Source organism: Salmo salar, chromosome ssa03 (assembly GCF_905237065.1).
Source record: "Salmo salar chromosome ssa03, Ssal_v3.1, whole genome shotgun sequence".
Taxonomy (NCBI): Eukaryota; Metazoa; Chordata; class Actinopteri; order Salmoniformes; family Salmonidae; genus Salmo; species Salmo salar.
Window position 1 is genome coordinate 57,257,798 of NC_059444.1, and position 144,179 is coordinate 57,401,976.

At 43.5% G+C, this 144,179-nt stretch overlaps 6 protein-coding genes across 11 annotated transcripts in view; 1 reads left to right on the top strand and 5 right to left on the bottom strand.

Moving 5' to 3' along the window:
• Positions 1–15,384: 15,384 nt before the first annotated feature.
• On the bottom strand, positions 15,385–23,383 carry LOC106600850 (pyruvate dehydrogenase (acetyl-transferring) kinase isozyme 2, mitochondrial). Its single transcript, XM_014192566.2, has 11 exons — positions 23,007–23,383; positions 22,250–22,391; positions 21,040–21,111; positions 20,588–20,772; positions 19,943–20,032; positions 19,628–19,705; positions 19,380–19,456; positions 19,129–19,227; positions 17,604–17,714; positions 17,282–17,395; positions 15,385–17,154 (listed from the first exon to the last, which is right to left on the bottom strand). Exons 1-11 carry the CDS (start codon positions 23,122–23,124, stop codon positions 17,011–17,013), a joined length of 1,230 nt encoding a protein of 409 aa, XP_014048041.1. The 5' UTR covers positions 23,125–23,383; the 3' UTR covers positions 15,385–17,010.
• Positions 23,384–33,201: 9,818 nt separating this feature from the next.
• Positions 33,202–55,266, top strand: LOC106600849 (TANK-binding kinase 1-binding protein 1). Its single transcript, XM_014192565.1, has 11 exons — positions 33,202–33,290; positions 40,942–41,198; positions 42,197–42,325; positions 49,272–49,376; positions 51,270–51,420; positions 51,504–51,706; positions 51,891–51,952; positions 52,147–52,256; positions 52,526–53,031; positions 53,178–53,438; positions 53,632–55,266. Exons 2-11 carry the CDS (start codon positions 40,965–40,967, stop codon positions 53,758–53,760), a joined length of 1,890 nt encoding a protein of 629 aa, XP_014048040.1. The 5' UTR covers positions 33,202–33,290; positions 40,942–40,964; the 3' UTR covers positions 53,761–55,266.
• A 237-nt stretch (positions 55,267–55,503) lies between these two features.
• LOC106600847 (oxysterol-binding protein-related protein 7) lies at positions 55,504–78,901 on the bottom strand. Of its 5 annotated transcripts, XM_014192562.2 has the most exons (24): positions 78,628–78,737; positions 78,339–78,417; positions 69,236–69,451; positions 68,619–68,759; positions 68,268–68,321; positions 67,980–68,093; positions 67,406–67,588; positions 67,069–67,201; positions 66,808–66,929; positions 66,528–66,629; positions 64,897–64,902; positions 64,091–64,253; positions 63,750–63,883; positions 62,812–62,913; positions 62,329–62,521; positions 61,668–61,718; positions 59,667–59,956; positions 58,856–58,993; positions 58,592–58,734; positions 58,127–58,271; positions 57,773–57,923; positions 57,378–57,504; positions 56,929–57,051; positions 55,504–56,652 (listed from the first exon to the last, which is right to left on the bottom strand). In XM_014192562.2, exons 3-24 carry the CDS (start codon positions 69,374–69,376, stop codon positions 56,541–56,543), a joined length of 2,868 nt encoding a protein of 955 aa, XP_014048037.1. In that variant the 5' UTR covers positions 69,377–69,451; positions 78,339–78,417; positions 78,628–78,737; the 3' UTR covers positions 55,504–56,540. The 5 variants fall into 5 exon arrangements, with proteins under 5 accessions (XP_014048037.1, XP_014048034.1, XP_014048035.1 ...); XM_014192559.2 differs by lacking the exon at positions 78,339–78,417 and having other exon boundaries at positions 78,628–78,901; XM_014192560.2 differs by lacking the exons at positions 64,897–64,902; positions 78,339–78,417 and having other exon boundaries at positions 78,628–78,900.
• Positions 78,902–89,173: 10,272 nt separating this feature from the next.
• Positions 89,174–99,483, bottom strand: LOC106600846 (proline-rich protein 15-like protein A). The gene is made up of 2 exons (XM_014192558.2): positions 99,142–99,483; positions 89,174–90,955 (listed from the first exon to the last, which is right to left on the bottom strand). The coding sequence occupies exon 2, from the start codon at positions 90,900–90,902 to the stop codon at positions 90,579–90,581; it is 324 nt and encodes a 107-aa protein (XP_014048033.1). The 5' UTR covers positions 90,903–90,955; positions 99,142–99,483; the 3' UTR covers positions 89,174–90,578.
• Positions 90,962–105,918, bottom strand: LOC123741843 (hyphally regulated cell wall protein 3-like). The gene is made up of 3 exons (XM_045716054.1): positions 105,896–105,918; positions 92,762–92,823; positions 90,962–92,461 (listed from the first exon to the last, which is right to left on the bottom strand). Exons 1-3 carry the CDS (start codon positions 105,916–105,918, stop codon positions 91,416–91,418), a joined length of 1,131 nt encoding a protein of 376 aa, XP_045572010.1. The 3' UTR covers positions 90,962–91,415.
• Positions 105,919–138,222: 32,304 nt separating this feature from the next.
• Positions 138,223–144,179, bottom strand: part of LOC106600845 (uncharacterized) — a 9,204-nt gene continuing 3,247 nt past the window's right edge. For both annotated transcript variants that reach the window (XM_014192556.2, XM_014192557.2), the window contains exons 6-7: positions 144,146–144,179; positions 138,223–139,029 (exon numbers count right to left, since the gene is read on the bottom strand). The exon at positions 144,146–144,179 is cut by the window's right edge and continues 153 nt beyond it. In XM_014192556.2, coding sequence (XP_014048031.2) covers positions 138,863–139,029; positions 144,146–144,179 — 201 coding nt within the window. In that variant the 3' untranslated portion in view covers positions 138,223–138,862. The remainder of the gene's footprint in view (positions 139,030–144,145) is intronic.

Below are 144,179 nucleotides of genomic sequence, written 5' to 3' on the forward strand. Positions count from 1 at the left end.
CCTCAATCTGACCCACCCAGTCCCTGTACAGTTGTCTGCTTTCCCAGGAAGTTGTTTAATGTTTACCTTAAATCCTACATCTTGATCTTCTTTGACTCCTTATTCTGCAAGTCACTCATCAGCGTATTATATAGTTTATCTTCTACTTCTTCTCAATGACAACGGTATCGTATGATTAGTACCGGAAGGTGGTGGATCTGAATGTATCAGAAAGATTAGATTATGATGCAGCTCAGAGTTTCTACTCTTCCCAAAAACCGCCAACCCTCTCCTGCCCTTAGTCTCTCTGCTTGGTACCACCCCATACTCACACCTCTAGGAGCACACACAGTGATGAACGGTCGGGATAGGAAATCTTCGTTAAGGAGGTAGCCCCCGGACCCTGTTGGTACTCGGTTCTTCTCCTAACTCTGTGTGTGATCAGCAGTGCTCATATGTGTACATACCTTCTTGCAGTGGGTAACGTGGACCCAAATGACTCTTTCAGCTTTTCTAATGGCAAAGACAGTGGTTTAACAGAACCTGGTATGGGCCTTCCCAACGGTGTTGCTTCCAGTTTTTTCTCCTCGGGGACTGGATCCACACCCAGTCTCCTGGTTGGATTGAGTGAATCACCTTCTCCTGTAATTCACCTGTTGGACACCAAATCTTGGACATACGGGTTTGGTTAACAAACAGTCTTCTCATGTGCTCTGCTAGTATTTCTTCAACTTCTATGTCTACCTGTTCCGGTATCTCTAACTCTGGCATTCTATTTGTTCAACCTGATTAGCTAAAATGTCATCCATCATTTAAAGAGATAGATCCTAGTAAACCAACTCTAGGGATAATATCTTGTCCTTATATTCTAGCTACCATAATCATGTCCACCAAGTAAGTTGGGAACGCTTCTACCCATTTGCTATACTTATCTGTTATTTTTAAACACCCCTTCTTCCCCTTAATTCGGAATAGTTCAATAAGTCCATTTCCAAATGTTGGAATGGAAATTCTACAAAAATGTTTTTGTTTAAGTAATATCCTAACCTGTTCTATAGCCTGCTCTACCATACTCCCCCTATTTATACATGGCTCAAGCCATGTATCAATTTTGCTGCATATCTAAACAATGTCTTTGGTAAGATCAGTAAATTATCCTTATGTCAGCCCTTCTCTTGTAGGATTTCCCCCTTTCATTGTCCACATGTCCAACTCTCCCTGGGGCATTCATCCTTAGTTACCCTGTAACAATTCTCTGTCAATTGTCTTATTCAAGATTTATCTGTGCTGCTTTGTATGGTTTTAAATGCCTATGTGCTTGTCTGTGTAAATAGTCATATCTCTTCTTAGAGAATTTACCAAACATAAACTTAAAATCAAAACTAAAATACATGCCAATGGAGCCGATAGTCCCTCCATGAATTAATATCCTAACTAAGCGAATCAAACTAAATTATCTTCCTATCTTCTATTCCTATTATGTCTTTTCTGTCTGTCCCAGTGTTATTTCTGTCCTCACCTGTTTATAATTTAACTATGCTGGTCTTCACTCACTAACCGTTATCTAATTCTTCTGTGTCACTTTTATCTTCTCTTCCTGGCTTATGCTCTCCTCCTGCTACTTCCAACCCATCAAGGTCTCAGCAGTGCAGGGGAGGACTTCTCCATCTGCCCTTCCTTCTATCTGTCTGTCGCTCTTTCTCATAACTGTCAGTATCAAATATGGTTTGTTTCCAAATATTGACTAAATGTCTCACAGTCTCCCCTGTTGCACTTCTGAATTTTTAGAAAAATCAACCTGTCTAGATATTGCATATCTACTTAATTTTATCTCGCTACCTTCAATGATCCTGGATCACCTACAAATGTCATATATCTCTGTTCTGTTGACATAAGTCTACCATTATTAAACTTATTCACAACAAAATATAATAATACTGTTATGTCAATTCCACAGTCTTGTTGTGTTAAATCTCTTACACTGCTTACAACCACAGCTGACTTCCTAAGGGAAAATACTTATCTAGATAATGTAAAAAATACCCCTGCTTATTAATCTGAACAACTCCACAAAGAAAATGTATTATACCCTTATCGTCATTCTGTCTTCTCATTGGTTCAAATGATCAATTGTGTCTTAGAACTTTAACTCCATCATAATTATTAGTTCTACAAATTTCCTTAAAATCAATATCACCAATGACCTTAAATTCACTATCCAAATGGCTTCTCAATGTGGCTGATCAGACCACAGGGGGGAGCCCTGATAGAGGTCAAAAGTCATACCACCCTTTCAGAACCATGTTCCTTACTACATTAGACCAATTCAAGAAAAACCTTCAACATTTTCTACATATTTTATCTCAGGTTCCCAGAACATTTCCCTTATCCAAAGACTTCACGTGTTTAATTAAAACTCAGAAAACAAAACGTCAACGGCTCCATGTATGTATAACTTCTAAGATTCCATATGTGTGTGTACCCCTTTAAGATATCGTGTCTTCTAGGTGTACAGCAAATGGAAATCTCACCAAATCCAAAAGAAATAGCATATCCCAACATAGTATTTTAAAGATACCAACAAATAGTTATACACGATTTGTTGTGTATGGGTATTTGCTAACCCTAGTTAAAAACAAACACAACATTTCCAGGCCTTTTTCAATTTGGTAGAAATATGCCTCTCTCACTCACTCCCTCACTCCATTGCTCAACATGGTGTTGAGCGATCTCCGTGAATTCCAGCACACTCTTAGCTGTGATTCCCACCACCTTTTCACATTCCACCCGCACCTGGTCTGGCAACCCTTGCATGCAGTTAGCAAGGAATAAGTGCTTCATGGTGTCTTTCCCTGGTTCTTCATTCCAAGCCTGCCTCCAGAGGCCCCTTGCCTTTTTCATGTATACGGGCACACTCTCCTCTTCCTCCAGTGTCAGTGTCCGCATCAGCTGAGGTCTTGGCTGGGTCGGGTATTTGCACCTGACAGCGTCCCATGCTTGTCCTCGGTATTGATCAAACCTGGTAGCTGCTCCCACCATTCCTCTTAGTCCTGCAGCAGTCATGACTTCTCTGTATTCTTGGTCTCCCATACACCTGTTCATTTCCGCGGCCATGTCAGCCGCCGTCCGACTTTCAAATGCTTTTACCCATCTATCCCCTGACTCCTCAGGCGCAGGCAGGCTATCGATTAGGGTCTGTATATCCCGGTGAGCCTATGGCTTATACACTGCTGTACCTCCGGGTGTATCCCTCAGCGGATACAGCCCCATTGTCATCCTTTCATGACTCCTGCTTCTCATGTCGTATGTTGGGGCATCCCCCGGGTTCCACATGTCCCCTTCAAATGTTCCACACAGAACTTTGGGTTCTCTGTCTCTCCTTCTTTTTCCCTCCTATGTCTATGCAGTGGCCCCTTTCTAGGTGGCCTGGTCTGCCACTTCGATCTTGCTCTTCGTCAAGTTCTCACAGTCTTTTCTAGTATTCTTATCTGTACTTCTCCTTGTTTCACTTCCTCTTCCATTTCTTCCAACTTTCTGCGTCTTTGTCTCTCAGCTTCCACTCTCTCTCTCTCTCTCTGTCGTCTCAGGGTCCTTCCACTGTATCAGGTCATCTGATACTACGCTGCCACTTTCGCTTCTTCCTACTAGGCTCATGCTTTCAATGCCAGCTCCCAGTCTGCTCAGGTTGTTCACCCCGTCTCTCTTCGCTTTTGCTGTCTCAAGTAGAGCAGCCACCTCCTCTCTCCTATCGCTCACCTTGCACCACTGCTCCCCTTCCTCTTTATCCGGGCGTTTGTGGTAGCTGACCGCTGCTGACACATCTAAAACTGGAGCCATGATCTTTTGAACTTCATACGGCGGGGGTGTTAAGGGAAGGGCAGGATAGAGCCTGGATCGTTTCAATTGTTATTTTTCTTGTCCTTCTTTCCACGTTTTTCCAGCATCGCCAAACCTATGCGCTCCCTCAACCTAGCTTTTTCCATCACTTCCTTGTGCTTTCCTTTTCGTGGCTCTCCCTCTTTCTTCCATTCCTTCCCTCCATTGATTTCGAATGTGGATTTTAGAGCCTTTAATACTCTCTCCGCTTCTTCACTGGTAGTCATGTTTTTGTTTTACTTTATAATATTCGTATTTATCTCTATCCAATTTGATAATCAGTCCGTTATTAAAGTATGTTAACCTATTTATTTAAACCAAATTGTTTCAATCTATTTAGTTAAATTCTGTGCTTATTTCAACCTAATTATTTGGAACCGTTGTTATTCAATATAAATCAAACATCAAATCTAATAATCATCCAAATTATCTCAATCTAATTATTCTAAACCGGTGTTATGCAATGTCAAACATTAATCATCAAATCAAATGATAACTCCCCATTAGAGCCCACAATAACTCAACGTTTAAAACCTATATTTTTCAAACCTAATCATACCTGTAGTATGGGCCTTGACAATAGCCACAATTATCGTCCTTCCTAAAATATTCCTCCAAACCTTTTGATGCCTTTTTGTTAATAAATTCAATCAGCTAAATATCTCCTTTTATTCTTCACCTAAATTGAGCATATTATTTTACCTTCAAACTATTATTATACTATTATTCTCTTACCTTTAAATTCCTAATTTATTATTCCTCTTTTACCTCGCCTACAACCTCACCTCCTTTCATAAGAATTACTCCGTTGAACCCAACCGTACCCTCGAAGTTACGAATCTTGCCGATCACCCAGTATTCTTATCTAAAATTTCCCGAACCCAACCGTACCCTCGAAGTTACGAATCTTGCCGGTGGAACAATATTCAATTCCAATAGTTCCCTGTACTTTTAGAACCTAGCCTGTGGTACGTTCACGACCCACAGGACCTTGCCTAAAAGTTTATGTATTTCTCCGAACCCAGCCGTAATACGTCTCGATTACGGACCTTGCCAGTAAGACAATATGCTAAAAATTTTAATATTTCTCCGAACCTAACCGCAATACATTCATGATTATGGACCTTGCCGGTAAGACAATATTTTTCCCAATATTTCCCTATACCCTTAGAACCTAGCCTGTTGTACGTTCACGACCTACAGGACCTTGCCTAAGAGTTTATGTATTTCTCCGAACCCAGCCGTAATACGTCTCGATTACGGACCTTGCCGGTAAGACAATACGCCAATATTTTGAATATTTCCCCGAACCTAACCGTAATATCTTTATAATTACGGATCTTGCCGGTAAGACAATATTCTTATTTCACCTTGGTTTTCAACAATCACATTTACCGTATTAGACATATCATTTTCAATTATATACTTCATCAATTTTAAGTTATATGTCATAATTTAGTCACTTACATCAAACAGGTGTCTCACAAAATAAATTTGGATAAGTCCAATATGCAGAACTTTAGTTATTCACAATAGGTGTCTGCTTACCTTTTTGTTTGACCGGTCAGGATTTGTGAAACACACCGTCCGACGACAGCGATGGCCAATCGGCCGGACAAATTCCAGCGAAGTCCTTCTACCAGAATCACGTCGGGGTCACCAATTGTCGGGTTGCGTCAATCGAATCTGGTATTAGGATATAAACAAACCATGCAACTTAGTTTTGCAATGATTATTTAATTCATCTTTAAGTAAATAGAATGATAGTACAAATGGAAAATATGATGTTCGTATATACGGTCTCCCTGTATCACCATGCAGGGCAGACAGAGAAGAGAGCGTCACATCCTTTTGTTCTCCCTTATATACTCTGACAGAGATAGTTCCTGCTCATTGCTGGCCTGTCAGAGCGAGGATGAGCGTGGTTTGAACTTGCTCATCCTATCGTCGGCGTGCAGGCTGGTCCCAGCCTCGTAACGCACGTTCCTGTTGCCGGGTGTAGTTCTTGTCTTCAGCAGCTGACTTATCCGTAGTTTATATACTTAATATTGTAGCATAGCTTCCCCAGTATATTATATAGGTTATGCAAACAAATAGCCAGTTCAACCCTAACACTACCAATTAAGCTACACAATCTCTTTACAGACAAAAAGGGATTAATCCTCTCATCTCTGACATAGCTGTTATCTTTTGATAGAGATAAGAATGGAGAGGTAGATGTATCATTGCAGCATCAATTGGCATAACTTTTGAATAACACAATTGTAAAAAGGATTTACTTCCTGTGGAGAAGCAAGTGGGAGAGGCTGAGGAGGGAGGTGGTCAAGAGGTCCAGGTCCAAGGGCGGGAAAGGCTTGCCTGACCTCTACTTGTTCCTGGGCAGCCGCTATACAGCGTTACATCTCACTCTTGCCACCTCCCCGGTCAACAACAAGACCTTGGCCCTCGCACGGTTCTGGCTGGGATCATATCTCAGAACCCTGAGGCTGATCCCAGTCTACCTGCGAGCCCCAGTCTCTTTCCTGCTCCCTAAACACTACGCCCAGCTCCAGAAGTTTTTAAGACATTTTAAACTGGAAAAAGAAGCAGTCACGGTTTTAGCTAAACACCGCTCTCTTCTCTCTCTTGTGCAGGAGCGGGAAACAGTGTGCCCAGTGCGTGGGTTTACTATAGGCGAGCCTATAACGGTTTGGCGTAACGTGGCCCATCCTGCTCTCCTGAATCGGTACCGGGACCTGTCCTGGATGGTCGCCCACGAGATCCTCCCGGTCAGGGCCGTTATGCACTCACGGGGCATAGCGAGGATATCCGTGTGTCCCCGACCAGGCTGCGGCCAAGAGGAGTCGGTGAGGCACTTGCTCTGGGAGTGCAGAGCCGCCAGGAACCTGTGGAAGGAAGCAGGTCCCCTGATCTCCCCGTGTGTGCCAGCAGGGGAGGACCTAACGCCCCAGCTCATGCTGTATGGGGTGGGCCGAAGGCCTATTCCCCGAAGGCCTTCACCAAGCTCTGGCCCACCTTCACGTGTCTGAAGGAAGCACTGTGGTCCTCCCGTAACCTGCTGGTAGAGAAACGAGTAGAGACCACCCCCCAGGCAGTGGCCATGGTAGCCATGGAAGCCCTGGGGTGGTACAGAAGAAAGGAGGCCTCGACCCCAAGCGAAGTGTCCCCCACAACACCCAAGGTCCCGGCGGCCACGGTCTGACAGCGCTGCGATACATAGGGCGATGCTCCTAGGGGAGGGATCTCCTCTGGGCCCTCAAGGACGGGACGGGAATTGATTCGGAAGAGCAGGAGGAGATGAGTTTGATAAGGACTCACCCCGCTCCTGTACAAAGGACCGAAGACAGCTTTTTAACAAAGTGACTTTTTTTTACATGTTTTCATGTCTTAAAATGTTTTACTTTTGTTAAATCATTTGTACACATTTTAAATGGCTTTTACAGAATTTATGTTTTTACAAAGAAAAGTACATTTATTCATGGATGTTTTTAACTTTTTAACAAATTTACATGTAATATTCATATGCTGTGTTTTATCATTTTATGCCCATTTTATGTGTATAAAATGATGTACAAAAATATATATGAGCTGTTTTTAAAGGAAATGTAACAATAAAACTTTTCCAAAAGAAAAAAAAATTGTACAAAGGATTTGAAGGTACAGTTGAAGTCTGAAGTTTACATACACTTAGGTTGGAGTCATTAAAACGTGTTTTTCAACCACTCCACAAATTTCTTCTTAACAAACTGTAGGTTCAGCAAGTCGGTTAAGACATCTACTTTGTGCATGACACAAGTAATTTTTCCAACAATTGTTTACAGACAGATTATTTCACTTTTAATTCACTGTATCACAATTCCAGTGGGTCAGAAGTTTACATACACTAAGTTGACTGTACCTTTTAAACAGCTTGGTAAATTCCAGAAAATGATGTCATGGCTTTAGAAGCTTCTGACATCATTTGAGTCAATTGGAGGTGTACCTGTGGATGTATTTCATGGCCTACCTTCAAACTCAGTGCCTCTTTGCTTGACATCATGGGAAAATCAAAAGAAATCAGCCAAAACCTCAGAAAAATTATTGTAGACCTCCACAAGTCTGGTTCATCCTTGGGAGCAATTTCCAAACACCTGAAGGTACCACATTCAGCTATACAAACAATAGTACGCAAGCATAAACACCATGGGACCACGCAGCCGTCATACCGCTCAGGAAGGAGACGCACTCTGTACAAATAATAGTACCGTAATTTCCGTAATTATTATTTTTTTGAACATAAATAAGCCACACATGTCCTACAGTCCGGAGCCTGCAAAGATGGCCCACAGTCCGGAGCCGACAGAGACGGCCCACAGTCCGGAGCCGACAGAGACGGCCCTCCAGTCCGGAACCGGCGCAGCCAGAGTCGCCCTCCAGTCCGGAACCGGCGCAGCCATTGTCGCCCTCCAGTCCGGAACCGGCGCAGCCAGAGTCGCCCTCCAGTCCGGAGCTTCCAGAGTCGCCCTCCAGTCCGGAGCTTCCAGAGTCGCCCTCCAGTCCGGAGCTTCCAGAGTCGCGCATCAGCCCAAGGTCTCCAGCGACGCGCATCAGCCCGACGTCTTCAGCGACGCGCATCAGCCCGAGGTCTCCAGCGACGCACCTTAGCCCTGAGCCTTCAGCGGGGGTGGACAGGTTAGGTTGGGGACTAGGGCCGGAGCCTGAGCCACCTCCGTGGTAGGAGGATTGGGGAGGGGGGATGTTGCACAAGAACCATCGGTGACGGTGGCCAACCTCCCTTCCCTCCCCTGTAGTTTTGGGATTTGTTTTGTTGTGGGTTATTGTTTTGTTCATTTTTGTTTCAGGTGCGTCCGGGGTCTGCACCTTTCGGGGGGGGGTGGTACTGTCACGTCCTGACCAGTTTAAGGGGTTATTTGTTATTGTAGTTTGGTCAGGGCGTGGCAGGGGTGTGTTTGTTTTGTGTTGTCGGGGGGTTTTGGGTATTGGTCTATGTTTTGTATTTCTATGTTCTTTCTATGTTGTGTATTTCTTTGTGTTGGCCTGGTATGGCTCTCAATCAGGAACAGCTGTACATCGTTGTTGCTGATTGGGAGCCATACTTAGGTAGCCCTTTTTCCACCTGTCTTTTGTGGGAAGTTGTTTTTGCACTGCTGTATTTTAGCCTGCAAAACTGTTTAGCTGTTGTTCGTTTTTTGTTTTCTTGTTTTTGTGTAGTGTTCTAAAAAAAGTAAATATGAGCATTCACATACCCGCTGCATTTTGGTCTACTCACTACGACGGCCGTGACAAACCCTAACCTTAATGGGTGCTGAGGAGCATTTTTTTCTGCTAATACAGGAATAATAATGGCTTAGTTCACAAATTTTGTGCAGAAAAACAATATAAAAATGACAAAAATACAAAAAGAATAATTTGGAAATTATTCAGACCCCTTGACTTTTTACACATTTTGTTACGTTACAGCCTTATTCTAAAATGGATTAAAACTTTTTTCCCCCTCAACAATCTACACACAATGCCCCATAACGACAAAGTAAAAACAGGTTTTAAGACATTCTAGATCATTTATAAGAAATAAAAACCTGAAATATCACATTTACATAAGCATTCAGACCCTTTACTCAGTACTATGTTGAAGCACCATTTAGTAGCGATTACAGCCTCGAATCTAATTGAGTATGACGCTACAAGCTTGGCACACCTGCATTTGGGGAGTTTCACCATTCTTCTCTGCATATCCTCTCAAGCTCTGTCAAGTTGGATGGGGAGCATCACTGCACAGCTATTTTCAGGTCTCTCCAGAGATGTTCGATCGGGTTCAAGTCTGGGCTCTGGCTGGGCCACTCAAGGACATTCAGAGACTTGTCCCGAAGCCACTCTTCCATTGTTTTGGCTGTGTGCTTTGGGTCATTGTCCTGTTGGAAAGTGAACCTTCACCCCAGTCTGAAGTCCTGAGCACTCTGGAGCAGGTTTTCATCAAGGATCTCCCTGTACTTTGCTCTGTTTATCTTTACCTCGATCCTGACTAGTCTCCCAGTCCCTGCCACTGAAAAATATCCCCACAGCATGATGCTGCCACCACCATGCTTCACTGTAGGGATGGTGCCAGGTTTCCTCCAGACGTGACGCTTGGCATTCAGGCTAAAGAGCTTAATCTTGGTTTCATCAGACCAGTGAATCTAACCCGGAAGCTTATAAGAAATCCCGCTATGCCCTCAGACGAACCATCAAACAGGCAAAGAGTCAATACGGGACTAAGATCGAATCGTACTACACCAGCTCTGACACTCGTCGGATTACAGACTACAAAGGGAAGCACAGCCGAGAGCTGCCCAGTGACACGAGCCTACCAGACGAGCTAAACTACTTCTATGCTCGCTTCGAGGCAAATAACACTGAACCATGCATGAGAGCACCAGTTGTTCCGGAAGACTGTGTGATCACGCTCTCCGCAGTCGATGTGAGTAAGACCTGTAAACAGGTCAACGTTCACAAGGCCGCAGGGCCAGATGGATTACCAGGACGTGTACTGCGAGCATGAGCTGACCAACTGGCAAGTGTCTTCACTGACATTTTCAACCTCTCCCTGTCTGAGTCTGTAATACCAACATGTTTCAAGCAGACCACCATAATCCCTGTATCCAAGAACACTAAGGTACCTACCGAAATGACTACCGACCCGTAGCACTCACGTCTGTAACCATGAAGTGCTTTGAAAGGCTAGTCATAGCTCACATCAACATTATCCCAGAAACCCTAGACCCACTCCAATTTGCATACCACCCTAACAGATCCACAGATGAGGCAATCTCTATTGCACTCCACACTGCCCTTTCCCACCTGGACAAAAGGAACACCTATGCGAGAATGCTATTCATTGACTACAGCTCAGCTTTCAACACCATAGTGCCCTCAAAGCTCATCAATAAGCTAAGGACCCTGGGACTAAACACCTCCCTCTGCAACTGGATCCTGGACTTCCTGACGGGCCGCCACCAGGTGGTAAGGGTAGGTAACAACACCACCGCCACACTGATCCTCAACACAGGGGCCCCTCAGCGGTGCGTGCTCAGTCCCCTCCTGTACTCCCTGTTCACTAGTAACTGCACGGCCAGGCATGACTCCAACGCCATCATTAAGTTTGCCGATGACACAACAGTGGTACTGATCACCAACACCAACGAGACAGCCTATAGGGAGGAGGTCAGAGACCTGGCCGTGTGGTACCAGGACAACAACCTCTCCCTCAATGTGATCAAGACAAAGTACATGATTGTGGACAACAGGAAAAAGAGGACCGAGCACGCCTCCACATCACCAACAAACTAACATGGTCCAAGCACACCAAGACAGTCGTGAAGAGGGTACAACAAAACCTATAAAACCTATAAAACTCAGGAGACTGAAAAGATTTGGCATGAGTCCTCAGATCCTCAAAAGGTTCTACAGCTGCACCATCGAGAGCATCCTGACTATTTGCATCACTGCCTGGTATGGCAACTGCTCAGCCTCTGCTCCAAGGCTCTACAGAGGGTAGTGCATATGGCCCAGTACATCACTGGGGCCAAGCTTCCTGCCATCCAGGACCTCTATACCAGGCGGTGTCAGAGGAAGGCCCTAAAAATTGTCAAAGACTCCAGCCACCCTAGTCATAGACTGTTCTCTCTGCTTCCGCACAGCAAGCTGTACCAGAGCGCCAAGTCTAGGTCCAAGAGGCTTCTAAACAGCTTCTACCCCCAAGCCATAAGACTCCTGAACATCTCGTCAAATGGCTAACCAGACTATATGCACCCCCCCCCTTTGACACCACTGCTACTCTCTGTTGCCATCATCTACACATAGTCACTTTAATAACTCTACCTACATGTACATATTACCTCAATTACCTAGACTAACCGATGCCCCCGCACATTGACTCTGTACTGGTACCTTGTATATAGTCTCACTATTGTTATTTCACTGCTGCTCTTTAATTACATGTTACTTTTATTTCTTATTCTTATTGGTATTGTTTTTAAACTCCATTGTTGGTTAGTGGTTCGTAAGTAAGCATTTCACTGTAAGGTCTACAACTGTTGATTTGGCGCATGTGACTAATAAAATTTGATTTGATTTGAATCGTGTTTCTCATGATCTGAGTGTCCTTTAGGTGCCTTTTGGTCAAACTCCAAGCGGTCTACCATGTGTCTTTTTACTGAGGAGTGGTTCTGTCTGGCAAATCTACCATAAAGGCCTGATTGGTGGAGTGCTGCAGAGATGGTTGTCCTTCTGGAAGGTTCTCCCATCTCCACAGAGGAACTCTAGAGCTCTGTCAGAGTGACCATTGGGTTCTTGGTCACCTCTTTGACCAATGCTCTTCTACCCCGATTGCTCAGTTTGGCCGGGCGGCCAGCTCTAGGAAGAGGCTTGGTGGTTCCAAATTCCTTCAATTTAAGAATGATGGAGGCCACTATGTTCTTGAGGACCTTCAATGCTGCAGAATTTCCCAGATCTGTGCCTCGACACAATCCTTTTTCTGAGCTCTACGGACAATTCCTTCAACCTCATGGCTTGGTTTTTGCTCTGACATGCACTGTCAACTGTGGGACCTTATATAGACAGGTGTGTGCCTTTCCAAATCATTTCCAATCAGTTGAATTTACCACAGATGGACTCCAATCAAGTTGTAGAAACATCTCAAGGATGATCAATGGAAACATTTGCAAAAATGTCTAAAAACTGTATTTTTTTTTTTGCTTAAGGGGTATTGTGTGTAGATTGATGAGGAAAAAAATTCATTTAAGAAATTTTAGAATAAGGCTGTAACATAACAAAATGTCGAAAAAGTCATGGGGTCTGAATACTTTCTGAATGGAAATGATCAGGGGGTGCATTACCCTCAGCACCCCCTTCTTCACGCAGCTATGTCCTCACCTTAGAGTCCTATTGCAGTATGGATTGTATATTCATATAAAGCCATCAACAAGATTTTACATGGCATACAGCTGAAAGATCATACATGTCATTTTTTCATCAGAAGTTAGTCAAGATGTTATCGAAATGTGGTCAACCCATTGAAATAACCTTATGAAACTCAACCTGCATGGAATATGGCTTAACCATTTAAGTGTGGGGCCTTTACTGTCCAGATATAGTTTACTTCTTTGGGACAACCACCACTCAGTCATTCTCTAGACAGGTGCTTGGTCCATTCGTACAGTACTGATGAACAGGAGCCAGGGGAAATAACATTAACACAGCGGTGCTTTGAACCGTTGGCAAAGACACGGGTGCTTCGCATACCCAACCTTCACCCCAACCAGTCTGCCCACACTAGATTGACCAGGGCTTTATGTAATATGTCTGTCTGTGCGTCAGAGTTCCTCTACCTCTACCCGTCTGTTCATTCTTCCCTCGTTTCCAGTCTACCCACTCGGCTCTTATCTCACTGAGGTGTGTCAGTGTACCAGACATGGACATTGCGGTAATAAAAATCTAATGCGGCCAAAGTCCCCACAAACACCCTGCATGGTGGGCGAAGTCTCCAGAAAGTCCCCTATGCACCCCACCTCTCTCCAGTCTGCCACCTCATTCATTTTAAAATCATTCGTAAACAGTGGTGTAAAGTACTTCAACAAAAATACTTTAAAGTACTACTTAAGTAGTTATGCAGTATCTGTTCTTGACCATTTATATTTTTGACAACTTTTACTTTTACTTCAATACATTCCTAAAGAAAATAATGTTATTTTTACTCCATACAGTTTCACTGACACCCAAAAGTACTCGTTACATTTTGAATGCTTAGCAGGACAGGAAAATTGTCCAGTTTACACACTTATCAAGAGAATATCCATGGTCATCCCTACTGCCTCTGATCTGGCGGACTCACTAAACACAAATGCTTTGTATGAAAATGATGTCCGAGTGTTGGAGTGTTCCCCTGGCTATCTGTAAATTGAAAAAAAGAAAAGAAAATGGTGCCGTCTGATTTGCTTAATATAAGGAATTAAAATAATTTATACTTTTACTTTTGATACTTAAGAATATTTTGGCAATTACATTTACTTTTGACACTTAAGTATATCTAAAACCAAATACTTTTATACTTTTGCTCAAATAGTATTTACTGGGTGACTTTCACTTTTACTTGAGTCATTTTCTATTAAGGTACAGTATCTTTACTTTTACTCAAGTATGACAACTGGGTACTTTTTCCATCACTGGTCGTAAATACAGAGAGGTGGCAAAGTGGAAGAAACTTAGGTTTTATATGCTTGTTTTTAGCTATGTTAGAACACATTAGCCTAGTTATATTATGCATGAGTATAGGTTCCTATGTAAAACCGTTTTTTTTTTAACTAAGTTAGTTGTTACAGTTGCTATGCTAAGTTGTTTTGACCCATCTTTTTAGTTTGGATTTCTTTTATCATTGTCATTAGAAAATTGAGAACTATTGTGCTATAAAAGCATTAAAAAAGTGAAGGTAATCAGAATTGAATGTCACCTCATCAATCTTACTCTGATGACCATCTGTGGGGACAAGATAGTCCCCTACACTCTTAGAAAAAGGGTTTCAAAAAGACTGCAGAGTTTCATCATATTTTGAATCACTTCTCTGATTGAGCTGGCGCAGACATAATGTTCACCACCGCCTCATAACATATAGACCTAACCAACCACGTCCACAAACTGCTGCTGTACAAAATGTTCTAAAATCAGAGGAGCACAGCAGTTTGACTCAGTGCGCTGCCTCGCACACACACATACACAGCCATACACACTTTCCAGGAATGTACCCTTTCCAAGAAGCGGAAATCAGTTTGAAAGTGATTGAACAAACATCTGCAGAAGAAACGCATTATGAAACCATCCCAAGTTACCCGTTGTTGAAATATAAATCTTGCATGAAGCGACGGGAAATGTAAAAAAATATGGTATGGTGATTTCATTTTGTACTCTACATACTGTACATAACTGTATAGTGTATCAGCAACAACTGAAGGCCCAAAATTCAAATTCTGTAGATTTGTTGTGAGTCCCACAAAGACTCCAATTCAACACTCATGAGGTGCCTTGAAGGCAGTGGAGAAACAGTACTTGACATAACTCAGGTCTATATCTCCATGCATGGTAGGCTCCTGGCTCCTACACTTGTTTTTCTCTCTTGAAGAGACAGTTACATAAAGTTGGGCCGTGCTCTCCTCTCTGATTGGTTACAAGGGTGCCGCCAGACGAGTCAAGATTGATTGCTTCCTGCATCAGGCTCTCTCCTTCCCGCCCCCTTGTTCTCTGATAGTATGTATACGTTTAACTGTTCTAGGAAGAGCAGACTGTAGAGCTGAAATGCTGACACTGACTCTGGATCAGCACAGTAAGTCACAGCATTGACCTTAACTCAGTCATAAATGCATACGCTGGCCAGAAGGCTGCTTATTTAGCAGGTATGACTGACCTTTGACCTTAGCTGTGAAGTACAGTATTGAACCACTGCCACAGTTGTTGTTCATGCATGTGTTTTGTTTTTTAATCAAGACGAGAAAAATAACTTCCTTATTTGACATTATTTATTTTACATAATCACTTTCTTCATAAAAATAAGACATTCGAAATGTACATTTTGTTCAATTCAAGTATAATACAAACCAAACTAGCATTCTGGCTTGATTAGAAGATACTCAGTTGACTGGGTCAACTGTAACTAGGGATGTGCACACATCTGGACCAATAGTGTTCATACTATTGCAATGTCACTACGGTGTTACCAGTAACAAACTTCTACAGTGCAGTCATCCAGCTATTCACACAGGCAAGGAATTCCATCCAACACAATTATAAACTTAGAGGCCACATAGGCCTATGTGTTGGTTCTATTTTGGGGTTTGTTGTTTCAATGAGTTTAATTGTATTAGAAAGTTTCAGTTTTAGATATTGGTTCACCAAGTTTCCAACAGTTCTATACTTCGCCCCAGTTCTCTCATCATCGCGATTCTAATTCCCGTAAGGCTATATGAGCACAAACTATACATTCGGTTGTCTGTACTTGCTCGCGTTTTGGACATTTTGTTCAAGCTAATGGAAAGAAAAATGTTGCGTATACATTTTTCTCACTGACCAATCCACACAAAAGTAGGTCCATATACAATAAATTATTTTTATACCAGGAAAACAATGACTAATTGGCTAATATTCATGAACAATCGGTTGTCTGCATGCATAGGCAATTATCAAGGACATTAGAATGTTTGAAATGTTGGCCACTTGGCAATAGGCACTCATTATCTTTAATACACGTTTGCCATACTTTGTGATACAGTCTAATAGTGATATTGCTACAACTTCAATTTTCATAACAGGTTATAACCGGACATAGCTGCTCTGACTAACAAAGGGTGATGCCAACAAGGCTAACCAGACGCTGGCTGTCTCCATGCTTTACAACACTGATAACGGCTAAGTAACACCCCCTTTGTGTGTTCTCCATACTCTTACAAGGATTTGAAATGATACGACCTCCACTGAAACAATCCTCAAATGAAGTGGCTATTCTTCACACTGAATACCATCATGACTACGTACTTCACCTAAACCTTCAAAACTCTAATTGTCGATCCAATGTTCTACTGGAATGACAAGATCTCCCACTTGCGCCTTCGTTTTTTTCTCCTTCTCTGACCATCTATCTTTGCCAGGATCCATTTTTCACACCTCCCCTCCTTCACTTTCAGGCTCCCCTCCTTCACTGTCAACCCCAAATCCAGGTGTTCTAAGTGGGGCAGGAGGCTCCCGCTATGGGCCTTGGTGTGGGATGGAGCATACTGATCAGACCACTCACACTACTGTATAGCAATTTGGGGAGCAGGGTAGTTTGAGATCTACAATCACTTGCACTTTGGAAGATGGCCTTTCTAAGGCACTGGTTCAGTCCCCTGTCCCTGAACCCCCCTTCCTAGGAACACAACTTTAGTGGGGACAGGAAGTGAGTGTGTTTCCCACTTCCTGAAACAGGGCACCACCAGGGGCTTTAAAGCTTTGCAATCAGAGGCTTCTTCCCTTCTAGACTTTCTCCAGGATTGGTTCGCGACGTCTTTCCCCCACCACCACGTCAACATTAGGTCCCATTGAGATTTGGCCCTTTTTCTCTCTCCTTAGGGCTTAAGGTAATTGAAAGGTCAAAGTTCACTTGGCGACTCTGTATATGGCCAGGTCTAGTGGTTCCTTACTGGGAACACACCAGTCATCTGCCTCCAGGTTAACTTTGTAGTGTTTCAGAGCTGTCTTGTTGAACACAGGAAGCCTCTCCACTGAATCTGTGGACAATGCCTGAGGGAGAGAGTGGGGGATGGAAGATAGAGTTAGCGATTAGCATGTCTAGGGATGTGACAACTTATTATTACTTGGTTATTAGTATCTGAGGTGTAACAGGCGGTAGTAGGTAGTTGCCTCTTACCTTCATGTGAATGACAGCGTCGGTACCATGACCCTCCATCGAGTATAACTGCAGGTCTCCCTGGAAGTAACGCGCGTAGAGGCGCGAAATGGGAAGCCCATAGCCAAAACCAGCCTGGAGGGACACACAATAGGGGAAATGTTATAGCTAATGAAAATATATCGACATAGCTGTAACTATTAGCACTATCAAAAATAGGATCTTTGGCCTCAAGGTACAGAAATGCTGCTAAAGAAAACAAGGTTATCTAGTCGTAAGTATGGCATCTGTGCGTTTTTAGGTTCTGTGAGGTTATATAAGTAGATGTGTGTGTATCACTCACCAGTGGGGCCCGGTGATTGTCACCAAAGTTGGGTCTGGGAGCTGTGGAGTACATGTAGCTGAAGAGTGTCTCAATCTTTCTTAAGGGGACACCACCACCCCTATCCATCACCTAAAAAAAAGAGAGAAAAAGAGAGCGAGACAGAGAGAGAAAGAGATTACACCTCAGCTCAAACCCATTTATTGACATTATCTCAAATGTTGTATTTTTCAATCTGGGTCTATTTAAAACTCTTTAGGGATAGGGGGCAGCATTTGATGTGGCTCTCTGCATTTTCATCAGATGTTTGTTTGAAACAATGCATTTCTGAACATAACATGCCAATTTCAAATGAGGTTTTTGGACATAAAAATGTACCTTATTGAACAAAACAAACATTTATTGTCTAACATGGAGTCCTGGGAGTGCCACCAGCTGAAGATCAAAGTTTAGTGATTAATTTTAACGCTATTTCTGACTTTTGTGCCACCTGTCCTTCTTTGGAAAGTGGCTGTATGGTTTTTTTGTGGCTAGGTGCTGTCCTAACATAATCGCATGGTGTGCTTTAGCCGTAAAGCTTTTTTGAAATCGGACACTGGTTGGATTAACAAGAAGTTTATCTTTAAAATGGTGTATAATACTTGTATGTCTGAGGAATTTTAATTATGAGATTTCTGTTGTTTGAATTTGGCGCCCTGCAATTTCACTGGCTGTAGGCCAGGTGTTCCGCTAGCGGAACCCCCTTCCCAGAAAGGTTAAGTAGAGCTAACACCGACTAACACTACATATTGGGCAAAAATACATGAAAAAAATGCCTATTATATAAACCTGGGATTAGAACATTGGGCCAGAGAGAAGAAAATGCTGAGGTCATTAGGAATAATAATCAAGGCGTCTAGTGCAGAGGTAAGCAGATGGACCTGGTGGTGGAGGTGGATTATGAGAGGACTTAGCTCAATTCATTGAGACAGCCATAGTTTCACATTCACCACTACTAAGATTCTAATTGGGGTAAAGGTTAATGATATCAACCAATAGCAGCTTTAGTTAATCCCTTACTAAATATGGCTTTACATACTTTGTCCAATCCTGTTAATGAGAGCATGGCTCAGTGGCTCTACATTAATCATTGATAAGAATGATGCCTTGGATAACTCAATTAAGGCTGTACTAGGGGGTGAACTAGGCTGAGGGCACAATAGAGAGGTAAGCTATTGGCACAACATTACAGCCAACATCATCTTTCACTTACAAACCGTTGGGTTGTTTCAACTAAGAATTTGAGGTGGTTATGCAGCGAGGGAGTTTCAATGAATAACAGGATTGGGTTTAAGGTTAGAGGTCACATACTGTAGGCCTATGTGTTGGTTCTATTTTGGGGTTTGTTGTATCAATGAGTTTAATTGTATTAGAAATGTTCAGTTTTAGATATTGGTTCACCAAGTTTCCAAAAGTTCTACACTTTGCCCCAGTTCTCTCATCATCGCAATTCTAATTCTGCAAGGCTATATGAGCACTGTGATTGGAAGTCTGCCCTGTCACTCACCTTGATTGACAGGTCCTCTCCGCCAAGGGCCACCATGACTCTGATGGGTGGGAGGTTGTGGCTGACTTCATGGGTCTCAATTGTAGCTCTCATGGCATTCTGGGGGACATCAGAAGAGAACGTCCAGGTATTTGTCAACACATAAAATCTGACCAAACACCATCATACTTTGATATTACTGTACTAAAGTCTTGCAGGCAATGTCCTCCCCATCATACATTTTGAGTTAAGATATCATTATATGGACTCACCTTGAAGAGCTCAAACAGCATGTGGTAGAGATGGGAGGGGATATAAGTGATCTGGATTGGATCTCTGACATTGTTGGCTGAAAAGGAAATGATAACACAATATGAAGTCCGCATAATTGCATTAGTTTATTTCCCTATAGCTACTAACGTACTGCATGTGATGCTATTTAGCTTTTAAGATAATGTGTTTTTGTTTTTTTTCAAATTCACATTAATTGTGAGGGTGTGTAGAGGCCTGCTGTGCTTACAGTTCATCTCCCTTAGCTCAAGCTCAGGGGCCCCGAGGTAGTACTGCTCACAGAGCATCTTGGCACTGTCAAACGCATCTGGAGAGAAAGAGACGAGAAGGAATGAAAGAAAGAAATGTAATTAGCTGTTTCCAGCTCTCACTCTGCAAACAAAAATGGACATGATCGCCAAATGTAGGTAGAGCCACTCTTTGTGAGTTACCGGCTTCAAATAAACAGAATTAGCACTTCCAACTGGGTCTTTCTATCCCCCTACAACCTAATTTTCACCTCAGACCAAGTTAATGAGTAAGCCCCAAAGACTGGTTCTCTTACCTCGAATCACTTCAGTGACATCACACAGGGAGTCAATGCACCCGATGGTGTTGGGGTGGGCTGGGTTGGTGTTTCCGTCGAAAACAAGCGCTGCAGAGAAAAAGGGGACAAGGGGAGGAGGCAAGGAAAAGGGGGAAGAGTTAGAATGTTACGTGTGGTGGACCAAGTCCAAAATGTTTTGGTGAATGATTGAAAAAGGCAAGACTGGGCAGGAGAGGACCGGCAAGGCCCAGTTCTGTTTGAATGAACTTGGACAAATAGTCGGAACATTCTAGAGGCAAAACAAGTAAAGTGAGGTCTTTATTTTCATAACAACCCTATTTCCTGTCCTATAGTCAGGCCTCCGGGCTGAGACTGTCAAAAAAGTCTACCTCAGCGTGTGCAAGTACCTCTGTCAGTCTTTCCATGCCAACCCTTGTATAGCTGGTTGCCAGCACAATTGGAACACTACTTGGATGTGTGTCAAGACTAACAGTGTAAGCATTAATCTCAGCTTCAAACGGCTTGCTCAATGCCAGGGCCAAATTGTTGCATTGCATTATGCTTGAGTTGCAAGTTCAGTTAAGGGGAATTGGATTGATCAAGGCCAAACTGATGTTGAACTGATCAATGAGGAATGCATGTGACCTCAGAGGCGGGACTTACTGTGCTGGTTGATGAGCATGCGGATGGAGATACGGCTCATGTAGAATCGGTCCAGGAAGTACTGGATGTTCTGGCTAGTGACCGGGTCCTGGCCAAAGGTGTCTTTGTACTCAATGACGCCCTGCGCCATAGTGGGCACCACATCATTGTGCCTGTTCCTAATGGTCTCCAGGGACTCAACAAACCTGGAGCGAGGGAGAGAAAGGCTGCTGTCAATCTTAGACTTTAACAATCTCCCTCCCCCCAACATGCAATAACTAGCTAGTTTTTCAGAGTTAGTATTGGATGATTAATATATGCCATTTAGAAGAGGCTTTTATCAAAAGCACCATATGGGTGGCCACGGTGGGTATCAAACCCGCAACCCTTGGCATTGCAAACACCACGCTCTACCGATTGAGCCACACAGGACCACAATACGGAGGAGTTAGCAGAAGCTGGTGCAAACTTACGATTGCAAGACACTGTGGTCGTCTGGGCTCTTGTCAAGGAAGTCCAAGATCTCCATAAGGCTTTGGATGTACCTAGAAGAGAGCGAAGGAAGAGTTCATTTAGTGACCTCACTATTGTCACGTTACAATCTAACAGACATCGTGTCAACATTTGTTTAAACACTGAAAAACATTGATTCTCAATAGTAAAGCAAAAGGATATTGGGTCTCAGGCTCGGTCAACAGAGACTGTCAGTAGATAGCGAAGGTACTTTTGCACTGGTCATTTTCCAGTTGGCTTTTGGACCAGCTAGGTGCCATTCCTGCATCGCTCTGATACCAGGACACCCCTCATCCATCTTGCATTGCTAGGCACATTGTGTGTGTGTGTGTGTGTGTCTCAATATGTCCATGTGATTCCAATACGCACAGCAGTTGTAAATCTACTCCACTGACACTCTCATATGCTGCTTAGGACAGCACAGTGAGCCTCTTCTGTCCAACTAAATCAAGTCAACGTGAGCCCTAATTTCTGCACGAGGCTTTTCCTTCCAGCCTGCCTCTCGTCATAAAATTCAGTCAAAGCAATAAAATAAACCAAAGAATACCATACAGTGTCAAATCATGTTATAACGTAGAAGTGCAATAAAATGACATGATCAAATTGAGTTAAGGCATTCCAATGCACATTCTAAAACCTTAGATTTCGTTTATTTTTTTCCGTAAAAGTTATTTTGTGTCTTCCAAAGTGCAATATGCTTTCATTGGCTATTACACAAGTGCAATGGTGCAGTTTGCACTTGAAGTTCCCCTTTCGCCCTCGAGCGCGCGTAGCAGTGGTGGACGTAGGCTACTGTACTTCCTCCCTCGTTTCAACTGTTCCTGCCAAGACATCCGTTAGTCGAAAACAACGAGGGGAGGGGAGGGAACTGGGACAAAGTTCACAGCGCGAGTGAGTGGCGCACAGCTGGGACACTAGAGCTATGCTGGCTTGCCCTGTGCATTGGCCAAATGGCCATAACAACAATGTTGCTTAATCAAACCCAAAGTATGTACGCTATGCTGCAAACAATAAACACTTTTGTGCTGACACTATAGCACAATATATTATAGTATATTATAGGGCAACATTATAGGCTACTGTCCCGTTAAAAGTTTACGTTCACACACACAAAGCGAGTTATGTAAAACATTTCCGGATAAGTTCCTGATTGCTCTAGCTGGCTCTTACCAGCGTTGCACCAGTTGCACCGATGGTGTGGTCAACAACCGGTCCGGTAAGAGGTTGAGCTCTTTCATGATGTTGGACAACCGGACGGGGAGTTCTTGTCTGAGGAAGGCAAAGGATGTCTTCTCGCAGGCATTTGTAGAACCTGGAGATGGTTGGTGTCAAAGTTAGATAAACTAGAGCAAAAGTGTTTGAGGATATATCGAAACAATTGTGTAATAAAAATAGCTATTATTATTTATCCTCATCATCTGTGCATGCTAAACTATGGCCTATTCAGACAGGCTTCTGCCTATTCCTTCAGTATCTCATATCGTGAAAACAATGGTAACGTTGTACCCTACATTTAAACATTATGATTGGCTAGCTGGAACAACCAGGTTTCCTTATGTAAACATGTTCAGTACATGTGACTGCTGTTTGTGGTCAAACTTGAACCAGCCTACATCCGTATGTAGTATTGTTTGCACATGAGACAACGCAGTGTAAATAACTATAATTTGATATCTAATTACCATATTCCGCGTTGTAGTTTAGATTGAGATTACACCACTGTCGTATATGGTTGAATTACCATTTTCTTTACATTTGCTACCATCTGTTATTCTGCAAGCTAGCAAAACATGCAATGACATCCCTCTCTATCAGTGTGCACGATACTGAAATTAATATTGAAACATTGTGTCGCTCGAATTCTTTGCAGAGCAACATTATGACATTGCTATTCAAAAGGATGCTGTTGAGTTTGTATTCTACTCACCGAAATCCAAGAATTGCTTCATAGACAAAGGTGATGGTGAGAATTTGGAGAAATGGTCAATATGCTTTGGCACGTTGGCCAAAGCAGCGTTCTTCATCAGGAATCTGACAAACTTCATTATGCAAGGCAAATAAAAAAAAATCCTCCGATAGTAAAGAAAAATAGAAATGTCCGTTCAGAATACAAGACGTATAGCTGCTGTCAGTTTAGGTTTGTCTCGAGTGTTTACGTATCAATGTTGATTTTTCTGAAGATTGCGATAGTCGGAATTGTCTTGAAGTAGACTTCTCCAGCCAATAGCATTGCTTTATGCCCAGGACTGGCCAATGAGAGTGGGCGGTGGGTGCGCAGTGCTTGGAAACCCACCCCACAAGATATGGTCAACAACCCAACCGGGGCATGATGATGGAGTTGACAGATTGTTTATGCCACCTCTAATTTATAAGACCTCAATTAACCTACTGGTAGCCTACGTCTGTCGCCTGTCTGGAAATAATCTCTGTTATGCTGTTGACAACCTCAACAAGGCGACGTTCATGGATGACAGCCTACTGCTGTCCAGAAAACAAGGGCTCCATTTGAATGTTTTCTGTGAATGCAGGGCATAGGTTATCGCATTATAATTGATAGCTTATTTAAATATTTCCACATTCCTGTGTTCATTTTACTTGGAAGCATGGTCACCATGGCATCAACACCCAAAACATGTTAACTTGTTTGTTTTGGATTTGGATCCCCATTAGCAGACAACTAGTCTTCATGGGGTCGATACTGTACAAAAATACTTCACATGTTTACAGTAATGGTATCAATACTTGGTCAAGGAGCACTGAACTTCACACACCCTCCATTCTAAGAGAGGGGTAAAGAAAAAACAAGTCAAGACCATCACAACAAGCTTACATATCTGGTGAACTAGGCTATGCAACAACAAAAAATCCTAAGGAATTTGAGTCATTTGCAGAAAAATAAATAAAAAAAATGAAGTACATAACTGATTTCTTCCTGCTTGTTACCGTCTAGAAAATAGAACATATATTCCCTTTAGACAATACCAAGCAAATACAATCTAAAACAGGACTGTAAAATCAAGTGGTGCCATTGTATGCTATAGTAGTAAACATGCCACCATAATCCATATATGGTGTTCATTCACAACAAGGGGAGAGTTTATGGAGTGAGCATGACACTGTGTTTCCATAACAAGGTTAAGAACACAACATAGAAATGACAGAGCATGTGTTTCCATCAACAAGGTGAGGTACAGTACAGAGCATAGATAGAGAGAATAGATAGGGAGAGAGATAGCGAGAGAGAGAACAGGCTTGGGTTTATGGTCAATGACAACAGCAGCAGTGAGGGACGGGAATCTATTGGTTAGAGTTGGCTACTTATACCAGAGGCAGAGGGCTCGAATTGAGGACGACTGGCTACTATTCTAAACTTTGTGTGGTGAGCTTTCTGGCATCCAGAGCTGCTGAGGCATCAGCCAAGTGGTGATAAACAGACTGGAAGATGAGTGGCTATAAGACTCAGGCTGGTTCCCAGACTTGCCCTCTACAAGATCATCAGCAGACTCCATCACCATCATCTAGCATCCTCTGTCCAGCTCCCTTCGCTCAAGCCATGAACTGACCCTCTCTATCTGCAGAGGACGCAGCTTTCAAAGGCTTGGCCTCTATTGGTTGACCCGTCATGATATATTGCTTGTTTGTTATTTTGCTCTTGAAGCGCTTTGGGATTCTATGAAAAGCTCTATAGAAATGCAATAAATTATTATTCATTATCACCAGCCAAATTCCACTATGGTGCGTGTGTGTGTGCGCGCATGTATGTGTGTGAGAGAGAGAGAAAGACAGTGAGTCTGGGCATTCTACCCTCTTATCAGACAGGGTGTGGGCATGATCGTCCAAGGAGAGGGTGAGGATGCATCCTAATACAGCGTGTAGACGAGAGGGCACAGTTAACCCAGTTGACCAACATGAGGGACCGTGCTCATAGTACAGGATTATATAACAATCAGTTGGACCAGTGCACCATGTGCAGGGAACAGCATACTGCCCTGCTGCTTTGACAGTATTAGCTGTATAGCCTACTAGTCTGCAAACCGTATAGCCTGCCTACAGTAGTGTCCTAACCGTCTAAAGTTCACCAGCGTTGTCATATATACACTTAAGGAGGCCAAATTAAAGTTCATATACAGTGCAATATACACAATGTTGCTAAATAGGTTAAGTTGTTGTGGGCCCAAACAAGAGAGAGGGATAGGAATATGTTGATTTCGTAATACAGTATATATCAGTATGGAGAGCACTAGTTGCTTAATGTCCTCATACTGAAATGCTGTAAGCACATACAGTAGCACAATGGCCCATTGCCAGTCAATAGATACTCGCTTTTCCAGGCCAACAAGCAATGCACCAACCCGTTGCTTTGCCCATGGCCTGCGGGGGAAATGACAAAAACATTAGATCTGAGTGAACAGTCAATTGGTTAACAAGGTCGGGTGTATTAACTTGCATTTAGCTAGCATTAGGCTGATCAGTTATGATGGTTATTTCAACCACTTTTTAAAGAAATAACATTTATATATGTATTCTGTATTTTTATGTTAACCGTTTTTAGTAATAGCTAATACTATGGACGTTTGATGACCACCGTTAGATTACTTTATTAGTCATGAATGTGAAAAAAAAAGAAAACATTAAAATCATCTTCCTGGTCCTTCATCATGGTCCTTCACCCTCCTCTTGCTATAGAAACAGTGTTGTACTGGACCAGAGTTAACTGGAAATAATGTCAAAGGAGATGAGACAGGTCTTGCCCAATTTGTCCAAACGTCAGTTCCTAGGAAAGATCCTTGTCACAGTACATACCTCAGCACTCTAGACCACACATGTCAACACGTTTAATCGTCGAATTAGGTGACGAACAGAAACAGGTATTAATAACCTGTATTAATATATTAATATAATATGAATAACCATGTATTAATAGGCTGTAAATGGCGTACACTTATTAATAACATCATGCTTGGAAAAAAATGGCCCAGTACACTGATCTCTCTTAGAAAGCCCCTCTCCCTCGACCTCTCACCCAGTTAAAACAACCCCCTCTTCCCCTTCTACCCAGCCCAATATAGTTTGTTGACATGGAAAAGACTAGCTGTGGTCAAGTGGGAAGCGCCATGGTAATAGATATTGGGATGCCAATCATTCAGCATCCAGTGAAACCCAAGCAGTGACAGGGCACAATTACATGTAAGGAGTCAGGGATGGTTTTCTTGAAAGAATTTCCTCTTGAAGGACATCAATATATGTTTACCTAGTACCTAGTAAACATTAGCTTTTTCAAATGGTAAAGTCATTAAATATGCATTTACCATTATTGATATACTTTTGTGGAAAATCTAAAACATCTATAGAATTGCAGACTCTAATGCGACACTGTGGAAACTGAAGAGGGTGAGGTGTCTACAGGCAGTGTATTCAACATGGTATTTATGTAGCAGGATTGTATGGTATTTTTCTTTGGCACGTGATTCTTTGGCAGTGCCCATTTTACACCTGGGAGGGTCACTGTGTGACATTAGTACACCTGTCGAGACAATCTGAACTCACACATACAGTTGAAGTCGGAAGTTTACATACACTTAGGTTGGAGTCATTAAAACTCGTTTTTCATCCACTCCACAAATTTCCTGTTAACAAACTATAGATTTGGCAAGTAGGTTAGGACATCTGCTTTGTGCATGACACAAGTAATTTTTCCAACAATTGTTTACAGACAGATTATTTCACTTATAATTCATTGTATCACAATTCCAGTTGGTAAGAAGTTAACATACACTAAGTTGACTGTGCCATTAAACAGTTTGGTAAATTCCAGAAATGTATGTCATGGCTTTAGGCTAATTGACATAATTTGAGTCAATTGGAGGTGTACCTATGGATGTATTTCAAGGCCTACCTTCAAACTCAGTGCCTCTTTGCTTGACATCATGGGAAAATCAAAAGAAATCAGCCAAGACCTCAGAAAAAATATTGTAGACCTCCACAAGTCTGGTTCATCCTTGTGAGCAATTTCCAAACGCCTGAAGGTACCACATTCAGCTATACAAACAATAGTACGCAAGCATAAACACCATGGGACCACGCAGCCGTCATACCGCTCAGGAAGGAGACGCACTCTGTCTCCTAGAGATGAACGTACTTTGGTGCAAAAAGTGCAAATCAATCCCAGCAAAGGACCTTGTGAAGATGCTGGAGGAAACAGGTACAAAGTATTTACAGTATATCACAGTAAAACGAATCCTATATAGACATAACTTAAAAGGCCGCTCAGCAAGGAAGAAGCCACTGCTCCAAAAAACGCCATAAAAAAGCCAGACTACGGTTTGCAACTGCACATGGGGACAAAGATCGTACTTTTTGAAGAAATGTCCTCTGGTCTGATGAAACAAAAATTGAACTGTTAGGCCATAATAACCATTGTTATGTGTGGAGGAAAAAGGGGGAGGCTTGCACGCCGAAGAACACCATCCCAACCGCGAAGCACAGGGGTGGCAGCATCATGTTGTGTTGGTGCTTTGCTGCAGGAGGGACTGGTGCACTTCACAAAATTGATGGCGTCATGAGGTAGGAAAATTATGTGGATATATTGAAGCAACATCTCAAGACATCAGTCAGGAAGTTAAAGCTTGGTCGCAAATGGGTCTTCCAAATGGACAATGTCCCCAAGCATACTTCCAAAGTTGTGGCAAAATGGCTTAAGGACAAAGTCAAGGTATTGGAGTGTCCATCACAAAGCCGTGACCTCAATCCTACCCAAAACTTTGACCCATGTTAAACAATTGAAAGGCAATGCTACCAAATACTAATTGAGTGTATGTAAACTTCTGACCCACTGGGAACGTGATGAAAGAAATACAAGCTGAAATAAATCACTCTCTACTATTATTCTGACATTTCACATTCCTAAAATAAAGTGGTGATCGTAACTGACCTAAGCCAGGGAATTTTTACTTGGATTAAATGTCAGGAATTGTGAAAAACTGAGTTTAAATGTATTTGGCTGAGGTGTATGTAAACTTCCAACTTCAACTGTACATACAAAAGTATGTGAACATCCCTTCAAGTTAGTGGATTCGGCTATTTCAGCCACACACGTTGCTGACAGGTGTATAACATCGAGCGCACAACCATGCAATCTCCATAGACAAACATTGTCAGTAGAATGGCCTTACTGAAGTGCTCGGTGACTTTCAACGTGGCACAGTCATAGGATGCCACCTTTCCAAGAAGTCAGTTTGTCGAATTTCTGCCTTGCTAGAGCTGCCCCGGTCAAATGTAAGTCCTGTTATTGTTAAGTGGAAATGAACAACAACTCAGCCGCGAAGTGGTAGGCCACACAAGCTCACAAAATGGGACTGCCAAGTGCTGAAGTGCGTAGCACATAAAAAATGTCTGTCCTCAGTTGCAACATTCACTACCAATTTCCCAACTGCCTCTTGAAGCAACGTCAGCACAAGAACTGTTTGTTGTGAGCTTCAAGAAATGGATTTCCATGGCCGCCCACACGCCTCAGATCACCATGCGTCATGCAAAGCGTCAGCTGGAGTGGTGTAAAGCTCGCCAACATTGGACTCTGGAGCAGTGTAAACGCGGTCTCCGGAGTGATGAATCACGCTTTACAATCTGGCAGTCCGATGAACGAATCTGTGTTTGGCGGATGCTAGGAGAACGCTACCTGTCCGAATGCATAGTGGCAAATGTAAAGATTGGTGTAGGAGGAATGACGGTCTAGGACTGTTTTTAATGGTTTGGGCTAGGCCCCTTAGTTCCAGTGAAGGGAAATCTTAACGCTACAGCATACAATGACATTCTAGACGATTATGTGCTTACAACTTTGTGGCAACAGTTTGGGAAGGCCCTTTCCTGTTTCAGCATGACAATACAATATGAATGGGCTCCCGAGTGGCGCAGCAGTCTAAGGCACTGCATCTCAGTGCTAGAGGTGTCACTACAGACCCTGGTTCGATTCCAGGCTGAATCACAATCGGCCATGATTGGGAGTCCCATAGGGCGGCGCACAATTGGCCCAGCGTGATCCGGGGTTGGCCGGGGCAGGCTGCCATTGTAAATAAGAATTTACTTTTAACGGACTTGCTTAGTTAAATAAAGGTTCAATTATTATGTTATTTTTTTAAATGCCCCCGTGCACAAAGCGAGGTCCATACAGAAATACTATGTCGAGATCGGTGTGGAAGAACTTGACTGGCCTGCACAGAGCCCTGACCTCAACCCCATCGAACACCTTTGGGATGAATTGGAACGCCGACTGCGAGCCAGGCCTAATCGCCCAACATCAGTGCCCGACCTCACTAATGACCGTGTGGCTGAATGGAAGCAAGTCTCCACAGCAATGTTCCAACATCTAGTGGAAGGCTTTCCCAGAAGAGTGGAGGCTGTTTTAGCGGCAAAGGGGGGGGACCAACTCCGTATTAATGCCCATGATCTTGGAATGAGATGTTCGACGAGCAGGTGTCCACATACTTTTGGTCTTGTCGTGTATATCCTGCCTCCACTGTGACTCCACTAGGCCTAGCTAATGACTAGAGACTCAAAAGCTCAGACTAGTAATATTCCATTTATTTCCATCCAACTCAACAGTTTAAATGAAGTTGAGCAAACATGAAATGATTGGGAGAAGTGCTTTGAGAAGTGCATTTGATTAGCACAGCGGTATGTCCTGGATGGAGGAAGTTGACACTACATTTAGACACTGATAGTCTAAATACCCATATACTGTAAATAGATTGTATGACTGTGAGGTAGCCTATAGTTTCGTATTGGTGGATGAGACCTTGATTACAATGGAATTAGATAGTGTGAGACAAGCTTGTAAAGCGTAAGGGGAGGTCCATGTGTGTGGCACGGCCTCAACTGCAGGAGAGGGTAGACCAAGGTGAGGTGGCATTTTTAACAGTTAACTGTTTTTAACCGTTGGCCAAACATAGAATTGGCATGCATAGAGTAAATACCATGCTCTATCATGTGGAGAGGAACCTAGTGTCTGCTCTATCAATTCCGTTTCTTGTTTTGAACATGACATCTAACAGATTGCGGTGACTCCAGACAGAGTCAGTATATTAAGTTAACATACTGTACATGTTGTTAACATGCCGTTTCTATATGTGTGACATTTGCTTTGCTCTTCATAGGGGTTTGATATTCTAGTAACGGGTAAGTAGCAGGCTTGTGCAAGATAGAACATCTCATAGGAGCAGGAGCCTATCTCCTGTTTCTGTAGTATGAGGCAGCTTGATGTACAAATACACCCCCTGGACAGGACACTAGTCTATCCCCCTGGACAGGACACTAGTCTATCGCAGGGCCTTACCCCAAATATATCCCCTTAATGTTTGCGCTGTTTAATCAGCTTCTTGCTATGCCACAGCTCTCAGGTGGATGGATTATCTTGGCAAAGGAGAAATGCTCACTGACAGAGATGTAAACAAACTTGTGCACACAATTTGAGAGAAATATGCTTTTTGTGCATATGGAACATTTCTGGGATCTTTTATTTCAGCTCAATGAAACATGGGACCAACACTTTACATGTTGTATTTTTGTTCATTGTATTAAACATGGTCGCCATCTGCTGGCTATATTATATACTGCTCAAAAAAATAAAGGGAACACTAAAACAACACATCCTAGATCTGAATGAAAGAAATAATCTTATTAAATACTTTTTTCTTTACATAGTTGAATGTGCTGACAACAAAATCACACAAAAATAATCAATGGAAATCCAATTTATCAACCCATGGAGGTCTGGATTTGGAGTCACACTCAAAATTAAAGTGGAAAACCACACTTCAGGCTGATCCAACTTTGATGTAATGTCCTTAAAACAAGTCAAAATGAGGCTCAGTAGTGTGTGTGGCCTCCACGTGCCTGTATGACCTCCCTACAACGCCTGGGCATGCTCCTGATGAGGTGGCGGATGGTCTCCTGAGGGATCTCCTCCCAGACCTGGACTAAAGCATCCGCCAACTCCTTGACAGTCTGTGGTGCAACGTGGCGTTGGTGGATGGAGCGAGACATGATGTCCCAGATGTGCTCAATTGGATTCAGGTCTGGGGAACGGGCGGGCCAGTCCATAGCATCAATGCCTTCCTCTTGCAGGAACTGCTGACACACTCCAGCCACATGAGGTCTAGCATTGTCTTGCATTAGGAGGAACCCAGGGCCAACCGCACCAGCATATGGTCTCACAAGGGGTCTGAGGATCTCATCTCGGTACCTAATGGCAGTCAGGCTACCTCTGGTGAGCGCATGGAGGGCTGTGCGGCCCTCCAAAGAAATGCCACCCTACACCATGACTGACCCACCGCCAAACCGGTCATGCTGGAGGATGTTGCAGGCATCAGAACGTTCTCCACGGCGTCTCCAGACTCTGTCACGTCTGTCACGTGCTCAGTGTGAACCTGCTTTCATCTGTGAAGAGCACAGGGCGCCAGTGGCGAATTTGCCAATCTTGGTGTTCTCTGGCAAATGCCAAACGTCCTGCACGGTGTTGGGCTGTAAGCACAACCCCCACCTGTGGACGTCGGGCCCTCATACCACCCTCATGGAGTCTGTTTCTGACCGTTTGAGCAGACACATGCACATTTGTGGCCTGCTGGAGGTCATTTTGCAGGGCTCTGGCAGTGCTTCTCCTGCTCCTCCTTGCACAAAGGCGGAGGTAGCGGTCCTGCTGTTGGGTTGTTGCCCTCCTACGGCCTCCTCCACATCTCCTGATGTACTGGCCTGTCTCCTGGTAGCGCCTCCATGCTCTGGACACTACGCTGACAGACACAGCAAACCTTCTTGCCACAGCTCGCATTGATGTGCCATCCTGGATGAGCTGCACTACCTGAGCCACTTGTGTGGGTTGTAGACTCCGTCTCATGCTACCACTAGAGTGAAAGCACCGCCAGCATTCAAAAGTGACCAAAACATCAGCCAGGAAGCATAGGAACTGAGAAGTGGTCTGTGCTCCCCACCTGCAGAACCACTCCTTTATTGGGGGTGTCTTGCTAATTGCCTATAATTTCCACCTGTTGTCTATTCCATTTGCACAACAGCATGTAAAATGTATTGTCAATCAGTGTTGCTTCCTAAGTGGACAGTTTGATTTCACAGAAGTGTGATTGACTTGGAGGTACATTGTGTTGTTTAAGTGTTCCCTTTATTTTTTTGAGCAGTGTATTTCGCATGCAGGACATATACCACAGAGAGAAAGAAAGAGAGAAAGAGGGATAGAAAAAGATAAAGAAAGAGAGAGAAAGAGAGAAAGAGAGAGAGAAAGAGAGAGAGAGAGAAGAAAGAAAGAGAGAGAGAGAGGGAGAAAGAGAAAGAGAAAGAGAGAGAGAGAGAGAGAGAGAGAGAGAGAGATTAAGCCAAGGTGATCTATGGCCTGAATGGATGAATGGAGTCTGAGAGGTGGAAGGGAACACTGTCGACAGATAATGGCGACAATGTGCAGTCAACAAAAGCCACCATCTGCAATGATTGTATTATTTTAGAGGGTTCCAATTGGTGTATGTCCTGTGAGCAGATACATTAGAGACACTGTAGCATGTAATACATTTTCTACAAGAGTCCATATCTATTTTCCACACAGTTGACACACAAAGAACATCTAGAACCCCTTTCATTTCAATACCTCGTAACTTTGCATATCTGGATCAGAGAATTTATTCTCATAAAAATAATCAAGCTCCATCACTCAGTGGGGACAGCATGAATAAATAATGTCCATAATTTAGATAAAATGAATCATCAATCTATTTATACAACAATCTAATCAAGCTTCGACGTCAGCACTTTGGTGTCAGAATAAAATGTTTTCTTCTGATTCAGGCAGTTATGCAACCAGGGACACAAAGAGATCCACGAGGCGAAGAATGTGACAATTGAACACTACCTATATGATATGGGGATGTCATGCTATCATCTTGTTATATTCTTGGCCATTAACTCTCAAATGTCGGTGATCTTCTGATGTGCTACTCCTTTGCCATATCTGAACGCCGCTCCAACCCATTTCACCGTCCTCTATTGGTAAAAACTGCTCGGTTCATCACAGAATGGGAGTGTAAAGAGGGTTTGGGGGGGGGGGGGGGGCGTCACAAGCATCCACAATCCAACCATTGGCGATGTAAACCGCAAATGAACCGTGGCGTTTTGACCCCCTTTCTCGCTATGGGTTTTTCACAGAATCTCACGAGGAAACGTAAGTATATCGTGGTATTTGTTTGACAGTGTTGATTGTTGTGCCTTTGTAGAGTCTTGTTTAATTAAACAGGTGTTAAGTAACGCTCACGGCAATGTTTTTTTTTTATATATAAAAAGAGCTCGACAGCAGGAGGAAGGGAAAAGGCGCGAGCTCATTGTTTTAGTTGGGAGAGATGGAGAGGAGAGATGGAGAGAACCGCGTCGCTGTATACAGCCATGTTGTAGACTAGGCTAGCTACTGATTGCGCGACAAAGTGAGAATGGCAACGAGCACTGGTGTCTTGCCAAAAGGAGAGAAACGATATAGATGCTCTATTGTGAGTCATCACAGGACAAATGTAGTCTACGCAACCACGAATAGCATACGATGTGGTTGTTGGTTACGGAGATATTCATGCACGTGATTGATTGTTGTGTTTTGTTAACTGTCATGACTTAACTATATTATTGTCCCAATGTTGGTGCTTGTGGCTTTGAGAGATCACCACTACCTTACACTGGACAGTTCCCGACGGGTTTAGCAGCGAATACAAACTTGCGCTGTTCACTTGCTAGTGGTGCTGAACGCTCATGTTGACAATGCTTCAGACCAAAATGGTTGTCTCACGTATACATTTATTTAGAAATACAAACGTAGCCTACATGCTACGTTTGGTAACTATGTCTATGAACCACCCCTATATGATAACAGGCACCAAATGCATTATACACAGGTAGGTCAACGGAAGTTTATTCAAATGAAAATGTCCTTGATCAAACACGGTGCTTGACATTTTTGTTCAGTTATGTAAACACCATGCGTAGGTATTTTAATCATCTAAGTTGTCCTGTTTAAACGTTGAAATGTCCCATCTGTGACAGACCATGACCATCGAAAATTTGTGCCATTAACAAAGACAGCTGGACGTGCATTTGTGGAAACCAACAGGCAGAATCCGTTAAATCAGAGGAATCGATCCTTCTGTGCATGGTGTTAAAGCACGGCTCACCGGTCACTGTGAGTGATTGACTGTCCATTAACCACCCAACGAACCAGTCAGCGGCTGTTGGCGAAAGGATCAGCTAACGGAACCCGCAGCGAATAGCATCTCTAGATGCTTGACATTCGGCTTCGGTGCATAGCCGGTAACTACTGTATCTGGGGGGTACTTTGGAGAGTGACGTGTTGGTATGAGAGTAGTATTCAGTTCACTTATGTTACTAGTAAAGGTAATGGCTGAAGTATATTTTAGTAAGAATTCAGGTTTACCTAAAAGTCATGGTTTGATTTTTGTAGCCCCGTCTATTCGATGGATTTCAATTATTTCTTTTGATACAGCTGTTAATGGAAACGTTCAAGGTTAAGTGTCTGGTGTCTAGCTTAAGGTCTAACATCACTTAATGTCCCTCCTGAAATCAAGTAGGCTATTTGGACACCTTCTGTTCTCAGACCATTAAGACCTTTCATTCCAGCAGCAACAATGCCACAATGATGATGTAGACATGTGCACCTAGCAATATTGAACATTCCTCATTGATATTTCAAACCCACAGCTTTATGGATGCATTGTCACCAGTTGCTTTTCAGTGTGTAAGTCAAATCCATTACTGGAGAAGACAGTACAGATAGGCCTGAACAGCACTTGATGCATGATGAGGCATGCTCCTGGGCCATTGACAGTGATAATGATGATAATGTAGTCTATTATGTAACATGTTCCACCAGGTCTACTGTAAGAGAGGTTAAGTGTGTGTGTTCCAAGGGGCACCCTATTCCCTTTATAGTGCACAACTTTTGACTAGGGCTCTGGTCAAAAATAGGGCACTATATAGTGAAAAGATTGCCATTTGGAATACAACCTATGTTATGTGGAGGTGAGACACCTCACCCACCACCAATTGTTGTATTGTGCCTTTTGGCTGTATGATTGTGTTGGGTTTATTTTGTTTGGAGCACGGCATTCAATTGGGGCATGTTGTAATGTGAAGGTTGATGGGAACGGTTGGCTTTCAGTACATCCCCTGTGTGTGTGTCTGTCATATAGAGGATTTTCTGCACAGGGCTACTGTGGATTAGGTCGCTGGCTCGTTGCACACACACCTGCCTCGGTGTGTCTGTCCCTGTCTGTGTCCCTGTTTTTCTGTCCTGTCAGAACTAGGTTACCCATCTCCCCCTCACAAGCACATATGCAACATCTATTTCAGCTGTTGACCGTGTGTGTGTGACCCCTCCCCCCAGTACTGGCCTCAGTTCTCCCCTCACATGTAGGACGGTGCCAATCCTCAAGGACACCCTCTATCCTTCCATCCTCTTCCTCTCTCTCCCCCTTTCCTTGTTTTGCTCCATCTCTTTCCCTGGGTTTGTCCTCTCATCCCTCCCTCAAATTATATTCAAATAAAGAAATACATTCCTTTCAAAAGACATCTTGTTTTCCTGCCATTTGTTTGTCTTTGCAAGGACCATGTAGATTCTAAGGGCTCGATTCAATCCCTAGCGCTGGAGACGCGCTACAGCGCAATATACATTTAAAGGCAATGTTTATGCGTTTGCGGAGACTGCATTCATGGTAAATGCTGTAGATGTCGGCTCAATCGGAAATGACCTTTAAAGCTAGTTCAAACATACATTTTTTGACTTATAAATGAATGATATGTACCCATTGATTCTCAAAGAATATAACTTATACATGAATGATATGTACCCATTGATTCTTAAATAATATAACTTATAAATGAATGATATGTACCCATTGATTCTCAAAGAATATAACTTATAAATGAATGATATGTACCCATTGATTCTTGAAGAATATAACTTATAAATGAATGATATGTACCCTTGATTCTTGAAGAATATAACTTATACATGAATGATATGTACCCATTGATTCTCAAAGAATATAACTTATACATGAATGATATGTACCCATTGATTCTCAAAGAATATAACTTATACATGAATGATATGTACCCATTGATTCTCAAAGAATATAACTTATAAATGAATGATATGTACCCATTGATTCTTGAAGAATATAACTTATAAATGAATGATATGTACCATTGATTCTCAAAGAATATAACTTATAAATGAATGATATGTACCATTGATTCTTGAAGAATATAACTTATACATGCCTCATGAGCTTAGTTCAACTGTCATACCCCACCAGAACCCAAAATATAAGCTTGTTTTACACCGATGTTTATAAAAAATGTACATCTAAACAAACACTCTATATCCTCAAAACTGTGAATGAATTTGAGAGTGGTTACATTTCTACAGGCCCATCCATCATCTTTTCACCAAATCAGAGGCGGGGTGCCTGCTTCGTTATCGTTTAAGGATTCACGCTTTAAAGTGTTCAGTGCCAGTCCTGTACCTTTTAAGTGTCAACCTTTGGCGTCATTCTGCATACACTGAAGTGGCCATTATGGTAGATGCAGCCATCCATCTATAAAGTATTTGACCTAAGTACAAGATTATAAGCAGCAAGGATATAACCAACTTACTCGAGCAGAGTTCAACGTTCATCTGGGGATTAAGTGTAGGCCTACCTGAAGACCAACTCACTGGCCTTGTGGTCAGAGTGTCCACCCTGAGATTGAAAGAAGGTCAAAATGGGACCCGATATCTGCGTCTCTGCTTGGCACTCAGCATTAATGAGATAGATTGGGGGTAAGACCCTGCGATAGACTAGTGTCCTGTCCAGGGGGTGTACTTGTACATCAAGCTGCCTCATACTACAGAAACAGGAGATAGGCTCCTGCTTCTATGAGCCGTTCTGGCTCGCTCGTGGAAGGCTACTTGCTTACGTATAACAAACAAATGCAGCCCTGAAGCGTACTATGATGCTAAACCATCGCCGTAGCTAGCTTACAGAAGCATAGTGCTAAACTAACACTGAACCAAAGCGTAGAAGCATATTGAATCTCTACAGTACATTTGGCTAGGCTAGTGTTTGCTCGGGGCATCCATTCTGGCTGATATCCGGAACATTAAAATATGAATTAGCCATGTGACATTGACATATGGGCTTGTTCTGATTGGCCCTGGGGTGAATGGGCTCACTAGCAGCTCCTGTTTGACTGTCGCTACTCTGTCCTCTGCTTTCTCAACAGAGCGAGGACGTGTGTGTGTGTGTGTGCAGTGTGAGTCAGTGAGTTGAAGCATGTGTGGGTGTGTGTGTAGATGTTAGTAAATGCATGCGTGTGCGTGCGTGCGTGCACTGTGTGTGTGTGTCAGTGAGTTGATGCATGTGTGGGTGGGTGTGTGTAGGTGTTAGTAAAGGAAAGATGCTTGACCCTTCTCGCCAGAAGTATAACTGTCTCCAGGCTAGGCTTCAGTCGAGGTAGAAACGCAAAACACATGCAACCAAAAGGAGACTTAGAAAATAGGGAAATTGGCAGAGGTGCATATTTAAAGGGATTCACATGCATAGAGGCACAAATCATATGTAAGCACATACATGGGTGGGTCCACAGAAAATGTTGGGCATCCCTGACTTAAAACTTTTCAACATGCACACTGTCAAGTGTTCTGATATCCTGTATTATAAACAACTCTTTGCTACTGCCTCAGTTCCAGAAACCTGAACAACCAACAAAACCCCATTCCTAACAGACTTTATTGTAATGCTGTGGTGTACAGTAGCCCTAACCAACTCATTAATCCAGTTGTCATCAGTCTTGCACCCACCCAGCTGTCTCCTCCCTCCGGTGATGAATACGTGAGAGAGACTCAAACAGTGGAGGGTTGGCAGGGAACGTCTGCTGCTGGGTTGCGTACACGTTGGGTTATAGGGGCTAATCCGCCATTGAAACAATAACAAAGCGGGCACCCTGCCTCTGTTTTGGTAAAAAGCTGAAAGATGGGGCTGGTGAAATGTAACCACTCTCAAAACTGACCATGCGTGATATCAAATGTATAGTTTTAACCTTGTTTTGGGGATATACAGTGTTTGTTTACATTTACATTGCTTAAAAACATTGGAGTAAAACAAGCTTTCTATTTGGGGTTCTGATGGGGTACGACAGTTGAACTAAGCTCATGAGGCATTTATAAGTTCTATTCTTCAACCATCAATGGGTTGACACTGAGTGTATAAAACATTAGGAACACCTTCCTAATATTGAGTTGCACACCCTTTTGCCCTCAGAACTGCCTCAATTTGTCGGGGCATGGCCTCAACAAGGTGTCTAAAGAGTTTCGACAGGGATGCTGGCCCATGTTGACTTCAATGCTTCCCACAGTTGTGTCAAGTTGGCTGGATGTCCTTTGGGTGGTGGACCATTCTTGATACACACGGGAAACTGTTGAGTGTGAAAAACCCAGCAGCGTTCTAGTTCTTGACACAAACTGGTGGCACCTACTACCATACCCTGTTCAAAGGCACTTCATATTTTGTCTTGCCAATTCACCCTCTGAATGGCACTCATACACAATCCATGTCTCAATTGTCGAATGGTTTAGAAATCCTTCTTTAACCTGTCTCCTCCCCTTCATCTACACGGATAAAAGTGGATTTAACAAGTGACATCAATAAGGGATGACACCTGGATTCCCCGGGTCAGTATATGTCATGGAAAGAGCCAGTGTTCCTAATGTTTTGTACACTGAGTTAGGATTGCAAAATTCCCGGGAACTTTCAATAAATTCCCTGGTTTCCCAGCAATCCTGGTTGGAGATTTCTGGATTTCCTGCTTATTCTGGGAATTCTCCGACTGGGATTTCAGGAAAACCAGAGAATTTATTGAAAGTTCCCGGGATTTTGCAACCCTACACTGAGTGTATATCATTGATTTAAATGTTCAAAAATGCATGTTGCAACTGCAGATTGCTCCTTTAACTCAAAAAGCGTCTTGTCTCCAACGGGTGAATCTCGTGGGCGTTACAGGATGCAGCGGCACCACCCACCTGGAGCATTGTGGCAGCTGCAGTTCCGAGCTCCAGGGACAAGGGTGGTTCGGTGGGGAAACAACTGGTTTATGTCTGTTAACATGGTTTCAATGTAATCCAATTCAACTTTTATTATTATTCATCCCTGGTGGGTAAGACTGTAAAACAAGGTTCCAGATTGGTTTCTAGTGGTCACTTTCTTTTTTGGGGTATACTGATGTTAGAGGAGGGATGTTGACCTTGTGGGTACTCAGAAAGTGACTTTAGGGAGCTTTGAAACACATGGTTCACTATGGTACCTGTATGTAGTCTAAGCTGGAAAGCCTTTCTTTCATTGGGCTGTTTCCATATCTATTCATGCCTCTGCTATGGAGGATGTTGAATGTTGTTGAATCAGAAATGAGAGATGCAGCTGGCAGACCCAACAACATCAAAAGAACACCACTCTCTCGGGTCTCCTGTAATTGTAAATATATGAGCCAAGCTGAGGGTAACAACAGACTATGATTCAGCCCTTCAGCCTTTGCAGGCCAGGGGACTTCAGCATGATTATATGTATATGTATGCATAATATATCTTTTTTTGTGTATGTATTTGTTTCTGGAGCGGGGAAGCGGAAAATAGTTCAGGGGAATATACATACATTTTCAATTTTGGAGTAGTATGGATACTTTAATATTGAATCTATTATCGTTACAGCGTTGGCCACCTTAATGTGTTTTGGACTGGGAAACCTTCCACATACACAAGCAATGGCTACGCTAGATTGTTTTGCTGTTGGAAGAGGCGGAAGTTATCAGTGACAATGGAATACAAAAAATAAGGTGCAACATAAGGTTGTGACCACACTAATAAAATTACTAAAACATTGAAAATAATTGAACACTAGAAACCATCTGTGACAGTTTGTTTGGCCTACATCTAGGCTACAGCACACCATGACGCATCTATACATTTCTTTAGTTGAGTATTCCAGATTTCCCGACCGAGTGGGGAGGGGGAGCACTAGAAGAAACAAGGTGGTTTTTATGATGTGGGATGGTATAGCAATCATGGTAACAGCCAATTGGATTTAGCCGGTGGCAGATGGAGCGGGCAATGTCTAGCCTAGACTGTGGACAGACCCTGCTGGGCAGGTTTGGCACACGCCCACCCTATATGCCCTGTCGACCATGGCTCTCACTCACACCAGAGCTGCGCCAGGGCCTGTTGCTCTGCCATTTGAGCCTCGTTAGCTCCCCCTTCTGCGCGGAGAGTTCGCTGGCGGAGAGAGGGTAGTGCAAGAACGACCACAGCCTTCTGTTCCCTCGGAAGGCCTGGGGACAGTAGTGTGTGTTCACTGAACTGGAAGATGCCTTTTGGGTGGCCGCAGCTGCCCTGTTGCCTCTATGCTGCGATGAGGTGATATCCTTCCTGTTATCCTAGCATTCTATGCAAGAGGACGCTGTGGTCTGTTTACAAGTCAACTAACATTAGTTACAGTGTTGTTTGATGTTGTTGAAGTGATTGTTCTTCACTCCAAAATACCAGTTTTATAAGATACTTTGAAATGTGTCAACGCAATCTGTTGTGTTTGTGTAGATCCAGCTATATGTCTCAATCCCACATGAATGGGAAAGAAGAGAGCATTTTCTGAATAAAAAATGTAAAAAAGTTTCCAAATGACACCCACTTGGGATGCAGACAAAGATTGGGTATTGCAGTTCATAAGATTAGTATTACATAATGACTAGCTCTAATGACGTACCCTCCTTCCTGTGTGTCCCCTCAGTTAGCCACTGACCTGCCTGAGTCATGGAGTCCCTCTTTGGGGGCGAGCTGGGCCTCCTGGGTGGGGGCGAGGGGCTGAGGGATGACGGCTGTGGCTTGGGGTCGGGGGTCAACTGGTCGGCCTCACCCATCGAAGACGACATGTACCCCTCCCACTTCGCCCTGGCTGCCGCCTACCATGACATCAAGACGCGATTGGCCAGCCTGGAGCGAGAGAACAGCAGCATCAAGAGGAAGCTGAAGAACTATGAGGTCAAGGTAGGTTGACTGATCTGTTCATGACAGAAGCTACGTCCCAAATGGCACCCTATTCCCTTTATACTGCACTACTTTAAAGAGAAGTCCTATGGCCCTATGGGGCCTGGTCAAAAGTAGTGCACTATATAGGGAATAGTGTGTCATTTGGTTACACAGACATTGATTGGTCAGATAGTATACAACACTGATGCTGTAGGTCTACATCAGCCATCCAATGTCCCTTTTTGAATATTTTTAAAAGGCATCCCCCTTAAAGGGATAGTTCTGGATTTTGGCCCTTTATCTACTTCCCCAGAGTTAGATTAACTCTAGATAGCATTTTTATGTATCTGAGTCCAGTTTGAAATTGGAGGTAGTTTCGCAAGAAAATGCTAACTAGCCTAGCACAAAGACTAGAAGTGCTAGTTATTCCCATATACTTCCAGTCATTGCGCTAATGCTAGTTAGCAAACGTGCAAATGCTAGATAGCAACTTTCTCAAAACTACATGCAGATACATAAAAATGGTATCCATGGGTTCATCTGACTCTAGGGAAGTAGATAAAGCTTCATTGCCAAAATCCCAGACTATCCCTTTAAAGGTATCACTGATTTTACATGACTGAATTGGTAAAAGCTATTCTATGGAACCTGTGCTTTCGCCTATGTAATTGAGTTCGATCCGTGATTACTTCCAGGAGAGGAGGAAGGAAGGATTGATTTTGAAAGTATTGAAACATTCAGGCATACCTGAATGAGGCCATTATTCAGTTGAAACTCACAGTGGAAAGGCTTGTGGTAGAGGAAGGTTATTTTCTAACCTCTAAAAATAATCTGACCTCGACTTGCACTGGTGTACTCTTTTTTTCCATCTCCTTTTGCTTTTTCCATCTCCTATCTTTTGAGCTGTGACACTCCGTGTCCTATTCTCACGGTCTTCCTTTGATCTACTTTCTCACCTACTCATCTAATTTTCCTCCTCTGTCCTTCTCTTGTACCTCTCCCCTCCTCTCCCTCAGTTCCCTATGATCAGTGAGTTTGAGGAGGAGAGGACCCTACAGTGCTGCTCCTGTGAACCCAAGGAGCCCAGCCTACTGCAGTCAGAGACCACCAACCTGCAACAGAGAGTCAACTCACTCACACAGGAGGTAAGACATGGAGGAAGAGAGGAGAGGGGAGAGAAGACGAGAAGGGTGAGAGAGGAGAGGAGAGGGTAGAGGAAGAGAGGGGAGAGTGAGGAGAGAAGAAGAGAGGGGTGAGGGATGCGAGACGAAGAGACGGAGGGAGGGTGGTGAGGGGAGAGAGAGGTAGGAAAAGGAGGGAGGAGAGTAAAACAGGGAGGAGAGGAGAAAAGAGAGAGAGGGGTGGGAGGAACTGCACATCGAACACATTTTCCTTTCTCCTACACTTTTCCTGTAATGGCACATTTTCTCAATTCCATCCAATAAATATGACCACTGCCCTGGTGAGAGAGGGGCTATTTCGGACACACACTCGCCGCAGGCTTTACTGCACGTCCGTAGAGATGATGGCAGAGTGGCACTTCGGATTGCAAGTTTACAAGAAAAAGGATGCTTCTTTGTTCAAGAATATAAAACTTAGACTTTATAATATAAAAGATGGGAAAATGTTCCTTATAATTCCTCTAATTCTAATACATTATAAGTGCAATAAATGAAGGCTATTTTGTGCAGTAAATTCAAGATATCATATAAGCAAGTAGCGGTCAAAAAGCTATACCGCTCCCCCGTCTAACCAAGACTCCTCCACGTAGGCCCGACTTCCTCCCTCAAATAACCTTTCCTCCTCCCGTAGCCACTGCACCGTCTGCAAGGGGGGGTAATCATCTCCAATAATGGCTTCACACTAATAATTCAACTAATAATGCTCTGGTTATTGTATACAAATACAAATTGGCTATTTGGCTTTAACATTCCGGCCCCTAATTGTAAAATGCACAATCAATTATCTAAAATATTTCAAGTAGAGCCCATAACAACAAAAACTATACTACATCAGAGCGTAATCGTAATTCATAATTGTCTAACGTCCTATATAGACCTAGATGTATGGTTGTATGTGGGTGCGTGTCGGTGAAAAATCCATAGTTCATGAGCGTGACATCTTGGGACGCAAATGTCACTTAAAGATGGAGGTTGCAGGTTTTGCCCTCAGTAGAAGCAGGTGGTTAGGAGTGAGAGGCTCAAGGTCGTTGGGGTCGTTGGTCACCGTTGTTAATGGCCTGTCATTTATGATTGCCTTGACCTCGCACAGAGTTGTTTGCAAAGCCTAGTCATCCGGTGCTTGTTCTTTGAGGATTGATGCTAGAATCTTCTTCACTAGCCGAATCAGCTTTTCCCCGTACTCCTCCATGTTGGGCTCCTGAGGGAGGGTTGAACAACCATTTTATATCCAAAGTTCTGTAATGTGTTCTGGATCTTCTTGTGATCCAGTTCCTTTAGAGCCTCTGCTAGCTCCCTTTGTGCACCCACAACGTTTGTGCCATTATCAGTCCTGATACTAGAGACTGGGCCTCTTTGGCAGATAAATCTACGCAAAGCGTTAATGCAAAGCTGTGTCTAAGTAGCTAGCAACCTCTAGATGGATGGCACGACAAACAAGGCAGATAAAAATCACACCCCATCACTTCACAAGAGAGCAGCCTCGCTTGACCTGTACAGGACCAAAGTAGTCCATACCCATATGGGTAAAGGGTGGCAGGTCAGAGGTCACACGGTCCTGTGGAAGGTCAGCCATCTTTTGTCTCCAGCTTTGACCTGCATACGCCTACAGAAGACACAGCTCTTAAGGATCTTTCTTGCCAATGAATTGGCCAATTGGCCCCTCCCGCAATGACCAACCTGCTCATGAATCTGTCGTAGGATCAGTTTGGAGATGTGGGAATCTTTTGGCAGTATCATGGGGTTCTTTAGCTCCATAGGCATGGATCCTTTACTTATCCATCCTCCTACTCTTAGTAGGCCTTTAGCCATGATTGGGTCCATCTTACCGATTCCTTTAGCACATTGAGTCCCTTTATCTTCAGGTGCTGCTTCTGCTCGTAGCAGATAATTGCTTTCTCAGCGTCCTCCATGTCCTCTACAGTGAGGCTTTGTGTCTTGACAGACAGTCGAGCGTGTAATTCAAACCTTTCTGTTCTGGCTTGATCGGAGCAGCAGTCCTCTTAGCTCTTGACGCTGTTCCATGTTGAATAGTGCTCAAACAGCTTGCTAGTTGAACTCTCATCTGTCACGCTCACACTATTTATAATGACATCTTTCCTTACCTCGGAGTCGTCCTGAGGGATAGAGCCCAGCTGTAGATTCTTCGGCAATTGTGTTTCTGGTTTCTCAAAACTCTGGTCCTGCCAGCCATCTTGAATTCAGAAAGGTGTCAATGTTCAGGCCACGTGAGGCGTCGTCAGCTGGGTTCGGTTTTGTATTGATGTATCGCTACTGCTCTCCTCTTGACAGATCACGAATCACGGAGACTCGGTTCGCTACAAAAGTATGGAATCTTGTAGTCTTGTTGATATATTTTAGTACAGACTGTCTCTCTGTCCAGAAAGTCGAGTCTTGTAGTTCAATCTGGAGCTCTGTTCTGAGCATCCGATCTACTCGCACAGCTAGCGTTGATGCTGAATTCCAGCCTGGGGATTGTCTTCTGCTTAATTGGCGTCACTTTGGACTTACCTAGCACAAATGCAATGTGAACCTTTTCTTCTTCGCCTGTGAGCCTCAAGTGGCTTGCAGTTCCGTAGCCTTGTTCACTTGCATCACAGAAGTGATGCGTCTAAGCAGTTTTAAATGGACCAAAGTTTTCAAGCATCTATTCACCTGGAATCCGTAAAGCTGATCCAACTCTGAGAGCCATCTTTGCCATGGTTTACAGAGTTCCTCTGGAATGGGCTCATCCCAGCCACACTTCATCTTGCAGGATCTGCTTGGCCTTCAGAATAAAGGGAGCAAGGACAACTAGTGGATCGTAGAGTGAGCTTACAGTTGAGAGGATACCTCTTCTGGTAGCTGGTCGACCCTTGATCATGACTCTGTAGGTGAATAGGTAATTCTCGATATTCCATTGGATACCAAGCGCTCGTTCGAAAGGTAGCTTTTCTCTGTTGAGATCCAGTGCCTTTATCTGCTTGGCTTTATGTTCATCAGGGAGGGAGGCCAATACAGCATGGCTGTTACTAACCCATTTGGTCAACTTAAATCCACAGATCCCTGAGATCTCTTGTGAGAGCTATAGCTTGCTGTTCTGTTCACACTGACTTGAGACAGTCATCAACATAGAAGATATACAGAACAGTATCAGTAACCTCCTTATCATATTTCTGACAGTTATCTTCTGCGGTCCTTCATGGTGCGAAGTTTGCACAGCTTGTTGAGGATACAGCCCCAACGAGATGGACTGTGATTCGGTTACTCCTCCAATTCTTTGCTGGTGTCACTCTCTGGCCACCAAGGGAAGTCCACATCGTTGTCCTGAACACGTACCTGGTGGAACATGCCTTCGATGTCTGCCATAATGGCAGTTTTCTTGATGGAACATGAGCAAGACACCTATGAGTGTGTTTGCTGGGTCTGGGCCTTGAAGCAGTTTGTTGTTAAGAGATGTGACTTTGAAAGACGATGCACAGTCAAACACCACTCTAATGGATCCCTTGTGTTTATGATAGACACCATGGTGTGGTATATACCACAGCCTGCCATCTTTCCGCTGGAGCTGCTCTCAAGGCACCTTTTCAGCATAGCCTTTCTTTATTACCTCATCCATGAAGCGCTTGTATTCCGTAGCAAAAACTTCATCCTTCTTAAACTTTCTAATGAGGTTCAAGGTTCACTGCTCTGCCATCGGATAGTTGTTTGGCATGACCACATCCTTATTTCGAAGAGGTAAAGGTAAGTTATGGTGGCCATCTTTAAGAGCTACAGAGCTTGATGCCATCTGCATGAACTTGAGATCTTCAGCTGACATCTCACTCTTCCCTTCACACTCCTTTTCAGAGAAGTCATGGTTGTACTGATTGACAATCATATTTTCCAATTTACAATGGATATGCGGTTGGTAGTCACCGTAGGATGTCCGCATTCATCCGTAGCAGTACAGGGGTTAAGTGGACCATTGACCACCCATCCAAATACTGTCCTTACCGCATTCGGTCTGTTTCCTTCACTATTAATGATCTGCCAGGGTTCTGTCACCTTTTGGGCATTGATTCCAATCAGTAACTCAATGTCAGCATTAATCTCATTCAGTTGGATTTCCTTTAGATGAGGCCACATTTGGATGTTGTCTCTTGTCACCGGGATTTTGCTCTGTGTGTAGGCCTTTGGGAGATCAATTTTTTTTCTGTCTATGCTACCTACCTCCAAACCAGATACCTCATAGCTCGACAGGGTTCTCCTGTCCCATTGTCTGTAGGAAAATGTCCGACTTCCGACCTTTAGCATTAAGTGTCCTCATTCATTTATGTACAAAACGTCGCTGAGCTACCAGGATCAAGGAAAGCAAAGGTGAACACGGTTTTGGTTCCCTTTGCAACCTTCACTTGAACAGGTACTATTGCCAATGTGCAATCCCTACCGGCCCCAGTTCCTTCACCATCTCCCAATGACACGAAAGCACTGCTGACAGATGTTTCCTCCTGCTTGCTGCTACTCTACCCCCTTCTGACCTTTGAGAGTCTGACCGCTCTGCCTTCTGACATGGAGATCTTTCTTTTCCTTCCATATGTAGAATGGTGGGGTGCCTTCCATTACAGCTTAGGCAGGTCATTCTTTTCTTGCAGTCTCTGCTCATGTGACCTTTAGTCAAACAACCGAAGCAGAGGCCATTGGTTTTCAGGAACTCAATCTTAGTGTCATGTGACTGTGCTTTGACTCGCTTACACTCAACCAAAAGGATGCTTACCATCGCAGTACATACATGGGTCCTGAGCCTTGGGGGCCTCAGGTGCGTTGCTGCTTTGCTTTTTCCCTTTGGATGTAATTTCCGTTGATGGGATTTCAGCTGTGTCACCCACAACTACCTTTGCTCTTTGATTTACTCCATCTGGAGTCTGTTATAGTCTTCATTTTTGGGCTGGAAACTGGATCTTTAATATCGCCAAACAATGGATCTTGCATGACCTTGGCCTGTCTCTCCATGAAAGTCACAAGGTCACGGAATTTGGCTCTATGCTTGCTTCTCTCTAAATCATCAAATGCCGTTGACCTCCATCTCTCTCTTAGTTTGTATGCAAACTTCCGTACAATCTGCTTCAAATTGGAGGGAAGGTTGAGCTCTTCCATATATTCCAGGTCTTGCATAGTATTTTAACAGCCTCGCAGATAGAGCACATAGCTATACAGTGCGGGTGAACCTCTTCCTGCTGCTGGTTTCAAAATGGTAATGTTGACGGTAAGTCTAAGGCCCTTTTCAATAGGGATTTTGGACAGCACCTAACTTTATGAAATCCACAGGTGATATTACAGGTGTTGGTTCATCTTCCATAAATGCACTGGGATTTTCCTTCTTCAGGTAAGCATTCATTCCATCTCTGTTGGCTCATTTGGAGACTTGTGAATCCGTTGGAATGCTCTCCATGACCTTTAATTTAGTGTCTGATGCTGCTATTTTTGCCTTCATTTCCATCACCTCCATGGCTGATTGCAGTCGAGCCTTCTCCAATTCCAATGTATGCTTTTCATTTAATATAGCTGCTTGGGCTGAAAGGCCTGCTTTCTCTGCCTCAATTTTCAGGCGTGCAGAGGAGACAGGTAGATATTCTTGAACCGCTTGATCCAGTCTTTGAAGGCCTCTATGATGGCACATTAGAAATACTGTCACCTGGGGCAACCATTGTTTGTGGGTCCTGTTGAGTATTTTTTCCCATGTTTCCACCTCATTCAGAAATTCTGCAAAAGTTTCCATCTTTGGCTCATACCAATCAATTGTGTCATTCCTTTAATTCATCAGGTAACAATATTTGCACCGCTTCATGAGCCTCCTTAAATTCAGGGAGGATCGAATTCAATATTTCAACAGCTTCATTTACAATTTCAAAATGTCCTTCCTTAAGCAAAGCTTCAAATTTCGTTCATTTTGCGTGTGCACCGTCCATGTTTGCCTTTTTGTATAGAGCTGAGCAACTTTTTTATTTTCTGCCATAGCAGTGATTTGGGTTTGCGTGTCAGACATTTATTTCTCCTTTTATTCACTATGACACTTTGTAGTTTTTAATACGTTCACGCGTTTTGATTCGCGCAGTTTATTCCTTCCTTTGATTGCGCCTTAGATCAGTCGGTATATTTAATTTGCAACACCCAAAGTAATTCCATTTTCACTTATTTGTTTAGTATTTTTTTATTTTCTGTTTATCAAACATTAGCACCCATCGGCACTTCCAGCCTTTGTTTGAACGAACAATTGTATGGAACCAATGAGTTCATTCAAAAATTCTCATTGGTTACTCACGACTGCAGATTTGTAGGACTTGAAATCCTTCCAGAGAACGGTCGTCCCGGTCCAAGTGCGCTTCAGTTACAGAACAACAATCCAGCATGTGTAGCGGAGCTTTCTTTCGGGCTGAGTTTTTTTACTAATGTAATGGCACATTTTCTCTATTTCATCCAATAAATATGACCACTGCCCTGGTGAGAGAGGGGCTATTTCGGACACACACTCGCCGCAGGCTTTACTGCACGTCCGTAGAGATGATGGCAGTGTGGCACTTCGGATTGCAAGTTTACAAACAAAAGGATGCTTCTTCGTTCAAGAATATACAACTTAGACTTTATAATATAAAAGATGGGAAAATTTCCAATAATTCTAATACATAAGTGCAATAAATGAAGGCTGTTTTGTGCAGTAAATTCAAGATATCATATGAGTAAGTGCAAGCAAGTGCGGTCCAAAAAACTATACTTCCGCCCTCAAATAACCTTTCCTCCTCCCGTAGCCACTGCACCGGCCGCAAGGGGGGTATTCATCGCCAATAATGGCTTCACACTAATAATTCAACTAATAATGCTCTGGTTATTGTATACAAATACAAATTGGCTATTTGGCTCTAACATTTCCCTTTGTATATCTCCACCTTTCCCTCAGCTCCAGAAGAGTAAAGAGCGAGAGGAGAGACTGGAGGATGTGATTCAGGCCTATGAGAAGATCCACATGGAGAAGAGTAATGTTCAGAGAGACCTGGACAAGATGGTAAGACACAGTAGGAAACAGTGCCCCCTTCTGGACACCATGAGTAGTACTGGTAGAGCAATGGCGGGAGGGGACAGTATTATGGGCTAAAGCATTATAATGAAATAGAATCCTTTACATTCAAATTTAAGCAAACACTATATTGACCATCAGTTTTCCATCAGCAATGTACCTCAGAGGTGTGTGTGCGTGTGTGAGACAGATTGTACCGCTACCTGCACACATGTGTATGTACCCTACAGTCGTGGCCAAAAGTTTTGAGAATGACACAAATGTTAATTTTCACAAAGTCTGCTGCCTCAGTTTGTATGATTTCAATTTGCATATACTCCAGAATGTTATGAAGAGTGATCAGATGAATTGCAAAGTCCCTCTTTGCCATGCAAATGAACTGAATCCCCCAAAAAACATTTCCATTGCATTTCAGCCCTGCCACAAAAGGACCAGCTGACATCATGTCAGTGATTCTCTCGTTAACACAGGTGTGAGTGTTGATGAGGACAAGGCTGGAGATCACTCTGTCATGCTGATTGAGTTCGAATAACAGACTGGAAGCTTCAAAAGGAGAGTGGTGTTTGGAATCATTGTTCTTCCTCTGCCAACCATGGTTACCTGCAAGGAAACGCATGCCATCATCATTGCTTTGCACAAAAAGGGCTTCACAGGCAAGGATATTGCTTCCAGTAAGATTGCACCTCAATCAACCATTTATCGGATCATCAAGAACTTCAAGGAGAGCGGTTCAATTGTTGGGAAGAAGGTTTCAGGGTGCCCAAGAAAGTCCAGCAAGCGCCAGGACCGTCTCCTAAAGTTGATTCAGCTGCGGGATTGGGGCACCACCAGTACAGAGCTTGCTCAGGAATGGCAGCAGGCAGGTGTGAGTGCATCTGCACGCGCAGTGAGGCGAAGACTTTTGGAGGATGGCCTGGTGTCAAGAAGGGCAGCAAAGAAGCCACTTCTCTCCAGGAAAAACATCAGGGACAGACTGATATTCTGCAAACGGTACAGGGATTGGACTGCTGAGGACTGGGATAAAGTCATTTTCTCTGATGAATCCCCTTTCCGATTGTTTGGGGCATCCGTAAAAAAGCTTGTGCGGAGAAGACAAGGTGAGCGCTACCATCAGTCCTGTGTCATGCCAACAGTAAAGCATCCTGAGACCATTCATGTGTGGGGTTGCTTCTCAGCCAAGGGAGTGGGCTCACTCACAATTTTGCCTAAGAACACAGCCATGAATAAGAAACCATCTCAGACAACTTCTCCCAACCATCCAGGAACAGTGACGAACAATGCCTTTTCCAGCATGATGGAGCACCTTGCCATAAGGCAAAAGTGATAACTAAGTGGCTCGGGGAACAAAACATCGATATTTTGGGTCCATGGCCAGGAAACTCCCCAGACCTTAATCCCATTGAGAACTTGTGGTCAATCCTCAAGAGGTGGGTGGACAAACAAAAACCCACAAATTCTGACAAACTCCAAGCATTGATTATGCAAGAATGGGCTGCCATCAGTCAGGATGTGGCCCAGAAGTTAATTGACAGTATGCCAAGGGGAATTGCAGAGGTCTTGAAAAAGAAGGGTCAACACTGCAAATATTGACTCTTTGCATCAACTTCATGTAATTGTCAATAAAAGCCTTTGACACATATGAAATGCTTGTAATTATACTTCAGTATTCCCATAGTAACATCTGACAAAAATATCTAAAGACACTGAAGCAGCAAACTTTGTGGAAATTAATATTTGTGTAATTCTCAAAACTTTTGGCCACGACTGTGCGTCTGTGTGTGTGTGTGTGTGTGTGTGTGTGTGTGTGTGTGTGTGTGTGTGTGTGTGTGTGTGTGTGTGTGTGTGTGTGCTCTCCATCTATGTGTGTGTGCTCTCCATCAGACGACACTAGCAGAGCAGCACATGGAGCGTATCTGTGGTCTGGAGTCAGCTCTGAGGCAGAGGGAGGGATCCCTGCAGAAACTCAGTGCTCAGCTGCACAGCAAGAACATTCATTACCTACAGCTACACACCAGTCTGGACGTGCCTCGCGGTGAGTGTGTGTGTATGTTTGAGTGAATGCGGACGTGTGTGTTTCTGTGTATGTTTCTCACTGTACCTGGATGTGTACTACAGAGCGGAACGGGCGGGGTCCGACCCTGCAGAGCTCTCGTAGTCTGGACGCCGTGTCCGACCTGAAGCTGCAGCGGTTGGAGGCGGAGCTAGAAGGGGCGCGGCAGCAGGCCCAGGGGGCGTGTCAGAGAGAGGAGGAGATGAAGGAGGAGCAACAGAGGCTGCAGACAGAGATCAGACAGCTGCAGCAGGATGTTCAGACACAGGTCAGATAGTGACACACAGGAGGTTGGTGGGACCTTAATTGGGGAGGACTGGCTCATGGTAATGGCTGGAGCGGAATCAGTGGAATGGTAACCTTACATTTGCTACGTTTCAGCCGTTATTATGAGTCGTCCTCCCCTCAGCAGCCTCCACTGACACACACACACGTCTGTCTCTGTCCAGCAGGAGGTGACCACACCCTGTGAGCACTGCGACGTGGAGTGGATAAAGAAGGCAGGAGATGAACAGTGAGTGACAGCTGCCCATCTAATACTCCTGGCATGTAGCTATGTCAGTAGAATAACCAAGTCTACGTCTCAAATGGAACACTATTCGCTATTTAGTGCACTACTTTTGACCAGCACCCATAGGGGTATGGTGCCCTATATATGGAATAGGGTGCCATTTTGGACGCAATCCTAACATTGTCCCTCCTGTGCAGGGTGAACCTGGCGTTGGCCTACACTGAGCTGACAGAGGAGCTGGGTCGTGTGAGAGGTCTGGCTGTCAAACAGACTGAGATCCTCAGGAAGGCATCCCACGAGCAAATGGGTCAGTAGAAAACATGTGAATATTAAAGATTGTGCTCCATATGGACGTTGAATGGAGTGGAATTGCAGTATGCCCAATGAGGGTGGCAATAAGGACACTAATGTAATAATAAATGCGATTTAGCAGATGCTTTCATCCAAAGCGACTTAGTCATTTGTGCGTACATTTTTCGTACTGGTGGTCCCTGGCATTGCAAGCACCATACTCTACCAGCTGGGCTAAAGAGGCACCAATGGACTATAATAACCATCCCATTCTCTCTCCTCCAGTCCTAAGACACTCCCCAGCCCCCCAGCGTCGCTCCCCGGCCTCCCAACGCCCCTCCCCAGACCACCTCCACCTTCACCCCTCTCCCTCTCCTCCCCTCTCACCATCCTCACCCCCTTCTGGCCCCGCTTCCTACTCCCCCACTGGCCTCTCTTACTCACCCACCAGCCCAGCCTCCTACTCCTGCCGTCCAACCAGCCAACGGCTACGTGCCCGCTTCCAGGGGCGCCGCAGCTACTCGGAGGTGGCCGACTCATCTGCCCACCAGAGGCCCCCACCCAGGCTGCTCCGTGACCCAGTCTCCACCCTGCCCAAGCCCAGGAACATGGGGGAGTCTGGGGCCTACTCCCGCCCGCCCAGGGTTTCCCTGGCGGGGCTCCCCCGGCCGGCCTCGGCCCGTGGAGCTGTAGGAGGAGGTGGTGGTGGTGGTGGTGGAGGAGGGGGAAGCAGCCTGAGCAGTAGTCCCCATCACCATGACCTGGAGCAGGGCTTCCCTCTAGCTGCAGAGGTACACACCACATGTGTATATATTTGCTTAAATATAACTTATATAACCTTATTTTATACATTTTTGAAACCCACCACCCGTTTGGATGAGTTTTATTAGGGAGTAACATTTTAAAACATTAAAGTAAACATTTTTTATCCACCAAGGGGTGCCACTTCTGTCATCTGGAGCATTCCCCGGCCCCCACTCCACTGGTCACCCCGCCCCAGTCGTCTGATGATGAGGAGGAGTGGAGATGCCCATCCCCGGTGGCCAGTCCTCCCAGGACACTGGGGGTCATGGGGGTAAGCTCACGGGAACCCCCTCCCTGCCCCTCCTTCTTGGCCCCAAATGGCCCAGCTACTCTCACCTGCCACCTGCCAGGGTACCTGAACGCAGACCACGCCCAGTCCTGGCCTTCCATCAATGTGAGTTGTTGCTGCTAGACTTCAGAGCTCAGTAGTGTATCTCAATAGCAGTAATAATCAGAGCATCCTTACATGACATGCAAAAAGAAAACCGGTTCTTCAGTCATTACAATGAGTACATTTACAGTGTTTACCTTTGAGCTGAGTGTTTACACATCCTAACGGGTGCCGTTTTGTGATTGGCTGCCTGCAGTTGTGGATGGAGACGGAGGAGAACAACGCCCGGAGCTGCCCGCTGTGTCAGCTGACCTTCCCCACCGGTTACCCTGACGACGCCCTCATCAAACACATCGACACGCACCTGGAGAACAGCAAGATCTAACCGTTGCCCCCAGACACAGATCTAGGAACAACTTACCCTGTCAAATTCTAACCTAAACCATTACCAGGAAAACACAAAACTTATCTTAGTGCCCAGAGGCGAATTCATCCTACCCCAGTCTGCTTCTGCTTTGCGTCATGACTCTACCTGCTGAAAAATACAGGATTTACGATGGGCTCACCCTCAATAAAAGTGACAGCACCACAATTGCAGATCCCCTTTGCAATATGGCACTCTAGAGGAACAGACTCCATCTAACTGTAGAGAGGTGATACTGTCAAGCCCCTAGTCGTTTTCTAAACTGGAAAGTTTCCTTACCTCTGTTTTTGACCATGTTAGTTTAGGGCTATAACAAGGGCCAGTGCTGTTTCTGAATGCTCTCTATCTCACCCATGTTATCAGGTATGGTCTGACATGGTTACCTCGCACTGTTTTTAAAACCCATCAGTAAATGGGTCACACCCCTATCTACATGCTTTATCATAAAGTTTACTCTCCGTCAAACCAGAATGAAGTCTTTGGCCAGACTTTAAAGGGCATAACTGGAGGTACACAGCACTTTTTGGGGAATTTAGTTTGAATGGAATGAAGAATTTTCTTGAATCTTGATGAAAACCAACCTTTAAATGAATGAATTATAGTATGTGTCTTCATATAATGAAATGAAATAAGTCAAGGATGACAGAGGGGTTGGCGATGGCTATAAATGGTTGAGCTATGGCGGTATGTCAAGGACCCCGAAACAGGGATAGGATGGACCACTATAGGTACCTCATAAAACTCCCGTTGTATATTGACATTCAGGGATTTATGACATTGTAATAACAGGCCGAAGATGGTCTGGTTTGTAGGAGCTGTACAGTGATTCCAGGCTGTTGTTCTCCGTGGATGATTTGTGAATCTCAGAATACTGAAGCTTTATATGCAGTCATCTCCGGTACTTGCCTACAGGTTGTCAATACAATTCACAGCAACTCATTTAAAACCCAAACGGGGGAGGAATTTGATAGATACACAACATCAGCTGATTTCTCAACTCAGCCTATTCTGAAATTTGCACAGCAATCAATATGATCCAAATACACTGGATGGGGGATCTACCATCAGTACATTGTCTTACTTCAGATCAGTCGGCACTGATCAGTTGGTCGAGGGACGAGCGTCGCGCAGGGTTGACGCCACCAGTCGGAAGATGACGCCATTAGTATAGATACCTTAGAAGGTAACACTGCAATCAACCACAATAAAAATGCGGGATCGCTTCTAGAGGAACACCAAGACACTGCCAATGAGACAGAACAGTACGGAGATACAGGAATCAGAGATAAAGGAATGACACTTGAAAATGGACATGAACCCATGTGTTCACATTGCATTCCAACACACTACAGTATTCCTTTTGTGAATCTTTTCTTCCTTCAGTAGAATCATGCGGCTTAGTTTACTCTTTATAGTCATCTTTCGGTTTTGTGTAACGCAAATAATAAAAACTAAGTTTCAAAATGATATAACTGGTTGAACTTTAGCTTCTCTCAGTCTTCAATGACTAGTCTGTTAAACAGCAACTGGTTGGACTGGGTTCCACACTTCGATTCATTCGATTTAAAACTCACACGGGAACATGTTGTATACCTATAGGCATTTTACATTCCCTGCTTTGTGCAAAAGTAAAAGAGATCCTTCCAGTTAAACAACCGCTTACAATAGCTGTAATACATTGCAGTGTCAAAGAAAAACAAATCGTTTAAGTTCAGTATTTATTTGAAAATAGACTAGAAAACAATTCATTTTGGACGATTCCCGCTATAGCCCTCCAATTGTTTTTACACTGAAATGTAACAATGGTTCTCTTTTCCGTAAAACCCACTGTTGAAACATCCATAAAAATACTTCATAGCGTCAACCTAAATCAAGGTTGAAAAGATAACCCTAAAAAGCATTAAACATCTATAAACTCACTCTAGATAAAGAAATACAAGGGGGAAAAACCTAAGGAAAGCAGTGAGTGTTATATAGATCACTGTTCTTTAAAACGGGTGAGGAAGGAGACAGATGTGAGGCATTCAGTGACTCAAACCAACGTGTCATTTAAAACAAGTCCAAAAGATGTAAAGTACTGTACAACTCGACATGACAACTAAATATACAATAACACAGTAAGACCCATCGAGAGTGCAAGAGGTAGCCCTTCTTACCCATAAAACCCCATTAATTCACAGCAGTCAAAAACAATCCCCTGCCTGGTTAGTTCCTCTTCAGAGTGAGCGTTTGATATCACAAATTGATTTAAATAAATCTGCATATAGACCTAAAAAGTCAATAAGTAAAAGTGTTTAAATATATAGACATACTACATTGACAAAAAGCATCATGCATCTCTATAACACGCAAGGTAACATTCCAAACGCTATGTTGGATCTCCGACCACCAATGGGTAAACTTGGCAGTTAAATGCATGAACCAATTTCAATCTGGTTATTTTCAAGGCAGTTTATATATTTGCGGACACCAGAGCGGCCACTGGGGTGTGGAAGATCGGCATCAATGTGGGAACATCAGACTTGAAGGAAAAGATCCATAGTAGTCCTCATCTACTCCATGTTGACATTTCATCTCTCCATGGCAGACAGTCACCCTGGAATGATTAATCCGTGCAGTCAAGACTCCCTTCACCTCTCCTCATCCGTCAGTGGAACTTTAGTATCTGCGTTCAGTGGTCTCATTGGGCTGTAATAGTCTATTGATGAAGCCAAAATGACAGGAGGCTCTGCCAGGTCTACTCAACACCACAGATCCAAGTTCTTGGTGTTGGCAAAGCCTGGCTGATTGCGGATCTTCCAGTAGGTTCCGTTGCTCAGCCAGATCTCATTCCCGGCCGCATCCAGCTCTTTCCTGAAGGAGAGAAGAGTATATTTACTTTCTAGTGTGAGGTAACCTTTTAAAAAGGGGCATCAACAGATACTGTGCATGAACACACAATATCTTGTCAGTGGTCACCAACACAAGTCCCGGAAAAGCTACAGGTGTAGGCTTTTATTCTAACCCTTCCCTAACACACCCGATTCAGCTAATCATAAAGACCCTGAATAGCAGGGATGATGACCACTGCCTTGCTATTTCTACAATAAATGCTCTTTGATTGCGTAAGGGACAGTTGGTGAGACTCACCTGAAGAAACGAGGCACGTGCTCCTCTCCCTTCTTGGCCAGCTCCTTTCGTCGGTCCCGCTGTTTCTGCTCTACTTCCTCCTTCTTACTGTCAGCCCCAGCTACATCTCCCTCCTCCAGGATCCTATGGGGAAAGAACAGTGGAGAGATACGAGATTCAGCTGCACTCTGCATGACAGAATCAAAAAGGCGTTAACAGGGTCAATTGTGTGTACAGTACCATCGCACGCAGCCACATCAATGCACAACACAGCTCCCTGACATTTGAGGAAGTTAATGTCACTGAACGACACCACCTACTGTACAGGACCCAGAGTTTTTCCTGCTTAGATCACGTTCAAGAAGTATTCCTAGCCCTACTTCCAATGCATTTGACAAATCTAAATGACGTGCACAGGGCTGAACATCCTCTATGTACGCATTACTGAGCAGGCTGGACGGTGGTCTCACCTCTGGTCTGGCCTGTAGCGGGTGTCTGAGGGAGGTAGGACCTTCTTGAGTTCAGGGGTCAGCTCATTGAGCTCCCTGGCGTAGCGACCGAAGCCGTAGTACTGGAAGTGGTCATCAGGCTGAGGGTCTGGCGATGGGAGAAACGGGAGAAACGGGGTACTGTGTGAGGCGATACATAGAGCTGGTACTATAGAGTGGATTACGGACTCACGGATTGAGGAAAACATCCATAAAATAGAATTCACTGAAATAGTATGGATTAGGGAAAATAGAACAGGCACAATGGTGTGCATTACACCATTTTATAGGATAAACCATAATATCAAAATCAGATTAGAGATTAGGATTATCGTACATAGCAAATAATAGATCATTCAGATAATAGCAATACTCACTGGGCTTCCAGATGCACTTTGGGTTAGGCAGGGTGTCGCAGAAGATGCCCTCATGCCACAGCCCACCGAACCGGTGGACCACCTCTCCCGCTTGGTTCAGAACCTGGCCCTGCACCTCGTTCTTACTGGTCTCTGAGGTCCAGTAGCGGGACTGAGGGAAAGACGCAGGGAGAGAGAGGGGGCCGTGTCAATGGCAATGCGTTAGGTACTTCCATATGTCAAGCTTTGGAGATTTCACAAATGTCTAGACCCCATTCAGGTCATGTACCTTTCATTTTATTCATTATGGGTCCCATTATGGGGTTATCCTTCAATTTAGCTTCATGTTCTGTGGGCACCGGGCAGGGGTCTCACCTTGACGAAGGAGATCTTGCAGGTGCAGAGGTCACTCTTGGTGTTTCTGATGGTCACCTCGCCGTAGTGTTCCAGCCACCTCTGCTGACTCAGGACGTTGTGGACGCAGGTCACCACCTTGTTCCACTCGTAGTGATCCCCATATCTAGAGGGCGAGGGAGAGAGAAAGACATGGGTTTAATGCAACTGGATGAAGACACGCACTCTTCAAATTCATTGGACACCTAAGCCGGGTTTCAATACTATGAACATTTAATTGAATAACACAGTAAATTATACACTTGCTACAGCTCATTTGGCAAGCGAATGCCTTTTCAAATCTTAAATCGGCTCAATCAAAACACTGTCCCCGAGCTTCTACTTTGAACAACGGCTCAAGACATTCAAAACGACGATGTGAAAGTAGGGTTACGTTCCTTCTTTATTTGGTCAAATATTCATGATGGAATTTGCATAAACACTCACTTCGGCAACTTGACATTCACTGGACCAGAGGAGATGATCTCCAAAGACTTTCCCCAGAACTTGTTCTTCCATTGCTGGTCTTGCCAGAAGGTGAAGTTCTCAGACTCTGCGTGCACGGCGGAGCAGGGCGGGTGGTGGCTGACCTGGGAACAGAAAGGAAAAACCTTAAAATCACTGAATCTTCAGTGGAAGACACCCTGGATCAGTTTTAAGGGTTACTTGCCTTGCAGATGGAATCTAAAACGATTCTGGGTCAAGTCCTACCTGCTCAGCGATGTAGCGGAAGCCGCGCTCCTTGCGGTGGCTCTCGTAAGTCTCTCCCAGGACGGGGTTGAAGGGCTTGTAGCGGTTCCGCCAGGTAGCCCAGGCATAGCCAGAGATGGAGAAAACTCCAATGTATAGCTTCATGAAAAATAAGGTATGGGAAAACAGATGAGTGAGATCGCACCCATCAACAACATCAAATGGCACCTGAAGCAAACTGCTACCCCAAAATCTACAAAAGACCATAGTGTTTTACATGCTAAATCTGCAATTCAAATTGACCCTATTCATTGTTTGTAGTTTTCACCGTTTCTCTTGCAATGGCTCTAATGCAGACTCTACCCACACACCCTACACTGACACTCCAACAACACACACGCCACACAGACTTTCACATTCGCTGCTGCTGCTATTATGTTTATTACTGATCCTGATTGCCTAGTCACTTTTACCCCTACCTACATGTACATACTGTATTACCTCAACTACCTGGCACCCCTCCACATTGACTCAGTACTGGTACTCCTTGTATACAACCTTGTTATTGTGTTACCATTTAAAAAGGTTTTAACTCTGCATTGTTGGGAATGGGCTCGTAAGTAAACATTTCATGGTAAAGTCTTACACCAGTTGTATTTGGCACGTGACCAATACCATTTGATTTGAGAAAGCATAGAATCTTTCTGATTTCAACTAAGCAAATCTACAGGCGTATCAATTCACTTGAATCAGCACCAACGCTGGTATTGCAGCACAAACCTATACTTGAGCTGTTTCGTTTTAAGGTCAGGCATGCGTCGGGCCGCCTTACCATCCTTTCGAAGGGGTCCTCTGTGCTGTTGGCGATGTCCAGAAGCTCAGAGTACTCCAGCTCTTCGCTCACCCTCTGCAGCAGGTTCAGAGGTTCGTTGAGGCCACAGGGCATGGACACGCGTGACAGGTCCTTGCCAATGTTGTTGTACAGGATGGTCATGATGCCAATGTGGCTGTTGTCGACACAGTTGGCGGGCAGGACGGTGCGGCGGCCTGTGTTGGTGGGCACGGTGCTGACCATGTCCGGGGCTCTGGACACGCTGGTGCGGTAGTTCAGGGTGGCAGAGGCTGCCAGGGGGAGAGGGCATACGACAAAGGTTCGATGGAATTCTATACATTTCCTATTGAATCTCATGTTTTTTTACGATTGCGCCCAGCACAAAAAATAGACATGATTCAGCCCTTAAAGGGAGGGTTCAGGATTTTCTCCAGGGTCAGGAACTTGTGGATACCTTTTATGTCTCTGCGTTCAGTTTGAAGGAAGTTGCCAAATAGCGTTAGCACAATGCCTGGAAGTCTATGGGAATAGCTAGCATGCTAGCTGTTCATGTTGACTTCGTCATTACGCTAACACTAGTTAGCATTGGCTGGCAGAACTACAGGTAACTGTAGGGGTGCATTTTCCTGGCATGGTTTGGAGCCACTCAACCCCTTAGAGGGCAAGGTAACAGCCAGTAAATACACAGCCATTCTTAGTGATCACCTTCAACCTACGGTGAAGCATTTATATCCTGAGGGGAGTGGCCTCTTCCAGAATGGCAATGCCCCCATCCACAAGGCACGAGTGGTCACTGAATGGTTTGATGAGCATTAAAAACTGTCCGTCTCAGTCACCAGATCTCAACCCAATTGAATAGCCTAGCTAACGTTAGCCGCCTAGCTAGAATTCGTAACATCCGTTTTGCAATTCGTAACATATAATACAAATTGTAATTTGCAACATAAGAAATGGCCGATGGATTCCACAAATGAATACATACCATACTAAATGGAGTGTCTTGGATTTACATGACAGAATAATATGAAATGTTCCAAGATCAGGTTGAATTGAACACTTATGGTTGATTCTGGAGCGGCACTTAACAGCATTTTCTACCACAAAAAAACAACAAATTATGGAATTTCTCGTTGGAAGAATGGTGTCGCAACCCTCCAAGAGAGTTACAGATACTTGTAGAATCTATGCCAATGCTCATTGAAGCAGTTCTGCCGGCTCGTGGTGGCCCCAGCGCCCTATTAAGACCCATGTTGGCATTTCCTTTACTTTGGCAGTTAACTTCATACTGGACGCAGAGACATAAATGGTATCCACGAGATCTTAAGTAGATAAACGGTAAATAATAGACATTTTGTATGATTGAATGTATGCCAGAGTGCCAATGTATCTTGTTGTAACTTGCAGACAAGGCTACCATTAGAGGACCACAATGGAAACAAATCTTTAGACTTGTGCATATAATCCTCAGTAATTTTTGGTACATTCATTTGTTGCCTGGTGTGGTTTCTTTATGAATTCTAAAATTGTCAAAATCATGGCTTTGCCAAAACACTGAACCATCCCTTTAAGATGTCTGAAGGCCCAAAGCTGTCAAGGAAAGGAGGATGGTGAAACAGGAGGAAAAATTAAGTAATGACATTAGAGTCTCGATTTCTCCATCTTCCAAATTAGAATTGGATGTTGGATTGAGGTGGAGGGTATGACGTTTCAAGAGTGAAATATCTATACAGATTAAATTGTCACCAGTCCCACAAAACCAAAGAGACACCTCAGGAGGACAAAGAGGAATGAGATGATGATAAAATCATGGTAATAAAATTAGTAGACTACTAGGACGTTTTCAGGGTCCAATCAGTATGCTTGCATGTACAACATTGAAAATGTACCGTCTTCAAATAAATTATGTGCATCAATTAATTAAATTATTCGTATGAGACTTCCAATATGGCCGCAATTCACCACCACTCCACCGATACTTCAGTTTGACCAGTCCCAAAATACCTTTTGATTGCGGTTGGTCCGGTGATATTGCCTCTGCAGGCAAAGTGGAAGCTATGTTCAGAAAACGTAATAAAAACACAGATTACATATATACACCCAATGTTGGTGTCAGCCGAGTTTATGAGTATAACTACCTAGATAGAGCTGGGCGATATGGACAAAAAGCCATATCACAATAAAGTTACTAAATGATCACGATAAATTGAAAGACAAGTTAATGTTAACGTTCACCAGTTACTTTTTTATATTACCCTTAAAACGACTAATTTGAAGGTTGTGGTCATCATTGTCCTGTTAACAGCCCACATTTGACAGACATCTCATTTGAAACTACACATTCCCCTAGTAAAGGCTACTTATCGTTAAAATCGATATCAGTAAAACGTCCTCGATAAATGGTCGGTTCGGTCGGTATTGATCATTTTCGGTTTATCGTCCCAGCTTTACTAGATACTGCTGAATTTAACACAAATCAAATGCATATTGTTACTTATTTTTCAAGACAAAAACTCAAAATGGACCACATAGACCAAACTGCATTGAAGTTATAATGGGACTGCTCAAACACAATATTATAGAACACATCCTTAGAGTGGCCGTTCTAGTCATTCTACTTCTAGGTCCACAGTTAAACAGTAATATCCAAAGAGTGGCCGCTCACCATGGACCTCGTCTGGCTCAGAGTTACTGGTGGTGGTGATGTCACTCAGCCCGGACTCATCAGACTCCTCTTCTCCGTTTTCAGAGGAGTTCTCACAGACGACATCTCTGGCGTCATAGTACTCGGCCATGGAGTCAGCCAGCGAGGGGGTGCGCTGCACAGAGCAACCCTTAGAGGGCGTCTTCTCAGCATTCTGGAGGAAGGGGGGGGGGATAAGAGTGTCCGAAGGAGGAAGAATAAGATTATAGATAACAGGAAGCATACAAAATCAACACTTTCGGATGGATAAAAAGTGATGTCAATAATGTCATACAAAAGAAAGTTAAGGAAGAAAACCCTGCTCATTTGATAGAGAATCCCATGCATACAGGCACAAACACAGACGCAGAGACAGGCAGACATACAGTACACAGCCAGACACGCGTTCAGAAACAAGTGGCAGCCTGCCTTTTGCTGAGTGGGGGTTGGCGGCTGGATACACACCTGGTCCTGACGCACAGTGCTGTAGGACTCCTTGGAACCCCCAGTGGATCCAGAGGAAAGGGACAGGGAATGAACTTTGGTTTGGCAAGACTGCACCTCCAGCTGGATACACACAAACAGTGACTTATTAGTATACTGTAGAGAATTGTATGAAAAGCAAGCACAATATTAAGCTCATTTCCCAATGTCACATTATCAAACTTGGCCCACATGCAGGTAAGTTGGACAAAATGTACAGTATGAACATGTGGTGTAAGTTTTCCCTCAGAACTCTTTCAGCTTTGTCAGATCCATCCAGGACGAAACAATTGACGCAGCGTTCAACCAAAACAAACTATCCTAGTTCCATTTTCATAGTAATTAGTGAAGTTCAAAAACATCTAGTAACTCGGATCAAATAGATAAGTTTGGGGGAGGTTTAGTTTTTTTTCCACCAAGATAAATCTAATCTGTTTGAACAAGTGTCTTTACATTTGAAAAGGCTTTCGTTTCATCCGGGGCAGGCTCAAGACAGGAGAACAGGGAGGAATGGTTCTGCCCCTGATAGGCAGTACCGAGATGTCCCAGCCCCAAACAGCCCAAACCAGTTCTGGCTGGTTTCACACACACACTTGAACAACAGCACACTGATACGGGACTATATTTTGGAAGGAGAGAGCAAAAGAAAGCAAGAGAATAGGTGTGGCCCAACAAAACATCTGCTGTGTGTGTTTTAAACAGAGACCACAGTGTTATTGACTAAATGTGAATAAAATGTGCCTTTCTATTGGTCACTAGGTCTCTTCCTGTTCTTCTTGTTACTTCCAAAAAAAAACTAAGAAATGTAGGTCTCTCCTTTGGAGCCATTAACAATGGTTTATGTTCTTAGTGTATAGCAGGATGTCCGTTTCAGCGTGTGCACTGTATATGTGAGTGTGTGTCCAGGGCAGGCCTTTTACCTCAGACAGTGTGCTACACAGGGTGGCCAGTTGATTGGAGGTGGAGGAGCGTAGGTCTGGGCCGGTCCAAGCCTGTCGGACCCGCTCACGTTCCAGGGCGAGCACCTCGTGGATGGACTTGAGAGATGCATGAACTGAGAAGATTACGGCAGACAAATGTCATTTTCATTTGATTTCCCGTTTTCAGCCATACCAACGTAAGTCCCTAAGTAACTAAAGTCAATTACTACCAGATTGCAGTGGTCTACATAGGTCCTTTTTAATGTTGCAGAACCAGCCTCACTATACCAGCTCTACACATGACTTTCCTATGAGGAACTTTATGAACACCCCTCTCTTACCCCTATGGGACAAAGCACAGATGTCCTGCTGGATCTTCTTGGCTTCAGGGGAGGTTATGAGGGGGTTGGAGAGCTGGGAGTACACATAGTCCGGGATGGACGACACCGAGGCTGCTCCCACACTCAGGTGGTTGGACGATGTGCTCAGGTGGCTGGAGGTAAACTGAAGGAGGAGAGGGGGAAGGAGGGAGGAAAGTGTGTGGGCGGGGGTGGATGGTGTGTGTAGAGAGCCATTTTTTGTGTTACTTTAGAGTGACGCACGCGCATGCTAGCGTCAAAAAGGCCTGTAGCTGTATCAGAATAGCTTTACATACGTCGGGACCAGGACAAACGCAACAGTGAGTGATGACCATGAAAACAAAACTGATGGCTAGAATTATGCTCAACAAGTACATTATTCTCCTGGCTTTATCTAGCTCCATTTTTCTTTTCTTTTTTACCTTGCCTGTTGCTAGCTCGCTAGGTAATTAGTCCTCCGATGACATCTGCCATGTTGTAGAAGACCATCTAATTACACGTTTGTTAACTTGCATGAGATGCCTCTGAAGTTGGAAGTTGTCATTCACTTAAAATGTAAACAAGCCCCTTTTGGATGCCTAACTGCGGGTGCGATGTTTCATGACGCGGCCAGGAACATCGTTTATATATTGTATGTTAGTAGCCTTATTTCTTTTGTAGAATCTCTGCAATTTCTATTGCTGAGTTTTTAACTTCTCATCTTTAGAAAAACCCATCTCGTCAACTATAAATATACTATGGTGCAACCATCAGATTATTGTTTATGCAATGTGTCAATGTGTTTGTACCGGTCCCTAAACCATAAATGAAAAAGTGAGGGGGGACATGCGGGAACGGTGGGTGAAAGTAGAAGAGGAGGATTCTGAGACAGCCATGACACAGAAGTGTCCAGAAAATGTTCCTATCCAATGACAAATGTCTTGTACAGTGGGTGTCATAAGTATTCAACTCCTTGGATTTCACATTTTCCTGTTACAAAGTGGGATTAAAATGGATGTAATTCTCTTTTTGTCAACAATCAACACAATACAAAAATTAAACACTAATATACCTTGATGTAGATAAGTACTCAACCCCGAGTCATGTTAGAAACACTTTTTGGCAGAAATTACAGCGGTGACTCTTCTTGGGTAAGTCTCATAAGAGCGTTGCACACCTGTATTACGCAATATTCGCCCATTATTCTTTTCAAAATTCTTCAAGCTCTGTCAAGGTGTTGGGGATCATGGCTAGACAGCAATTTAAGTTTTGCCATAGATTTTCAAGCAGATTTAAGTCAACGAACTTGGCCACTCGGGAGCATTTACTATCTTCTTGGTAGGGAACGCCAGTGTAGATTTGGCCTTGTGTTGTAGGTTATTGTCAAGCTGAAAGGCGAATTCCTCTCCCAGTGTCTGGCATAAAGTAGACTAAAGCAGGTTGTCCTCCAAGTTGTTGCCTGCGTTTAGCTCCATCCAGTTTCTTTTTGTCCTGAAACTCCCCAGTCTTTGCCAATGCCAAGCATACCCATACCATGATGCAGCCACCACCATGCTTGAAAATAAGCAGGCAGTTACTCAGTGATGTGTTGGATTTGATCCAAACATACAGCTTTGCATTTAAGCGAAAAAGTATATTCCTTTGTCGTGTTTTGTTTATTTCCACCCCAGGATTACTTTAGTGTTTTGGAATATTTCTACTCTGTATATTTATTTGTATTCATCTTTCCAATCTGTCATTTAGGCCATCATTGCAGAGTCACTACAACGTTGATTCATCCTCAGTTGTCCCATCACAGCCATAGAACTCCATAGTTATTTTAAAAATCACCTATGGCCTCATGGTAACATCCCTGAGTAGTTTCCTTGCTGTCCTGCAGCTCAGTTCAGAAGGACGATTGTATCTTTGATGTGTCTAGGTGGTATAACGCATCATCTGCAGCACAATTATTAACTTTACCACACATAAAGAGTTATTCAATATCAATAACCATTTACCAATCACTGCCCTTCTTTATGAGGCTTTTGAAAAAGCTCCCTGGTCTTTGTAGTTGAATCTGTGCTTGAAATTCAATACTTGACTGAGGGACCTTAGATGTTTTATGTATGGGGGACAGAGGAAGGGTTAGTCATTAAAAACTCATGTCAACCCCTATTATTTCACACAGAGTGAGTCGATGTAACTTATATGATTTGTTAAGCTACATTTACTCCTGAACTAATTTTGGCTTGCCTAAACAAAGCGGGTGAATATTCATGCAACTATATTTTAGTCATTACATTTTTGTTAATTTGGAAATTGTCTAATTGTATTTTTCACTGACAGAGTATTTTCTGTACATAAATGACTTTTAATTATATCTATTTCAATCCCACTTTGTAACAACAAAATGTGGAAAAACATACTTATGATACCCACCGTATAGGACATGAGAACTTACCATGCTGCGGGCTTCGACTCCGGACAGGGTGCGAGAGTGACCAAATATCTTGTTTGTCGTCTTCCTCTCCTTCTTGGCCTTGGGGGTATTGAGGGTCAGATTCTGAAAGACAGGTAGAATAGATAGATGCTCAGACTAAAGAACAGCCAACCACTAAATTAATACTCCAATGTCACACTCACCTTAGAATTACAGGTGTGCCATTCCTCCCCCCCCCATAGAGAACAGCTCATATACAGCACGTGCGGTTGTAGAGTAGTGGTTAGGCCGGTGACCTTACCTGCATGTTGATTCGTCGCTCTAGGTCACTGTTGGAGATTGGTTGCTGGCCACTCTCCAGCCAATTGAGCCTCTGGATGAGCTGGGCCAACTCAGTCAAGTCCAATTGAGAACGAGCTAGCTCTGTGGGGGTCAAGGGTCAGAGAAGATTGATAAATCTTTGGAGTGAAAGCCTAGCTCTGAAAATAACTGGATATTCATTTAACGCTGAATTGTAAATTGATAGCCTTGATTCCCTAGCTTCACCATGGAAGTACCTTACCTTGGGAGCAGGTATCTGATTGGTGGGTCTGCTGGAGCCATGCTGCCACCTTGCCGTTGACCCCTGGTGCTGCTGTGGGCGGAACCTCCATCTCAGCCTGGTAGACCGAGGCAGAGCTGGCGTAGTGAGGGTACTGGAAACCACATGATTTGGGGACAGAGGAGGGAAAGAGAAGGAAGTGTAGTCAAGTGTCAGTCAAAGCCAATTTGTATAAAGTCCCCTTGTTCTATTCAGAATATACCTTCACCTATTTTGGCGTGACCAGAACGTATTTGGTTGTAGCACTGCAAGTAGCAGATCACATTGCGTCACACACACCGTTTCTCTGTTCACTCACCATGCCTGGCATGGCGGCTTGGTTTCTCTGGGCTAGACTGGCCATGGCTGGCAACAACGTGCTGTTGCCCATGGTGAGGGCATGGAGGACTCCGTGGTGGACACCCAGGGCCTCGTTCTTCTTGAAGACACGATGGGCACACAGCTTGGTCAGCCATATGTAGAACAAGTCATTGTTCTTGGCCTAACAGGAGAGTGAATTTTACATTAATAATTACGTTAATGGGGGGGGACAACACATGCTACTTCTTCTGGATAAGAAACAGATGTGAAAAGGAAACCGTTGAGCGTGAAAAACCCAGCAGCGTTGCAGTTCTTGACACAATCCGGAGTGCTTGGCACCCGTTCAAAGGCACTTAAATGTTTTGTCTTGCCCATTCACCCTCAATGGCACACACACACAATCCATGTCTCAATTGTCTCAAGGCCTTAAAATTGTTCTTTAACCCGTCTCCTCCCCTTCATCTACACTGATTGAAGTGGATTTAACATCAATAAAAGATCATAGCTTTCACCTGGTCAGTCTATGTGTCATGGAAAGAGCATGTTCCTGGTATTTTGTATACTCAGTGTACCTTGAGGTGGTATAAATAGTCTCCACCATCCAGATCGATGCGATTGGACTTCTTGTTGATGGACATGACAGCGAGGCTAACGTCCAGGGAGCCGTGGAGTTTTCCTCTTTGGATCTGACCAGTGGAACATTAGAATGGATGAACCCCCCCCCCCCACTGTATTGTCCAACGTGTATAAAACAAGCATTACATAGCCTGTAACATTTACAATACGGCACTAACCGATTTCAGAATGATTGCAATCGTGAATTGAATTTGTATTTTTGCTAGTGTATTCTGAATACATACATCCTGCTGTGTCTTGGAGTACTTGAGGATCCCTTTTTCCAACAGGAAGTACCTCTGAAAGGAGAGAGACAGAACCACATTAGACAGGGGTGTATTCATAAGTGCACACCTGTAGCAATGAGAACATGTTTCTTTTTTTGAGAGGTTTAGATTAGTTTGGGAAACCCTGGATTAGTCCCTTCCAGCCAAGTTCCAGCCATTTACTTCCATTTGGCTACTAGTGAATACACCCCAGGAAGTCAGAAGTGATGGTGAAACAGAACTATATAGCAAAACTGTTCTTCAATTGGTTTGCAAACAGTGCTTCAACTGTTATTCAAATTGGCTTGACAAGTAAAGCCTTTGCATTACCTTGTGCCAGCCCTTCAAAGGGTACTTCCTCCTCTTCATCAGGAAGCCCTCACAGATACCAGGGATGCTCATGTCCAGCCCTGACCCGATCCCTGAACCCATGTCCATGTGGTCTTCCAACACCTCCCAGTGCCTGGAGTTCTAGGGGGGAGGAGATACAGTTTTCATTAGTTTGGCTCCCAAGTGGCACAGCGGTCTAAGGCACAGCATCTCAGTGCTAGAGGCATCACTACAGGCCCTGGTTCGATCCCGGGCTGTATCACAACCGGCCGTGATTGTGAGTCCCATAGGGCAGCGCACAATTGGCCCAGCGTCGTCCGGGTTTAGGGGAGGGTTTGGCCGGGGTAGGCCGTCATTGTAAAATACGAATTTGTTCTCAACTGACTTGCCTAATTAAATAAAGGTTAAATAAAATAAAAATGTTGCATTGTCCATAAAAGAACTTACTCACATAGTGGGTTTCATCCATTCAGCCATCCATAGATATAACCATCACGAATATATACATCATTGGTTGCATTATGGTGTAAAGAGAAGACCCGTCATATTCAAAAGCCAGGCACACCCCACTCGCAGTCTAAGATCATTTTAATAAAAAGGAACGGCTCAGAAACTACCTGGCGGGAGTTGCGTGATGACCCAGCGCTGTCATTCCGTGAGTGGCCGGCCTTGAATCCTCCAGAAGGAGACTTGTCCAGACTGCTCATCAATGATTGGCTGTTGTTGAGTGAGGGTGGGCACACCCGAGGGTCCATCATTACGATTGGATGAACAACGTCGCTAAAAGTAAGCTCTGTTTTTCGACAAGGTTCTCTCTTAGAGGAAACACAACTCTGTTGAGACAAAAGGAACAGTAATGTGAGGAGACAAAAAAGTGACATTTTAACTGGTTTCACATTTGGAAGCTTCATACTGAGAAATCAGATAAATAGACTTAAGGAGGACGTCTTTTCTTGAAATTCAAGTGTCAGGAACACACTTCACGTGTGCTGCCCCTGCTGCAGTGGGCCCTCGGATCATGAGTTCAGGAAAATGAGGACGACAACCTACACATCATACACCCGAACCCCCTCAACTTTATGGTTGGCTTGGCCTTATGAAGACCATGGTGGACAAACCGGTACTAGACAAGGTCCAGGAATACCAAAATAATATGACAATGCATTAACTAAAATGAATCAGATTCTACTAGCAATTTTTTAAATTGTCAGCTCATTTTTAAAATTTCAGTCAAAACAATATTTTCCTGAAAAAGTTTAAATGAGAGCTAATCTACAGCATGAGGGATTATCAAAAGTATCAAACATATACAACTACAGTAAAAATAAAAGTCACAATGACTGGATCAATCGACTCGTACTCCAGAGTTAGCCTATTCTATGGAAGAATGTCTTCAGTCCCTTGATAGCATCCAACACAGTGACACACCAATGTTGAGATGTAAACACATACAGTGCTGTCGGGAATTATTCAGACCCCTTGATTATTTCCCACATTGTTAAGTTACAGCCTTATTTCTAAAATAGATTAAATAAAACCATTTAAAATCAGCATTCTACACACAATACCCCATAATGACAAAGCGAAAACAGATTTAGAAATTTTTACATATGTATTAAAAACAAAATAAAACTTATTTACATAACTATTCAGCCCCATTGCTATGAGACTCGAAATTGAGCTCAGGTGCATCCTGTTTCCGCAACTTAATTGGAGTCCACCTGTGGTAAATTCAATTGATGGGACATGATTTGGAAAGTCACAAACCTGTCCATATAAAAGATCCCACAGTTGAAAGTGCATGTCAGAGCAAAAACCAAGCTATGAGGTCCGAGACAGGATTGTGTTGAGGTACAGATCTCGGGAAGGTACAGTGGCCAGACGGAAGCCACTCCTCAGTAAACGGCACATGACAGACCGCTTGGAGTTTTACAAAAGTCACCAAGACTCTCAGACCATGAGAAACAAGATTCTCTGGTCTTATGAAACCAGGATTGAACTCTTTGGCCTGAATGCAAAGCATCACGTCTGGAGGAAACCTGGCACCATCCCTTCGGTGAAGCATGGTGGTGGCAGAATCATGCTGTGGGGATGTTGTTCAGCGGCAGGGACAGGGAGACTAGTCAGGATCGAGGGAAAGATGAACAGAACAAAGTACAGAGAGATCCTTGATGAAGTCCTGAGCACTCTGGAGCAGGTTCTCAGACTGGGGCGAAGGTTCACCTTCCATCAGGACAACGACCCTAAGCACACAGCCAAGACAACACAGGAGTGGCTTCAGGACAAGTCTCTGATTGTCCTTTAATTGCCCAGCCAGAGTCTAGACTTGAACCCAATCGAACATCTCGGGAGAGACCTGAAAATAGCTGTGCAGCGATGCTCCCCATCCAACCCGACAGAGCTTGAAAAGATCTGCAGAGAGGAATGGGAGAAACTCCCCAAATACAGGTGTACCAAGCTAGTAGCGTCATAACCAAGACGACTCGAGGCTGTAATCGCTGCCAAAGGAGCTTTAAAGTCCATGCCAAGAAATTCTGAAACTATACATCCATGCATTACTGACCAAATTATTAAAAAAGGCAAGTATTGTAATTTTTTATTCCTTAAAGTGGGCAAGAGGCGATTCTTTTCTCTTTTTTATCAACAATGACAATCCACCTGAGTCTGACTACTTGGATGGAAAATTACTGAGGATGATGGCAGATGATATTGCCACTCCTATTTCCATCTCTTCAATCTAAATCTACAGGAAAGTGTGCCCCTCAGGCCTGGAGTGAAACAAGTCATTCAATCAAACAGCTGACCAATCGGCATGTTAACAACCCTTAGTAAACTTTTGTAAAAAAATTGTTTGACTAGATAAAACTCAGCAAAAAAAAGAAACATCCTCTTGTCAAATGTGTTTATTTTCAGCATACTTAACATATGTTCATACAAATATTTACACAACAAGATTCAGACAAATTGAACAAGTTCCACAGACATGTGACTAACAGAAATTGAATAATGTGTCCCTGAACAAAGGTGGGGGTCAAAATCAAAAGTAACAGTCAGTATCTGGTGTGGCCACCAGCTGCATTAAGTACTGCAGTGCATCTTCTCCTCATGGACTGCACCAGATTTACCAGTTCTTGCTGTGAGATGTTACCTCACTCTCCACCAAGGCACCTGCAAGTTCCCAGACATTTCTGGGGGGGAAATGGCCCAAGCCCTCACTCTCCGATCCAACAGTTCCCAGACGTGCTCAATGGGATTGAGATCCGGGCTCTTCGCTGGCCATGGCAGAACACTGACATCCCTGTCTTGCAGGAAATCATGCACAGAACGAGCAGTATGGCTGGTGGCATTTTCATGCTGGAGGGTCATGTCAGGATGAGCCTGCAGGAAGGGTACCACATGAGGGAGGAGAATGTCTTCCCTGTAACGCACAGCGTTACGATTACCTGCAATGACAACAAGCTCAGTCCGATGATGCTGTGACACCACCCCAGACCATGACGGACCCTCCACCTCCAAATCGATTCCGCTCCAGAGTATAGGCCTCAGTGCAACACTCATTCCTTCGACGATAAACGCGAATCCGACCATCACCCCTGGTGAGACAAAACCGCATCTCATCAGTGAAGAGCACTTTTTGCCAGTCCTGTCTGGTCCAGCGACGGTGGGTTTGTGCCCATAGGCGACGTTGTTGCCGGTGATGTCTGGTGAGGACCTGCCTTACAACAGGCCTACAAGCCCTCAGTCCAGCCTCTCTCAGCCTATTGCGGACAGTCTGAGCACTGATAGTGGGATTATGCGTTCCTGGTGTAACTCAGGCAGCTGTTGTTGCCATCCTGTACCTGTCCCGCAGGTGTGATGTACCGATCCTGTGCAGGTGTTGTTACACGTGGTCTGCCACTGCGAGGACGAGCAGCTGTCCGTCTTGTCTCCTTGTAGTGCCGTCTTAGGTGTCTCACAGTAAGGACATTGCAATTTATTGCCCTGGCCACATCTGCAGTCCTCATGCCTTCTTGCAGTATGCCTAAGGCACATTCATGCAGATGAGCAGGGACCCTGTGCATCTTTCTTTTGGTGTTTTTCAGAGTCAGTAGAAATGCCTCTTAGTGTCCTAAGTTTTCATTACTGTGACCTTAATTGCCTGTAAACTGTTAGTGTCTTAACGGCCGTCCCACAGGTGCATGTTCATTCATTGCTTATGGTTCATTGAACAAACATGGTAAACAGTGTTTAAACCCTTTACAATGAAGATCTGCGAAGTTACTTGGATTTTTACGAATTATCTTTGAAAGACAGGGTCCTGAAAAAGTTTTACAGTAAACAAATTCACAGATTTTCATCACGCTTATAGGGAAGGGCATTCAAGATGTACGGCACTTACACAGATTACGGATGATTGGCTTAGAGAAATTTGTAAAAAGATTGTGAGAGCTGTTTTGTTAGACTTTAGTTCAATTTTTGACATCATCATTTAAGAACACAATGGAAGCCTCTCCAACATAATCCAGGTAGAGTTAGGCATTCCCCAGGGCAGCTGTCTAGGCCGTTTTTTTCATCAATCTTTACTAATGACCTGCGACTGGTTTGAGTAAAGCCTGTGTGTATGTATGCTGATGACTCAATACTATACACATCAGCTACCACAGCAAGTAAAATCACTGCAACCACTTAAAGAGCTTTAGTCAGTTTCAGAATGGGTGGGAAGAAATAAGTTAGTCCTAAATATTTAAACTGAAAGCATTGTATTTGGGACGAATCATTCACTAAAACAAAATTACAATTGGCCCAGAACCGGGCAGCACGACTGGCCCTTAAATGTACACAAGAGCTCAAATTAAATAGTGTCAATCTCTCCTGGCTCAAAGTCACATGTGTGAGAAGTATTGACATGTTGAATGCCCCGTGTTGTCTGTTTAAACTACTAGCACACAGTTCAGACACCCATGCATACCCCACAAGACATGCCACCAGAGGTCTCTTCACAGTCCCCAAGTCCATAACAGACTATGGGAGGTGGCACATGACTACATGGAACTCTGTTCCACATCAAGTAAAAAACGGATCAAAATACACCTAATTAAAGAGCTGGGACTGAAGAGGCACAGACAAACGCACATTTGTCTGTGCCTCGCATTTCACAAACTCCATCCTCGGGACCCCAAGGGGTGCATGTTTTGGTTTTTGCCCTAGTACTACACAGCTGATTGAAATGATCGAATCTTGATAAGTTGATCATTTTAAAATCAGCTGTGTAGTGCTAGGGCAAAAACCAAAACATGAACAAACCCCTTGCAATGTGTTGTGAAATGTAAAGTTTTTAATTGTGTTTAACTGCCTTAATTCTGCTGGACCCCAGGAAGAGTAGCTGCTGCCTGGGCTCCCAAATGGCGCAGCGGTCTAAGGCACTGTATCTTAGTGCCAGAGGCGTCACTACAGACCCTGGTTCGATTCCAGTCTGTATCACAACCAGCCATGATTGGGAGTCCCATAAGGCGGTGTACAATTGGCCCAGCATCTTCCGGGATAGGGTCATCGTAAATAAGAATTTGTTCAACTGACTTGCCTAGTTATATTAAAAAAACGATGGGGATCCATAATAAATACAAATGTATCAAGTCTGGTAAGACTTTGCCATTCTGTTGCATTGGACTTTTGTTATTATTTTATTGTTGCAATTGATTAAAATCTGTAATCTGCAGGGGACTCCAGATTTTCCTGGTTTTAATATAACGGAAATAACTGTTTGATACATGGAACTCGGAAGCACTGAATTGAGTGACATGTTGTCATTTGAGTAAAATAGGGGGCTACTTTCCATTTTTAGTGATTCTTTTATTTATTTTTTTATTTTTTTATCTGCTGATAGTTGCTTCAGGGTTAGAGTCCAAGATCATATTCCTGCTTAAATTCTGATATTGCGTTTTCTTTACCTTGTAAATATTTATGGGCTTTTTCTAAGACAGTGATTTATTACTTTAAATTTTAATTACTAACAGATGTAACTTTTGCCGAGTACGAGATGATCATTCCCCTAACGTACGCCTTAAAAGCATCCCAAATTATATCAGGGAGCGGCTTTTCTCCTCTACATTTGTAAAAGGTCTTTATTTTCTCATTTACGTATTAATTAAATATGGAAACAATATATCAACATTGGTGCATCATTGTTCTCTTGGATACTCGTGTCGGATGCTATAAAGGGACTATTATCTGGTTACCAAGCAGGGCTATGTTACATATCAAAGACGCGAGGGTGAGTGGGTGGAGCCAAGACGGAAAGTAGGTTCCACACCCCAATACCATACATACAGGATCGCCACAGCAACCATGTGTACATCATCTTCATATTGTCGCCATCTTGATTGACAACCAAATGAGATGCCTAGATTCAGGCTGGACATCAATAATGAAACTGTCAACTGTAACAAATGATAGCTTTGCGCTGTTTGGGTAATGTATTTGATGACAGCATGTTTAAGGACAACACTCACATGAAAGTAAAATTACCAACATTGAAGCCATACATCCAAATAGCAGATCAGTGGTCTATAAGGAAATCCTTTCTAATAACTGAAGTTCACAGATGCCACACAATTGAAGACATTCCCTGAAATAAGTGATTTCCTGCAAAAGGGGATAATGTGAGTTTTCCAACAATGCCAGAAGTATAACTGTACTCCTAATATTCAGCAAAAAAAAGAAACCACAACTTGCATTTGCAGACTGGAAGAGCAGATTAATAATAGCCAATAACATGGCAAAATTTAGCTTCTGATGTGATCAGAGCAAAAATAGCCTATATGAAAGTAAAGAATCAATGACATTGTTGTTTCTAATTGAGGTAAGTTACAATGTGTGTCCTGTCTGTACATCAGTTCAAAGGAGAGTGGAGTGACCTTCCAGGAGCTGTGTGGGGGAGAGCCAGCTTTGCTCATGCAGCCCAAGCAACAGAAAGACATTATAGACGAAGAGGTAATGAGAGGATTGCACGAAATATTCTGCTAAACCATGCATGCTTATGATTGGACAAAACAGATGAAAAGGAGCGTCATGTCAAATTGAATGTCCATTAGTTTCACGTGGAATTCTCATTTCGTTACCTTTGTCAACTAAAATGAAAAGTAATTTGTAATAGTATTTTTCCAGGGCTTCTCGTCTTGTTATTGTCATCATTTTGTCAAGAAAAATAGGTTGTTGACGAGCATCTTTCATGGTAGTTATTGCTGACAAAATTGACTGAGAGGGTTATCATCGGAGTACAAAAAAAAACAGAAAAACTCCAATATCCCGCAGATTAGATTTAGCTGAGGCCACCATTTTGATTACAGTTTCTCCATCAACTGGTGGCGCACACAAACAACTTTCTAGGTAAGTGACTATTTTCTCATTCTACAGGGAGTAATAGGAGTTGCTGTTGCTGATTATTTACAATATGTCATGAAAAATGTTGCACATACTGTAGTCAACTGAAAGTGCACTCACGCCCTCTTGGGTGGCTTTGAAATCATTTTAAAATATACTAAAATACACCCGTCAAACAATGGCATTCCTGAATCTCGCAGACCAAATGACTTGAGGCTTATGTCGTCATGATACACGGTCAGCTTTATGCTCGGGATGAAGAAGAATGTTACAGGGACTGACACACACAATAACCATGTGGAATATGTCGTTCAACTAGAAAACAAGGATACAAATTGACTTATTTTGAGGAAGAGGTCAACTATGTTTCTCAGGCCTTTAAAAAAACACACGGACTGAAAATGTGGTGACGTTTGGAAAAATCAGAGCTTCCTGTCAGCACTGATAAAGGGCTCTTGATAGCTGCATATCTGATGGTTTGAATTAGAGAACTTGTAACTATTGACACATGCCCGACACCAACAAAACATGAGCTTGTTCTGGATGTTTGATTCATTTGGATCTGGATCAGATGTTCTGAACAGCTGTGTACAGTATAACAACCATAGCAACTGCCAAGGAACTCCTAACAACCAAGAGTAAAACATCTACAAACAACCCCGGTGCTGTAGCCTACTCCTGATGCAGTCCAGAGTAGCAATCCCAAAATCGGAGTCTTGGTTGGAAGAGGAACGTCTAATATCAGAATGATCTCTGAAGCAGATCACGAGAACGCCAAGGAGAAAACTGCCAGAAGAGATAAGGAAAGTCATGAGAAAGACAGGTGCCGGAGGCATAGGGTGATCAGACAGGTTCCTGTGCTCCAACAGGAATGTGCCTGAGCTGCATGCTGCACCAACACACAGGGCCCCTTACAGCCTCAATGACACTGCTGCTGCTACTGTGACACCTGGGATGTTCCACCTTCTAGACTAGGTTCAAGGTTTAGAAATCCAACATGAGGCATACAATGAAAGTGTCGTGGGGTAAGGAGGATGCTTTTTGGAGGGATTGCCAACGTAAGCTATGTTGGCACTGCGAGTTCCAAGCTTGTTCCAAGAGAATTCCAACATGGCTGACATTCTGCAGGACTGCATCTATGGCTGTGGGACATACTGGTACCGTAGCATTGGTCGAATCACATTTGATGGGCCCACATGCATACCATATCCACTCCCTTGTCTACAATTTGGGTTTATCAGAACCAGAATCAGCGGTCGACACACAGTGCAACCTTCAGTAAGGCTGGGCTGCAACACGCCTAAATGTTCACCCTGGCTGGCCATCTGTAAACCATTATATAAACCATAGACATTCAGCATTACCCTTATATGTTCTGATGGAAGTATGGACTGTCACCTTTATCACCAACTAGGCCATTAACAGTGTGACTGACAACCTTCCTCATCAAAATAGCTAAATATACACTAACGAGCCAGAAATGTGTTTAAAGCCAACTTGTTCATATTTCTAAAAGCAAATATGAGTGCAATATAAATGTTACCATTTTACCTTGGAACGTTAACAAGACTAGGACATGGGCAATGGAAGTTCAAGTCCTAAATCAGTTCAGGCCCGAGAGTAACTGGATGCATATATTTCTACAAAGATGGTAAGCAGAAAACACACGAGTGAAAAGCAGAGATAGAGAGTTGAAAATAAACGGCATTTGATAGCCTCATTTTTCACTGCATCTCAAAAGTCTGAGAATAAGCAACAATGTATAGCAAGAACAAGAAACGTATCGTATCACTAGATCCTCCCTGTATCCCACGCGTTGGTTAAAAACTACTTGGGCAGCTGGATTTGAGCACATTCGTGTTAACACACAAACTGGTCAAAGCCATTGATGGCTAATAATGTTACGACAAGGGGGCCAATTGCTGCTCAGAAAAGGTAGGCCTAATGACAGTACTGTTGTGACTTCAGAAAAGTTTGGTTCAAATGTTGAGAACGCTTAAAAGGCCTGCCAGGTCACCCATGATCCTAGTCAGTATCGATGTCCTTCCATGTCTGAGGACATCGCGAAGTGATGTTGAAACCAGCCACTAGGGGCAACAGTGAGCATTGTAGATGGCGGGTGGGCATCTGTCTCCGATTCTAAAGGTTGCAAGTTCGAACCCAGCAATAGAAAGTTGTTTGAGATGTTTGTTTTAAGGCCATCCCCAATCTTAACCATTAGGAGTTCATGCCTAAACTTAACCGTAAACACCCTTCGAAATGTGACGTTTGCTACAACTTCCAAATTAGATGTTTAAGAAACATGGATTAACGTCTAATTCTGATGTGGGACTGTGAGAGCTAATTGCAGCAGTCACTTACATCTCCTATGGTGGCACAGTTGAAGTTCAAGGTGTCCAATCTCCAACAAAATATGAGTTGTTTTACTTAAAACATAGGCCTAAGCAATTTGAAGCAAAGGAAACAAAAACACTCGAAATTATATCCGTAATTGATCAAACATAGCCTACGGCTATATCAAACTCAATGGAAGCAAAACAAACAATTACTAATAATTCTCTAAATCAAACATACGTTTCAACTAATTAAATGCACTTGCATTATGTTCATTTATTCCCTATTGTCAATCAAATAAGAACGAAAAACTAACCTGAAACCCGTGGATAACCCAGGGACGTGGCCAGCGTGAAATGAGTCTGACTTTTATTTTTCTTCCTCCCATTTGTCATATCGTAGCACTACGTCACTCCGTCGTCGAAATCCGAGTGTCTCAGGTGAGAAAGGTGTGCCCGATCCATATATGCCGCGTTCAAAACAACTGTGAACTCGGAAATGTCCTACTTCAGTGCATTCAAGACAACTGGGACTCGGAAAAATGAACTCCGACTGGGAAAAGTCCAACTCGGAATTGCAGACGGAATTCGTTTTTTTCCTGACTTCCCAGTTGCCAAAACACGCACTAGTTATAAACCCATACCTCTCCAAATTCCTGACGCATCAGAGAAAGATCACATGAATTTAACAGGTCATTTTTACATCAATGTTGTGACACTAGTGCACACATGATTTGATTGACTTCGCATGAATTAGTCAGTACAATTAGCCAATTATTAGGCTATTGGCTTATTCATTTTATGAATTGTAGGTTATATTCACTAGTAATATATTTTAAATGACAATTGTTTACCAGAGTAGACCTAATAAACCACATGTTTACAAAATGAAGTCACACACAGAGTAGTATTCTTTTTCTTTTGTAAAAAGATAGCATTTGTTTGGTGGTGTTTTGGGGGGAAATAAAACACCTAACTTTTCCTCATAAACAAAAAGACACTCCAATGTGTTATTATTATTATTGGCATTTCATCACATCGTCAATCACATCCGTATCTACATGCAAGATAGGCAGTGACTCTTCACATAGTAAACTGCCACCTTTCTCTCTCTCTCTCACACACACACACACACACACACACACCTCCCCAAGTGCTCCAGGGTTGTGAACCAGCTTATGTGGTGGGCAGGAGAAATCTGTGATAGTTACACACAAGATGCACTGTTAATAGGATGCCTGGGCCTTGCTAAACTGGTATGACCGACACCTCAAACATAAGCCCATGTCACTGCCACCAAGCGCAGGGCCTAGAATGGGCCAATGAGAGTTGCCCTAGCAATGTGAAGGAATGTAAGGTATTCTCTCCCTCAGCTGTTAACAGGAGTATCAGAGGATGTTCGTCTCAACTTAGGCACATTCATGTATGTAGTGCTGCTGAGTATGTGGTCACATGTGTTGGCTACATTTGAGTAATTTAGCAGACACTCTTATCCAGAGCAACTTATAATAGTGAGTCCAAGTACACAGCTCAAAAAAATAAAGGGAACACTTAAACAACACAATGTAACTCCAAGTCAATCACACTTCTGTGAAATCAAACTGTCCACTTAGGAAGCAACACTGATTGACAATACATTTCACATGCTGTTGTGCAAATGGAATAGACAACAGGTGGAAATTATAGGCAATTAGCAAGACACCCCCAATAAAGGAGTGGTTCTGCAGGTGGGGACCACAGACCACTTCTCAGTTCCTATGCTTCCTGGTTGATGTTTTGGTCACTTTTGAATGCTGGCGGTGCTTTCACTCTAGTGGTAGCATGAGACGGAGTCTACAACCCACACAAGTGGCTCAGGTAGTGCAGCTCATCCAGGATGGCACATCAATGCGAGCTGTGGCAAGAAGGTTTGCTGTGTCTGTCAGCGTAGTGTCCAGAGCATGGAGGCGCTACCAGGAGACAGGCCAGTACATCAGGAGACGTGGAGGAGGCCATAGGAGGGCAACAACCCAGCAGCAGGACCGCTACCTCCGCCTTTGTGCAAGGAGGAGCAGGAGGAGCACTGCCAGAGCCCTGCAAAATGACCTCCAGCAGGCCACAAATGTGCATGTGTCTGCTCAAACGGTCAGAAACAGACTCCATGAGGGTGGTATGAGGGCCCGACGTCCACAGGTGGGGGTTGTGCTTACATACCAACACCGTGCAGGACGTTTGGCATTTGCCAGAGAACACCAAGATTGGCAAATTCGCCACTGGTGCCCTGTGCTCTTCACAGATTAAAGCAGATTCACACTGAGCATGTGACAGACGTGACAGAGTCTGGAGACGCCGTGGAGAACGTTCTGCTGCCTGCAACATCCTCCAGCATGACCGGTTTGGCGGTGGGTCAGTCATGGTGTGGGGTGGCATTTCTTTGAGGGGCCGCAGAGCCCTCCATGTGCTCGCCAGAGGTAGCCTGACTGCCATTAGGTACCGAGATGAGATCCTCAGACCCCTTGTGATACCATATGCTGGTTCGGTTGGCCCTGGGTTCCTCCTAATGCAAGACAATGCTAGACCTCATGTGGCTGGAGTGTGTCAGCAGTTCCTGCAAGAGGAAGGCATTGATGCTATGGACTGGCCCGCCCGTTCCCCAGACCTGAATCCAATTGAGCACATCTGGGACATCATGTCTCGCTCCATCCACCAACGCCACGTTGCACCACAGACTGTCCAGGAGTTGGCGGATGCTTTAGTCCAGGTCTGGGAGGAGATCCCTCAGGAGACCATCCGTCACCTCATCAGGAGCATGCCCAGGCGTTGTAGGGAGGTCATACAGGCACGTGGAGGCCACACACACTACTGAGCCTCATTTTGACTTGTTTTAAGGACATTACATCAAAGTTGGATCAGCCTGTAGTGTGGTTTTCCACTTTAATTTTGAGTGTGACTCCAAATCCAGACCTCCATGGGTTGATAAATTGGATTTCCATTGATTATTTTTGTGTGATTTTGTTGTCAGCACATTCAACTATGTAAAGAAAAAAGTATTTAATAAGATTATTTCATTCATTCAGATCTAGGATGTGTTATTTTAGTGTTCCATTTATTTTTTTGAGCAGTATATTTTCATTTGTACTGGTCCCCTGTGGTAATCGAACCCACAACCCTGGTATTGTAAGTGCCATGCTCTACCAACTGAGCCACACGGGACTACACACAGGCAATACACACTCATGGGAAAAAATGTATGTATATACATTTAAATACACACAGATCAGTGGTGGGAAAAGTACCAAATTGTCATACTTGAGTAAAAGTAAAAATACCATAATAGAAAATTACTCAAGTAAAAGGGAAGGTCACCCAGCAAAATACTACTTGAGTAAAAGTCTAGAAGTATTTGGATTTAAATATACTTAATTAAGTATTAAAAGTAAAAGTATTATCATTTCACATTCCTTATATTAAGCAAACCAGACTGCACAATGTATTGATTATTTTCTTTTACAGATAGCCAGGAGCACACTCCAACACTCTGACATCATTTACAAACAAAGCATTTGTGTTTAGTGAATACGCCAGATTAGAGGCAGTAGGGATGACCAGGGATCTTCTCTTGGTAAGTGTGCGAATTGGACCATTTTCCTGTCCTGCTAAGCATTCGAAATGTAACGAGTACTTTTGGGTGTCAGGGAAAATGTAAGGAGGAAAAAGTACATTATTTTCTTCAGGAATGTAGTGGAGTAAAAGTAAAAGTTGTCAAAAATATAAGTAGTAAAGTAAGGTACATATACCCCAAGAAACGACTTAAGTAGTACTTTAAAGTACTTTTACTTAAGTACTTTACACCACTGACACAGATGTACAACTCAATGCCGTACAACCATTATGCGGAAACACTTAGAGCACATTCACAGAAATACACACACGAGTACAGTAGCCAATCTAATAATACAGGTGAGATAAAAGTCCCATCTGTGTTAAACATTTCAGAATAGGTGATCTTAGAAGTTGTGTACATGTATTATATGATAAACGCAGTGGTCTAAAGTACTTAAGTAAAAATACTACTTAAGTAGTTTTTGGGGTATCTGTGCTTTACTTTACTATTCATATTTTTGACTACTTTTACTTTTACTTCACTACATTCCTAAAGAAAATATGATACTATTTACTCTATACATTTTCCTTGACACCCAGAAGTACTCCTTATATTTTGAATGCTCAGCAGGGCAGAAAAATAGTAAAAATCACATACTTCTTAAGAGAACCTCCCTGGTCATCCCTACTGCCTCTGATCTGGTGGACTCACTAAACAGGCATGCTTCATTTGTAAATTATGTCTGAATGTTGGAGTGTGCACGTGGCTTTCCGTAAATAAATTTAAAAAACAAGAAAATGGTGCCATCTGGTTTGCTAACTGTTGGGGCTAGGGGGCAGTATTTGCACGGCCGGATAAAAAAACTTACCCAATTTAAACTGGTTACTACTCTTGCCCAGAAACGAGAATATGCATACAATTAGTAGATTTGGATAGAAAACACTCTAAAGTTTCTAAAACTGTTTGAATGGTGTCTGTGAGTATAACAGAACTCATATGGCAGGCCAAAACCTGAGAAGATTCCATAAAGGAAGTGCCCTGTCAGACAATTTGTTGTCCTTCTGTTGCATCTCTATCGAAAATACAGCATCTGTGCTGTAACGTGACATTTTCTAAGGCTTCCATTGGCTCTCTAAAGCCGCCAGAAAGTGGAATGGGGTGTCTGCTGTCTCTGGGCAAAGAACAGCAGCAGAATTTGTAAGTGGTCAGCCTGGGGACAGTGAGACTGAGATGCGCATTCACGAGACTACTCCATTTTTTTCTTTCAGCCTTTGAATGAATACAACGTTGCCCGGTTGGAATATTATTGCTATTTTACGAGAAGAATTGCATAAAAATTGATTTTAAACAGCGTTTGACAAGCTTCTAAGTACGGTAAGGGAATATTTTGACATTTTTTGTCACGAAATGCGCTCGCGTGTCACCCTTCGGATAGTGACCTGAACGCACGAACAAAACGGAGCTATTTGAATATAACTATGGATTATTTGGAACCAAAACAACATTTGTTGTTGAAGTAGAAGTCCTGGGAGTGCATTCTGACGAAGAACAGCAAAGGTAATCAAATTTTTCTAATAGTAATTCTGAGTTTAGTGAGCCCCAAACTTGGTGGGTGTCAAAATAGCTAGCTGTGATGGCCGAACTATGTACTCAGAATATTGCAAAATGTGCTTTCGCCGAAAAGCTATTTTAAAATCTGACACCGCGATTGCATAAAGGAGTTCTGTATCAATAATTCTTAAAATAATTGTTATGTATTTTGTCAACATTTATCATGAGTAATTTAGTAAATTCACCTGAAGTTTTTGGTGGGTATGCTAGTTCTGAACATCACATGCTAATGTAAAAAGCTGGTTTTTGATATAAATATGAACTTGATTGAACAAAACATGCATGTATTGTATAACATAATGTCCTAGGAGTGTCATCTGATGAAGATCAAGGTTAGTGCTGCATTTAGCTGTGGTTTTGGTTTTTGTGACATATATGATTGCTTTGAAAATGGATGTGTGATTATTTTTGGCAGGGTACTCTCCTGACATAATCTAATGTTTTGCTTTCGCTGTAAAGCCTTTTTGAAATCGGACAATGTGGTTAGATTAACGAGAGTCTTGTCTTTAAAATGGTGTAAAATAGTCATATGTTTGAGAAATTAAAGTTATAGCATTTTTGAGGTATTTGTATTTCGCGCCACGCGATTCCACTGGCTGTTGACTAGGGTGGGACGTGCCCATAGAAGTTAAAATAAGGAATTAAAAATGATTTATACTTTTACTTTTGATATTTAAGTATATTTTAAACCAAATACTTTTAGACTTTTCCTCAAGTAGAATTTTACTGGGTGACTACCTTTACTTGAGTCATTTTCTATTCAGGTCTATTTACTTTTACTCAAGCGTGACAATTTGGTACTTTTTCCACCACTGGATAAACGTATTGACAGTAATATTTTGTTGTGAGAGAAATCTGATATTGCTAACGGTTGAAGTCTGTCTTTAAGACCCCACTGGGCACACACTGGTTGAATAAACGTTGTTTCCACCAACATAGAATTCCTGTAGCCAGACAATGACACCTGGTTTAAAGACGTGAGGTCCTCTGGTAAATAACTAAATACATTTCCAGCTTCACAAGAAAGGCACAACGTGGAACAGATGTTGAATTGACGTCTGTGCCCAGTGGGACAGTTGTACAGAGCTGAGGAGGGTGTATGGACCTTATTTAGGCCTGGAGATGATTGTGCCTGTTTTTCCTTAGAAATGTTTAGTTGTGTTTAGTTATTTACCAGATTACCTCATTGGAAATGTGTCTTTTGCATATCCCAACTCTCCCTGAAAGAGTGGGGGCACAGCCAGGGTCTGCCGTTATCAACAACGACCCTGGAGCAATTAGGGTTACGTGCTTTGCTCAAGGGAACATTGGCAGATTCTTCACCTTGTCAGCTCAGGGATTCGAACTAGCAACCTTTCAGTTACTGGCCCAATGCTCTTAGCGCTAGGCTACCTGCCACCACAAGGCTACAGTACCTGATGCCACATTCATGTATACTGTACAGTGTTTTCCCTTACAAACCTGCAAGTACCTCCTTATGTAACAGCAACAGTAACTGATGGATGAGGCTACCTACAATGGTATGTCTCTTGGCCTGAGCCTGTGTACTGGAATCTATTGACTGAGTTGGCTAGCATGAGTAAGCTAGCGTGAGTAAGCTACCGTGAGTAAACTGTGATGTATGACCAGTAGTTGTTCCTGTAAAAATGCTAAATTTATGATAGGCTTACATGTTTCATAGCAATTGCATTTCGTTTTCTTTGAGCTTATGATTAAGGTGTCCGACATACGGATAAGGTAACAGGGGTCAACCCATCCACTCACCTGTGACCTGACCTTGGTTAAGTGGCCTTACAGGTAACTACTTCACCTACAGCATGCATTTTCTACATCCTGACCTAAAAACTCTTGAACGTCCAACTTATACACACACTGCACGTCAAGTACTTCATACATAAACGTGACAACACGTCCATTTGGTAACCTCCATACCACAACTAGTTGGTGGAAGGAAAAGGTGAGATGCTTCACAAGTGTTGGTATCGCCTTAAGGCCGATCACTGTTGAATAGCTACTGCAGAGTTACTAAAGAAACACAAAGCCTCATACACGTCTGTAAAGTTCAGCTGTTAACATGTGTCTTACATCTCTGTCAACTGACCGCATTTTTCTACACCTCAACTGAAGATGAAATAACAGGTAGTTTGCTCAGTACTTTTGATGTAAAAAGTCCACGGGAAGAGTGCGCTTACAGTAAACTGTAGTCCTGACTCAATTAATGTGGTATCTCTACAGCTTGATGTTTAGAACAACATATTTGAATGATGCAAATGGGACTCTTTACCACATACCGTCTTTGGAGGACGTTTGTGAAGGACCTATGTTCCCAGAAGAGCAAAAGGTTTTAAATCAAGTAAGATGTACCAATCTTTTTTTTGGTGGAAGTTTTCTTTTGATAAGAGAGTGTTTCTGTGGCACCCTCCAGATTGTATAGGGGAGAGTGGGGTAAGTTGAGCCGTTTTTAACATTCAGCATCACTACATCAAGGCAAATATAGTAATATTCAGGATGTTGTGTATCACTGGTAATAATCACAATTCATTTAAACAGAACAGTTTTGAAAACATAGCTTGTCCCAAAAAAGTGGACTCTTGGCACAACTTACCCCGGGTATGGGGTAAGTTCAGCTAATGGACAGGGTAAGTTGAGCGGCCTTGGGGTAAGTGGGTCATGGTGTCTTGTGACAGTGTGTGATGGTGCTGGTAGGTCAAAGTTTAAATCAGGGAATGGGGGTGTGGTATATTGTATATCTTAAATATTTGCCTACATTCAGATATACACTGAACAAAAATATAAACACAACATGTAAAGTGTTGGTCCCATGTTTCATGAGCTGAATTAAAAGATCCCCAAAATATTCCATACGCGCAAAAAGCTTGTTTCTCAAAAATGCCATGCACACATTTGTTTACATCCCTGTTAGTGAGCATTTCTCATTTGCCAAGATAATCCATCTACCTGACAGGTGTGGCATATCATGAAGCTGATTAAACAGCATGATCATTACACGGGTGCACCTTGTGCTGGGGACAGTAAAAGGCCACTCTAAAATGTGCCGTTTTGTCACACAACACAACGTCACAGATGTCTCAATTTGGAGGGAGCGTGCAATTGCCATGTTGACTGCAGGAATGTCCACCAGAGATGTTGCCAGAGAACTGAATGTTGATTTCTTTCTCTACCATAAGAAACCCATTGTTGTGCCAACGTTGTTTTAAAGAATTTAGCAGAACATCCAAACGGCCTCAAAACCGCAGAACATGAGTATGGCGTTGTATGGGCGAGTGGTTTGCCGATGTCAACATTGTGAACAGTTTTTCCCATGGTGGCGCTGGGGTTATGGTATGCGCAGGCATAAGCTACGAACACAATTGCATTTTTCTCGATGGCAATTTATATGCACAGAGATACTGTGACAAAATCCTGAGGCCCATTGTCTTGCCATTCATCCGCTGCCATCACCTCATGTTTCAGCATGATAATGCACGGCCCCATGTTGCAAGGATATGTACACCATTCCTGGAACCTGAAAATGTCCCATTTCTTCCATGGCCTGCAATACTCACCAGACTTCTCACCCATTAAGCATGTTTGGGATGCTCTGGATCAACGTATACGACAGCGTGTTCCAGTTCCCGCCAATATCCATCTACTTCACACAGCCATTGAAGAGGAGTGGGACAGCATTCCACAGGCCACAATCAACAGCCTGATCAACTCTATTCGAAGGAGATGTGTCGCGCTGCATGAGGCAAATGGTCACATCAGATACTGACTGGTTTTCTGATCCACGCCCCTACTTGTCTTTAAAGGTATTTGTGTCCAACACATACATATCTGTATTCCCAGTCATGTGAAATCCGTAGATTAGGGCCTAATGTATTTATTTCAAATGACTGATTTCCTTTTTTGAACTGTAACTCAGTAAAATCTTTGAAATTGTTGCATGTTGCGTTTATATTTTTGTTCAGTATACTGTAGATCTCTCTGTTCAATATAACTTACCCTTCTATTTCTTGACTGTTGTTTCGATGTGCCAATTCGTAAGCAAGTTCTCTGCATTTGAGGCTACTAAGCCCATGAAACTGGTCCACGAGATTCTTGATATGTTTAGCAAGCTCAGATTCCATGTCATCAGTCCTCTGCTACTCTATCCTAGCCTCTTTCACACAGGCACATGCTCATTTTCCTTTTTGTCAATGTGCCTCTTCAGTGTCATTCATTCTATTTTGTCATCCCTTGTTGCTCCTTGAATGAACTTCTCCCCTTTTCTCTGTCTGTTTTTCTTTCTTTCTTTCTTTCTTTCTTTCTTTCTTTCTTTCTTTCTTTCTTTCTTTCTTTCTTTCTTTCTCTCTCTCTCTCTCTCTTTCTTTCTTTCTTTCTTTTTCTCTCTGTCTCTCTCTCTCATTATTTCTCTCTCTCTATCTTACTCTGTCAAAAGGAGTTTTGCTTATGGCTCTGATTTCCCTGCCTCATCACTGCCCTCTTGTGGTAGTCGATTGCCATAGCAGACTTGTAAAATGTTGGATCATAGCCATAGGATATTTTATTGTACAAGTGTATTAAATGTATGACATTATATTTTAATGTACAGGATATTCCATCCCTTATAATCCCTAATATAATTACAATTTCGATCATAGTAGGACTACCTACACACCTGATAAGCCCGGATATGCAGGTCCAAATGACAGTATTAGCATCAAAATGGCATGTATCAATATTTTATAACTGATACATAGTATAAGTTGTTAATTGTGTATTGTTTCATGTTCCAGAAGGGTTCATGGGAATTAACAGTTTGGGATCCACTGCCATAATAGACACTGCCTAGCAGGGTTGGGAATTGACCCCAACCCTTCTGCCAAGATAGAATGTGCCAACTTTGAGATAAACATTGGCCTTGTTCCCACTAGAGGGCATCATTAACCATTTTATCAACAAAGCCCCATATACTACCCACCACTGTGACCTGTATGCTCTCGTTGGCTGGCCCTCACTACATATCCGTCGCCAAACCCACTGGCTCCAGGTCATCTATAAGTCTTTGCTAGGTAAAGCCCAGCCTTATCTCAGCTCACTGGTCACTATAGCAACATCCACCCGTAGCATGCGCTCCAGCAGGTATATTGCACTGGTCATCCCCAAAGCCAACACTTCCTTTGGCTGCCTTTCCTTCCAGTTCTCTGCTGCCAATGACTGGAATGAATTGCAAAAATCTCTGAAGCTGGAGTCTTATATCTCCTTCTCTAACTTTAAGCATCAGCTGTCAGAGCTGCTTACCGATCACTGAACCTGTACACAGCCAATCTGTAAATAGCACACCCAACTACCTCATCCCCATATTATTACTTACCCTCTTGTTCTTTTGCACCCCAGTATCTCTACTTGCACATCATCATCTGCACATCTATCAGTCCAGTGTTAATGCTAAATTGTAATTATTTTCACCTCTAGGGCCTATTTATTGCCTGCCTCCCTAATCTTCTACATTTGCACACACTGTACATTGATTTTTCTATTTTTCTTTTCTTCTGTGTTATTGACTGTACATTCGTTTATGTGTAACTCTGTGTTGTTGTTTTTGTCGCACTGTTTTGCATTATCATTATCATCCTATAAGAGGCAATAGAATGAGTTCACAGTAACACAAGAAAGAACCTTAAGTGTTTCAATGAAATCAGATATATATTTTATTTATAAAACAAGTCTGTATTTATTTTACAAAATTATTCAAAATGTACAGCACAATTTCAATGAAAGGGATTTTTGTAATTAAGTGTAGAAGGTGAAAATTAAATGAAATATACTTTTTCAGTCTTTGTAGGAGGGATCTCGTGTGTAGATTTAGCAAAGATGGTGGATAAATGAAGATAGTTCACCGAGGCCTTTTACCATCGAAAATAAATAGTCAGTTCCGGTCTACTTAACTGGGTGTGTCTCCCATAGCCACCAATGCAATAGCAGCTGGGTCTGGTCTACTTACAGTACTTCATTGACTTTCATTGAACCAGAAAAAAAACAGCAAGTGGGGTGTCTCGCTTCCTCTTCCATCGCTGGTTTTGGTTTGGCTTCAGTGTCTGCCAATATCTTGAAAAGACTGCTGCAAATACTAAAGCAACACTGGAGAAATGCATAGAACTTGTGTTGAAACCTTGCAGTCTATCTATGAAGCAGTCCTTGACTTTTACATTAGAAAGTGCAATTCAAAGAAAAACTGAAATCTTTGTCTAGTTTGAGGTTAAATTCTAAAGGGATAGAGAAGTCTACCGGTATTTTTTTTTTTTTTAAGTTAATTAAAAAATAAAAATAAAAATGAAAATATACTTTTAAAACTCAGGTTAGTTTTAGAACAATTGATTTTGGAACAATTGATTTTTGAGGTGACATGTTTATGAATGACACGTGACACAGTCTGTCGCTATGGAAACTAGTCGACCTCCAACAGTCGGTACCCATGTCCTCTAGGTCATAAAGCTGTTATGCAAACCTCTGTTTCATACGTTACCTATTTGCTTTGTACAGATGAGAAACTTAGCAACACCAGTAAAGTACACATTCTGTACCGTACAATGACTGCACAGTGTAATATGCATGCCTTGAAACTCCTCCCTGTTCCTGTGATCTGTTGAATATTTAAAATCGGAGATGACTAATAGCACCTCATTAAAGGTAGTGTGTTTATGTAAACATGGCCTAGGTATGAAGCAGACAGACAGGGGATAATCAGGTGTCCCATTCTTCCACTGCTCCACTGATTATAGATGGAAGAGACGGAGAGTGTGATACTAAGATGCATACAAAGACTCCCAGTCAGTCCCACATTTATAGGGAATAAAGAACGAGATCTCTGGCTGGATTGACACAGATGACATGTCCCAATGGGATGCACTGCCTTTCATCTCTGTGAGTGTTACTGAGTGTGATTGAGGGCACCGTGTGAAATGGTGTGACCAACGAGGTACAGACAGAGAACGTCTTCTGTGTTTGAGTGTGCATGAATTAGTTTAATAGAGAAAGCCATGACTTTTTGGTGTGTATGCATGTGTGTGTGTGTGAACTTTGTTTCCCAGCTCAGAGGTTCTCGTTGCTAGGCTCGTGACCAGGGAACAGATCGGGGGTTTCTGCTAACGTGGCCCTGACCTTCTTCTTCTCTTTAAAACGTCCTGAGTGGGACACTTTGACATGGCGTCCCTTGGTGGTGGTCTTATCCACTATCCTCTCCAGACGGGCGTTCAACTGGCTGTCGTCTGTGGCGCCCTCTACTGGCCCGGGGGCTCCACCGTGGGGTGTGGTATTGCTGCCGTACTCCGCTGGGATCTCGTACAGAACCTTGGGCTCGGACTTCTTCTTACGGAGGAAGGTGAGCTTCCACCAGCCAGGCGACGGGTCAGCCATGACCACACACACAGAGAGAGAGGAGGGAGAGCGGGATGGAAGAATGGAGGGGCCTTGGGTTGGTGTAGGGAGAGAAAGAGTGAGAGAAGTTTAGTATTCAGTTAGTTAATAACTGTAGCTTGATAGCTCCCAACGTTTACAATGAAGATGGATCAGACATGAGTCATGACCTCTCAGAGAGAAGAGTGAGAGAGGGAGGGAGAGTTACATAAATCCCCGTACTACTCCCTTCCCATTCCCCGTTCAAACTCCTGCCACACCTCTTACCATAAGCCCTAACCACAGTAACCTGACTCCCAACACCGCCCAGCTCAGATCGATCTGTGTCAGGGGGAACGGACTGAGCTCTCCTGAATATTTCAGGGGAACTCAATAGGCACCATATGGTGGAGTGGTGACAGGGCACCGGTGGTGATTGGGTTACTCCTATTGTGTGTTGGCCAAGCTAAATGTGCTGGCTGCTAATACAGCGCCTCATATTTCAGCTAAACCCTTTCTACGATGGGGTAACACTCACGGGTTGCCCAATCTCTGGTACTGAGGTGCTGCTCTTTGAATAGCAAGCGCCGTGTTAACATTGTCACTACTTCGGCCACTACTACTGCCATTATCAATCCCTCTACCATTGTCACTACTTCTGCCACTACTTCTGCCATTATCAATCCCTCTACCATTGTCACTACTTCTGCCACTACTATTGCCATTATCAATCCCTCTACCATTGTCACTACTTCTGCCACGACTATTGCCATTATCAATCCCTCTACCATTGTCACTACTTCTGCCACTACTACTGCCATTATCAACCCCTCTACCATTGTCACCACTTCTGCCATTATCAACCCCTCTACCATTGTCACTAGTTCTGCCATTATCAATCCCTCTACCATTGTCACTACTTCTGCCACTACTACTGCCATTATCAATCCCTGTACCATTGTCACTACTTCTGCCACTACTATTGCCATTATCAATCCCTCTACCATTGTCACTACGTCTGCCACTACTACTGCCATTATCAACCCCTCTACCATTGTCACTACTTCTGCCATTATCAATCCCTCTACCATTCTCACTACTTCTGCCACTACTATTGCCATTATCAATCCCTCTACCATTGTCACTACTTCTGCCACTACTACTGCCATTATCAATCCCTCTACCATTGTCACTACTTCTGCCATTATCAATCCCTCTACCATTGTCACTACTTCTGCCACTACTACTGCCATTATCAATCCCTCTACCATTGTCACTACTTCTGCCACTACTACTGCCATTATCAACCCCTCTACCATTGTCACTCCTTCTGCCATTGTCAATCCCTCTACCATTGTCACTACTTCTGCCACTACTACTGCCATTATCAATCCCTCTACCATTGTCACTACTTCTGCCATTATCAATCCCTCTACCATTGTCACTACTTCTGCCACTACTATTGCCATTATCAATCCCTCTACCATTGTCACTACTTCTGCCACTACTACTGCCATTATCAATCCCTCTACCATTGTCACTACTTCTGCCATTATCAATCCCTCTACCATTGTCACTACTTCTGCCATTATCAATCCCTCTACCATTGTCACTACTTCTGCCACTACTATTGCCATTATCAATCCCTCTACCACTGTCACTACTTCTGCCACTACTACTGCCATTATCAATCCCTCTACCATTGTCACTACTTCTGCCATTATCAATCCCTCTACCATTGTCACTACTTCTGCCACTACTATTGCCATTATCAATCCCTCTACCATTGTCACTACTTCTGCCACTACTACTGCCATTATCAACCCCTCTACCATTGTCACTACTTCTGCCATTATCAATCCCTCTACCATTCTCACTACTTCTGCCACTACTATTGCCATTATCAATCCCTCTACCACTGTCACTACTTCTGCCACTACTACTGCCATTATCAATCCCTCTACCATTGTCACTACTTCTGCCATTATCGATCCCTCTACCATTGTCACTCCTTCTGCCATTGTCAATCCCTCTACCATTGTCACTACTTCTGCCACTACTACTGCCATTATCAATCCCTCTACCATTGTCACTACTTCTGCCATTATCAATCCCTCTACCATTGTCACTACTTCTGCCACTACTATTGCCATTATCAATCCCTCTACCATTGTCACTACTTCTGCCACTACTACTGCCATTATCAATCCCTCTACCATTGTCACTACTACTGCCATTATCAATCCCTCTACCATTGTCACTACTTCTGCCATTATCAATCCCTCTACCATTGTCACTACTTCTGCCACTACTATTGCCATTATCAATCCCTCTACCATTGTCACTACTTCTGCCACTACTACTGCCATTATCAATCCCTCTACCATTGTCACTACTTCTGCCATTATCAATCCCTCTACCATTGTCGCTACTTCTGCCACTACTATTGCCATTATCATTCCCTCTACCATTGTCACTACTTCTGCCACTACTACTGCCATTATCAACCCCTCTACCATTGTCACTACTTCTGCCATCATCAATCCCTCTACCATTCTCACTACTTCTGCCACTACTATTGCCATTATCAATCCCTCTACCATTGTCACTACTTCTGCCACTACTACTGCCATTATCAATCCCTCTACCATTGTCACTACTTCTGCCACTACTATTGCCATTATCAATCCCTCTACCATTGTCACTACTTCTGCCACTACTACTGCCATTATCAATCCCTCTACCATTGTCACTACTTCTGCCATTATCAATCCCTCTACCATTGTCACTACTTCTGCCACTACTATTGCCATTATCAATCCCTCTACCATTGTCACTACTTCTGCCATTATCAATCCCTCTACCATTGTCACTACTATTGCCATTATCAACCCCTCTACCATTGTCACTACTATTGCCATTATCAATCCCTCTACCATTGTCACTACTACTGCCATTATCAACCCCTCTACCATTGTCACTACTTCTGCCATTATCAATCCCTCTACCATTCTCACTACTTCTGCCACTACTATTGCCATTATCAATCCCTCTACCATTGTCACTACTTCTGCCACTACTACTGCCATTATCAACCCCTCTACCATTGTCACTACTTCTGCCATTATCAATCCCTCTACCATTGTCACTACTTCTGCCACTACTACTGCCATTATCAACCCCTCTACCATTGTCACTACTTCTGCCATTATCATTCCCTCTACCATTGTTGCCACCACTATCACAATAGATATGACTACTACTACAACGACTACTGCTAATGCAAGCCTGAGATTGGGGTTAGTTCCATTCTGATGCAGTCATTTCTGATAATTAATATACTTCTTTTTCCAGCTGAAATTCCCCTGGCCTTGGTTCAAATCCAACCAGTCATTAGAATAATTCTTTCAACAGGGAGTTTCAGTTTAGTGTTTCATCTCAATGGAAGTTTCCCTGTTATGACGAGACAGAAAAGTACCCCGGTGTTAGCAAGTAAAATGCTTTTTCAACTCCAGGTAAACCGTTCTGCAAACAAACATCAAAGGGACTTCCAGAAGTCATGTGTTCTGTAGTGTGTCAGTGCAGGTTAAGTGCTCCTGCTCGGACTGTAAAAGTCGTGGGAGAGTTTGGCTGCTCATTGTGTAATACAGGCAGAGCAGGTTGTATTGTCTGTCCTGTGGGTTTCTACACAAGTAAACCTCCCCACTTTAGCAAACATGTACTGTACTGATTTACCAGCACACATACTATATCAACACAAATGGACATCTAGAACATGAAGATCAGACTAACTATGTGAAGCGCAGACAAAGGCGAACACACACATGCAAATGGAGGGACACACATATAGCAAACACATGTAGTAAACGTAAAAATAGACACGTGCGGGCACACACACACACACACACACACACACACACACACACACACACACACACACACACACACACACACACACACACACACACACAAACATACACAAACACATACTGCTCTGCCCTCGCTGCACACAGATAAAGCCTCTGCTTTGTGCCACTCTCCCCCCAGAAGAAGGGAGTAGGCTGTTACCCGCCGATCGCCTAGCAACGCTGTGGAAATTTCCATAGACTATGCTAATGTAATTTTGGTGATCTGTTCCGGTGCTGATCAGTGGTGGAAAAAGTACCCAATTTTCATACGTGAGTAAACGTAAAGATTCCTTAAAAAAAAATGACTCAAGTGAAAGTCACCCAGTAAAATCCTACTTGAGCAAAAGTCTAAAAGTATTTGGTTTTAAATGTACTTAGGTATCAAAAGTAAAAGTATAAACCATTTAAAATGTCTTATATTAAGCAAACCAGACGACACGATGTTCTTGTTTTTTTTATTTACAGATAACCAGGGGCACAGTCCAACACTCAGACATAATTTACAAACGAAGCATTTGTGTTTAGTGAGTCCACCAGATCAGAGGCAGTAGGGATGACAATGGAGGTTCTCTTGATAAGTGCATGAATTTGACAATTTTCCTGTCCAGCTAAGCATTCAAAATAAATTTTAAAAAGTACTTTTGGGTGTCATGGAAAATGTAAGGAGTAAAAAGTACATTATTTTCTTTAAGAATGTAGTGGAGTAAAAGTAAAAGTAGTCAAAAATATAAATAGTCAAGAAAAGTACAGATACCCCCTAAAAAAAAATATATATATATATATATATATATATATATAAGTCATATATATATATTAAGTCATATATTATATACATTATAAAATAAAATAAAAATAAAATAAAATAAAAACACTAAATCAGACTTCACCTCTGAAGTGATCGAGGTACACCAAATATGCTCTACACATGACCAATAGTTTTCCAACGGTATATATATATATATATATATATATATATATATATATATATATATATATATATATTATATATATATATAATGTATATAATATATATGACTTAAGCACTTTACACCACTGGTTCTGGTGACCTGATAGCTGAGGGTTGGGTTTGGGTGTGTAGATAAACAAGCAGAAGCCAAGACAGATTTTTTTCTCTCATGACAAAACAACCGATACACTTGGTCAACATGTTAATGTTTGAGTTCCTTTGACTGGATTCCTGCCAGGGTGAAACGTTCAGAGGCAAAGATAGTCTGGGTGTCTTTTTATCTGCCTCAGCATAATAGTCTGTCTAAGATATGTCTAGTCTTAAATATCTGGCTTTATGTGGAATCATGTCCTGTTTACAGTTGATATTTTACTGGTCAATTGTTATTCAACCTAACATATTTGTAATGATAAATTGCTTATCTGGGTTTACTAACACATATGTCAGTCACCGGACTTTGTAGTACTGCCCTATGTGTGGGTGGTTATCTTACAGTCAAAGTGCAACCCATTTTATGACCCTTCTCAAGCGGTTTTCCTCATTAGTTCTATTGACCATTATATTGCCCATTATATTGCCCATTATATTGCCCATCGGAATGCCAGTCAGTCAGTGACATTCAACACAGCTCATTCTCAGGTCATCCACGCGGTCTGTCTTTCCGTCATTCCACCTCTTGTCCTTTAGCCATCAGTAACCTAGATTTCCCATTTCACACCCTCCTCAGAGCAGAACATCGGACCATGTCCTGGACCAGTCGTTGGTACAGCCAGTTGTCCAGCTCAGCAGACAAGGTTACTTCCAGTAAAAATCCAAGTACTGAGTTGGTTTAAAATGATGTCATGAGGAATTCCATAAGAAAACATGAGATCTCCATTTTAGAGAATCATTAATTTTATGGCTGTGTTGCGTCACTATTTGGAATGGCCAAAGGCTAGGCCAGAGGCAATCCCTTCAAGGTAACAACGATCGTGTCCATATTCCTCATCCAGAAAAATCGATCAAACAAACATAATCACAATTTCACTCCATTACAGGTAGTAAACCTGCACTTGTAGCCCAGATTTCTAGTGAGACTCTGTATCAATCCTTCCAGTCATGTGGAAAGTCTACGCTACGGTAAACATCCACCTGTGTGTGCAGGCCGGGGTTAACGCCACTGATAGGAAAGTTACCTTTGGTGATAACTCTGTCTGCAATAAAGCCTATAGCTCCATTCCCATGCTAACGTTGGACTCTTATCTGGGAATTCAAATATTTACGAAATGTGGAGCGTGGTCAAACATGAGGGGAAAATCCCTTAAAATGACAACCTCACTTCTCATGCATCTGTCAAACTATTGCGTTAAGCAGGCTTTGACACAACAGTGGCCGATATGCTGGCCATTAGAGCAGTGGTCATTCCCTCTAAGGATATACTACACGTGTTTTGGTATGTGTTAAATTGATGCCGTGACTAAGATTATACTTATTACTTATTAGCGAAGAGTAAGATGTCAAGGCGAGTTACGCAAATGATGGTGTCATGTTGGTATTTTACAGCTGACATAGTTAGTGGGAGCATTGTATTAAATCCATACGAATGTAGACACATTGACATACGGTCACCAAGGTACAGTGCAATCAGTTAGGTGCAGTGTGTGCTAACAGCTTCGTGTTTACTCAGTGTGTGTATGGTCAAAAGGCTCAGTGTTCAAAGGTCCTTATTGCTAACTGGAGGGGCCCAAGGAAGCCTATTGTGTCTGAAGTCCACTCTCAGTCAGTTTAAGAGGTGTCCATCTGAATTAGGTATGTTGCGTGAATAGTGCAGTAAGCACAATATTTGAAGTTGTGGAGAAAGATACAACAAGCTCTTCAATTTTGATCATCCATATTTTGTCATTGCAATCTTGCTGTACATCTGGCAAAATGTTGTTAATTGTGTACTGTCAAGATACAGCTTAGGGTGTGTGTGTGTGTGTGTGTGTGTGTGTGTGTGTGTGTGTGTGTGTGTGTGTGTGTGTGTGTGTGTGTGTGTGTGTGTGTGTTTGTGTGTGTGTTTGTGTGTGTGTTCACAAGAATAGTAAACAAACAAAAATGTTGTTGGTCCCCACAAGCTTAAATGCTATTGGTTGGGGGTTTAGGGTTAAAGTTAGAATTAGTGTTAGGGTTATGGTTACGTTTAGGGTTAGGAGCCTGGGTTCGTTTTATGGTTAGGAGCCTAGGGTTAGTTTTATGGTTAGGAGCCTGGGTTAGTTTTAGGGTTAGGAGCCTGGGTTAGTTTTAGGGTTAGGAGCCTGGGTTAGTTTTATGGTTAGGAGCCTGGGTTAGTTTTAGGGTTAGGAGCCTGGGTTAGTTTTAGGGTTAGGAGCCTGGGTTAGTTTTAGGGTTAGGAGCCTGGGTTAGTTTTAGGGTTAGGAGCCTGGGTTAGTTTTAGGGTTAGGAGCCTGGGTTCGTTTTAGGGTTAGGAGCCTGGGTTAGTTTTAGGGTTAGGAGCCTGGGTTAGTTTTAGGGTTAGGAGCCTGGGTTAGTTTTAGGGTTAGGAGCCTGGGTTAGTTTTATGGTTAGGAGCTAGGGTTAGTTTATGGTTAGGAGCTAGGGTTAGTTTATGGTTAGGAGCCTGGGTTAGTTTTAGGGTTAGGAGCCTGGGTTAGTTTTAGGGTTAGGAGCCTGGGTTAGTTTTAGGGTTAGGAGCCTGGGTTAGTTTTAGGGTTAGGAGCCTGGGTTAGTTTTAGGGTTAGGAGCCTTGGTTAGTTTTAGGGTTAGGAGCCTGGGTTCGTTTTAGGGTTAGGAGCCTGGGTTAGGTTTAGGGTTAGGAGCCTGGGTTAGTTTTAGGGTTAGGAGCCTGGGTTAGTTTTAGGGTTAGGAGCCTGGGTTAGTTTTAGGGTTAGGAGCTAGGGTTAGTTTTAGGGTTAGGAGCCTGGGTTAGTTTTAGGGTTAGGAGCCTGGGTTAGTTTATGGTTAGGAGCCTGGGTTAGTTTTAGGGTTAGGAGCCTGGGTTAGTTTTAGGGTTAGGAGCTAGGGTTAGTTTTAGGGTTAGGAGCCTGGGTTAGTTTTAGGGTTAGGAGCTAGGGTTAGTTTTAGGGTTAGGAGCCTGGGTTAGTTTTAGGGTTAGGAGCCTTGGTTAGTTTTAGGGTTAGGAGCCTGGGTTAGTTTTAGGGTTAGGAGCTAAGGCTAGGTTTAGGGTTAAGGTTAGGTTTTCAGGTTAAGGTTAGGGTTAGAGGCTAGGGAAAATAGGATTTTGAATGGGACTGAATTGTGTGTCCCCACAAGGTGATTGTACAACACTGTGTGTGTGTGTGTGTGTGTGTGTGTGTGTGTGTGTGTGTGTGTGTGTGTGTGTGTGTGTGTGTGTGTGTGTGTGTGTGTGTGTGTGTGTGTGTGTGTGTGTGTGCAATATCCTCACCTGTGTATATGTAGAGATCTGGAGGCGACCTTCCTCCCAAAGCGTAATAGTTTATGGGAGAAGCCCTGCTCGGAAAGCCAAATTCATTGATTCAAATATCAGATCATTCCCACTCCAATATCCACTCCAGAATCCTCTTCCACTCTTATCCTTTTACTGCTATCCTTCCCTTCGTCTTCTTCGTCCTCCCCTGTTCAGTCTATTCTCTCTCTCTCTCTCTGATAGCTAGGTGTAGAGCTACAGGTGCAACCTTTGTCCCTCCCCCTGTCACACAAATACACACTCAGCTGAGTTGAACACCATAGACCCCGCCCACTGGGACTTGGGTAAACACAACCAGGGTGACAGTGAGACGAGAAGAGCGTAGATAGACGCTCAATAGATCCGCTTGGCTTATGACATGTTCTGCCAAATCACTCTGCCAACACGTTCGCCGTGTCTGCTGGTTCAGTCAGACAGAAGGCTTGTTAATACCAACTATGTAAAACCTTGAGAGGTTAGAGAGGACGACCGTTGTTTATGGTTATACCCGGAGATCTGCCCCGCCCTTAGATATCATGTTGTATCCATGTGGATTTTCATCACGCCTGGCGTTCTAGTTTTCAACACTCCCTCAGAAGTAGGACGTTGGTTAATATGTAACCAAAAGGCTTAGCCCTCGGATGCATTAAGGAAGGAAGTCCATCTCCATGGCTTCAATTTGTATTGGCGTCATTGTTGGATGTCAACGTGTTGTTTAGAAGCTCTTGGATACATAAACCACACGCGTGTCAATATCGCTCCCCTGAATATACAGCACACACGTCCAGACACATACAACGACGAGGCAACAAAAAAAAAAAAATCTGTCTTTTTATTCAGTGGGTAAGACAGCAGAAGTCTCGTACAACCCTCTGACAATATCCCCAAAAAGTGAAACCTACGCGGACACAAATACAACAATCTCCAAGACAGCTTGTGAGAAGGCTTGAAACTGGCAGATCACATGTCATTTTGAAAACATCCTTATGACCCAAAATGGCTGCCATAAAACCAAAGAGGCCTATATAACCCATCTCATCTCTCCCCACAAGCCTAGAGAGCATGGCTCCTTGTGTCCAGCTCCAAGTAGTCAACCATCTGTTTGCTAAGGCCCATAAACCTGTGATCATGTGATACGTGTCTCTAGAAGGGCGATATGGACAAACAACACAATCAAGGCGTGTCTTTTGGCTGAACGTGTTCGTTGTTTCATATACACGTTTCGCCAGTGACTTTCCCAGAAGCATAAGGGCGACAGTGGGCACGTTCAGTTCTTCTGACTACCTACATTATGTAGGCTACAACTTGAACCAACACAGATATGAACCCGTTATCCTATATCATAGTATCATGTTATGACAATCTGAGCTCTACAATAATACGGTTATTTGATATAGCGCTATGAGCATTATGAAAGATCAGGTTGAAGAGGGAGGAAATAGGCCTGAGCAGCGCCCCTGTCCTATCAATCTCTGCCACGGGCGCATCATGTAAAACTCCCAACATTGCCATCCTTAGATCTCAAGCATATCTCAGCTTCATATCAGTTCGCATGTTCCGGAGAGAAGTGGTCATGCTCCCTCCCTCCTTTTGTCTGATCTCATCTCTCTCTCTCTCTCCCCCTTTCTGGGATAGGCTGGGCGTGTGTCTCAGCAGTGTTTTATTGGCAGATGCATGGACAACAAACACAATTGAAAGGGACAGCGCTATTCCAACAGCGCTATCTTTTACCAGCACTGCACAAGAGTTCATAATGGCTCTACACATACTGTTCCTTCTGACCTCTGACCCCAAATGAGTGTTTCAGTTCTTCAAACCAATAGATGTTTGGAGAAGGAGGTCACGTGTGTGTTAGAGAGGGGCAGAGAGGGGCAGAGAGGAGGAGAATGATTATTTTACATTTTAGTCATTTAGCAGACACTCTTATCCAGAGCGACTTACAGTAGTGAATACATACATTTCATACATTTTTTTGGTTTTTGTTGTACTGGCCCCCAGGGGCGAAAATCTGATATCAACTTTGGAGGGGACAATTACATGAAATTTTCTCAAGAGCAATTCCTGAGGGGGACACCAAAAGTAGTGCTGTAACACATAACCTACATTGTAATATGGTAAATGTATATTGAGGAACCAAAGAAATAAGGTGTTTGCCGTACTCCTAACTACCGGTACCCAAAACTACACAACTAATCACAACAGCAATACCATTGCCTTTAACAAATCTTAGTTCAGTCACCAGTTTAAGTTGAGAGTGGGGGTATCCATGGCATTTTCCAATTATGTTCCTATTTTACAAGTCAAAAAAATTGAGAACCTTTCATAATGTTGCCAAACAAAGACTCAACAAACTTACCTGAGACTCCCTGTCTCTGCCAGTCTGTCCCTGCATAGCTGTCCCCAACTCTGCTGTCTGTGTGCCATCTGTTGCCTGCTCTGCCTAATGACATCATTGTGAAACATTTCCATTAGAATTTCATTTCTTTCTTTTGAACATTTTATCAACTAGTCTGAGATATTAGGCTACTAGGGTTCTTACTTTGCGTTTTGGTGTACTGAAAAATACTCTGATGTCCGTCTTTTATTTTTCTGCCATTTTTCTACCTGGCTGGCTGGCTACACACACACACAGTGTGTAGGTTATTTACAGTAGGAGATGGGCTTCTATCATCTTCTATCATTCTATTTGGGCTTCGATCTAAAAGGTAGCTAGCAAATGTGAAACGGATTAAAATGACAAGAGTTGACAGCTGTATGAGTTCACCATTTACACAACATATGCTGCAACCTTTTGTAATTTTAATAGTTTGTTTCATATTGGCTGGCTTCCAACAATAGCTGAATTTGCAAAGCTAGCGAGCACCAATTCAGTTTCAGTGGTGTTTGCTATAATCTTTGCTACCCGGGTTAAATAAAGGTGAAATAAAATAAATAAATAAAAGTTCCCTTGCGACAATTTAGCTTTTGCAACGAGACCATTAAATATATTTAAGACAATGGTAGAAGAGAGTGTAGTTCTGTTCAGTTTGGACTTCAGTTTATCGCTAACCTTATCACAGGGACTTTGAAGCACTAACTTACATCATCTGCGTGCTGATCTTGGAATAAATTGACGATAGCAAAGATTCCATCTTTGACGACGCCACATAAATGGAATAGGTACTAGCTAGCTTAATAGTTCATATTTGCGCGCTAGCTCTGCATATTCAGCTAGTGTGTGTGCGCGATTGACTGGATTAACCTTACGTCAGTTACGTTCATTGAGTGCCTTTCAGACAGTAGACACGACCCCTCTGTTACCTTGCCAACTAAGGAACTGGCAGTGGATCAAACCATTGTGAGGCAAAGGGTGGGGGGGGGTCGCAATCTTTTGAAACTTAAAAACGCGCTATTAAGTGTCTATAATCAGCACAATTGCTTTCATTGCGTATTATTAATATTATTTAAATTACATAGTTATGTTTCAGTGATATATTGGGGGGGACAAATCATATTTTTCCCAGGATGGGGGGGGTCGTGGCCCCCCGTGGAAATCGAACCCACCACCCTGGCGTTGCACACAGGGAAGACCCTTATCTATGCATAGTCACTTTACCCCTACCTACATGTACAAATGACCACAACTAACCTGTACCCCTGCACATTGACTCGGTACCAGCACCCCCTGTATATAGCCTAGTTATTGTTATTTTATTGTGCTATTTTGTATTTTATTTTTGACTTTAGTTTATTTAGTAAATATTTTCTGAAATCTCTTTCTTGAACTGCATTGTTGGTTAAGGGCTTGTAAGTAAGCGTTTCACAGTAAGGTCTACACCTGTTGTATTCGGCGCATGTGACAAATACAATTGGATTTGATTTGAACTTCAAGGTGACAGGGCGCTTAGACAGACTGCAGCACGAAGACCAACAAACGGAGCCTCGTTTCTGACGGTTGATCACAGAACGCACAAAACAATTCTGCTCTGGTCTGTACCTGGGTGGGGAAAATGGGAGTGAACTTTATCTCTACGACTGGGTCTTAGTTGATGATATTGGTTTGGTTTACCTGGTGGATAACGAGAGAGCTGGGGGGGGGGGGAGAGAAAATAAATCGTAGACACAATGTCATTCACTCGTGAGAGAAGATCTGATTAAATATCACTTGTAATCAAACAGTAACGTTGCCGTTCGTTGATGCCAATTTGACATGACTGTTTGCTGCGACTGGATGAACAACTCTAGGTGAAAATATAGTCAAGTGCACACGCAATGAGATGTTCATTCAAAGCAGGCACCCCGTATAGAACTGTAGCGACGTAGATAAGCAAATACGCTCCGGCATCAATCACAACTGGCTCGCAGATAAAGGAAAGCCGTGCCACCGAGCCAAACGGAAGATTCTATTCCTGTCAAACTGATTCTACGTACAGTACAATCGACCTGTCAATCTACTACAGGCATGTCAATACAATATGCACTGTGTTTTACACTAGATAGGTGTTATTCTTGTCGTTTTGCCTGTGTGAGTGTCTGTAGTGTTTGGATTTTGTTATGTTGTTAGTTAAGCATGTGTTGTTAGGCGTTGTCTGCCAATAATCAACCAGTGGGTATAAATAGTTTATTGAGTTTGAAGTGGTTTTTGCAACAGTACCTCCTTGTGGACAGAGACTAGAACTGCACATACACACAATGGCCATCCCCCCCCCCCCAAAAAAAAGCAATGTGACCTCTGTAAAAAAAAAAGACTGTAATAGTCTATCTTTATAATCTACTACTGATGCCAGACTAGGCATTTGGGTCAGGGCATTTGGGTCAAATATTTCCTTAGTACAACAAGCCCCACTAGCAATAGAGACTATCAAATAGCATGTCACCTGATGTAGTACTCACATTACCCAGCAGAGGGCATCCAACCAGCATTGTACATGACATCACTGGGCACTCTGCCATCACACACAGGGCTGGCACTCTGCCATGGCAGTAAGTTCACTCGCGCTGTCCTGCTGGTGGCGGACCTCTAAAGCGATTAGGCCGCGCTGCTCTCTGGCGCTAGGAAACCTCCATGGCACCTCCGTGCTGCTCTCCCATGTGGGACGTTGGCTGTGGGTCCACCGGGTCTGTCTAGCGCAGCTAGAAACTCTGGGTCCTGCTCCAAGTCCTGGGGAGCGTCCTACAGACTTACAGACTACAGTCCATTGGTTGCTAGTGGGGCTTGTTGTACCACGACGCCGCTGAAAATGACTGATGACAGGAGAAGAGTCAGGTTGAATATTTTGGCTGTTTTTCTTTTTTCTCGTACCAATAGCTGTTGTCTCCGCAAACGAGATGGTTGAAGTTGTGAAGGGAGTCTTAAGTAACACTGCCACCCAGTGGTCTTACCCTATCGTTGCAGGGAAGCTGATCAGATGGGTACAATGGTTTGAAAGGTTTTTGTGCTGTCTTTGTTTGTGGTAGTATGGGGATAGGACACCAGGTGGCAGTTGAGCATATTTACACTCAAAACCTCGTGATTTCATAATAACAGTGGAGAATGTTCTGTATGTTTTAGGATTCCGACACACCGTTTAGAAATACAGTATTCTACTCAATCAGAGGAAACAGCAGTGAAGAACAATGGGTGGATCATTGGTAGAATAATGAAGAGGGAGAGTGATGTTTATTTATTTTCCCTTTTGTACTGTAATTATTTGCACATTATTTACAGCACTGTATATAGCCACAATATGACATTTGACATGTCTCTATTCCTTTTGAACTTTTGTGAGTGTAATGTTTACTGTTCATTGTTTATGATTTATTTCAGTTTTGTTTGTAATCTATTTCACTTGCTTTGGCAATGTAAACATATGTTTCCCATTCCAGTAAATCCCTTTGAATTGAGAGAGAGAGTGAGGAGAGAGGTGCTCTGTAAATGGGATTCTGACGGAGGGCTGTCCCCTTAAGCACAATGTAGCCCCCTTCACTCTCCTCTCTCGCTCTCCTTCCCCTCTCTCCTCTCGCGTGCGACTCCATTTTAATTTCACAGCAGAGAGGGCTTAACACTGCCCCCCCCCTCTCTCTCTCTCTCTCTCTCTCTCTCTCTCTCTCTCTCTCTCTCTCTCTCTCTCTCTCTCTCTTCCCTCCTTCCCTCACTTCACGCCCACCCCATCCCTCCTTCCCTCTCTTCATGCCCACCCCATCCCTCCTTCCCTCTCTTCATGCCCACCCCATCCCTCCTTCCCTCTCTTCATGCCCACCCCATCCCTCCTTCCCTCTCTTCATACCCACCCCATCCCTCCTTCCCTCTCTTCATGCCCACCCCATCCCTCCTTCCCTCTCTTCATGCCCACCCCATCCCTCCTTCCCTCTCTTCATGCCCACCCCATCCCTCCTTCCCTCTCTTCATGCCCACCCCATCCCTCCTTCCCTCTCTTCATGCCCACCCCATCCCTCCTTCCCTCTCTTTATACCCACCTCATCCCTCCTTCCCTCTCTTTATACCCACCCCATCCCTCCTTCCCTCTCTTCATACCCACCTCATCCCTCCTTCCCTCTCTTCAGGCCCACCCCATCACTCCAGTCGCTCGTTACCGAGGGCGGCGGAGGAGGCACAGTGAATGATGGGAGCCATCCATTAGAACCCCACCACCACCCTCTGTCCTACACACACACACACACACACACCTGACTCACAAATACACCCCCACCCCCTAACACAAATGTATGCGTCACACACTCACAACAACCACCTCAAACACACAGACACTCTCACCTTCTTCCCGCACCCCCAGGCATCTCTTCAGAATACGTGGGCGTAACAGGTTAGGTGTAAGCCGTGCTTTAACGGCCACTTCCTCTCCAGTCAGGTCCAATATGCACCAGTGTTACCGGTTACAATGGGAGTGGGGAATAATGCATCGGACTACCCCCCGGTTTCTATTCTCCTATTCTCCTCTTGCAGCGATGGTCATGTCTGTATCACGTTTGACACAACCAATTCAGAGCATCCTTTATTGATTGGCAGTGACGTATTTTCTGTTTTGTTACTATTCTATTTTCCTTCAATACCTCCAGGCCCTGCCCAGTGGATCACCCATTCAGTCAGACTGTGGAATGGTCCTTCTTTTCCGCTTACCTAAATAGCCACTTCCCATTTCAAATTGTGGGTAATCGAGCTGTATCAGCGCCGCAATAACTCATGAAGATGATGATGATGATGTTCCTACAGTAACATCGTTCATGGTCAAAGCTGTGACGATAGAAAGATGCTGGTAACACTAACGGCTGTGCGAATGTCGGTAATGATCACAGTGACGGTAATGACAACAGTGATGGCGTTGGAATTGGCAAGATAGTGGATAACACTAGTTGAAAGCATAAAAGTACAAACCACGTAGATTCCCAGGAGAGTTTTTTTCCCTTTTCTACATGTAATAGGTGAGCTAACTGGCACTTCCTCTCCATTGATGGGCAGATAGGCCAAACATCTGGTTTCAGAATCGAATCTGAGCCTGCTAGAGCTGCTGCTTAATATACAAAGCACTGTCACCACTCTCAGCTAGTGTCAACATCCCATCACATCTTGACAACTGGGATTGTTTCCAAGATCAACTGACATGGAATGGAAAAGTTCCATTTGGTTCAGCAAAATATGTTCAATTGATACAACAAGAGAGTGACACAGTAGCGCACACGCACGCACACACACTCACAGAAACACGCCTCTCAAAAGTCAACAGAGAAAACCAGTCAAAAACCCATCTTTTTAAATCAAATCTTCTCACCCTGCCCCATCCCCCTCCCTTTCCTCACCCCCCCCCCCACCTTCCCTCCTATCCCTTCCTCCCATTCCCTCCCTCCCGCGGCTCCATATTTCTCCATTACTGCGATTTTTAAACACCTCTTGTACTCCTATTAAAAAAAAGTTCTGCACTATTTGCCACGTCGGCTATCAATCACTGTCCACACCACTACCCCATCCACGCCTCCACCCCCCCCCCCCGGTCCCTCCAGCCCAAAGACAAGCGCTGCGCAGATCCATTTGTCAAAGCGGCTCCGGGGGCTACGCTTGACTGTGTCCGAGGAGGACAACCTGTCTCCACCGCTACCGGGATGAAGGAAGGCGCTATGCAAATCAGCGGCTAATCTACGGCGGAACACAAGCGCGGCCCGGAGCCTGAGTTCCATTACTCCTCTTTAGCCTCCTGATTATGATTAAACTGATGGCTGCCGATCGGCATTAACACTTTACCTTCCGCTTCGTAGTATGTTAGAAGAGTAACTAGACTAAGACCTGGGTCTGTAGGTTTAGGGATAGATGATGGTGTTCTTGGTTTAGGGAACAGCACCAACGTTTTTGTAGCCCTATAGCGCGCATGATGATTGGGTTGATGACCATTTCAAATGTAATTAGATGGTGCCTATGTTTCCCTTCATTCCCAATCCTGTAGATGTATGGTATTGCATACGGGGACCTAAGGAACCGATAGAGTGAGATATGGAGTCTTATGGTCCATACCTAAACTACATTTGAGCTGGGAAAGCGTCTGTGAAATGTTTATTTTAGGGTGAACTGTCCCTTTAATTTGCTCTGGACTGGTCAGCAATGATTGGTACTCATCCCAGTTTTGGACCATGCCAATCTAGTAGTCTCCTACACTTTAGTGATGCTAAGAACTAACCTTTTATCCATCTCAGGTATATTCATGAATAAATGCACTGTTAACACACATTTATTCTGATGAGGCCCGGGCTGTCTCAAGAGCAGGGATCGTGACGTATCCGACACACACTCAGAATTAATGAAGGCGCTTTGATATGCTGCTACACTCGACTACAGGAACTCTACTATGGGATCTGTGGTTCGCAAGAGGCTTGCCAAAATGGTTGTTTTTATGCATTTTGTATTGTCCGTATCAAATGCTTTGGTAAGCGTGCAATCAGTTTCATGGGACTTTTACACACACACATTGCATCAGCATTTTCACACGCCTTCCTCTTGCAGAGCACAGATAAACGCTTACTCGCATCCGCATAGAGAAATGCAATCACCTAAACGACAGATTTACACACCTTAAAGGCAAACACACACACGCAAACACGCACGCACGCATACGTACATACCTACCTACCTACCTACCTACCTACCTACATACATACATACATACATACATACATACATACATACATACATACATACATACATACATACATACATACATACATACACACAAACACAAAGGCCCCATCACATGCATGTTAACTTCCCCATAAATGACAAGAAACATGATTCCGGTTTATAACATACTGTACAAGCTGAAGATACACACACATAAATATACACACACACAAACACGCACACACACACACACACACAAACTCAATGCATAAGAGGCACACACATGTAAATCATGTCTGGATCCTTTGCCAGCTTGTCTTTGTAGTTCTATGTAAATTGGATCTTAATAAAGGCATGATAATGAATTCACTGCATGTTTTCTGACACCATTTCCATGATAATACTCTGGACAGATCTGGACACATTTTGAGGGGCCTCGAAGCCCGCATTTTCTGAGCTGTAGACTTTCATTGAGTCTGTAAAGCCTACATTAGTTGATTTAAAACAGTAATGTTATGTGTTACATTACATGGCCAAAAGTACACTATATTGACAATATTACTAGTGTAGTATTATGCTAGGTGTGTGTGTGTGTGTGTGTGTGTGTGTGTGTGTGTGTGTGTGTGTGTGTGTGTGTGTGTGTGTGTGTGTGTGTGTGTGTGTGTGTGTGTGAAAATGAAAATGTACAATTATCCATGACCAGATTAATACACAGAGATAAATATGAAGCATTAGAGAGAGAAATAATCACATCCATTTCTCCTCCACTTCATATTTCAGCCAGGAACGTTTAATAATGTGGTTGTCGAGTGGCAGGGTTAACGCACCACCTGAGTTATCAGTGGTAAGTGGCGAGGATCTTTCGGCGCTATGAAAACACGGCATCCGTCATTTCTATTAAAACCCTGTGTCACAAGCTGTTAAAACAATAATATCATACCCCTTCCATAGCTAAGAGACAGATAGGGTCTGTCCCAGCAGATGAAATATAATGTAAATGCCCAATCTGCTGACATTATTCAATGTATTGCCATGCTTCCCTCTACAGAAATATCCATTTTAGCCTTTACAGTGGCTGCTTGCTATTTTTTTTTATTCATCTCTAATATGGGATGCCTCCCATTCATCTGTATGTATACTATCCTGGCTACGGTGTTGATCTTTTACATAGATTAAAACATAATTAGATGAAAGCTCCTCATAACAAATAATTGCATAATCAATAGTTTCTAAATGAAACATTTCTGAATTCGATTTTAAAATGCTTTTTTTAATCTAAATGTATGAATTGGGCGATATTTGATTGACTTGATTACTTTTTCATGAACTAAAAAGAACAAATTTTCAACATCAAGCTGGTAGTACAGTAGTATCGAAATGACTGTTCTCAAGTTTTTTTTAATGTTGAAAATATCCAGACACACAATTACATGGAATAATGAACAGATGTTCTAGCCCATGGAAGAGATCCTGGTAGAAATCCTCTTCTAGACGGATCTAGTCTGGGAAGACTTCCTGTTTCACTTGGATGGTTTTGGTTCTTACCAGTAGTTGTATTGTGTCAATTTGTGACTGGGCCCAGGCTACAACAGCTGTATTAATTAGTAGCTAATTAGAAAACAACACCCTTGACAGTGGGCTTACAGGAGAGACTCTTCAATCTGACAACCATCAAGCTGTCACTAAGTTAGTCTACGTCTTTACAGCATGAAAGAGAGAGAGATCAGTATTTTTCAAGAGTACACACACACACACACACACACACACACACACACACACACACACACACACACACACACACACACACACACACACACACACATACACACAGAGACACTCTGTGTAATATCATAGCTTTGCCTCATTCATCCAAGTCTTTATACTCCTAGTTGTGTTGACATTAACCCCAGTGGTAATACATGGGCTTGCCAGGCGGCTGGGCCGTATGTTTAACATCACACACTGTGGCTGGACAAGACGTTATAGTGGGCCGACCCATGTATGTGTGTGTGTTTGGTTGTGTGTGTGTGTGTGTGTGTGTGTGTGTGTGTGTGTGTGTGTGTGTGTGTGTGTGTGTGTGTGTGTGTGTGTAGCTGTCACATGGCATCCATTACACCTGGAACATTGATTACAGACAGGAAGTGTCTGTGGGCCCTGGCCACTCCCCCACCTCCCTCATTGGTCCTAGTCCCCTGAGGTCCCAACAGGCCTTGCTGCTCTATAAAGAGACCTATAAAGGATAGGAGGCCAGAGAGATTAGTGTGTGTGTGTGTGTGTGTGTGTGTGTGTGTGTGTGTGTGTGTGTGTGTGTGTGTGTGTGTGTGTGTGTGTGTGTGTGTGTGTGTGTGTGTGTGTGTGCGTTTTACACCCTGACACTGTAAACTACATGGCCCTATGAAGATTTTGAGAAATAGTGAAACCGTCAAACAGATAGATTCCTCTTATGTAGAGAGAAGACACTATAAATAGCCAAAGGTGAGGGATTGTATTCTGTATGAATGTAGGGATATGTGTTACATACTGTAATTATACACAGCATACACAGCATATACAGTTAAAGGCAGAAGTTTACATACAGTTAGGTTGGAGTCATTAAAACTCGTTTTTCAACCACTCCACAAATTTCTTGTTAACAAACTATAATTTTGGCAAGTCGGTTAGGACATCTACTTCATGCATGACACAAGTAATTTTTCCAACAATTGTTTACAGACAGATTATTTCACTTATAATTCACTGTAACTCAATTCCAGTGGGTCAGAAGTTTACATACACTACGTTGACTGTGCCTTTAAACAGCTTGGAAAATTCCAGAAAAGGATGTCATGGCTTTAGAAGCTTCTGATAGGATAATTGACATCATTTGAGTCAATTGGAGGTGTACCTGTGGATGTATTTCAAGGCCTACCTTCAAACTCAGTGCCTCTTTGCTTGACATCATGGGAAAATCAAAAGAAATCAGCCAAGACCTCAGAAAAAATATTGTAGACCTCCACAAGTCTGGTTCATCCTTGGGAGCAATTTCCAAACGCCGGAAGATACCACGTTCATCTGTACAAACAATAGTACTCAAGTATAAACACCATGGGACCACGCAGCCGTCATAGCGCTCAAGAAGCAGACGCGTTCTGTCTCCTAGAGATGAATGTACTTTGGTGTGAAAAGTGGAAATCAATCCCAGAACAACAGCAAAGGACCTTGTGAAGATGCTGGAGGAAACTGGTACAAAAGTATCTATATCCACAGTAAAACGAGTCCTACATAGACATAACCTGAAAGGCCATTCAGCTCCAAAAGCCACCATAAAAAGCCAGACTACGGTTTGCAACTGCACATGGGGACAAAGATCGTACTTTTTGGAGAAATGTCCTCTGGTCTGATGAAACAAAAATAGAACTGTTTGGCCATAATGACCATCGTTATGTCTTCATTGTCTTCCAAATGGACAATGACCCCAAGCATACTTCCAAAGTTGTGGCAAAATGGCCTAAGGACAACAAAGTCAAGGTGTTGGAGTGGCCATCACAAAGCCCTGACCTCAATCCTATAGAAAATGTGTGGGCAGAACTGAAAAAGGGTTTGCGAGCAAGGAGGCCTACAAACCTGACTCAGTTACACCAGCTCTGTCAGGAGGAATGGGCCAAAATTCACCCAACTTATTGTGGGAAGCTTGTGGAAGGCTACCTGAAACATTTGACCCAAGTTAAACAATTTAAAGGCATTGCTACCAAATACTAATTGAGTGTATGTAAACTTCTGACCCACTGGGAATGTGATGAAATAAATACAAGCTGAAATAAATCATTCCCTCTACTATTATTCTGACATTTCACATTCTTAAAATATTTCACATTCTTAAAATAATTTGGCTAAGGTGTATGTAAACTTCCAACTTCAACTGTATGTGCACATCACCCTTCACTCTCCCCTTAAGGCCCTTTCATACAGTAGGACTCACAAACCCACACAGATCTTGGAGCAGAGCCATTGAGTGCTTGCCAAATGGCAACCTATTCCCTTTGTAGTGCACTACTTTTGACCAGGTGCCGGACAAAAGTAGTGCGCTATTAAGTGGATAGGTTGCCATTTTGGACGCCCCCCGTGTAAACTGGGTGTAATGTACTGGTCATGTATCTCTCTCTGCATACCGGTCTACTGTGCTCGGCAATAACGGATCATCACTCCCAGAAATCCTCCTTCATGTTATGATGGTGTCAGTATGTTCAGAGACCATGGATACGTCCCAAAAGGCACCCTATTGCTTCACAGTACACTACTTTTAAACAGGGCTCGTAGAGGTCTGGGCAAAAGTAGTGCACTATATAGGGAATAGGATGCCATTTGGGACACAATCATCAGAAAGAGATAGGCAAGCCATGTTAGTGTGGAGCTGCTCCTTAACCCCTAAACCATTGGCACAAAGAGAGCAGAGAGGTGGAGCCTAGGTATGAGGAGTCATGAAGCGAGAGCGAGAGAAAGAGAGAGAGAGAGAGAGAGAGAGAGACTTGACCAATCTCATTCATTTCACAGAGAGAGTTATCCAATCACATTAATGAGAGAGAGTGAGATGTTGTCCAATCAGGATTGAGAGTATCAGTTTGATTGACAGGAACAACTTTGTCATCAGTGTAGCTGAGGGTGTGGGAAAAAGACATTACTCAGTAAATGGCAGTAGTGGTTTTGGCACCTAGCCTTGCTATGGGCATGGATACATATAGAATATGTCTGTGTGGAGTTAGTGTGATCATGAATGAAGGGAGTTGTCTAGCCCAATAAAAAACACCAACGTTAAAAAAAAGTCAAATTAAGTTTGCAGTCAGGAGTAAAGCTGAGTAATACAGCGCCGATGTGCTTCATGACACACTAACTACACAGTACATACACAAGAGTACACTATAACAGAAATAATTTAACATGTGCAAGCGCGCACGCACACACACACACACACACACACACACACACACACACACACACACACACACACACACACACACACACACCAGATGCCAGCAGATGTCCCTTCCCACCCCGGCCCCCCTTCTTTCTCTCGTGGCCCGCGGGACTTTCTGTACAAACAGCAGGGGTCAGCCGGCGACCCTCAGTACAGACCCCAGGCAGGGTCAAAGGTCAGGTTCCCAGCCTGTTGTTGCCATGGCGACGGCATCTGGAGAAGAAGGTGGCAGCCTCGAAGCCGTCGAATTGGAATTCCCTCGCTCGCTCCCCTCTCTTCCCCTCTCCTCTCCTCTCTCTTCTGCCCTTCCTCCGTTACATTACCATGGCAAACTGTTTCTTCGCAATGTCCCGAGGCCCATTTTAGAGGAACATCAGTTCTAACACAAGGGAAACTGTGTGTAACAGTAATGATTTGACAGTTATGGATCACATTTATATTGCCCTTGACAGCTGTGGTCTCACAGCATGGTATACGTACGTATGTAGTATACGGAGCAGCAGGTAGCCTAGTGGTTAAAGTGTTGGGCCAGTAACTGAAAGGTTGCAAGATCGAATCTCCGAGCTGACAAGGTAAAAAACCTGTCGTTCTGCCCCTGAACAAGGCAGTTAACCCACTGTTCCTAGTCATTGTAAATAAGAATTTGTTCTTAACTGACTTGCCTAGTTAAATAAAATAACAAATGAAAATGTAGAGGTACCTTATAACTGGTATTTTTCAGATGGTATTTATTCACAGTCCTATTTCAGATGAGTTTATCTGAGATTCACAGAGACATTACATGGAAAGATATGGAACTCTGTACTCAAACCATTGGTACCTAAACTATCACACGTCTTGTCGTTATGTTATTTACTGTAAATGGAAAAGTGACACCTAATTAACTGGACCAGCTGATTAACGGTTCAACATAGAAACACATAAATGCCGAATATAAGATAGGAGAGGAATACATGAATAGAAATGATCCTCGTTAGTGGTAATGACGACCATAGCTCTGCATGCATGGACACATCAGTGATTCGACTGCACAGATGAGGATTTATACGAGGATTTATAGAAGGCTGACGCACTCAGATTCAAGCCACTCATCTGACACGTATTGGTGACATCCCAAATGGCACCCTATTCTCTTAATAGTGCACTACTTCTTGCACTGCTGGTCAAAAAGTAGTGCACTATTTAGGGATTAGTGTGCCATTTTGGACTTAACCCTCAAATCTGTGTTTGGGTATTTTGTCAATGTGAATCTGAATGATAGCTGTGAACCTAACTCTGATCTCAGAACAGTTTATTAGTGTAGCATAGTGTCTTTGAAATATAAGCTTCACCCATACACACACACACAAACAAACACACACACAGTGACATTAGAGCCCTGCATGGGCATGGATTTTAATCCCGAGCCCTACCCAAAGGCCGCGACCTTCAGGCCCTGCCCAGGCTCGATTGCTTCTGCCAAATTTCAGGCCCAGCCCCGCCCAAAACCCAAAATCAGAAATAACTTCCTCCGTTAGTAAATCCATTAGCTGCTCCTCTCTGTCTGTCACTCGCTCCCTGCACGCAGCTCACTCTGCATGCACTCTGCTCATGGTGGCTCTGGGTCTGTGAGTATCCATAGCAACGACGTCGCTTGGACTGCTCTGCTCAATGAAGAGACATGAGAGAGCGGTTAGCTGTTAGCTACTTTTCGTCACTCTAAACTCCGACAAAACTCAAGAAACATTATTCTTTCCTGTGAAATATATTCTCTCCTGTTTTATATTTGACGAGGTTGAAGCACGTCTGACACCATGTTATGATCTTAGTCGGAAATGACTGCACAACGCAGAAGAGCACGCACAAAGGGCTCAGCTTCCAAATGTTAGTGATCAATCTAGTGATACCCGAGCCCTGTCCGTACCCTCGTTATTGATGAATAAACAGGCCCTATCCAGCCCTAACCCGTTGTAAAATGCCGGGGCCCATCAGACTCGGGTCGGGTAGCAGAGCTCTAAGTGATAGACACATAAACCATGGGCTCTGGCTGGCTGTCACCCGGCTACCAGAGGTGCCACCACCTGGTGACATCTGCCAGGCGCCGTGGCAACAGCACCAGGGACAGGACAGGAAAGGAAGAGGAGAAGAAAGGATAGAAGGATAGAATAGAGGACACACCCCACTGTCCCTCACAGTCACTCCCTAGCCAAGGCATCTGGACACCCCAGTGTCCCTCCCTGTCAACCCCTAGCCAAGGCGTCTGGACCACTCGTCCACTCCCCCCCTCCTCCGACAACGCAAACAGAGGGTCCTTGTGCGTCCATCTCCGAGGGGGTCAATTTACCAGCGCCTCGGGGGTGACATTAAATTAGGGGTCAGAGGTCATGGGAGGGGGAGACCGTGGCACCACAGAGCAGTAACTGACTGGGTGGGCCTGTTTTAACCATATAAAGTCTGGCTTTTGTTTATCATAGGCTAGAACAGAACACGGCTTCATCTCTAATATGATCCATAAGGGTTAAAGGACATTTCCAGAGTCACTCAAGCCCAATAGAGAATAAGTAATAGGATTGCTGTGTGAGGTCCCCATTCAATCAAGACTGCTAGGCAAGATGTTTTTAAATGGTATAGGCCAATAATTATTATTATTATTTTTTACTAAACTTAGGTCCCAAAAACATAGATATAGGCCCAAAAACATAGATATAGGCCCCAAAAACATAGATATAGACCCCAAAAACATAGATATAGGCCCCAAAACATAGATATAGGCCCCAAAAACGTAGATATAGGCCCCAAAAACATAGATATAGGCCCCAAAAACGTAGATATAGGCCCCAAAAACATAGATATAGACGGCCCCAAAAACATAGATATTATTACCCCAAAAACGTAGATATAGGCCCCAAAAACATTCAGTATCATAGTATCTCAAGCTGGTTCTTTGGATGAAAAATAAAGACAAACAAAACATGCTGCTCTATACAGTCAACGTTCAATTTCTTCACATTCAAACTATAGGTGTAATAGTTCACGTGGTTTTACCATTCAAAAGGCGCTCGCACATCTCTGTTGCAGGTGCATGGTAACAGTTGAATAACACGAGGGGAAAAAAGAAGAAACTCGCACACTTCTGTTGCTAGTCCACATGGTTTTAAAATGATCTGAATAAATAGAGGTTTCCAAATGTTATTCATTCATGTTATTAACAATTAGTTATTCCTTAATTCAACACAAGTGATAACAATCGAGTGCTAAATGATATATTATGGTGCTACATTTAATTAATCCCTAAGAAACAAAATAGTAATTATTAGGTAATTACTATGCAATTACCATTTTACAGTTTTCTCAATGTGTGTGAATTTGGTAGTAATTGTAGGGCATCACTTAATAATTAATAAGATGCCATTTATAACAAATAACATCTTTAGCTGGATTCCAATGTGTCAACAATATTTGGTAGTGTTTCTCTTCATATAACATGATCTGTTTCATGTCTTGTACTTTTTTAATTCAAGGGACACAATTTAATTCAGGGGCTAAAATGTGTCATTAGGAACATACTCGTATAGAATTTACTCTTCAATAACAAAGAAACATGTCAACCACACACACACACACACACACACACACACACACACACACACACACACACACACACTAACCCCGCTTGTACTGATTTACTCCCACACATGGTTTAGAACCCAGATATCCACCTCATTCTCTCTGAGCTGAGTACTATATGAACCAATACTGTAGGAACCAGTACTGTATGAACCAGTATTATGTGAACCAGAACTATAAGAACCAGTACTATATGAACCAGTACTATGTTAACCAGTATTGTATGAACCAGTACTGTAGGAACCAGTACTGTATTAACCAGTACTATATGAACCAGTACTTTGTGAACCAGTACTGTATGACCCAGTACTGTAGGAACCAGTTCTGTGTGAACCAATACTGTGTGAACCAATACTGTGTGAACCAGTACTATGTGAACCAGTACTATGTTAACCAGTATTGTATGAACCAGTACTGAATGAACCAGTAATGTGTGAACCAGTACTATATGAACCAGTACTATATGAACCAGTACAATGTGAACCAGTACTGTGTGAATCGGTACTATATGAACCAGTACTGGTACCAGTACTGTAGGAACCAGTATTGTGTGAACCAGTACTATATGAACCAATACTGTGTGAACCAGCACTATATGAACCAGTACTGTATGAATCAGTACTATATGAACCAGTACTGTGTGAACCAGTACTATCTGAACCAGTACTGTGTGAACCAGTACTGTGTGATCTACCATGTGCATAATGTAATGAGTTTGTTGGCGGTAGGCCAGTGTTTCACAGAGCAGCATCTGGTTTCATGAACAGGGAAGCAGCCATGAGAGGAGGGGGGAGGAGGTGGAAGTTAGGGGGTGGGGAGGGGGGACGTTAAGGGGTGAGGAGGGCTTTGGCTGTAAAAGCATTGTCATGGATGAGGTGACAGGTAGGAAAGGGGTTAGCGAAGGTGGATGGGGGACAGGGGAGACGGGGGAGAGAGTTTGACGAAAAGAGAGGGCAGCATGACGGAGGTCGATGTCAGATTTGTAATTTCGCTAGAAGCTTGTCAGTGACAGACGTGGTAGCGCTTTCGCTGTGTTTAAAGTGTGTGAGAGAGCAAGAGAGAGAGAGAGAGTCTGACTCCTTTTGTCATAATTGTGTGTGTGTGTGTGTGTGTGTGTGTGTGTGTGTGTGTGTGTGTGTGTGTGTGTGTGTGTGTGTGTGTGTGTGTGTGTGTGTGTGTGTGTGTGTGTGTGTGTGTGTGCGTGCGTATCACCGTGTGACTGTGTGAGCGTGCATGCGTGTGTGTGTGTGTGTGTGTGTCAGTCTGCCTGACCCTTCTGTAATTGCTGTAACCTAACCTTAGATAAATAGCACTCCTGTAGTGGCCCTATCAGATGCAGTGTGGCCCTGTGAGGCCCCAAAATCCTCTGGTGTGTCTGTGAGTGAGAGCCGTCACTAACCCAGAGAGTGGAGATGAGCCAGCTGTTCGGTTCAGCCCAGCACACACACCCGCACACTCACACACACACACACAACACACACACACACACAAACACACACACACACACACACAGACATCAAACATACAAGGACAAACACAATAATCATAGATGGGATGAAGAAACTGGTATTTAGTTTGCCAGCCAAATGAACCCCTACTGTAGATACTTACAGCATAGGTTTGTACTTTGTACACATTTACAGAACACAGATATGTATCCACAGATATACAAAATCACCCTCTCAGATGCACTCACACAACCCAACATTTTTGAATTCAGAGCTGTCCTCGGTTGCCCCCTTTTCCCAGCAAACTCTCTTCTTCAAACCCCCCCAAAAAAACTCTTCTTCCTTTGAGTCAATCAGGCTGGTAATGTATGGTCTCAATAGCCCAGTTTATATATGGTTCTAACATGCTGCCTTTTTTTCCTGATCTTGTCCGTTTATACTTACAAGAGCTGATCAAAATCAGTTAAAGATCTGATCACAGTCATTTCACAATGCATCTTTTAATCGTCTACACCTGTCTGAAATAAGAACGTGGACATGATCCATACACAGGGCTTCTGTGTTGCCGCAGGCCTCCGTTGACGGGATCCCCCATGTCAGCAGGACAGAGAAATATCCGTTTTTTTAATGGCTCTCTCTTTCTCTGCTCAGGCCTCTGAGGTCAGGCCCTGAAGTCATAAAGCATGGTGCTCTCTCAGAGGAAGGCCCCTCTTACAGAGATGTGCAGTATCAGGTAGCGTCCTTTTCTCTCGCTGTTCTCCAGGCCCTTTGTCACGTCACAGATCTATGGCATTCCAAATCTGACATATGGAGAATTCAGAGGTTCCGAGGGACGCATGTTCAGATTTTTTTTTCTGTTTTGGAAGTTTGCGTGGTTAGGCTGTTGAACCTGTACGTGTGATGGTTAGATTTTGAAGGAACAGTGGTATATAGGCATACTTCAAGATGGCACATAACGACAGCAATGTTACATAGGCTACAATGCTTCCCTCTTTTTGCTCTGCGGAGATATATAGCTACTTGGAGTTGATGACAAGATGGCGCCGACAGAGATGGTCGCCTCGCTTCAGGTCCTTAGGAAACTATGCAGTTATTCGGTTTTTTTAATGTATATTTGTTACATTGTTAGCCCAGAAAATCTCAAGTGTTATTACATACAGCTGGGAAGAACTATTGGATATAAAAACGATGTCAACTTACCATCAATACGACCACGAATACGTCTTTCCTGAAGCGGATCCTTTGTTCGGAACCTTCACCCTGGACATGTGATCTTATTCCAGAGGCCGATCCAAAACAACGCGGTCGCCGCAGAAGAGGCAGATGGAGCGGCCTACTGGTTAGACTCAGAAGGCGAGCACACCATCCACTGCTTCCGAGCATATTACTAGCCAATGTCCAATCTCAAGATAACAAGGTAGACTAAATTATGGCACGAGTTGCTTTCCAGAGAGACATCAGAGATTGTAACATTCTCTGTTTCTCGGAAACATGGCTCACTCGGGATACGTTATCAGGGTCGGTACAGCCACCTGGTTTCTTCACGCAGCGCCCCGACAGAAACAAACATCTCTCTGGTAAGAAGAAGGGCGGGGGTGTATGCCTTATGATTAACGACTCATGGTGTAATCACAACAACATACAGGAACTCAAGTCCTTTTGTTCACCCGACATAGAATTCCTTACAATCAAAAGCTGACCGCATTATCTTCCAAGAGAATCTTCTTTAATTATAGTCGCAGCTGTGTATATCCCCCCCATGCAGATACCTCGTCGGCCCTGAAAGAACTTCACTGGACTCTATGTAAACTGGAAACCATACATCCTGAGGCTGCATTTATTGTAGCTGGGGATTTTAACAAAGCTAACCTAAGGACCATACTTCCTAAATTCTGTCAATATCGAATGCCCGACAAGAGCTTGTAGCTTTCTGGATCATTGCTACTCGAACTTCCGCGACGCATACAAACCCTCCCCCGCCCTGCCTTCTGCAAATCTCACCATGACTCCATTTTATTGCTCCCAGCCTTAAGACAAAAACTAAAACAGGAAATGGCTGTGCTCAGGTCAATACAACACTGGTCTGACCAATCGGATTCCACGCTTCAAGATTGCTTCGATCATGTGGACTGGGATATGTTCCAGATAGCCTCGGACAATACCATTGATGTATACCCTGACTCGGTGAGCGAGTTTATTAGCAGGTGCATCGGAGATGTCATACCCTCTGTGACCATTAAAACCTTCTCTACCCATAAACCGTGGATTGATGGCAGCACTCGCGCGAAACTGAAACAGCGAACCATCGCTTTTAATCATGGCAAGGCGACCGGAAACACGGCCGAATAGAAACAGTGCAGCTATTCCCTCCGCAAGGCAATCAAACAAGCAAAGTGTCAGTATAGAGACAAAGTAGAGTTGCAATTCAATGGCTAAAACACGAGACGTATGTGGCAGGGTCTACAGTCAATCACGGGTTACAAAAAGAAAACCATCCCTGTCGCTCCCAGACAAATTAAACAACTTCTTTGTCTCTGACACGGCCCGCTACCAAAGCCTGTGGGGTCTTCTTCTCCATGGCCAATGTGAGTAAAATATTTAAATGTGTTAATCCTCGCAAGGCTGCTGGCCCAGATGGCATCCCTAGCCGCATCCTCAGAGCATGCGCAGACCAGCTGGCTGGTGTGTTTACGGACATATTCAACCAATCCCTATCCCAGTCTGTTGTCCCCACGTGCTTCAAGATGGCCACCATTGTTCCTGTTCCCAAGAAAGCTAAGGAGGTAACTGAACTAAATTACTATCACCCCATTGCACTCACTTCTGTCATCATGAAGTGCTTTGAGAGACTAGTCAAGGACCATATCACCTCCACCCTACCTGATACCCTAGACCCACTCCAATTTGCTTACTGCCCCAATAGGTCCACTGACGATGCAATCGCCATCACACTGCCCTATCCCATCTGGACAAGAGGAATACATAAGGATGTAAGAATGCTGTTCATTTCAGCTCAGCATTTAACACCATAGCACCCTCCAAACTCGTCATTAAGCTGGAGACCCTGGGTCTCAACCTCGCCCTGTGCAACTGGGTCCTGAGCTTTCTAACGGGCCGCCCCCAGGTGGTGAAGGTAGGAAACAACATCTCCACCCCGCTGATCCTCATCACTGGAGCCCCACAAGGGTGCGTTCTCAGCCCTCTCCTATACTCCCTGTTCACCCATGACTGCGTGGCCATGCATGCTTCCAACTCAATCATCAAGTTTGCCGACGACAGTGGTATGCCTGGTTACCAACAACGACGAGACAACCTACAGGGAGGAGGTGAGGGCCCTCGGAGTGTGGTGTCAGGAAAATAACCTCTCACTCAATGTCAACAAAACAAAGGAGATGATCGTGGACTTCAGGATACAGCAGAGGGAGCCCCCCCCATCCACATTGACGGGACAGTAGTGGAGAGGGTAGAAAGTTTTAAGTTCCTCGGCATACACATCATGGACAAACTGAAATGGTCCACTCACACAGACAACGTGGTGAAGAAGGCGCAACAGCGCCTCTTCAACCTCAGGAGGCTGAAGAAATTTGGCTTGTCATCTAAAACACTCACAAACTTTTACAGATGCACAATCGAGAGCATCCTGTCGGGCTGTATCACCGCCTGGTACGACAATTGCACCGCCCTCAACCGTAAGGCTCTCCAGAAGGTAGTTCAGTCTGCACAACGCATCACCGGGGGAAAACTACCTGCCCTCCAGGACACCTACAGCACCCGATGTCACGGGAAGGCCAAAAAGATCATCAAGGACAACAACCACCCGAGCCACTGCCTGTTCACCACACTATCATCCAGAAGGCGAGGTCAGTACAGGTGCATCAAAGCTGGAACCAAGAGGCTGAAAAACAACTTCTATCTCAAGGCCATCAGACTGTTAAACAGCCATCACTAACATAGCTGGGCTGCTGCCAACATACAGACTAAAATCTCTGGCCACTTAAATCAATGGACTTAATATAGGTATCTCTAGTCACTTCAGATAACGCCACTTTAATAATGTCTACATATCCTACATTACACATCTCATATGTATATACTGTATTTTACACCATCTACTGCATCTTGCCTATGCCACACGCCATCACTCATCCATATATTTATATGTACATATTCTTATTCATCCCTTTACATTTGTGTGTATTTGTGTGTATAAGGTAGTTGTGAATTTGTTAGATTACTTGTTAGATTTTACTGCATAGTCGGTACAAGAAGCACAAGCATTTCGCTACACTCGCATTAACATCTGCTAACCATGTGTATGTGACAAGTAAAATTTGATTTTATTTGATTTACTTGGGCTAAGAGTGAGAGTGCTGAATGATATGGTAGCAGACTCTCTATTTTCCTTTTGTAATGTTCAAATCAAAACCTGGCCTATTCAATCAAAACCTGAGACTGGGAGTTTGCAGGGCAGGACAAATCAACGCCTCGGCACATTGGGTTGAGGGGCCAGCGGGTGTTCTCCTGCAGCTCACGCAGCCCATTAGACTCCTACAGTACAATCAAACCACAAGTCACACTGCAGTAACTGAAGAGCACAGCATGGCATGGAGATTCCTTGGTCTTAAAAATAGGAGCTTGAGGCCATCACTTTCTTATGTTTGAATAGATTATCTCCAATCCATTTCTGAAGAAATTCTTGGGTTAAAAGAGAAGCTATTTTTAGAAGAGGGAAAATGATATTGGTGGTCCCACCATTCAAGGATACTAGCTAAATAATAGACATCATTATGTAACTTTTTGATATGCAGAGCGATTCACAGCAGCCCTCCAGCATGGGCACACACACACACACACACACACACACACACACACACACACACACACACACACACACACACACACACACACACACACACACACATGCACAGTGCACACACACAGATATTTGCCAACACACACATACACTGTACACACACACACACACACACACATTCACTGTACACACACACACACGCACACACACATACACACACACACACGCACACACACTGTACACACACACTGTACACACACACACACACACACATACAATGTACACATACACACACACACACACATTTATTTGCCAACACACACACACACACTGCACAGTGCACACACAGAGATATTTGCCAGCAGCACCTGACACTCGATCATGGTGTCGTCTCCATGCTTCCCCTCGGGGCGGGCGGCACAATCCCACGTCAAAAACACATTACACTCCCAAGATTGAGGAGCCGGCGGCCATTATCTCTCTGCTACAGCGCTGCTCCTGCAGAGAGAAGGAGTTAGGGAGGGAGAGAGAGAGGGATTGTCGGAGGGAGGGGGGTAAAATGTTGAGAAGGAGGGGGGAGGCAGAGAGAGGGGAAATACAGAGATAGGAAGATGATCTTTGAGGATAGACAGTGGCATGGAATATGAGAGACAGAGAGATGGAATATGAGAGACAGAGAGATGGAATATGAGAGACAGAGAGATGCAATATGAGAGACAGAGAGATGGAATACGAGAGACAGAGAGATGGAATATGTGAGACAGAGAGATGGAATATGAGAGACAGAGAGATGGAATACGAGAGACAGAGAGATGGAATAAGAGAGACAGAGAGATGGAATATGAGAGACAGAGAGATGGAATATGAGAGACAGAGAGATGGAATATGAGAGACAGAGAGATGGAATATGAGAGACAGAGAGATGGAATATGAGAGACAGAGAGATGGAATATGAGAGACAGAGAGATGGAATATGAGAGACAGAGATGGAATATGAGAGACAGAGAGATGGGTAAAGGGGGCAACAATAAAGGAGGGAGAGAGAGAAAGGAGGAAAGTAAGAAACCATAGAAAGGCAGGTGAGAGACAATGAGGCAATTGAGACAGGAGAAAATAAGGGCCATTAAAAACACCATTTTGTCCTTATGGTAATGTCAGGAAGAGGCTTCAGCTGTTGTTGATGTTGTGTGTCTTTGTGTTTGGCTTTTCATTCAAACCAAATCATGTGGCATGCATAGTGTTCTCATCCCCTGGTGTAAAATACCTTCAATGCACTAATGTTGAGACATCAGATTTGAGCTATTGATTCTTAACGCCGCTTTATTGACACATTTTCGAATGCACTGATGTGCTTGTCATTGCATGTCATTTTAATCAAATGCATATTTTAAAGCTATTGACAACACATTAGCATTGCCTTTAGTCCTTTCATAACCATGTGACAAATGCATTCGCTCATAGGTCGCACTTAAGAATGTCTTATGTGCGATATCAGTAAGAAGTGCACCTCTTAACGTAGGAGACCCACACAGAAAACCTGAATAAGGTTTGTCATTTACTACATGTCCCATGAGGCTATGCAACAAGGTGTCATACTAGAATGACTGGCAGGCTGAGAGAACTTTCAGGAAGAAGAAAGTTGAGGTCTTCCTCAGACCAGCATATTGTTTAACTGTGGTCCTGAAGGACCCATTGTTTACTGTGGTATCCTCTGCTGGATGGGGCGCGTGGATGGGGTGGGTATGGGGGTGCAGAGGGGAGGATGTGGGGGGGGGGGGATGGGAATGCTCCATGACTGGTCACTGGAGATGACCAACGGAGGGGTCAGGGGGAGCAGGGCTGCCAGGCAAGACAAATGTCCTCCTGCACTGAGAGGAATGGACCGATGGTTTCATCTCAGCTGAAGATAAACAACAACCACTGGGCCGAGAGAGAAAGGGGGCTTCTGTGTGTGTGGATGTGTGTGTGTGAGAGGGAGGAGAGATAGAACGGTATAGAGAAAGAAAGAGAGAGGTGGGTGTATTGGGAATCCCATGTGTACTCCATCAACAACACAGTGGCTCATATTCAAAATAGACAAATTCACCCATTTTTGGGATGAGTATCTGTATGTTTTTGGGTTCAAAACCTTATTTCCTCAACAAACACCGCTTTCATTTGATAATCAGTTCAGCTCAACAAAGACGGCTTGTGAGGGGGAAATGTGTTACACATTTTCATTGACTTCACTCATTCTGTCTATTTTCTCTTTTCTCTGGAGAAAGAGGGGGGAGAGGAGGACTCCAGAGGACCCTATTTCCTCCCACCAGTGTAATTTACGGTCTTCCAGCAAAGAGGCAGTTAACACAAACCTAATCAGAGAGAATCCACAGACAGAGAACAGAGTGGGAAAAGAAAAGGAGGGGAGGGTCACAAAAGAGAGGGAAGAGGGGAGAGTAGGCTATAGAGAGAGGAGTGAGAGTGAGAGGAACGGGAGCAGCTGGACTGATCCAAGCGTATTTTAGAAGGGGGTGGAAAAGGAGAGGATGAGGGCTGGCCATTGCCCCGGGGTATAGGGGGTGGGGGGGTCTTGACCCCAATCAATCTCACTCAGGGCTCACTTAACGACACCAGAGGGGCCCGGGCCCCAGGGGTGAGGGAGGGGGCCCCTTGCCACTGAGGGGCACGGAAGAAACCCCCCTATTGTGCGTACCGCTGGGGAGGGATGTCACCCCCCTAAAACACCCTCCACTCCCCCGTGGTCTTGCCACACCAACCCTCTCCAGCATCCAGCTGACTATAAGCTTCTGTCAGTGTGTGTGGTGTGTGTGTGTGTGTGTGTTGTTCCATAAATCACCCCACCTCTCTCTCTGTCTGTTTGGTCTCCTCCTGTGCTTGGCTGATGTTAGAATCCCTGCTGGCTGCCTGCTCATCTTCCACAACAATCCCCTCTGGGCCTGTAGCCATCCTACTCTCCACACACACACAGCCACACACACACACACACACACACACAAAATAGGGGAGGAGACCAATCACACAGAGAGAGGTGGAGTGATGCATAGAGCGAAAGAGGGAGAGGGTGGAGAAAAAGAGGAGGGAAGACAGAGAGAGGATGGGGAGAGAGGAGGAGAGGTAGAAGGAGGTAAAGATGCAGAGTGAAAATAGAGGGAGTGAGAGGAGAAATGTATGTGGGATGGATCAGGAGGAAATAAGATGGGACCAGGGCAATGGAGGAACAGAGGTTAAAGCTCAAAGGAAAGAACTGAGAAAAGCACTGATCGGTAGACACACTGGTGGAGAAGAGGGGAAGGAAAGAGAGAGGCATTTTAAGATAGAGAGGCAGATGCATGGAGGAAAGGAGGGAGAAAAATGAACAAGGACTGAGGAGAGACATGTCTAACTGAGTGAACGGAGCAGCTAAGTCACTTCAGACATTAGGAAACCCTTCCCACAAACACTTATGCACCACCAATATCATCACGTAACAGGTTATGAGCAGTCCTGTGTGGCTCAGTCGGTAGAACATGGCACTTGCGATGCCAAGGGTCGTGGGTTTGTTTCCTGCTGGGGCCATCTATATGTAAAAATGTGTGCACGTATGATTAAGTTCTTTTGGATTAAGGTGTCTGCTAAATGGCATATAATATTATATTATGTAGTTATGAGAATCGATTTGACACAGTCACAGACAACAGGCAGTACACTCTTTGAAAAAAAGGTGCTATCTAGAACCTTTAAGGGTTCTTCGTCTGGCCCCATAGGAAAACCCTCTGAAGAACCCTTTTTGGTTGTAAGTAGAAGCCTTTTGGGTTCCATGTAGAACCCTTTCTACATAGGGTTCTAAATTGAACCCAAAATGGTTTTTACCTGCAACCAAAAAAGGTTCTACCTGGAACCAAAAGGGTTCTTCTATGGGGAGAACTCTTTTGGAACCCTTTTTTCTAAGAGTGTATGTAACAGTATGGTTAGCTTTCATATCGCAGCAACACGATTGTATAGTTTCACCTTTACCAGGCCACGACTCAACATTGGCTCTAGAACTTTGTATTTCGCTTTAGTCTGTCTTCACTGGATGTGTGTGACCAACTCCCAGAGAGGGAGAAGTGTGTGTGTGGGTGGATGGATGGTTGGGAGTGTTGCAACGAGACAGGAGTGTTAATTAATTTGGGGTAATTGATTATCACCATGTAGCTATTAAAGCTGTGCCGGCAGTGTGTGACTCCCTTGAACAACAACAGTAGTGTGTTTCTAGTCGCTAGTACAGCAGCGGCTCCCAAACTGAGCGTTCGGCAGGGAGGGCCAACCCTCAGTCTGGCTTTCAACTTCCTCTTGAAAATCGTAATAGTAGAACGCACAAGATGTAATTTGGAAATTGGGTAATTCATCATCAGTTCCTCTTGTCATGTCAGTCGTTGCATACCTTAGAGAGCTATTTATAGCTTGTCTGAAATGTCCAGAACAACTAGCCCATGTTTGCTAATGTTTTTTGAGCTAGGTTTTTTTAGCCTGTAGATTTTGTTGTAATGCTTGAGTCACTCAAATATCACATAAATACACATTACACATGAGCTTTAAAATGGCAAAAAAAAATTCTGCACCCCGATACAAAGTGTGTAGAATTACAGGAAATAAGCTTAAACGTGCAAAATGTTGGAACTCCGTATGTATAGCATCTTTCATTAGGATATTTCTAGAAGTCGAGAGCTGTGGTTGGGAGCTTAGACATTGTAGCTCTCGGAAGGTGGTTAGAGCAAGTGGTATTGCTTTGAAGTGTCTGTCTTTCATCCTCAAGCAGTATAGTGGAAGGAGAATAAAACAACACTTTAAAACGTTGTATTTTTTGTAATACGTTTTCTGAGGAACTGTTAGTGTAGCCTAACTGCTAGCAAAGAATTTGTCTTCCACTAGCATATTATCAGCAACATATCTTTAGATTTAAAAAAACATGGAGCATTTTTACACGGTCATGTCCAATTTAGTTGAGAAATCATGGGAGGTTGTTTACATATTTCCTGATACACTTCACTTTTTGGTTAGTTCAAACACCTCAACTACACTTACAGCTTCCAATGTGCTCAGGCTACGAGTTCTCTGTTTCACTTAGCTGAGGAATCAAATTATATAAAGAGAAATAGAGACAGACATGGAGACAGAAATGGGGAAAGAAGGGGTCAAACAGAGGAGAGAAACGGGTACATGGGCGGCAGGGAAACAGGAGGAGGACAAGGAGGTTAAAACAAAAAATCAATTTCCCAACTAAACCAGATGACCCTAAACACTCTGCAGCCCAGTAACGGCGTGGCCCTCCCATGCTAAATCTGATTTGCTAAGCAGAACCAACTCAATTTGTGGATCCATTTGGCTCACTGGGGAGGGGGGGAGAGAAGCGGAGGAACCGGGCGGCGCCACGGGATCAGGAGTCCCCCCAGCCGCTGAGGCTCCTCTTGCATATGTTCCCATTCTCAAATGTAATCACAGTGACTCAGAGGGCCCTGGGAGACGCCCTCCTATCTCCTCCTCTCTCCCCTATGACAGCTTTGATCAGGAAGAGGGGTCCAAATGAAGAACCACTAAGAGACTAGGCAGGACTCTGGTCACTCGGAGTCAGTGCAGTAGGGGTTATGTAATCTTTCACATGCTGAAAGGTGTTGGTTTTCAAGATGGATAACTGAGGAAAGCACTGATAGGTGGAAGAACTTGTGGAAAATATGAGAATGAAGAGAGAGGGGTTATCTCCCAGTCTCCTTTGTATTGAGTGTTATCCAGAGGGATTCAACTAGCCTTGAAGTCTGTCTTTCACTTTCGTGCTCCTACCTGACTTGTGAGACTAGTGTTCACCAGGCAGTCCTGCCCCGTAATACCATGGTGACAGGGACACTATGCGTACAGTACAACCTCCCGAGACATTTTCCCAGAAATCTATTGTCACAACTAAGGCTCTGGGTATTTCCTGATCATGTGACATGACCAGAATCATAAAGTCACAGACGTTTCCCTTGTCTGGTCTGTTCATGGGGTCAGGAAAAACTCCTGCCCCTTAGTCATAACATATCCCGACACGACACAACGCCGATATAAAGATTGTCACAAGTTGACGTACACTGAGTGTACAAAACATTATGAACAAGAATCGGCGCGGCGGTGGGGCAGATCTGAGAGACAGAGCGTGGAAGGTTCTCTAAACATTAGCCTTCAACCTGTCCATCAACGGTAGGCCTGTGGACTTGAAGCACAGCAGGTAGCCACAGACTCACTCATGCTACACTCAGAGAAGCACAGGCAGCCAGGCCCACACAGATAAGCTACGATCACAGACACATATGCCCAGCACAATGAAACAAACAGACTCACATTTCATTGATTCACAATCACACGCTAGATAGAAATACAGGAAGAGAGTTGGAAATTATTAGATACATCTATATTGGGTTGTGTTATGTCTATGAGCATGACTTCTTTCATTCATGTGTAACGTATGTGTTATTGTGTGTGTGTGTGTGTTTCTATTTGTGTGTGTCATGTGTGAGTGTCTAGGCCTCAGTAGTGGTCACTGATCTCATGTGAATGTGTGTTTGTATATACACTGAGTGTACAACAATTAAGAACACTTGCTTTTTCCATGACATACACTGACCAGGTGAATCCAGGTGAAAGTTGTGATCCCTTATTGATGTCACTTGTTAAATCCACTTCAATCAGTGTAGATGAAGTGGAGGAGACAGGTTAAAGAAGGATTTTTAAGCCTTGAGACAATTGAGAAATGGATTGTGGGTGTGTGCCGTTCAGATGTGGAATGGGCGGAAAAAAGATTGAAGTGCCTTTAAACGGGGTATGGTAGTAGGTGCCAGGTGCAGCGGTTTGTGTCAAGAACTGCAACGCTGCTGGATTTTTCACGCTCAACAGTTTCCTGTGTGTATCATGAATGGTACACCACCCAAAGGACATCTAGCTAACTTGAAACATTGGAGTGAACATGGAACGCTTTCAACACCTTTTAGAGTCCTTGCCCCGACAAATTGAGGCTGTTCTGAGCGCAGAAAGGGGGAGTGGGGCACAAGTGAAAATAAAAAAGGTATTCCTCATATTTTTTTTCTTCAGTGTAAATCTGGCCGTGACAAATTAGGGCAGATTATGACCGCTGGCATTACTTTTAAGAAGAATATACATATTGAACATTTGAAGCTTGTTGTGTTCCGGTGTTATCTATGTCATTATAAATATGATAAATTAGTTCAACTTTATTTTACAGTCCTCTAATTGCCTGGTATTTATTTCGAATTTTCTTGGTAAATGTAAATGACCTAAGTAATTGTGATGATATTTTCTTTTCTTTCATCTTAATTGAAACGAGTACATACACCATCTGGTTTCCTGGGTCGTATTCATATTTGCATTCTTTAATTTTTGCTCTACAACATGACTCAATTTCAGTGATCCAGTGTACTCTGCATAACCCAATGAGGTTGACAGAGGTAAGGGGTTTGAAACAGCGGGAATGGAAGCAGGTTGGTAAACTGAGCAATATTGGTGATGGCAGATTAATACACTAACACCAAATGTGTCAGTGCCCACTGTGCCAAGACAAAGATTTGGACACACTAGGCACGTTTTCTGAATGTTGTATCCAAATATGTAATCTAGAGTAATTGAACAGGCTCAATACAATCCCTCCCTCCTCTTTCTCTTTCTCTCACTCTCTTTCTCTCTCTCTCTTCTTTCTCTCTCTTTCTTTCTCTCTCCCAGCAACGCAGTAGGACAACCAAATCCCTCTCTCTCTCTCTTCTCTCTCGCTCGATCTGCTTCTCCCTTGCTATTGGTGAGTTGTACCTTTTTCTCTTACACCATTGGACGAGTAAATATCTCCTTCTCTCTCTCTCTGTCACGATGCTGCCCATGATAAGCACTGAGCCGGGGGTCTGTCCAATCATTGTCGGAGCCATCAATCAGGGCTGACAGGCCCAGATGACATGAAAAGGAGCGGCGGCGGCAGCCATTAACCGCCGCCCCACCCCCTCCCTGCATCCCCCCGGCCCCCTGCGCTTTGTTTTCCTTTCAGCGGACAAAAACAGACTGACAAGATGGAGGGCTGGACATTAATCAAACCACCCTGTGGAACAACCTCTTCCAAGCAGATAATAAATAAATTCCACTCCTCTCATTGGACAGCTGCTCTCATTTGGGCCCTAACCCTGCCTAGTTGCCTGCCTATGTACCCAGCCAACCTCCCTTTTTCCCTTTGCCTTCTCTCTCTCTCTCTCTCGCTCTCTCTCTCTCTCTCTCTCTCTCTCTCTCTCTCTCTCTCTCTCTCTCTCTTCCCTCACTACATTTTTAAGGGTCCTCATCTGCTCTCTGCCACTATTCCCCACAGATCGGGGGTGGGCAGGTGTTAGTGCTCTGTGAGGCAGACCAGGGCTGGGGCTGAGTCGAGCCCTGTCCCCTGGTTCAGAGTCAGATATCCCCCTGCTCTCCCTTCACACACACACACACACACACACACACACACACACACACACACACACACACACACACACACACACACACACACACACACACACACACACATACACACACACACACACACACACACACACACACACACACACACACACACACACACACACACACACTACGATCGGCCATCTCGAGGGGCTGGAGTTACCTGGGCAACCGGCAAGAGGAGCGGCTCACTAGCCATTCAATCATGTAGACCAGACCCTTTTCCTAGGAGCCTTACCCTGTTCTGTTCCGCACACTAGCCTATATCCTCATTGGGACTTGAGGAAAATTACCCCATCTCAACAACATTTTCCTGCATTGCTGTGATGACTGTACGGCCCCAATGTTGTTGTGACATCACAGGACTCTGGTTTGTCTGCTGAGTGTCATGTGAGATGAAGAAGATAGTAGTGCTAGCGTGGATGACTGGGCAGCTACCGTGTTAGCCACTCTTATCAGTGTTATTAGATTCCATACTTTCCTTTTTCTGAGTACTGTAATATCTGTAAGCCTCTCTATGCTCAGTCTATGGGACACATCAAACTTGAGGACATTGGGAAAGCATGTGTTCCCTAAACAGCCTTGCCAACTGACTGGCCAGATACATTCACTGGAATAAAGCTGATTTGAAGAAATATTGCTCATAGCTTACAGCATTCTTGAGCAGAGAACAACTTAAAATCCTATTGGTAACAGTTATACATCACAGTTTTTTACAATCACTTTGGCACTAATTTCAGAACCTTGATGTCATTTTTCACAACTCTAGACACAACACTCACAACCAATGATCAAAATGCACAATTTTCAAAACTCTAACACTTTTTCCAATTGCTTGAATACAATACACATAAAGATAAGATCGTTTGTTCATTGAACTAAAATAATCTGTTCAAAATGACACAACTTAACATCAAAGTATTACCATTTCAAAATGCAATTCACACATTACATCTGAGATGACTGTCTATTCATTTCATTACAATGATCTAACTATTAATTGATACAACTGATCAAAATGATAAGTAACTGTTGCATTACTCTTATGGAAACTGACAAACAATATTCCATGTTTAGATCATGAAAGTTTCAGGATAACGAGATCCATTGACACCAATTACCGTGGAACATGAACCAATTGGACTACATTATCTATGGATGTAATATTTCATCATCATTCTTTATCAGACACTGTTTCTATGGTCCCATGTACCACTTTTCCAGACCATGTTTTTGAGATTTGACATTACTGTACACTTTATTAGGTACACCTATCTAGTACTGGGTAGGACCCCCTTTTGCCTCCACAACAGCCTGAATTATTCACGGTGTTGTGCGTTAAGAGATGCCCTTCTGCACACCACTGTTTTAAACAGCTGTTATTTGAGTATGTGTGGCCTTTCTGTTAGCTTGAATGAGTCTGGGCATTCTCCTCTGATCTCTCTCATTAACAAGGTGTTTTTGCCCACAGAACTGCCGCTCACTGAATGTGTTTTGTTTATCGCACCATTCTCTGTAAACTCTAGAGACTGTAGTGTGTTAAAATCCCAGGAGGGCAGCTGTTTCTGAGATGCTGGAACCACCATGTGTGGCACCAACAATCATACCACAGTCAAAGTTACTTAGATTACGCATCTCGCCCGTTCTAATGTTGGGTCGAACAACAACTAAAACTCTCTACTCTATATACTCTATATATTGAGTTGCAGGCAGCCACTTGAACCGCTGTTCGAAGAAGCAGAATATTTGCGTTAACAAAGTGGCCACAGGTGTATGTATGCAGGCCCTTGTAATTGCTTTTCCAATACTGCCAACTCGTTACTGATGATTGATTTCACATTGTGGTACGAGTATATAGTGAAATGAGTGGTATCCACCTACAACAACATAGCGATAACATGGAGCCGGCAGGTGATCCAGGTCACAATAGAGGTCAAGCAGTGGGAGGAGGAAGACGAGGAAGACGTGGTGGTCAAAGGAATGGCAGGGGGCAAGCACCCCATCTGAGAGGTGGTCGGGGGCCTCGTTTGAGAGGTGTGGGGGAACGTGGTAGAGGACAAGGCCACGGACCAAGACAGCGGCAGCACCAGCAAAGAGTGTCCAATGAAATCTGAGCAATGGTTGTACACCACGTCATAAATCATGGCATGACAATGACTGAGGCAGCTACAATGATTCAACCAAATCTCAGAAGATCAACCGTGGCCTCAATCATCAGAACTTTCCGCAGTGAGAACCGGTAAGTCTTCAGCATGCATTAAACGTTAGGCTACTCTCAATTGTCAAATGACTGTATACTGCATGCCAATGTGTACCACAGAGTAGGTGATGTGACTAAATGTGTTCTTACTGTAATCTTCCCCACAGAATTGAGACTTGGCCAAATAGGGGAGGCAGAGGCAAAATTCTGACTGACCAACAAGAGCAGGCTGTGGTCAATTTGGTTTGGGCCAGAAATGATATTCCCCTTACAGAAATTCGGCAGCACATCTTGGACAATGACGACATGTTCAACAATGTGGAAGCCATAAGTTTGCCGACTTTTTGGTACTGCCGACCAGTACCAAAAAAAAAATGCATGAAAGGAAATGTATGCATTCACTACTGTAAGTCGCTCTGGATAAGAGCGTCTGCTAAATGACTAAAATGTAAATGTATTGCACGCATACTGAAAAGGCACCAGGTGTCTCTAAAACAGCTATACCGTGTGCCTTTAGAAAGAAATGCGGATAGAATGAAGCAACTGAGGACTGAGTCCGTTCAGGTATGTTCAGTTTCAAGATGCCTGTTGTGAAAAATTCCCCCAAAATTCTACATCATTGTAATCAGTAATTTTCTTTCCAAAATGTATTTTTAGAGGGTGATTCAGCTGGATGCTGACGAAAACCATCACAAATTCCTCTTTTTGGATGAGGCAGGCTTCAACCTGGCCAAGACAAGGAGGAGAGGTCGGAAATTCATTGGCCAGCGGGCAACCATCCAAGTACCTGGACAACGTGGGGCCAACATCACCATGTGTGCGGCTATATCGGAAGATGGTGTGGTGGGACGAGACCTCGTATTGGATCATATACAGTTTCTATCCTTGTAACCTTCCTTGATGAGCTAAATCAGGTCTGTAGAGCTGATGGCGTGACCTATGTCATTGTGTGTGATAATGTCAGGTTCCACCATGCTCAAATGGTGCAAGCATGGTTTCAGGTCCATCCACAATTTACCGCCCTGTACTTACCCTCATACTCTCCTTTCCTTAACCAGATTGAGGAATTTTTCTCTACATGGAGGTGGAAGGTATATGATAGGCGGCCTCACGAACAAGCCACCCTTCTCCAGGCTATGGATGGCGCATGCAATGACATCACGTCAGACCAGTGTCAGGCCTGGATTCGCCATGCCCGAAGATTCTTCCCAAGATGTTTGGCTGATGATCCATTGTGATCCATGTTTGGCTGATGATCCATCTGATCCATTGTGACGTGGATGAGAACCTGTGGTCAAATCCACAAGACAGGAATGATGGAAATATAGAAGTACAGTAATCAATCCTTTGTTTTGCTTTTTACAGTAAGCCAGGTGAGGAACACTGCAGTTGACCTTTAACTGTTGACCTAATTATTTTTGCTTTGATTCAAAGAAACCTATGTTGTGATTTTATTGTATTTCATCAATACATTTCATATTTTGTTCAATGATTCCACTGTGTCTGTAGTATTCTTTCTACTAGTCCTTTTACAGTGATGTATTTACGTGTAGTAGTATAATGAAACATTTATCACATATTTTGTACTACAATATTTAATGATTGTATGAACAACTACACAGTGAAACTACCAGTATCTTGTGTGTGTGTGTGTGTGATCTAAATGAATGTTCCTATGGTATTTCATGATAAATTAGTTATTTGAACCAATGATTCTGCAAGTGCAAGGTTTCTTTAAAGATATGAATGCACAATGCAATGTTTTGAACATTGGACAGCCTTTGTTACAAATGATGACCGTTTTGAGTTTTGTGTCTAGAGTTTTGAAAAATGACCACAAGGTTCTGAAATTAGTGATTGTAAAAAACTGTAATATTACAGAAGAAAAAAATATTTTCCAGAGCTACAAATCTAAAATACTTTGTTGGAAGAAATCTATTGTTGCCAAACTACTCACAACAAAGACAAATCATTATTCTGTCAATTAGACAGTCTATTTTCCCCCAGAAATATTTTTCTGCGGTTTGACAGAGATGGAAGATGAATGTGGGGTGTGCGTGTGTGGCACTGTGAGTACCCTGGCGCCCTGCGTTCCAAGGCATTGTGGGATATGTTTGCTTGCCACCAGAAACGTGGCATAAATGATATATTAAAAATCACAGCAGGGGAAAGACACTCAATTCACTTTTAATACACGTCTAATCTGTGTTTCCCTCCCTGCTGTTTCTGACCCAGTTCAGGGAGAGAGCCATGGTAAGGTTATACATCTATCTATGGCCCTCACGGTTTAGAGAAGAGGGGCCTGAAGGGGCCACAGTTATCTATGCCCGATCGTTACCGCCACACCTTAGGAGAAAGCTCTGCCTCCTTTAATTGAGAGGTGACTATCTAGATGTTAGATGGTCTCAAAAATATACTGAAAGAGAAGATCTCTGTATCACAAATTAATATTTATGGTGTCACAGAGCAATGCATTGGGTAGCATAATACAGTGGTGTAAAGTACTTAAGTAAAAATACTTTAAAGTACTACTTAAGTCGTTTTGGGGGGTATCTGTACTTTACTTTACTATATTTTTAACAACTTTTACTTCACTACATTCCTAAAAAAAAATTATATACTTTTTACACCATACATTTTCCCTGACACTCAAAATGACAGAAAATGGTCCAATTCGCACACTTATCAACAGAACATCCCTGGTCATCCCTACTGCCTCTGATCTGGCAGACTCACTAAACACAAAAGCTTTGTTTGTAAATAATGTCTGAGTGTTGGAGTGTGACCTTGGCTGTCCGTAAATTAAAAAATCTAGAAAATTGTGCCGTCTGATTTGCTTAATATAAGGAATTTTAAATTATTTGTACTTTTACTTTTGATACTTAAATATATTTCAGCAATTACATTTACTTTCGATACTTAAGTATATTTAAAACCAAACACTTTTAGACTTTTACTCAAGTAGTATTTTACTGGGTGACTTTCACTTTTAACTTCAGTCATTTTATAATAAGGTATCTTTACTTTTGAGATATGAGTATGAGAATTGAGTACTTTTTCCACCACTGTCATACTATATATTTTCAAGATATGAAGCAACATCTTTGAGGAGTTGCTGAGGAACACATTTCAGTCACGGATACATTTCAGTCACGGATACTGCAGGACAGAGACACAGTGGCAAAACAAGGCAGATACACATAACAAAGGAATTCCATCCACACAGAAAGGGGTTAGATTACAGGAAACAGGCTTGATTATTGCACTGGCTCTATGCACACTCGCTGGACTTTACACACACACTCACACATACTACACAGACACTCCAAACACACACACGCGCACGCACACTACATACACTCACAGACACAAAACACATACACAAACACATATTGACGCCACACACACACACACACACACATACACAGTTTCATACTCTTCCTAAACGCTGCTGCTACTCTGCTTATCTCTCCTGATTGCCTAGACACTTTTACCCCTACCTACATGTCATATTACCTTAATTACCTCAACTACCTCCTACCCCCTGCACACTGAGTCAGTACCATGCTCCTCGTATATAGCCCCGTTATTGTTATTTTATTGTATTACCAATTCATTTTTTGCTAATAAAAATTCTAGAAATGTAACTGCATTGTTGGGAAAGGGCTTGTAAGTAAGCATTACCCGGTAAAGTCTACACCTGTTGTATTCGGTGCACGTGACAAATACAATTCGATTTGATGGCTGAGATAACTGATTGTCTAAAAAGACACACTCCCTTGTCCAACCCAGGTCTAAATAAACCCTGGTCCTACACAAACCATTGTCACACACTTATCTGCAGTGATATTGACACCTAAACGGATTAGCTTCATGCAGCACAGATAATGATGGAGCAGATTTGTGTTGCATACATACGTCTGTCAGAGTGTGTGTGGGTGTGGGATAAGAGAGATAAGACAGGGGTGTATTGATTATGGAGCATATGTGGTTCCCACGCCATCCTTTGTTCCCGGTGGGAGCCTCTCCGTTGTGGGTCTTTTGTGAGGAGCACAGCTGGTGAGTGAGGACCAGGCTGGGTTCCTCTGAGGACCCGGGGAAAACTCTTGTTCATCCTGGGGCTTCAGGAAGAACACAGGTCCTTTTGAAAGACAGCTGAATCTTATGGCCAATATCTGGTCAAGTTATTGGTCTCCAGTTGCATTGGCATAATTGTTAGGTAATAATTAGGGGTTCATTTTGATGCAGCATACAACGTAAAGAGTAATCATTAGAAAAGGGTCGGTTAGATCTCTTCATTTTAAAATCATTTCAATGTTATGTTTTATAAGATACCACAGATGTAAAAACTAAGACATTTCTAAAATGTCTTGAGGGTATTACTGCTATGATAACATGACGTGTAAGTATCAGTTCTAGTTTCGGTTAGTTCTGACAGAATAATGTTTAAAAAATGTTTTTAAAAAAGCACAATGATGCTTTGGAGAAAGAAAATGTAATTTTTTATTCAGCAACATTGTAATTAATTCAATACTAAGGCTAGGTTCATTTCATGAGGTCAATGACAATACTGTAAATCAAACTGAAGTGACACAGAGTGCAGCGCAGCTTCGCTGACGGCTATGTTGTTCGGGGCTTCTGTTACGACTTCTCTACAGAGCACCGACTGACTGCTACCTCCTTCAAAGAAACAAGAGTACTAAACTTGGAAACAAATCACTTGCCATCTACTAGGCCTACTACTGCTGGCTGGCTGGCTGAGGCTTGAGAACGATGCCAGAGGACAGAGGAAGAATAAGCTACAGTATCATCTAACTTCACCTGAGCAGTAACTAGTCTCGATCAGACTGGAGTCAATAACACTTCCCCTGGAATGATCACGCTGTCAGACAAATAGACTCCTCCCTCACTAGCCTATTTCTCTCCCAGACCAGAGACATGGCTGGGAATGGACAGACAAACAGATAGACTAGACTGGTGTTGATAAGGCTGCTCCATTTTGGTTCCCTCTCACAGCAGTTATTATGTGAGACTCCCTCCCATAATTGCACTTTAGCCTGGAAAGGGGCGGGGCACTTCACTCCCTGGGTGGAACAGAGGGTGGGGCTCGGTGGGGCCACACCCCTTAGATGTAGAAAGTACACTCCGCCCCCTCCGAACCGGCCTCTGGCTCCACCTTCACGGCCAGATGAGGCTTCTTGCGGAGCCGCTTGGCTTCGTTCTGCAGCTTCTGGCGAATGTAGCCCTTGATCTCCGAGTCCGTCTTCCCTGGGAAGTAGTGCTGCACCGCCCCTGTGGGTGAGAGGTCAAAGATCAGAAACCTATAGAGATGGAAAGTTATCATTACTTGGAAATAACCAGTTTTTGCAAGGACATTGCCATTAAGGGGTTCCACCATTTTAAAGTAGTCAACTGCTTGGGGATTCCTATGGGTTGGGGGCGATCCGCCAATAATCAGAGCATTGTCAAATCAAATTAAATTGTATTTGTCACATGCGCCGAATACAACCGGTGTAGACATTACTGTGAAATGCTTACTTACAAGTCCTTAATCAACAATGCAGTTCAAGAAATAGAGTTAAGAAAATATTTACTAAATAAACTAGTAACACAAGAAAATGACATAACAATAACGAGGCTATATACAGGGGGTACCGGTACCGAGTAAATGCGCGGGGATATAGGTTAGTCAAGGTAATCTGTAAAGTGACTATGCATAGATAATAAACAACAAGTGGCAGCAGTGTAAAAACAGAGGTGGGATAGAAGCAGTTAAGGAGCCTTTTGGTCCTGCTCCGGTGCCGCTCGCCATGCGGTAGCAGAGAGAAAGGTCTATGACTTGGGTGACTGGAGTCTTTGCCAATTTTTTGGGGCCTTCCTCTGACACCGCCTAGTATATAGGTCCTGGATGGCAGGATGCTTGGCCCCAGTGATGTACTGGACCGTATGCACTACCCTCTACCAAGCAGTTGCCAGGCAGTGATGCAACCGGTCAGGATGCTCTCGATGGTGCAGCTGTAAAACTTTTTGTGGCTCTGGAGACCCATGCCAAATCCCATGCCAAATCTCCTGAGGGGGAAAGGTGTTGTCGTGCCCTCTTCACAACTGTTTTGGTGTGTTTGGACCACGATAGTTCGTTGGTGATGTGGACACCAAGGAACTTGAAACTCTCGACCCGCTCCACTTCAGCCCCGTCAATGTTTACGTATAGTCCACGATCAGCTCCTTTGTCTTGCTCACATTGAGGGAGAGGCTGTTGTCCTGGCACCACACTGCCAGGTCTCTGACCCCCTCCCTATAGGCTGTCTCATTGTTGTCGGTGATCAGGCCTACCACTGTTGTGTCGTCAGCAAACTTAATGATGGTGTTGGAGTTGTGCTTGGCCACGCAGTCATGGGTGAACAGGGAGTACAGGAGGGGACTGAGCACGCACCGCTGAGGGGCCCCAGTGTTGAGGAGCAGCGTGGCAGATGTGTTGTTGCCTACTCTCACCACCTGGGGGCGGCTCATCAGGAAGTCCAGGATCCAGTTACAGAGGGAGGTGTTTAGTCCCAGGGTCCTTAGCTTAGTGATGAGCTTTGTGGACAGATTGGTGTCTTCTTCTGCAAATTGTTTTGTCGAGCTTGTAAATGGCTTTAAGCTATATCACCGCCATCTAGTGGGCACAATAAATGAATGACAAGATTTGGTTCAAGACTCCAGAACCGCAGGTGTGGGTAAATCACCAATATTAGCTTTACGCTTTTCATCAAACATCAAACTCATCAAAATCTTTCAAATGGTGATAGCCTCAATGACGCTGCCCATGTTGTCAGATGCCATAATAGTACAGATACAAAGGTGAGCTCTCTATACATCTCTAAGCCTGTACCTAGAATACCGTGGTCTATAAACGGCAGTTCGGGTCCCAGACAATGGCAGATCTGAAGTCAAACGGAAATAACAACACTGTTACAGAAGTCATTAAGCAGACACTCTTGTCCAGATTGACTTACAGTCCCTGCATTCAACTAACTTTAATAGGAAAGTATGAAGTTGATGTGAAAAGTATTTCCATTGTAGTATGAGGTAAGTGCGGGAAGTGTGACATGTTCAACTGCCGTATGGGGATGTGACTAGCTGTGTTATGAGGGGATGTGTTTAGCTGTTATGAGGGGATGTGTTTAGCTGTTATGAGGGGGTGTGACTAGCTGTTATGAGGGGATGTGTTTAGCTGTTATGAGGGGGTGTGACTAGCTGTTATGAGGGGATGTGTTTAGCTGTTATGAGGGGATGTGTTTAGCTGTTATGATGGGATGTGACTAGCTGTTATGACGGGATGTGTTTAGCTGTTATGACGGGATGTGTTTAGCTGTTATGATGGGATGTGTTTAGCTGTTATGATGGGATGTGAGTAGCTGTTATGATGGGATGTGACTAGCTGTTATGAGGGGATGTGTTTAGCTGTTATGATGGGATGTGACTAGCTGTTATGATGGGATGTGACTAGCTGTTATGATGGGATGTGACTAGCTGTTATGATGGGATGTGACTAGCTGTTATGATGGGATGTGACTAGCTGTTATGATGGGATGTGACTAGCTGTTATGAGGGGATGTGTTTAGCTGTTATGAGGGCATGTGACTAGCTGTTATGAGGGGATGTGTTTAGCTGTTATGAGGGGGTGTGACTAGCTGTTATGAGGGGATGTGTCTAGCTGTTATGAGGGGATGTGTTTAGCTGTTATGAGGGGATGTGACTAGCTGTTATGAGGGATGTGTTTAGCTGTTATGATGGGATGTGACTAGCTGTTATGAGGGGATGTGTTTAGCTGTTATGAGGGGATGTGTTTAGCTGTTATGATGGGATGTGACTAGCTGTTATGATGGGATGTGACTAGCTGTTATGAGGGGATGTGTTTAGCTGTTATGATGGGATGTGAGTAGCTGTTATGATGGGATGTGACTAGCTGTTATGAGGGGATGTGTTTAGCTGTTATGATGGGGATGTGTCTAGCTGTTATGATGGGATGTGACTAGCTGTTATGAGGGGATGTGTTTAGCTGTTATGATGGGATGTGACTAGCTGTTATGATGGGATGTGACTAGCTGTTATGATGGGATGTGACTAGCTGTTATGAGGGGATGTGTTTAGCTGTTATGAGGGCATGTGACTAGCTGTTATGAGGGGATGTGTTTAGCTGTTATGAGGGGGTGTGACTAGCTGTTATGAGGGGATGTGACTAGCTGTTATGAGGGGATGTGTTTAGCTGTTATGAGGGGATGTGACTAGCTGTTATGAGGGATGTGTTTAGCTGTTATGATGGGATGTGACTAGCTGTTATGAGGGGATGTGTTTAGCTGTTATGATGGGATGTGACTAGCTGTTATGAGGGGATGTGTTTAGCTGTTATGAGGGGGTGTGTTTAGCAGTTATGAGGGGATGTGTTTAGCTGTTATGATGGGATGTGACTAGCTGTTATGAGGGGATGTGTTTAGCTGTTATGAGGGGATGTGACTAGCTGTTATGATGGGATGTGACTAGCTGTTATGAGGGGGTGTGACTAGCTGTTCTGAGGGGATGTGTTTAGCTGTTATGATGGGATGTGACTAGCTGTTATGAGGGGATGTGTTTAGCTGTTATGAGGGGATGTGATTAGCTGTTATGAGGGGATTAGCTGTTATGAGATTACTGCTGTTATGAGGGGTGTGACTAGCTGTTATGAGGGGATGTGTTTAGCTGTTATGAGGGGATGTGTCTAGCTGTTATGAGGGGATGTGTTACCTGCTGTTATGAGGGGATGTGACCAGCTGTTATGAGGGGATGTGACTAGCTGTTATGAGGGGATGTGACTAGCTGTTATGAGGGGATGTGTTTAGCTGTTATGAGGGGATGTGACTAGCTGTTATGAGGGGATGTGTCTAGCTGTTTTGAGGGGATGTGTTTAGCTGTTATGAGGGGATGTGTCTAGCTGTTATGAGGGGATGTGTTTAGCTGTTATGAGGGGATGTGTCTAGCTGTTTTGAGGGGATGTGTTTAGCTGTTATGAGGGGATGTGTTTAGCTGTTATGAGGGGATGTGACTAGCTGTTATGAGGGGATGTGTTTAGCTGTTATGAGGGGATTGACCTGCTGTTATGAGGGGGTGTGACTAGCTGTTATGAGGGGATGTGTTTAGCTGTTATGAGGGGATGTGTTTAGCTGTTATGAGGGGATGTGTTTAGCTGTTATGAGGGGATGTGACTAGCTGTTATGAGGGGATGTGACTAGCTGTTATGAGGGGATGTGACTAGCTGTTATGAGGGGATGTGTTTAGCTGTTATGAGGGGATGTGACTAGCTGTTATGAGGGGATGTGTTTAGCTGTTATGAGGGGATGTGTTTAGCTGTTATGAGGGGATGTGTTTAGCTGTTATGAGGGGATGTGTTTAGCTGTTATGAGGGGATGTGTTTAGCTGTTATGAGGGGATGTGACTAGCTGTTATGAGGGGATGTGTTTAGCTGTTATGAGGGGATGTGACTAGCTGTTATGATGGGATGTGACTAGCTGTTATGAGGGGGTGTGACTAGCTGTTATGAGGGGATGTGTTTAGCTGTTATGATGGGATGTGACTAGCTGTTATGAGGGGATGTGACTAGCTGTTATGAGGGGATGTGTTTAGCTGTTATGAGGGGATGTGTTTAGCTGTTATGAGGGGATGTGTTTAGCTGTTATGAGGGGATGTGACTAGCTGTTATGAGGGGATGTGTTTAGCTGTTATAAGGGGATTGACCTGCTGTTATGAGGGGGTGTGACTAGCTGTTATGAGGGGATGTGTTTAGCTGTTATGAGGGGATGTGTTTAGCTGTTATGAGGGGATGTGTTTAGCTGTTATGAGGGGATGTGACTAGCTGTTATGAGGGGATGTGACTAGCTGTTATGAGGGGATGTGACTAGCTGTTATGAGGGGATGTGTTTAGCTGTTATGAGGGGATGTGACTAGCTGTTATGAGGGGATGTGTTTAGCTGTTATGAGGGGATGTGTTTAGCTGTTATGAGGGGATGTGTTTAGCTGTTATGAGGGGATGTGTTTAGCTGTTATGAGGGGATGTGTTTAGCTGTTATGAGGGGATGTGACTAGCTGTTATGAGGGGATGTGTTTAGCTGTTATGAGGGGATGTGACCTGCTGTTATGAGGGGGTGTGACTAGCTGTTATGAGGGGATGTGTTTAGCTGTTATGAGGGGATGTGTTTAGTTGTTATGAGGGGATTTGTTTAGCTGTTATGAGGGGATGTGACTAGCTGTTATGAGGGGATGTGACTAGCTGTTATGAGGGGATGTGACTAGCTGTTATGAGGGGATGTGACTAGCTGTTATGAGGGGATGTGACTAGCTGTTATGGGGGGGATGTGACTAGCTGTTTCAGGCTGCAGTACAGACGAAACCTTACTCAGTATTGCCTGGATCTCGTCTGCAGGCAGGGC

Coding starts and splice junctions, on each gene's coding strand:
- LOC106600849 (XM_014192565.1), top strand. CDS start 40,965: ATGGAGTCCCTCTTTGGGGGCGAGCTGGGCCTCCTGGGTGGGGGCGAG. Junction 49,377..51,269: donor AGAGAGACCTGGACAAGATG/GTAAGACACAGT, acceptor GCTCTCCATCAG/ACGACACTAGCAGAGCAGCA. Junction 51,953..52,146: donor AAGAAGGCAGGAGATGAACA/GTGAGTGACAGC, acceptor CCTCCTGTGCAG/GGTGAACCTGGCGTTGGCCT.
- LOC106600850 (XM_014192566.2), bottom strand. CDS start 23,124: ATGAAGTTTGTCAGATTCCTGATGAAGAACGCTGCTTTGGCCAACGTG. Junction 22,392..23,006: donor GAAGCAATTCTTGGATTTCG/GTGAGTAGAATA, acceptor AACCATCTCCAG/GTTCTACAAATGCCTGCGAG. Junction 19,457..19,627: donor TGAGCTAAGGGAGATGAACT/GTAAGCACAGCA, acceptor TTTCCTTTTCAG/CCAACAATGTCAGAGATCCA.
- LOC106600847 (XM_014192559.2), bottom strand. CDS start 78,699: ATGGGAGGAAGAAAAATAAAAGTCAGACTCATTTCACGCTGGCCACGT. Junction 61,719..62,328: donor TGAGCCAGACGAGGTCCATG/GTGAGCGGCCAC, acceptor TTCTGAACATAG/CTTCCACTTTGCCTGCAGAG. Junction 58,272..58,591: donor GTGAATGTCAAGTTGCCGAA/GTGAGTGTTTAT, acceptor CTCGCCCTCTAG/ATATGGGGATCACTACGAGT.
- LOC106600846 (XM_014192558.2), bottom strand. CDS start 90,902: ATGGCTGACCCGTCGCCTGGCTGGTGGAAGCTCACCTTCCTCCGTAAG.
- LOC123741843 (XM_045716054.1), bottom strand. CDS start 105,918: ATGCCTGGGGGTGCGGGAAGAAG. Junction 92,824..105,895: donor CCTGGGGGTGCGGGAAGAAG/GTGAGAGTGTCT, acceptor TGATAATGGCAG/TAGTAGTGGCAGAAGTAGTG. Junction 92,462..92,761: donor TGGCAATAGTAGTGGCAGAA/GTAGTGAGAATG, acceptor ATAATGGCAGAA/GTAGTGACAATGGTAGAGGG.